This window comes from Cydia pomonella, chromosome 4, assembly GCF_033807575.1.
Source record: "Cydia pomonella isolate Wapato2018A chromosome 4, ilCydPomo1, whole genome shotgun sequence".
Lineage (NCBI taxonomy): Eukaryota > Metazoa > Arthropoda > Insecta > Lepidoptera > Tortricidae > Cydia > Cydia pomonella.
Window position 1 is genome coordinate 10161895 of NC_084706.1, and position 144179 is coordinate 10306073.

At 35.7% G+C, this 144179-nt stretch overlaps 2 protein-coding genes across 3 annotated transcripts; both read right to left on the minus strand.

Moving 5' to 3' along the window:
* Positions 1-15713: 15713 nt before the first annotated feature.
* On the minus strand, positions 15714-100745 carry LOC133517056 (roundabout homolog 1-like). 2 transcript variants are annotated; one of them, XM_061850198.1, is made up of 11 exons: positions 99942-100745; positions 50553-50687; positions 26667-26996; positions 26423-26576; positions 25332-25462; positions 24933-25205; positions 23103-24419; positions 22685-23018; positions 22424-22599; positions 21126-21472; positions 15714-20685 (listed from the first exon to the last, which is right to left on the minus strand). In XM_061850198.1, exons 2-11 carry the CDS (start codon positions 50605-50607, stop codon positions 20101-20103), a joined length of 3702 nt encoding a protein of 1233 aa, XP_061706182.1. In that variant the 5' UTR covers positions 50608-50687; positions 99942-100745; the 3' UTR covers positions 15714-20100. The 2 variants fall into 2 exon arrangements, with proteins under 2 accessions (XP_061706182.1, XP_061706183.1); XM_061850199.1 differs by lacking the exon at positions 99942-100745 and adding an exon at positions 83778-84449.
* A 3100-nt stretch (positions 100746-103845) lies between these two features.
* Positions 103846-108382, minus strand: LOC133517057 (uncharacterized protein K02A2.6-like). Its single transcript, XM_061850200.1, has one exon. It carries the CDS (start codon positions 108166-108168, stop codon positions 104026-104028), a length of 4143 nt encoding a protein of 1380 aa, XP_061706184.1. The 5' UTR covers positions 108169-108382; the 3' UTR covers positions 103846-104025.
* Positions 108383-144179: the final 35797 nt, after the last annotated feature.

The window sequence follows — 144179 nt, forward strand, 5'->3', positions numbered from 1 at the left end:
GTTCATGTAGTTTAGTTTTTACATTTTCCAGAATAAATCCCCAGTGGATGTTGTTTTGCTAGTGATGTACCCACATAATATATGTGGTTTATATATATTGTATGTTTGTAGGTAGTATCTGTAGCAATTTAAATGATTTGATTGATTATTTTACCATATTGAACCAAGCTATGCTTTAAAAATAGGTAGCAAGCTTCAAATTTACTTAAAAATGTTAAAATCGTTTCTGTATTTACGGTTTTTATCTAATTTTTGGCTAGTTAAAACATTTCCGCCGCGGTTTTTTTTTAAATTACAATACAGTGTGCTTAGATCGCTGTCATATGACAGTTATCACAGAGGTGAATCAAGAGCTAGGTTTGTTTCATAATGTAAATATAACTATTTAAAAATAATTTAAGGTACAACCTAAAAAAACATTTAAATATTGATAACCAAAATTGTTAAGGTTAGTACTGGCGAAAAGCTGATTGTGTAAAAAATCTATGAAAGTTGCGTCCCCTAATGCAATGATTGATCGAGCCGCACTTATCTGCCGGCGACATCGCTGACCAAACACCCATTTCCACCAGTTCTTTTGTTGACGCTACACGCGTAAGCTGTACTGAGTAACAACAGCCCTAAGCTAAAACGAGCTGGGTAAATGGGAAACATGTATGCTGATACAACTTTACGGCTTTAGACAGGGTTGGGAGTAAAATGAAAAGAGTTTTCATCGATCATAGTTGCCGATGCCGATTAAGCGTTGATAACATTAGCTGTTGTGTAAATAGATTATGTTTTTGGCGCGGAATAATCTGCGATAAAGGGAAGTTGAAACTTAAAATTCATTAATTACACAATTAAAATGATTTGACTATAAGAGGTTTTAAATTGTGCATATAAATTTGTTATGATCTTTATAAAATAGCTACATATTTTAAAACTTTATTACCAATATGGAAGGCATATTGCAAAAATATGAAAAAAGTTTATTTCGTATAGAGGCGAACTTATACATAAATTCCTGCATTTCTTAAATTTGAAAATTTTTGATGGATGCATTTCTTTTAATGGCTAGATTAGCGTAATTCCTAGTATTTATTAGGTATTTTTGCCTCAGTAGCTCGAAAATTTTCGGTCTTCCTCGGGATTTGATTCTTAAAACAATGAGTGAAATTTGCTCTTTCTGTGAACGTAAGACAAAGTAATCTTGAGGTTACCTTGAAATTAGAATACTGGGATTACTGGGTATTTCAAACTACGAGACTGAAAAACTTAGTTTCATACGATTATGGCTTCGGTTTCGACTTTGACCTAAGGGGAATGGGAACAGCCCGCGTAGCCAACATGTCAATCGTTAACACTCCGTAGCGTAGCGTAGGCATCTCTCCTTTTCCATTTGCCAAACGCCTTCTCTTTTTCCTTTTGCCAAACGCCGAACGTAGTCAGTGTTTCAGTAGCTTTACCATTTTTTTAAACTACGGAATTATGTATCTTGTTTACCTCTCTTGTGTACCTTAGGGCTCCTGCATACGATGGCCCAGCGTAGGCCAGTCTAAGGGACGCAGCTATGCGGTGGAATGAGATAGTAATATCACTTACTCCCTCTAACACATAAATGCGTCCCTTGGACTGGCCTGCGCTGGGCCATCGTGTAGAGGAGCCGTTACAGTACCTTCTTCCAGGGTCGGAATCCTATTGCGTGACAACTATTTCAAAATTCTGGCAGAATCCATAGTTCGATTTTTATATTTTCCAGAATAAATCCCCAGTGGATGATGTTTTGCTAGTGATGTACTCAGATAATATATGTGGTTTATATTTTGCTAAAATTATTATTTCAAAAGGTTTGTAATATCTGTAGCTATTTAAATAATTTTATTGATTGATTACTCCAGAAAGTGGTTTATAATCATGCACCATAAATCATGTGGATGGGGAAATTATTTCATGTATTAAAACTTTGTTTACTATTGTAAAATAGTTCTAGTACCAAAATATGTTTTAAAAATAGGTAGCGTGCTCCAAATTTACTTGGAGATATATAGCTATATATTTACATAACAATTACCATGACTAAAATACATCATCTAACTTTCGTAGATGAATTATTTCCCTATGTATTTCCGTGTCAAGGCGCTATAGGGCCCTTGCGACGAATGCCTCCCCAACAGCTGTAGGGACGTTGGAAAGACGAAGTGTCCTGTATTTATTGGCGTCTCGCACGCAGTGTCAGCTGTGATGAAGTGCGCGTTAGTGTCGCGTGTTCTACTAACAAATTCGGGGGCCTCAGATATACAATGACAAATTTCGGTAAGCTCTGCAGGCGCTTATGACCTTATTTTTTTATGGTAAATCCTCTTTAAAATCTGTTTTTGTACGCGATGTGCAAAAGTAGCAGAGGAACATAACAGAGAATTTATAAATATAATTGTCCTGACGATAACGCGAGTTGATCTCGCGTTCTAAACTTCGAAAATTGTTATACCAGCAAAATCAAACAAAATGTAATTAAAAATCTTTGAAAATATTTTTTCAACATTGGTTGTTTATAATAGAACTGTAACATAGGCGCGCAAAATGTTTGCAAACCATTAATATAAGTGTTAGTATGAGTTAGTCTATACTCAGAGAACATGAGCATTTCCAAAATTTGTAATATATATATGTCACCGTAAAATTGTAAATACTCGTCAGTTTATATATAATCTCGCTAGTTACATTATAAACTGACGGTAGTTAGATTACAAAGTAACCTAACCTAACCTACGTTAGATTATAAACTAACGGGTGTACAATGCCACTACGGTGTCATACATATACATAAATAAGATTCATGACTAAGGAACAAAACTGTGTTTACCACACAAATAAATGCCCTTACCGGGATTCGAACCCGGTACCATCGGCTTCATAGGCAGAGTCACTGCCCACTAGGCCAGATCGGTCGACTAAATATTCGGAGGCTATATTACACTATCATCGTGCAAAGTGGCATCTTTCATTACAAACTGCAGCTTTTGGGCAAAAAGCTCCATAACCAGTATAAGACTATACATACATACATATAATCACGCCTATTTCCCGGAGGGGTAGGCAGAGACCACGGATTTCCACTTGCTACGATCCTGACATACCTCTTTCGCTTCCTTCACTTTCATGACATTCCTCATACACGCTCGTCGGTTTAGGGTGCTCTTGACCTGGCCTTTCTTCAAGATTTCCCAGATATGATCAGAGAAAGTCCGCCGAGGTCTACCCCTTCCGGCTCCCTCTTCTACTTCTCCCTTATACACTCTCTTTGTTAACCTTCTTTCACTCATTCTTTGAGACTATAATTATAAAAAATTAATCAAGACGCCAGACGAAATAATAATGAATATTAAAATCAAACATCATTTCATTTAACAGGCCAATTCAAATTTACATTTTGTCATTAATATGATGATTTTTTGTTATCATTCGCTCGTACGTCCCACTTGCGCCAATAGGTACATATACGGACTAGTACGAGCAAAATGCACGCGCGAATTCATGTCATCGTTTGGATAACATTTCGATCTGAAATGTACTTTCGAATTGGCTTCTATATCATTGGCGCGCGTACCCGGCTCGCATGTCCATTCTAACCGAATTAATAATGTTATGTGCCTCATCCCGTAACAGATGTAATCGTATGCAACATAGTAAATCTGCTTCCAAGTCGAAACAAGTTAGACTTTACCTCTAATGATGAATGAATTTGTCAGCTGTCCTCATATTTCAGAGCCGTCGGAAACTTTAATGCCATCAAGTTTGTGAGTAATAGGGTCTTGTTGTCGACACCGCGGGTTTAATCTGTCGGCTGTAACAAAATCGAGCCATTTACTGTTGTGTCGTTAGAACTTTGTTTTTTAACTTAGAAATTGTGGCCATTGTTAATAAGCTAAATGATTATGAGATAGTGTTAATGCTATTTTGCATGTTTTGAAAGTTTGTAGAAGATTCCTAGATATGGCGATATCTTATTTATAGTATACGTACCTACTTATACCGACCTATAAAGCCATATTATCCAGGTAAAAAAATATGTCATTAATTGACAGGGGGCTGATTTTTGAATTTCGAGCATTCTATTTCGTCACTCGAAAGTCTGTGGAACACGACGAATTCATATTTTTTAAATACCTGCACTGCAATAGAAATTGAGAATCTAGTGGTATTGTGGTATTAACGACTCTTTTAGAATTCTATTAGTAGAATTTAAATGCCTAGGTAGTGGAGATATATAAAAGGGAGCCATTCGAAATCGAGCGCTCGAAATTCAAAAATGGGCCCCAGTTCGTGATCACCAACAGCTTCCTTAAGTGGACACAAAAATATGCCGGTTACACGCTTCGTCACCTACGAACAAATGAAGTCAATCTTAAGTACTAAATTAAACTAGTTAGGTTACGCTGTCCCGGACCATAGCCGGCCCAAACGTCCCCATGATACCTACTGGCGGCATTGTCCTGTTGAATTGCTAAGAAGATCTGTTGGAGTATAAATCAAAAGTTTAAAAACTGTTTTATTTTGGATGATTGTCGCCACACTAAGTTGTCTGAGAGGATATACCTGAATAAAATGGATTTGGATAACATTGTATAGTCTTGAATAACTACATGCTATTTTTTGATTACGGAATTCATACCTAAAGAGGGGGCTCCAAATCTCATATTTACTACTTGTATATGAACAAAACCGCCAGCAGAGGCTAATAATATACGTATGAATCTATGAATGCACGTCATTCCATTAAGAGTTATTATGTCCCTTCTGGAAAGTTCATTAGAAAACCGCAGGCCGGACAATTAAAGCCCTTACTTACATACGAGTGCATAACGCCTCACGCCTGCAGCTCGCGATAACGACCAACGTGATTCAACTTAATTCACTCAATTCAGGTCATTGTCAACTGTAACGTCCTTATAAATCGGCGACGATTGCCCAAATTTAATTAAGACAACCCTTCCAGCAAAATGGGTTCTAAACTCAGCACATGGGGCCAGAGTTTTGTAATTTTATTAATGACGTAATAACAGTTCTGTCAGACGCATGTGCACATGAGCGATAGTGGAGCCGTTAGTTCGGACGGGTTAATATTGGAGGGTCGGATTGGGGATTATCTATGGGATACATGGTTGGTACGGTTGTCATAATGGTCGCGGTCTTTGCAGGACGTGCGCTCTAATGGTTTGCAACGTCATCTAGTTTATTATAAGATAATACTGACGAAAGTGAAAAATCAGACTCTTACGTTATTGGCTTAATATTTAGCGACAATTTATTATTTTTGAATTTAAGCGTGCTACACATTTAGCTAAGCCGTTTGAATAGCAACTTCTCCCGCGGAATCTCATCCAAATATGTTTACTTTTACCTCTATTGCGCTCCATTGGGAACGAAATGATCACCCGGGATAAAAAATCCTATATATGAATGCTAGCTAATATGAGCTATCTATGTTGAATATAGTATACCAAATTCACCCCAAAGAATATATCTGTGTTAAGCCATTAATGAAATAAATTTTTAAGTATTTCTAATAAATCCTAATTATTAGAAATAGTTTTAAATTTATTTCAACATATTATGCCAGAGTGTGACGATAAAGAAGTATTATGTCAGAGTGTAAAATACAATAAATTATGGAAATTGAAAACCTTATGTAAAATCAGGGATTTTATATAGAAAATGGCATGGCTGTCCTATGAATGGATTAAACTATTAAAAGTAGCGTAAGATATCCTATAGAAGTCGAGACGGGGGGTGCGATATTAAAAGGTTCAGAAGTGTTAGTCCTGAAAAGCCTCTGAACCTCGCCCACTTAAGCACAGTATTAAGGGCACTCGCTGTATAATATCGCTGCCTTTTACCTCTACGACGGATGTGAAGCACGTTATAACACGTCCTGCTAATTTTCTAGTTTTACCGTTGGATGTGAAGGGAGGTAAGGATTTTAAAGATAAGTGGTTTAGTAGTTACCTACATAAGGGTAAAGTATAGGCAAATGAGATTATTGCAGTTACTAATCAGTATTCACTGCGTGCATGTCTGTCACGCCTTCTAGCATCCGCAAATTTAGCGGAAAACGTCAAATCACTACATCTTATTGTGGCGGTCCAACCTCAACCGCTACATGTCTATGGTTCGAACATCATGAACATATGGTGTCATGTTATGGTTATGACGCCTGACATGTATTGAAATGTAATTTTCGTTGTCATGTAATAGTACACTTCGATGCAAGTGCGGAAAGTATGTCATTACTTCACGAGTACCGAGATATCTTGCCACGAGCCGTAGGTGGCAAGACTCGGGACGAGTGAAGATTTCTGCACGTGTATCGAACGACGTTTTTTAATACAGTTGCGAAAAAATAAGAAAAACGTCTTCGTCAGGACCTACTGATAGGAGACCACTCCTTTATAATAAAACAAAGTCCCCCGACCCCCAAACCCAAAATTATTAAACGGATTTTCTTACGGTTTTCATCTATCAATAGAATGATTCTTGAGGAAGGTTTAGGTTTATAACTTGTTAAGGTTTTGTCTAAATTTGTTGAAATACCTATGACGATGTTTGCTAATCATTTCGGAAAAAATCACGGTTTCTAGAAAATTTAAGAGGGAAGTATACCACGAGATCAACCTGACTAGGTCAAGTGGGGTATTATTTGAAAGAGCTCGAATTGTACATTCCAAAACATTTTTTTAATTTTTTCGTACCGAAAAAAAATTGATTTTTAAAGGAAAATGTGAAAATAAATACCGCCCCCCCCCCCCCCCCCCGTTATCTTCGATGTATACTGACGAAAAATTAATAAATTTTTACATAATATTAACATTACTATAAATTTTACAGGAAATATATAATCAGACCTCTATCTTGGTAACTTTTTTTTTTAATTAACAATTTTTTTGAAATCGGTTCACATGCTAGAGAATTATCCTCGAAAAACCAACATACGTGAATTACATCGCGCAAATTAGTAAGACAATTTGCCGATAGATGGCGTTGCACACAAATAATTTAGTATAGGTACTTCTGTTCAAGTCTTTCGCCTTTATAGTTACACGAGATAATTCAAAGTTTGTACGGAACCCTCGGTGCGCGAGTAAAATGAACTCGCACTTGACCGGTTTTTTAGTATGTTATTAACACAATGAAAACCCAGGTTTGTATATAGGATTTCCTTTTTTTTCAAAATTTGCAATACATTTTTTTTAAAGCGAAACCTATAAACCTTGATTATATTATGCTGAAGCGATCGATATCAAAATCAAAGTGATTTGTTAAGATTTAGTTAGTGGAAAACGTTTTCTCTGGAAATGAAATTCGCTAGGATCGCTAAGCTATTCTTCCCTCTTAATCGAAAACGCTAATCCGTTTGAGTTATGGCAATACAATCTATGGTGGAGTTGTCTCTCTTTCATTGGTCTACAAAAAAGTCTGCGATGGTGTAATGTCTATCTTTTAAGGACTTTTCTAGAAAAATATCACTCAATATATGATTTGCAAAACTATTTCACGAATACAGTATTATTTATATGCAATTAAATACGTTACATTACGCATTTCATACAAATTATAATGGTCCTTTACACCATACAATTAAAATGAATATCTCAGGAGTTATCGTAAATTAAAATTCAATTTTGAGCGCTATAACTTGTAAGAAATATTCAAGACGGTGACTTTTTACCACGGCATGCGCTGCGATCGCTTTACTGTACCCCCACCATGCACTTCGCACGTAGCCAATAACAGAATCAATCGATTATTAATATTATAACTGGATTAGATTGATGTCATTCCGATTATAAAAATCTGACGTAAACCCGCTCACGTTTCTGAAAAATAACCATTAATTTAACGCCAAATGATCCAAATTAACCGAAAGCCACTCATGCCGCATCAGCGGGGCTTAGCAAAGCTTTTATCGAAATTGACTCGAAAAACACCACACCTTTGCTGTCGAAATCATATTTGAAGCAATTATCGGGAACAAAACTCCCCGATGGCGACGCAACTTAATTTACCAATTAAGTTCTAATTGAATTATATCCGTCAAGCCCGAGTGGACAGCGGCCCTTTCAAAATATTGCTCTGAATTTTTGCACAGGAATTTTCTCATTTTGTACAGGCTTAAATTCGTTTATTAAAAAATTGCGTATAACAAGTTTAGACACTATTTGTTACAAAAATAATATTCCTTTGATATTCCGCCAAATATAACATGTTACTCAATTATTTATACTTAATTAATGCTCTCACTCTCCCACCACAAAAAGAAATACGCAGATAAATATAACAAATCACAACTTATAAAACCTCCACTAATAAACTCGGCACATGTTTCGCCTCCCTACGAGGCTTCCTCGGGAGGCACTGGAGATGTTGGTGCTCTGAGCTCGGTGTGAGGTATGAGAAGCTACGACGAGAGTAGGTGCCGATCGTCCGTGAAAGCAATCAAGGGATCCTTTTAATCAAATATGATTATTTATTATATTAATTTGACGACCGGTCTGGCCTCGTGGGTAGTGACCCTGCCTATGAAGCCGATGGTCCCGGGTTCAAATCCTGGTAAGGGCATTTATTCGTGTGATGAGCATGGATATTTGTTCCTGAGTCATGGGTGTTTTCTATGTATTTAAGTATTTATATATTATATATATCGTTGTCTAAGTACCCTCAACACAAGCCTTATTGAGCTTACTGTGGGACTTGTCAATTTGTGTAATAATGTCCTATTATATTTATTTATTGTAGTACTGTATTGTAGCAGGTTTCCACAACTCGACGACTGGCGTCTACTTTGCGTAGTATTTACTTCGTAATGTCTTTCACCCTTATTCATAAAACTTTACAAGCCTAAATAACCTAGTTCATTTATGTTTTATGCCTTTTTAGGGTTCCGTAGCCAATGGCAAAAAACGGAACCCTTATAGATTCGTCATGTCCGTCTGTCTGTCCGATTCTGTCACAGCCACTTTTTTCCGAAACTATAAAAGCTATACTGTTCAAACTTGGTAAGTAGATGTATTCTATGAACCGCATTATGATGTTCACACAAAAATAGAAAAAAAACAATAAATTTTGGGGGTTCCCCATACTTAGAACTGAAACTCAAAAAATCTTTTTTCATCAAACTCATACGTGTGGGGTATCTATGGATAGGTCTTTAAAAATGATATTGAGGTTTCTAATATCATTTTTTTCTAAACTGAAAAGTTTGCGCGAGAGACACTTCCAAAGTGGTAAAAAGTGTGTCCCCCCCCCCGTAACTTCTAAAATAACAGAATGAAAAATCTAAAAAAAATATATGATATACATTGCCATGCAAACTTCCACCGAAAATTGGTTCGAACGAGATCTAGTAAGTAGTTTTTTTTTAATACGTCATAAAAATTTAAAAAAAAAAATTTTTTCATCAAACCCATACGTGTGGGGTATCTATGGATAGGTCTTCAAAAATGATATTTAGGTTTCTAATATCATTTTTTTCTAAACCGAATAGTTTGCGCGAGAGACACTTCCAAAGTGAAAAAATGTGTGTCCCCCCCCCTGTAACTTCTAAAATAACAGAATGAAAAATCTAAAAAATATATATGATATACATTGCCATGCAAACTTCCACCGAAAATTGGTTCGAACGAGATCTAGTAAGTAGTTTTTTTTTAATACGTCATAAAAATTTAACAAAAAAAAAAAATTCATCAAACCCATACGTGTGGGGTATCTATGGATAGGTCTTCAAAAATGATATTTAGGTTTCTAATATCATTTTTTTCTAAACTGAATAGTTTGCGCGAGAGACACTTCCAAAGTGAAAAAATGTGTGTCCCCCCCCCCCCTGTAACTTCTAAAATAACAGAATGAAAAATCTAAAAAAAATATATGATATACATTACCATGCAAACTTCCACCGAAAATTGGTTTGAACGAGATCTAGTGAATAGTTTTTTTTTAATACGTCAATAAATTAAAAAAAACATTTTTTCATCAAACCCATACGTGTGGGGTATCTATGGATAGGTCTTCAAAAATGATATTTAGGTTTCTAACATCATTTTTTTCTAAACTGAATAGTTTGCGCGAGAGACAGTCCCAAAGTGGTAAAATGTGTGTCCAAAGTGGTAAAATGTTGAACAAGATCTAGCAAGTAGATTTTTTTTTAATACGTCTTAAATGGTACGGAACCCTTCATGCGCGAGTCCGACTCGCACTTGGCCGCTTTTTACAAATCCATAAGTCAAGTGAACGATAAAGACAAACGATTATTAAAGAGTTGAGGCCGGATCCCTTTCTTTCGCATAATTATCGAAAGTCATAATGGAATGAAAGTCATATTATCATTAGTCATAATTCTGAAACCGTTAACTTTTCAGGAATTTCCTTAGTTTATCCTATACATAGGTTAAGTTAGGTTAGGTTTGTTTTATGGCAATCCTGAAAAGTTATGCGTTTCTGAGAAAAACCAAATTATGGCTAACGAAAATGCGGACAAACAATACATCATGACTTAAAACTTTATGGGAAACAATAGAGACCCAATTGATGCTTATAGCTAGTAGCAGTAGCACTGCTTGTTTATAATGAAAAAAATAGGTAAATAACACTACAAAAAAAAAAGGTAAACGTATTTCGTACTTCAAAAGGCTAGAAAAGTCGTAATAAGACATTAGTTTATTTTCCATTCATATCACCCGTGGTGAAGCAGTTGCTTCAGTAATAAATTAGACTTGCCTCCAACTTAACTAATTTATTCCCAATAATCTTCACAACATGCTACTTGCCCGTTTTGGTATTTAACATTTTCGGAACACTTCTTGCATCATCCAGGGTTAGCCGCTTACTCGGAGTTTATGATGTAAATTCTACCGAAGTATTGGCTGTAGGATATATAAATGTTGCTATGTATTTTTCATGTCACTATATGATTTATTATTTTTTCAATTGTATTGACTTGTAAAACAGCTCTTAATGCCTACTTGCAGAATTAATTTTTTGATTTTGAAGTTTACCGTTAACACAGGGTTAAATTGTACTGGTAAGGAGTTACCAGGAGGGGTTTAACCGGTTAACCCCGATTTAATGGCTAACCCTGGTTAGCGCAAGTGGCCCCTTAGGATCTAAAAAAAACAAAACCCAAAAATAACAGCCTGAATTATATAATTTGATTTTAAAAAGTCTAATTTTTGTAACAGGGCGTAACTCTGAGCGGCGAGTACAATTGGTCCTATCCAAATACGGGCTTGTTTTATTTCTCCCTCTCTAGGGACCAAAAAAAATGTAATAAGTCGTGACTTCTGCATGGCGCATCATTCCGAGAGGTCGATCAGTTAACTTTTAAAGCTCATTAAAGTAGATGGTTCATTCAGTCGGTGTAAATTTTCAGGCGGAAAATTAAAACGACACCCCAGGCGGCGAGCGTCCTTCATGCGCCTCACATTCACTGCTGGTGATACAAATAACAGCAGGTGTATTTCTTATTTTCGTACTATAGAATGTTATACTACAACTTAAAAAGATAGCGGATGACCACTAATAATAATGATTAAGTCTATATATACGTTCCACTGCTGGGCACAGGCCTCCTCTCATGTTCGAGAGGGCTTGGGCTATAGTCCCCACGCTGACCCAATGCGGATTGCATGGGGACTTCACATACACTTTTGAATTTCTTCGCGGATGAACATGGCGACTACGTTTGTATGGAGAAGCGGTCATCCATGATCGTCCTAAATTACACTATTACAAAAAATCTATACTTTTACGATTAGACATAAACCTAAATACTACCGGTAGGTAAGATTTTCATGACCATTTTAAATATGTCAGTGGTATAGTCTTTTAGCAAAATTTTATGTGACTTTAAAAGTTTATTTAAAGGGGACATAAAATGACAATATACAGTAAATGTTATTTTATTAAATTTCAATGTTCAAAAATGTGTACATATGTATTAAGGTCAGTTGGGGCAAGTTAACCCAAGGGACAACTACACATTTTCTGAAACACAGATGCAACTAAATGTTTTATTATTCTTATCTTGTAATAGTGCGGTCTCGGTCTAAAAATTATTGAAACATATTTTTCCAAACGAAACAAACCATGATTCTGATTACACTGTCATTTCCATGATTATTTTTTCACTGTAGCTACTAAATCTTTAGCAAAAATAAACTGTTTCAGTTTATTGAAATAATTTTGATACCATTGCATGAGGCAAACAGGGCTCTGACCACACGAGTTCACTAATGACCTGACCTACTGCAGTTGTTGCGTGTGCACTCTACACCGTCCATAGAAAATATGCAAAACTAGGACGTAAGAGAAAAACTTCCCGTGCTTTTATACGTTAACTTAGTTTAAAAAAAAAAGTTTATCGGTTTCACGGATATGAGCTTTAAGCTTTTTTGATGCACTTTTTGGTGCAGCTAGTGCGCTGCTGCTCCAGGCATATTTGCAAATTTCAGAAATTGTGCATACATATTTAACTTTGCAATAAAATGATTGTTTGATACCTATAATGTGATGTTCAAAGTAGCTCGTGTGAGTTAAATGTGTACTTATTTGAGATTTCATATTCATATTTTGACATCTAGTCATAAATCTTATTTTGCACCTAATAAACAAGCAGTTTTATATTTTTAGAGTTCCACATCTCATCACTTACTGTTTATCAGTCTGGCTGTCTGTCACTAATTATGAATGAATATTATTCATTGATTTTACATCATTTACTTGCCTGCTTTTTCACTTCTAGTAAAAATAGTCTAACAACAGGGGTTTTTTTTGGTCTTAAAGAGCAATTATATAGCCTACCTTTTTTCTGCGGCTAGCTAACTAAGGTCATAAACAATATTAAAGAAAACTTTCGTTAGCAAACTTTAATCAATCAACGCCAAGTATCGAATTTTCATAGTTTATCTCCATCCTATTTATCTAAAAAATGTTTGAATATTGCTATAGATTTTAAGTAGGAATAGTAAATTTAAACACAAAAAATTAACAGCTCACTACGAGTAACAACTCACTATCGCACTCAATAGGCTTCGAAATTAAATTCAAACGGCAAATGAGTGAGCATCGGCTTTGTTTACCACACCCAATTTACGAGGATGCAATTCATAAAGCGAATCTCGACTCGACAGACGACGTAAGTACGTTATTGGCGGGTATTTAGCAGGTCTGCGGTCCGGACTGCCAACAGCTGATAACGTGTATTGGGCTGGTTTGAAATGAAATTTGACATAACAGGGCAGCATCGTGCTCAATACAGGATGGCGGCTTTTTATGCTACTTCTTACAGAATAATGATGAGTTTGTTTTGTGTGTAATTTCTTATTATGTACATGCAACGCACGAGCTCCGAGGTTAGGATCTTGCAAAACAGCAAAATGTTTTCCCCTGAGCTACGGTAGTACAGCGTATGAAGGGTCAATTACATTTCGTTTTCGCGGAGCTCGAGTGTGGTCAGGTGTCATTGTTAAACATGGTCCAATGCTGAAGAAAGTATTAGTACAAAAAATTACTTGTAAGTAAGTAAGTCTGTTGTAAGAAAAAATATTTTTTTTAAAGCACGTGCTGATTTTGAGTTTAGAAAACGTATTAATACTGTTACTTCATAAGTTATATTTACACAAAACCCTTTAAGATAAGGTGGACATTAAGCATCAACTATAAAATCAATTTAAATAAATTTGTGTTAAAAGTTGGCCGAATTAAAGATTTGGAAGTTGCCCGTATAAAATTATGATGTTCATCGGCGTTTGGGTCGATTATACCTTTGTAGTAAATTCTGCAGGTATGTACAGTCAAGTGTAAAAATATGGGTGTACACATCTTACTCAAAAATATGTCCCATAGCATCTTATTCCAGTGTAATAAGACCATAGTACCATATTTATGAGACGATTCTCTTGATACATATTTTGCAGCTGACTGTACATATTATTAAACCTGTTTTTGTGATAATTTAAACAAATTATTGGAGTTTATTCCTTAAGAAATGATTTTTCATATATGTGTAAGCCCGAGGTATGAACATTTCTGGGGAGCTTAGCGGGTTAGTAGCATGGGGTCTAATTAGAAATTCGTCTATGTCGTATTCATCGTCGTTATGAAGCCGCCCGTCTAATTTGCAAATGGTCTATATCGCATTTCGTCTAAAAAGAAACTGGTCTACTTTTTTTTGAGAAACAACTCGTCTAAGTAGCAGGTTGTCAATTAGATAACTTGTCTAAGTAGTAACTCGACTGAATAGCAGTTCGCCTAATCTACCCTCTCACATTGGATTAAATGTAAAATTTTGTAAAGTTTCAAGAAATGTATTATTTTCCTTATAGCACAACCAGAATAGAACAAACCTCAAAATCTCTGGAACAGTCCTGAAATTTGATATTTATGTAAATCAAAGGCGCCTTTTTCGAGTCCACACCATTTGATATTTGGGGACGTTGAGGAATCGCAGCCATCCTGGAAAATTTGTACCATCCTGGAGAAATTCGCGTTTTATTCTAAATCTACGTTATCTAGGAAAATATGGTGCAAGACAACATTTATTTATTATGTACTTTTGTACCTAATAAATTGGTGTCAAATGGATATCATTGTGAAAGGCATCAACTTTTTGTTCAGTAGCCAATTTCAATCAATGCTTGACTGGCGAAGTCTGATGACATGATGTCAATATTAACATCTTTTAGTGCCTTAATTTTTTTAAATATGAAAAATTAAGGCACTAAAAGAGTTAATGTTGACATCATATTTTTACTCGATTCTGTATGTATTTATTAACATGACAGATCGATATAGGAAAACTACAAGGTTCCTTTAGTCGAAAATTATGGCGATTATTATTTTTATTAGCCTATTTGTGTGTCCCACTGCTGGGCAAAGGCCTCCCCTTTCGTTTTCCAATGCTCCCTGTGCTGAGCAAGATCTCGCCAATCCCGCTGAAACGCAACCAAGTCATCCCGCCATCTCTTTCCCGGTCTGCCTCTGCCACGACTACTCTGGGGATACTAGCTAGTGGCTATATAGGCCCATCTGTCATCATTTATCCGGCAGACATGTCCAGTTACATCCACGACACGGGTATTGGAGCGAAGCTCTGTGTTTCGCACCCTATCAGATCTTCGGACACCCAGGATACTCCGCTCCATTGCTCTTTGGCAAACCTTGAGCCGTGATTTCTGCGCCTCAGTTAATGACCAGGTTTGGGCACCGTAGGTGAGGATGGGCAAGATGCATATGTCGACGAGCTTGCGCTTCAGTGCAATTGGGAGTGTATGCCCTTCATGAGTTCCTTCATTCCGATCAATATTTAATTAAAAATTGTATGCAGGTGTGCAACTAGCGGTAAACAGCGGGTAGCATTGGGCGCGTATTTTCTTCGGGGGCGAGTGACATATACACATTTCTTTGATGCACACGAGCGAGATCTATAGATTACAGACATGTATCTGCGTGTGCGCGATAAAATTGTCGACCAATTTCCGCTGGTTGAACATTGAAACAACGCTCGCTATTTACCTTCACCACTGCAATGAGTCTGTTCAGGACTATCCCTTCCTTGCGATCCTTTGTCCTCAACATAAAAAGTTATCATCTAAAAACAGATAATTTTCATGTCCAACCACAAGTATAGCATCGTACACTGGTAACCTAAAGAGCAATCAATTGATCAATGAAAGGCTAAGTATTATAAGTTTAATTTATTTTATTAAAATAGGTATACAAAGACTATTACAAAAATTAAAATTCATCTCAAGATAACGTGTTCGAACCTCTATTTCTTAGAGTGGTCTTTAAGCGTAAAAATAACATACTGTTTTATTCCAGTTGACTTAAACGGTTTAAATCATGTACTAGACACCTTGCTATAAATTACAATTCTAATAGTTCCTATACCTAAAACCTATTAAAATTAGGTCCTGTTTGATAAATAGATACTTTTATGAGTTCTGCGGTATAGATATGTCTAGATGTCAAGACATAATGGCTACGTAAGATGCGCAATATATGATACTTAAGAGGCTGTCAATACCTAAAGCGCGCACACTGTCTATTTGTATCGGAGTAAATGAGATAGCACTGTCGTATGTTACTGGGCCTGGGCAAGGGAATAATAAGAAAATTATTTAAATAAAAAAAAGTGGATTATTAGTGTAATATTTTACTCGTTAGCGGTTTAGATATAAATGTTTTGAAATTGTGATTGTAATTTCAGACCCATAAGTCAAAACAATAAAGACAGAACCATTTAATTGTGATTTTAAGACCAATCTTTGCAATTATTTTCTATCGAGCCGATTTCGTTCAATCATGTATCGAGTACAACCACGGTCTTTGAAATACAATTAATATGAACATATATTTTTCTTACTTGACTAAACCAAATAGTCTATCTTAAAAAACTGTTTAAGTAACATCAATTTCAAGGACATTGGGTGTTGACAGCCCCTTAAGATGCGTTGACTATTTATTAACAAGGAGCTTTCTATTCTATAAACAACTATTGTTTACAGGTTTGGGTCGTGAATAGCTAGTAGTCGATGAAAATAGTATCCAGTCGTATGTATTAAAAGCATAGCACATTTAGAACAGACAATGACATACTTACATGATCAATTACAAATTGTAATTTATAATGTTACTACCTATTTTATATAAATCAGAACAGCACATGTTTTTGTATAGGTTTTGAAGTGTGAAAACGATCCAGACATAAAACTGTGGAAAATTGTATAGGTATCGATACAATGTGTTTGGAGAACTATGGTGAAGCTGTTAGCTTTAACGTTAATTTTATCAACTAATTATCCCTGATACGTATTTCTTCTTAACCATTTTTAAAATGAACCTCATTACAGTTTTACGGTGCTGAATACGGCCGCACTTGGTAAATTTATCTTTTTTTAAGTATCTAAATAAAATATCTAATTGATATATTAACCGCAAATGACAGATAATAAAGCCCTCTGAAATAAATAGATCCAGAAAATAATTGAACTGAAGAAGAAGAAGAAGATATAAAGTTTAATGATTCTGTATTTACAACAACATCGCTCCCAATTTAGATTTTTTATACAAAAAAAAGTACTTTTGACATTCATATTAAGTGAATAATGGAAATAGCCCTGTAACGATTTCACTCAATGCATAAAATAGGAACTAGAAATATATATTATATATACTCGTACGTGTCCAAATCATATTTTGTTAGGTTAAACTCTAGATAGGATAGAGGTTTTAGGTACTACAAAAAGCAAGGTATCGTAGTTTTATTACGTACTAAATAACCAATGGGCTACATATCACACATTAATGCATTTAGACTACTACGTTATTTTCTTTTTCGTAATTTTCTAAAAAAAACATCATTCTACTATCGTTTTGACATACGGCCCGATTCGAACAATAATTAAGATACGTTTAAGATCTTGGAAAGATATTTAAAAGATCGATAACTAACCGACATGTCAAAATTGACGTTTAGTTCGATCCCGCTGTGATCCCAATAAGATCTATCTACGATATTTCTAACGTCAAAGTGACATTGGTTGCCCGAATCGTGTTGCTTCTGTCAATTATACGACATACAAACGATATCTAAATGAGAACTTATCTAAACTAGAACTTATCGTTATCGTATTTCATTCTACGAATCGGGCCGATAAGGTAATAAGTGAAATACCATGAAATATTGTTATAAGTTAATTCTAAAAAAAAAAACACACACTGAGAAGAAAAAACACTCGATATGAGAGCTATTAAATCAAATTATATTTTTATACATTTCAAAACTGTCCGTTTTTGTAAGAATAATCATCTACATATTAACTAAATAAGGCAAACAAAATATTGTACTTAGTGCTTATTGGATACCTATTTAAATATTATCTGTCCTTTTTTACACGTAGTCCATTGGCTCTTTAATCATTTGTTGTATCAAATAATATTTACACTTATGAATGGAGCAATAGTAACAGAGAAGAACATACAGGTATCAAGTCATTCTTGTATAAGCGATATTTTTATTTATGCATATTTATTTACAAAAGGATGTTTTCACAATTAATAAGATTTGGAAATGAGTGAATTGTGCATTTGAATGAATAAAGTTAAAACCTTATAAACTTAGACCTATTTTATTTCAGAGCCATCTCGTTATTGTGAACACATCCTTATTTATAACATGTTTAACAATTAGTTCAACTAAGTAATACAAATGATATGCACATATACTACTTGTCCTAAGTACAGTTAGCAACAAAAGTAAATACATACCATCGCTTCGGGTGATTTTAGTCAAAAACTAAGGTATACACTTCTCAGATAAAAATACTATAGAAGCATTATATTTCAGGACCATAACAACTCCTGAAATAGAATCCTAAAGGATCCGGTTACTCAAACAACCCCATAAGCCCAGGTAGATTTCTTTCGTAATAGCTGAGAGTAGATAATTATTTTTACCTTTGTTGCCTACTGCACCCTTATAAAATGGTTATACATATATGTAATAATCATGAATATCACATAATTTACGTAGATTATCATCTTTACTTTCATAAAAGCTTCATTTGAATTTTATTTCACAACTCCAATGTTTCTTTAACTATAAAGTAATTTTAAAAAATAACTACACAAAAAGTAATTTTATATTACACAACTTTTTATGGCACAAGTTTTACAACTAATAGAGGACTTAAAATAAAAGTCTACATATTTAAAAATGTAATGTCTATAATGAAAAAAATCTACATGTGTAATTATATTAGCGGACTCATCATTAATAGTTAAGTATAGTTCCTACAATATATCAATGTTACTTCAAGTTATTGCCAAGCGATAGTTCTGTATTCTGGTTCTAAGTTTAGTAATGCTTAAACTAATGATATCGTGGGTACAAATTCGTTTATTGATATTCAGACGGACATATCAATTAAATTACGTCAATTCCGATAACACAATCACTATAAAAGTTTAATAGATCGATTACGATTGGCCCTGTCATCTTAAGCCTATAAATGGAGTTAACTTCGGAATGAAAGGGTAACATGTTGAAAATTCGGGTACACGTTCATTATGGCGTTTTTAAAGTTGCCTTTAAAGTTGCGGAAAATCTCGTGTGCGCGTAGTACTTACGTATAGCTGACAGCTCTGTTGCGCGTTCTGTGCCCTCCACGTGCCCTCTATCTTGGGAACGCTCCAGCGCATAAAAAAATGTTCAGAACACAACCTATTGCAAAATTGTATGCTCTGCAATTCTTACCTAGATAGGAAGCAACATTGGAGCTATAAAACCTTGACATTCGCGAAAAACCGATTTATGTGACTTTTAACCTGAAAGGACCCAACGTGCACACGAGACTTTTAAATAAACTTTAGAACGCCGCAATTTATACGAGTTTTAAGCGTCTTATTTCTCATTCTCGTGGAGCCCTTAATTTGACTGGGTTAAATATAATGCCGTCAGTTGACAACCAAAAACTCCCAGTGTCACTATTCTTAGAATCCTCGTATCTTGGTACTGAATGAGTACCTACTGAGATTCGAGTCTGGTTAAGGTAATTGGTAGTGAAAAGGGTTGGTTGTCAACTGATGATGTATGTCTAACGTGTTATTACCGAGGTATAGTATATCTCTCGTTCTAACTAAACACACATAGTATAATATATATTATATACATTATTTACAATTTTATTTATTATTTACAACCGACTAGGCGTAGTTTATAATTTAAAAAATAACAACATACTTTAAATTAATATAAACTCTCGAAAACACGCAGCTATGTATTCTGCGTCGTAAAATTAGGCAGTCGAAATATTTAGTAGGCCAATCTCGATAGTATACGTTAATAAGTTTTTAACACTATTCGCCGGTCACGTTCTTAACAACATTCACGACACATTAGCGAAACACTTAGGTACTCGTACAAAACATTTCAAAATGCTTTTTAAACAGTCTGTACACCATTAGGAAGAATGCGATCTCTCTTAGTGGAATCACTACACTTAATTTAAGGTCGGTCTACACGTCCGTTTGGCACAAGTCGCCGAAAACCGGCAGGGCGTGATACTACCGAGTCACAGAGTCCGCTCGCGGGTGCGGAGGCAGAGGAGGGTGCGCTGGCGCAAGCGAGTTCTGAGAGATGCCGTTTGTCGAGGCTTGGCCGTGACGGAACGACGTCAGAAGCGCCAGCGTTCTGGTATTCTCGTTATCAAAATTAGGCCTCTCGTACTGATGCTGAGGTCTTTCTCTCTGAGACTGCATTGCTTGTAGCTCATCATAACCACCGTCTTCAGGATATGACTCGTCATCTGACTCATCTCCTCCGAATGCTCTGTAAGTAGTTTCAGTTTCTGAATTTTTCCTAGAGCTGACGTAGGTACGGCCAATGAGTGACTGTGTAACTTCAGACTTTTGGTTTTTATCTCCCTTTCTCTCATCTAAGCTCTGGTTATAACGCAGTTGGGCTTTCTGCGTTTTATCCATTGATGGTAAATCGTAGAACTTCAATACGTTTGGATCATTTTGGAAGTATTTTTCGCTGTACACATTTCTATTATAATAACCTCCATTACTGGCTGGATAAAGTTCCTCATCTGGAGCATATCGGTTATCGAAGTTATCTATATTTTTGCCACCTGGCGGAAACCATCCCTGCGGAAAAAAAAAGAATTGTGACAATTGTAAGATACATCAAACCACGTTATTAAATTAATTGATAATAAATTTATTTATTCAGACAACTAGGATCCATTGGGGTTAGGTACATAGTGACTTAAAATTTATTGTCAATATTTTAAATAAATTAAATTAATGAAATAAAAATCTACGATAAATTAAATTATAATTCATAATAAAATAAATAACTAAAATTCAAATTCACACTATTAAATTACCCATGGGTATAATAAATTAATTTATTAATGTGTTTGTGCATGGGAAAATCAGGCTTTCCTGAAGACATTTATTAATTATATGCAGGAAAATAATAAAACTTAAAGTAGCGCTGTCCTTCGCGCTACTACTACGACATTATTTGAACTATCAAACCTATACTAATCAAGAGTACTTTTTTATCTTTTAGAATGACTTACCAATGAACTGACACACTGCCTTGTATTAGCAACAAGCGTAACTGACGCGTACGCCGCTGGGGAAGTAGCCGTCTTGCTCGTATTCCATTCATTGCCTATGATTTTAGATGACGTAACTTCTGCGTATTCAGGCAACTGCTGCGCAACTTTATCATATTCTGAATTCATCTTTTGCTTGTTCTGATTGGTTTGAGTACCCGACAGACATAATCCTGGCTGATTCTCCATCCAAAGCAGTGACTCTGTTTTTGTTACAGTGTTCTTATTATAGCAACTGGTGAGTGGGTGAGACAGGGAAACTGCGGCTTTTATGTTCATTTGTGTTACTAAGCTCGTTCCGTTGGAATCTAAAATGAGACAAACAAAACGATGCAAAATTCAGTTATAATACTTCCGAATAAAACTAATAAAGCCGCAAAATAACAAGTTTTTTTTTTTAAACTTCTGTATTTTTCAATATACTTAATTAGGAGTTTTAACAGATATGTTAAGGTAGCACGTCTAATGTGTTAGTTTCTGGCATTTTATTGACTTTGACACTGTCATCATTCATTAGTGGCATTTTGTATGACGTAATTAACTGTTCTGAATAAAACTAGAAAAAAACATTAGATTTTTTTCAAAATTTTCAGCCCTATATACAACTAACCTACCTTAAGGCATTAAGTCCGCCATTTGTACTTATTTTTATTGTGCAATAAAGTTTAAATAAATAAATAATCATAATATAACTTAATTATATTACCCCCGTAAATCGAAAGTATATCATCTCCTTCATTGGAGGCTTCAAAAACATAAGCCCAACATATACCAACAAAGCGAGGTAAATTGGCTTAGAGGTAACTGGGTGAGTCAACAAACGAATCGCCTCGAGAAAACAAAGTAGAAAACATTTACATTTACTGGGTCTTTATTTCTCGGATTTGTATCATTCCTTTGTACCCAGATCGTGAATGCAAAGTGAAAGAGATCCAGCGTGCTCGCGAGAGGGCTCGTGCCACCTTTCAACTCGAAAGTAATCTAGCCCCTCCCTTCGCATGGCAAAGCCTCCATCAAACAAACGCTCGGCTCGCGCCACCCTACGACACCCAAGGAATGTTTTTAATTTTGAAATTCTGATGCTGATTCCACGGAAAAAATGTAAGCGTTTTGAATTAAGCTGAATAACTGTTTATTTTCCAGTTACCTTGTTGCCAGACGGATATTATTCGACTGCGCGTCACATGGGATAATTCAAAACAGAATAATGCGAAGCAATCTTTACGTTGATGAGAATCGTATATCACTTTGATACGTACCGTATATATTTGGAAGTGTGGACGACTTTTTGGCGAAAATGTTGTGCTTTCTGATATAAATAATTCCGCCAATCACAATTACTTTAAACAGAACGATCGCTCCAATCAAAACGTAAAACCATGTTTCCATTACAAAGTCGCCGGCTACGATAGACACTTCCCCATTTACGGGATACCTGAAATAAAAATGTCCCGTCACAGCACAATCAAGTTAAAACAAATACATTTGGAGACATTACGAGCGCTTTCCTGATTATTTACCTTGATAAAGGGTCCAATCCAATAGAACGGGAATCGATATTCAAGTACACCTTTTGACTAAATGGGCCCATCCCCACAACGGTTTCAGCAGCAATTTGAACCGAATAACTGACTCCGGAAGTTAAGTTTGTCATTATGAGGCTCGTAGCTTGATGTACTGTCGTGTTTATGGCTACCATCGATTTGTTGGCGGGTAAGTCCAACCAATTCACCAAAACATTGTAACCAGTAATTAGCCCATTTTGTAAATGAGGTTCTGGGGGTGACCATTTCAAATGAACTGTCGTTGTATTGAAGATAAACATTTCAATATTTACTGGAGGACCCTCGGGCACTGAAAAAGAGTAATCTAATTGATAACGCATAAAAAAACTAGATGCTTGATAGTGATAGAATATAGATATGCTTTCATGCTTACCATCATCCAGCGTTTGAGCAATCCTAGAATTAGAAGGTTTTCCTTCGAATTTCTTATAAAATGGAATAAGGAAAAACTCGTATTTTGTATACTTCCTCAAATACGTTATTTCATAGCCAGAGACGTCGTTTGAATGTAAGATAGTCTTCATTTGGTATTCTGTTGTTGCATTGTCTAGAGGTCTGTAGTATATAAATAATCCCTCCAAATAATAGAAATTTAAAATTTCCCACATCAACTTAATAGTTTTCGAGTCAATAGGCGTTGCTTCAATTAGTTCTACGATGTTATCAGTCATGATGTTATTTCTAAATCCGGTATTATTGGAGAACACTCCGTTTTCCCACAGGGCATTGCCACTTTCGCCCACTACTACAGGATCTGAGACCAGGCTCGGTCCGGATAAACCGTGCGAGTTTTCCGCTCTCACTATAAACATATAAGTAACGCCAGGAACCAAAGATCTAGCTATATACTGTGTTTGTTGTATTTTCTTTGCTAATACTACCCAACCCCGAGAATTCCTAGGTGTGTTATTTCCGGAAAGAGTTTCTCTCGAAAACCCTTCCACTTGATATCCGAGTATAGATGACGATCCGATTTTGTTATTTTGATTCCAAGATATTGTGACAGTGTTTTCCGTCATGTTGTGTATCTGCGGTTTAGTGGGTGGGCCGGGTAGTGACGATACATCGGCCGCCCGAAAAAAATGTATATTTGGGTTTATTGGACTATCTACTATCAAAGCGCCGCTCCATACATATTTTCCGTGGTGCGAGGAGGCGACGCAAGTGTACGTGCCGCTGTCGCTTTTATCCAAATCTCTTAATATTAGAGTCCCGTCATTAGACACATTCCTTCTATGGTTTTGTATTAGTGCTTCCCCTCCAAAATACCAGGCTATGATTGGTTCAGGTGTGCCGACGGCCGTGCAGGGGAAAACAGCCATCGATTTTATGGGTAACGTTTGGTTAGAGGGCCCGTTTGTTATGATTGGAGGTGGGCGGTCATCGTCTGACGTAACTGTTAGTTTTCCTCTGACAAATGAACTGCCGGCAAAATTCACCGCCGAGCAAACTATTGTAATACCGCTGTGGTTTTTGGTTGTTTCATTTACAGTCAATGTAGTGACGCCGTCAACAACCGGCGTGGCATGGTATTTGCCCTTCGACGTGCCGGGTAGTATTATTGTCCTGTTTCCCTCTAAACTCCAGAACATTGTCGGTTCGGGGCGACCTGAGGCCGTACAGGTAAATGTAGCGGCTGCACTATTTTCTACTGTTATGGAGTTTGGCTTAAGCGACATTCTAGGTGGATCTAAAAAAGGAAAATAAGTAATTAAAAACCAAACTTTTACCTATTTCAACAAGGTAAGAACGAGCATATTATAAAATAATAAACAAATTATTCTGAGCAGAATGTACTTAATAATATCTTTTTCTTTAAGAAGTAGATCGATGTTGTTCTGAAAAGTTTCAGCGTTTCTGCACTACTTAAAGCATTTCACTTTCCCAGTATGTATTTTTCTTTTATATTACGATAAGCAATTAAAATTTGATATTATATGTAATGATATGTAATGGATTTGTAGTACAATGTCTATTCTGATATTTAACTCCCCATTCCATAAATCACAATGCTTAAATTGTTAATTGAAAGTAGCCTCAAGAAACACTATAAAAGTTTATACTTAGTCATGTTTCTTTTAAATAAACATGTATTTTACTTACCTCGTTTTCGAAATGAAAAGCAGAGTGCTTAACTACCTATTGCACAAGCAGTTTTAAAATATATCAAAGTCTCATTCGCTCAAAATAAAATAACACTCACCGTATACAGTCAAGTACCCTGTCGCCCTTACTGCGCCGACTGAATTCTCGGCCTCGCAACTGTACTCTCCTTCGTCTTCTAAAACAACGTTATCGAGCCTAAGGCTCCTGTCGTCTAGAACCTTGACGCGGCCGAGTGGCATGTTGCCTCCTCCGGCAGTCCTCCGCCACAGCACATCCGGGAGGGGGTCGCCACCCACTCGGCATTGGAACGTCACGCTGCCGCCGGTCTGCGCCACCACGTCCTCGGGGCCCGTTATTAAGTACGGCTTAACTGTACAGTAAGAAATATCTCTTGAATAACATGACAAAAGAGCTTAAATCAAGACTTCTAATTGCTGGCTGGATTTGTGGTACAAATATGGGTGTCACAGAGAGAGATTCGAGGATTGTTACTCACTATGGATTCGTAGCGTAGCAACAGCCGATTCCCTTGTCCCCGCTGGATTTCGAGCTATACATTGATATCTGCCGGCGTCAGTTTGCCGTGCGTCTTGTATAACTAGGCTACCACCGTCGATTAAATGCATTCTGGAATACAAAATTCTCATAATAATATGTCTCATTAAAAAGGAAGAACTATTGTGAAAAATATTTGAATAGATTTTATTACTTAGACTGATTGCAATGAAACAAAGTCATTCAAATGTAGGGCGGAATAATTCAATGGGAAATTAACATTTAATAAGGGGTCCAGTGAGTCGGAACTATTCAGATTTTTACTTGATTGCTTGTTGAGCTCTTCAAATATCCCCTCTTTTATAACTTTGATGTACCCTCCCTACGACTGTTAATTATTTTTATGCTCCACCATACGTAACGACGTGCACCCTCAAGATGTAACCCAACGCCATGACTTATAAAAATTCATAGACACCAAAGTGGAATAAATTGGCAATAAAACTTTTAAAGAAGATTCAATTTGAGCTTTTCTTCTATCATATGTTGAATTTAGTGTGCAAAAAAAAAACATTGATGAGAGAACTAGCCATCGTTACTTTTATCTACTAATTTAATAAAACAAAGCTTTTTATTTTTGTTAAGGCTTCAAACGCATTTTCAACAAAGAAAGCGTGGTGGAAAACTATAAATGAAATCTCATGCGTTTGTTGGGGCTTCTAGTCCTAATAAAAGTGTAGTAATTAAATTTATATGACGCCGAGTATCTCATATCAAACGATTCTCTATGCTCATTCACAAGACTATCGCGTTGCTGCCAACCCACTTGTTCTGAGAGCTCTTAGTCACTACCCCTAAAATTCCCTCCTAATTATGTTTTATCGAACGAATTCTAAACCCATTCTAGGAAAACTTAATTTGCAGTTATCGTGAACTTTTTTAACTTTTAAGTTCACTTCTTAGCCCAGCTAGTTTATTATTCTGTTATCATTAGTAAGTAGAGTTTTACTGAATTTACATTAAACTCGACTCGGTACGCGAAGTAAAAACTTCTCTTTCTTGTGGCGTGTAGTTAAAGAAAACAGCAATTACCTGGCATCGCCATCAAAATGCAGGGCCTGGCCGTTTTTCTTCCAGTAAATAGTCGGTTCGGGTGATCCTCGTGGCGGCGAACATTCTAATATTACAGTTTCGCCTTGCGCCGTTTGTGTTGACACTGGCTCTAGTCTAAAGTCCTCACGTAGTACTGCAACACGTGACGCACTTAAATTAAATCAACTCGTAAAATAAACAAACGGATATAAGTAAATGTAAATCACCAAACATATAAATTTACCTGCTACATGTAACGTTGCATTTCTACTCCTAGCTGTTCCGTATGAATTCGTTGCTTCACACCAATAAACCCCAGCATCTGAGTGAGCTCTACCGTGCGTCGCTCTTAAGAAGAACAGACCACCTGCAGGTAGCAGACTACGGTGGGTGTCGGAGACTACCAGTACGCCTCCTTTGTACCATTTTATGTTAGGTGGAGGTGAGCCTCCAGCGCGGCAGTTGAGAGTGGCCGGCTGGTGACGAGCCACCGTGACGTCCAAAGGCTGTTCGATAATGTAAGGTGCTTCTCCGCTGCTCCCATAGTCGTCACTTAGCCCACCATTTACAGGATCTGTTGACAAAACAATCCCTATTGATTTAGTTTTCTCCATTATGCAATACTTTTGTGTAAACACTCATAGTTCAAGTACTTCGCTCAGTTAGCGTGCCACGATTCAATGGCTAATGAAAGGCGACGCTAGGTCTCGCGCGGACCCACCCACTGCAATTTCCTACACACAAGCTTTATTTTAAATTTACCTAACAAAAGGCCTTTCTAGGCAACGGTTTATTTTAATAATAGGTTGAATATGTCATTTGCAGCTACTCTAAAGCGGGACACAATAATCATGAGCTATAAAAACATGCCAGCCAACCATCCCATCGCCTTCCCCTAAGGATGCTGGGTTTCGAACCCTCCACTATTTTACTGTGTTTACAACGAAACGCGCAGATGTTAGTTTTTGACACTCGAATTGATGTATGTCTATTGTTGTACTTCGGCATTATTATAGTAAACGTAAAAATCGATCAGCCAAAAAAAAATCGGTACGGTGTCCAATTTTGGCAGAATGAACCTCGGGCGGCAACTCGATTCTAGAGACAAGGCTGTGTTCTGAACAAAATCAATGGGGATTACTCTTTTGTACGAAGTGATTATGTTTATTTATTCACGTGTCCCAACATTATGGATGCGGTACGATACAACGGCTAATCTATAATTGAATCTCTAATGCTGAATTCGATTTGCTATCCTTCAATTTTTGGACGAAATTCCCATATTTTATTGGCTGTTGGGGTTGTGTTGTACCCCGCTATTTTCTAAATAAGCCGTCACGTAATTATTATTATTAGTAAAAAAATGATTGTTTTGGTACGTTATATGTTACATAAGTAACTGGTGTATAATATACTCCAATTGTGCTTATCTAAACCGACTGTTCCCTTGTTTTAAACAAGAAAAAAAATGCTTGTTTATTATAGTACATCATTGCTTTATATTTACTTGATAAAGAAATTAATAACTCAACAGGATTATGATGAAGAATTATTTATTTTTCTTATAATTTCATGATATTAACTCGTTAACGCACTAAATGAATTCCACGCTCTAAGTATAATATAGGCATAGGTTCCTATGAGTGTTACGGGAACGGATTTTTTGCATCTTCTAACCTCGTACCTTTAAATGAAGGCAGTAATGCTTGAAGCAGTGAAAAAGCTGCGTGAAGTCGCGGGAAGTCACGTTCCGGTAAGTGCAGTTTTCATACAAATATTCGAACTGGCACAGGCTGCCATTTATGCGGTCCGCTGAAAACGTGCTGCAGCTGCTCATCTCGAATGACCCCGTTTTTTATGTCCCTGAATTCTAGGTCGCCTATTTTCAATACAGGATATTAATTTTACATGGCACGTGAATCTATGTAATGAACAGTTGTGACGTTTTTCCATAATAATCAGATGTCTCAAAAAAACTTTTTTACAATTTGTACCCCAGAGAAATGCGATAAAAAACAAAAGTAATACACCTTGTGTCAAAATGACCCGTACACATTTGCAACTAGTCGAAGTGGAAGAAATAAACACATCTATCAATTCTTGTCTATATGTATTATTTTGTATGAGTATCATACCTACTGAACTTAGAAATCTAATAGCGATTAATACTTTCTCGTTTCAAACAACAATATCTTTAAACACAGTTTGAAAATACATACTAGGGTCACACTACTGAAAATGATGGCAAGTCAACTGAATCGTGCGTTTGACTTCATATTATTATAGATACTATAAATAATTGACAATTGCCAATATCAAACGAGAGTTCTTTTCCTTTATATTTATTAATCGAATGAATGACACAAATCACAAAATCAATTAATTACCTAAAGCATACTTTGTATATGTTATGGTACTGTGTATATATTATCACCTAACTATAAGTACTTAAAATAAATTAACTGTCAAACTCATAAAGTTCCCCGATATGACAAAGTCTATAAGTAGATAAGTATCAGACGAATAAAAATATGATTTCGCAGATTGCGAAGAGCATAAAATATTGTTTATGTCGATCTTAAAATGTTGGTTTATCGCGCATAAAACTATGAAGCTTTATGGCTTAGTTGTGTATGAGCCATTTATAAGAGATATTCTTCGGGACTGATACAGATAATTCGAGTTTTAGTTATTAAATCTCATTCCAATATGATACTGATGTGATACTGATCTGATACTGACCTTTCAGTCTCAACAGTGGCGTTTCTGGTTGAAGGTTGACATAATGCGCAATTAAGCAGGTTCTTTAAAGGAGATTGGAACCATCTCATATTGGGATGATGTCAGTTCCATGTTAGATAAGTATCACATGATATTGTTGGAATTGGCCTGATTGTCCTTTCCGAGTATAACAAGTTAAAGTAATTCTTGAAAGTAAAGCATGTACCTACTTATTATTACGATAAAAACGACTAATTTCGTGTTGGTCTGCTAATAGTGGAAACTTTGTTCCTTCAATAAAAAAAAACTGTTTTTCTACTGTTTGCAATGGTTGAATAACCTAATATTTCGTATACCAAACTATAAAATATTGCGTATTTTTCAATAATGCGTTTAGATAAGCAGTAGTCGACTTTTAAAAAAACAATCACGCGCTCCTATAAAAAAGACTAAACGGGCGACAATAGTCGTATAATGTATAATTTTTCGTATAGTCGTATAACGTATAATTTTTTTGGTAATCATAGTGGTTTATTTAGGTGAAAATATCGACTTATTTTGGTCTTCAAAATTTGGTGATCATTAATTATCTTTAGTGGTCATTCATTATATTTGGTGTTCGAATACAATTTGAAGTGCAGTCGTGATTAAAACCGCTGGTAGGTACTTTTATAATTTAAGCCCTTATATTTTTTTGGTGTTTAGTAATGTTGTTTGGTAAGAGCGATTTTTTACGATTCCGCACCCAAAGGGTCAAACGGGACCCTATTACTGAGACTCCGCTGTCCGTCCGCCCGTCCGTCCGTCCGTCCGTCTGTCATCAGGCTGTATTTCATAAACCGTGATAGTTAACCAGATGAAATTTCTACAGATTATGTATTTCTGTTGCCGCTATAACAACAAATACTAAAAACAGAATAAAATAAATATTTCTTTCCAATCTCGAGGTTCTCGTCCAATCACCGAAGTTAAGCAACGTCGGGCGGGGTCAGTACTTGGATGGGTGACCGTTTTTATAGATAATGGTACGGAACCCTTACTGTGCAATTCCGACTCGCACTTGGCCGGTTTTTTATTTATTTAGGGAACAAAAGTTTTTTTGGTGATCATTCTAATAGTAGCCTTACTCTTGAGTAAAAAGTCTATGAGTTATGGACAGACATGCGGTGTACTGTCATTTAGGTTAGGTTAGTAGCTGTGCTAAATATGTAAACTTTTTGGAAATATATAATCATATGCTAAATGCAGTATGCCATTGGACGATTCTCCCAAACATATGGGAATAATGTAAATTATGATTATTGTACAGTCTCATTAATGTACATGCTTACGTTGCGATAAACTATATCGTAAGCCCTACGTGATGCATATGTCATGTGACATTAAGAAATTGGAAAATAGATTGATTAACGCACAATATAAATGTCATGGGGTATGAATCATCTAAGAAAATTATAATTACATTTAATATTGTTAAATGTCACCTTAATGCCATGCACGTAGACAGGCACTATATAAACCCTGGTTTTCCTCAATAAATCGTTCAGTATCCATCCAACCTTCAGTGTATTATTCTACCTCCATCACCAGCGCTAACAGTCGCATCAAGCAAGTGTAAGGGCTAACGGCCCCTATAATTATGTCAATTTCATTGAACGTATTATAATACATAGTATGTAGTATTAAAGTACATTTACCCAGTATAAAGTAATAATAAAACTGCGTGTATAGGCCCTATAAGTAAAGCTAAATAAAAGCCGTAGATTAATGAGCCAAATCCAAGTGTTAGTTGACAACAGTGCCGCCGCTCGCGGGCATAACTTTTCGATTCGCACGCGAGTAGTTACGCTCTATTGTTCAAAATCTTTATAAAAAACGACTGAGAGGGTGCTGCGTCCCCTTGCTAATTTATACTACTGGCACATGTTGACACGCGTCGCCAAAAAAATAAAAAATAGGTTATAGACATGGGTTTCGCATTTAAAGTCGTCAGCCACGCGCTATAATGCTGTAAGTCCGTTTGAACTCTGTCGTTGTATATTTTTTGTTGGTCTGAAATTGATAGTCCTCAGAAGTCCGTGAACCGTAAACTTTTAGACGAACATTTGATTGCTCTTAGTTCACACTAGCATATGGTGTGTAGCATATAGTTTATAGTGTTGATAAGTCACGAGTCCTTTTGAATGGTAAAAGAGACAGTTGAAAATTCCGTTTGATTTTACTGAGAATCTATCGCGACGCGGCAGTTTAATCTCTGCCAGCATCGTTAAAATATGCACGTTTTGTAAATTTCTTTGATGTATACGCCATTCATTCTCACGCCCTGTATCAGAATTAGAGTTATCACGTTGGCACGTTTATTAAATTTATAAAATTTAGACAAACTATACATAATTTCTCTCTTCTGTACGACTCCAACACGACTCCGAAATAAAAATAAGCACCACTACATATGATAAGATCATTAGCGTTCAAGTTTTATGTTACCCTAAGCAACTTGATAACCTTTTCAATCGCAAATATCTAATTCTAATAACATTGATTGACTCCCTTGGGAGGCAATCATGATTTTTCAAATTACGAGGCGAGCACGTGTTAAATTTTGGGACCCTTTTGCAACGCGACGCCGATGACGTTATTACACGAATGCCAGCCAGTTGCGACATTCTTGTCTAATTGGGTGAAGCCCTCCTTTTAAAAAGAAAAAATGTTTATCTGCCTACTAAAGAATATCGCCAAATAGTTCACCGCATAAAACTGCAAACAACGTGAACATCGCAAACGGGAACACACCTAGAAACAAACCGGCAATGAAATGTCACGGTTAATGAAATACCACTTATATTTTACGGTGCAAAAAACGAGAAGACTCCGTCGCACATGTGCTAAGAGTTACTGTTCTCGACGGATGGCGAGATTAGCTCTAATGTAAAATTCGTGAGCTACAATGTTTGTCTTGTAAGGCGTCCGCCTAATGTAGTAGGGACAAATTGTTGACGTAGTGTCATCTTTCATAGGGCTAGCCCAGTCTACCTGCGAATGGAAGCAGACATTGAAATTAATGATTCGGTTGTTGTAATATAATCTTTAAATTATTGTCGTAAAATTCAAATTGAATTAAAGGTGCCCTGACTTCCTTGGAATAGTTTGGAGTAACAATATTTCTGGTAGAATCTAAGGAAGCGTGCCAATGGCAGTTGCGGTGTATCTGAATTTGTATTCGTTGTTGCAGCCATATTGATCTATGACAGTTGAAATAACATATATACAAATAAAAATAATCTGTTTTAATTAATTAAGCTAAATATGATATAAATTCCGTGCGTTTATTTATATACCGTCTATGCTGATTTTTTTGTTCTTATAAAACTCTCACTGGACATATTATGGACCAAGTAAAGCACCAAAGCTTTCAGTATTTTAGATTATAAAATATACTAAGTTTATGTAAGTATTCTTTATTTCGCTGATAGGTGAAATCGATAAATCAATGCAAGGGGCCGGTTGTAGGAACCATTCTTATTAATCAAACGTATCGGCAAACAGGAAGACGGTCCGCTGAATAAATAAAAGGTATAGTTAGCAAACTGGAAGCTATCTGATCGTTGCTGCTTTGTGATCGTTGACACAAAAAAGATTTTTGGCGATCGGCTTATGCGATAAATTTACTTTAGCGCAGCTTCTGACATCTATGTTTAGGATCAACAAGGGATTGCGATTGAAATCAAAGTGCTTTTCACTATGATATATGTGGTAACCTTGGTGAAAGAAACTGAGAACGGCATTCGAACTTCTAAAATCTGATCTTGTTTTCATACTAATTTGATTGACATTACTTACACGAGCTCATCCGTATTTAAATAACATTGGTGCAAACTAATACATAGTCTAATTCGTACTGCCCTTATTGTAAAAGTGAAACGACATTTTTTACTTCAAAAATAACCATGTTTATGAACATCATAAATGACTGTTATTAGGCATCACGCATTCATAAATAAATATCCCAAGTGTCACAGTTTTGTTTATCTGCTACGTTTTGAGATATAAACCATTTTTCAATTCCCGATACAATACCGTGCACTATGGTTTGCTGTTGTAAGCCCGGAGTGCGGCTGTTTATTTTTATTATTCGTTTTTTTCACCGCATTTTACGCAGCATCCATCACGCATTAGTCACAAAAGATAGGCGTCGTTTAACATTAGCTTAACTTCTTTACGCTTTGATAGCCGCCCGGGGCGCTGGCTGTTTTTTTATACCGCCCATTGATACACAGCCTAAAATAATTCAATCACGGCGACATCATTTACTGGGGGATGGAGTGTATCCAGACATGAGTTTTTTGTAGACTTTTTGGTGTTGATTGTGAAATGGGTTCTATGGGCAGATACGGGACCGTTTATGCATGTGTGTTTTGTTATCCTAATGAGATTTGTCACTTAGTTACGCTTTCCATTCTACCTGTCCCCAGACGGCCGTTATTTACGGTTTCATTTATTAAATATAATTTAAGATTCTCGTTGTTTTATCTATTACTAGTACCTACGTATAAGATACAAAGAAAAAGTAACAAGAACGTATGTAATTATACTGGGTGTTGCCTATAACAGGCGCAATAAATTAAACTGTGGGCTGTACTCCTCAAACTGACCAACATTTGTTCAGCGACTTTTAAAAATTGCTTGTTTTGATTTTTATTACACTTTGAAGTTTATTCTAAGATGCAATGTATTGCGAATTTTATCATGTTTAAAGCGTGACAAGTTACGTCAATTACGAGTACAACGATGATGGCGTTCATGGAAAACAATTTTTTTTTTGGTATGAAAAATAAGAAATCTAGAAACTTCATAAGTTTTATAAGTTATTCAACAAAAGGAGTTGGGGAGTCGTTTGAAGAGTACAATATATGTTTTCATTATTTGCTCGTGTTACAGGAAACACCACCTATATCAACGCTAAAAACCAAGCAAGAATTTAACACAATCAGTGAAATATATGAATGTACGCCTTATAGTCACTGAGTAAAATAACCTGTTATGTACAGACTGTATTGAAATCATATTAAAAAACGAAACGTCAAAATATAGATTTGTGTAAAAACCTGACGAATGTCTATGAAAAAGTTTGGGGTGGGCATAATAATTTCAATATATAGATATATTTCGCTGGGACATCAGTTATCCGCGACCGCGACCAGTAAAATCTGGGTCTAAACTTAGGATATAAAGGTAAGTAATTCGTGATAGAGCCGGTTTTAAATACATTTTCATTTGAGTTCAAAACGCGAATGTTTTAAATGTTCCCATTTTTCCATATACGCTATGGATCCCTAACTTACTTACACTACTTTATGTACTAATAAAATTACAAAATCACACCACTTAGTTTTACTGCTTTATTTAAATCCTTTCTAAACGATTCCAACCCATTAAACAATATGGGCACTTTGACGGAGTTATTCCTGGCTTGGCCTGTGGCAGAAATCTAAAATGATACGGCAAGGCACTAAATATCAAATAGGTGTAGGGGAATGCGCCCCCAGAGGGTGCTCGCTATTAGCGCTGGTTGAACTCTGTCTCCGCTGCATATTTGTTACCCTTCAGAACTTTATTTGTAAATAACGGTGATTGTATTCGGTTCTTGGATATCTATCTACAAATTAGCTATTTTAGTTTTAGATATATGTTACTTACCGTAAAAATCCGTTTTTATTATTTGACTGGACGTTACATAAAACATAAAAATAGCTTTCTGCCCGATTCGAATTTTCAAATATTAGGTAGAATATTCGACGCATCTTGAAGTTTGAATCGGGCTGTTTTTTCCAAGTTATTAAGATTATAAAGCACATAAAGTCGGTTCTGGCACTCGCCGGCCGTATGTAGCATCTTCGTTTCAGCTTCGGCAAAAAAGCTTTCGCAGATAGTTGCGTGTCTAGTCGGTTATTTCCTACAGGCCGGCCTTTTCTCAGCACACTCTAGTGAAATTTTATGTATAGGTTCGTATAGGTATAAATTATGTAGAATGCTGTAGTCGATTCCGTTTTTGATTTCTTCTAAGATATCAGAGCCATGGGAGCCTTTATATTTTTGTAGTGTAAGAACTCTTAAGAAATTATACCCAAACTGTAGTGTCAGTATGAAACATATATGTACATTATGTTTTACTTTAACATTTTGTAATGAATCAATATCAGTTTTGTAGGCAAGCACCAGATACATATAATTATAATTTTTTTTTTACTCCTCTACTGTTATCTATCATTTATGCATTCATAAACACGGAGATAACAACATACAAAATAGGTTTGAAGAAAAATATATATTGTCTATTCCTCAGCACTCATGCTTTAAAATCGCTGAAACGATCCTACGATTAATGGCTACTAACCTAAAAAAATAAAAATGAACACAGTGAAAATCGAAGTGCATAGCTGCCAACTTACAAAAAACGTAAATTAAAAACAAAGTTCACCATAGACAATGTTTTTATTTTGACGTAACCCGCGCTTACAAGTTATTTTTTTAATTTCTAAGTCGTAGAAAAAGTACCTATTGTATGCAACGCTGAATAAGCGAAAATGCTCGTGGTGTAATAACATTGATTGACTCCCTTGGGAGGCAATCATGATTTTTCAAATTACGAGGCGAGCACGTGTTAAATTTTGGGACCCTTTTGCAACGCGACGCCGATGACGTTATTACACGAATGCCAGCCAGTTGCGACATTCTTGTCTAATTGGGTGAAGCCCTCCTTTTAAAAAGAAAAAATGTTTATCTGCCTACTAAAGAATATCGCCAAATAGTTCACCGCATAAAACTGCAAACAACGTGAACATCGCAAACGGGAACACACCTAGAAACAAACCGGCAATGAAATGTCACGGTTAATGAAATACCACTTATATTTTACGGTGCAAAAAACGAGAAGACTCCGTCGCACATGTGCTAAGAGTTACTGTTCTCGACGGATGGCGAGATTAGCTCTAATGTAAAATTCGTGAGCTACAATGTTTGTCTTGTAAGGCGTCCGCCTAATGTAGTAGGGACAAATTGTTGACGTAGTGTCATCTTTCATAGGGCTAGCCCAGTCTACCTGCGAATGGAAGCAGACATTGAAATTAATGATTCGGTTGTTGTAATATAATCTTTAAATTATTGTCGTAAAATTCAAATTGAATTAAAGGTGCCCTGACTTCCTTGGAATAGTTTGGAGTAACAATATTTCTGGTAGAATCTAAGGAAGCGTGCCAATGGCAGTTGCGGTGTATCTGAATTTGTATTCGTTGTTGCAGCCATATTGATCTATGACAGTTGAAATAACATATATACAAATAAAAATAATCTGTTTTAATTAATTAAGCTAAATATGATATAAATTCCGTGCGTTTATTTATATACCGTCTATGCTGATTTTTTTGTTCTTATAAAACTCTCACTGGACATATTATGGACCAAGTAAAGCACCAAAGCTTTCAGTATTTTAGATTATAAAATATACTAAGTTTATGTAAGTATTCTTTATTTCGCTGATAGGTGAAATCGATAAATCAATGCAAGGGGCCGGTTGTAGGAACCATTCTTATTAATCAAACGTATCGGCAAACAGGAAGACGGTCCGCTGAATAAATAAAAGGTATAGTTAGCAAACTGGAAGCTATCTGATCGTTGCTGCTTTGTGATCGTTGACACAAAAAAGATTTTTGGCGATCGGCTTATGCGATAAATTTACTTTAGCGCAGCTTCTGACATCTATGTTTAGGATCAACAAGGGATTGCGATTGAAATCAAAGTGCTTTTCACTATGATATATGTGGTAACCTTGGTGAAAGAAACTGAGAACGGCATTCGAACTTCTAAAATCTGATCTTGTTTTCATACTAATTTGATTGACATTACTTACACGAGCTCATCCGTATTTAAATAACATTGGTGCAAACTAATACATAGTCTAATTCGTACTGCCCTTATTGTAAAAGTGAAACGACATTTTTTACTTCAAAAATAACCATGTTTATGAACATCATAAATGACTGTTATTAGGCATCACGCATTCATAAATAAATATCCCAAGTGTCACAGTTTTGTTTATCTGCTACGTTTTGAGATATAAACCATTTTTCAATTCCCGATACAATACCGTGCACTATGGTTTGCTGTTGTAAGCCCGGAGTGCGGCTGTTTATTTTTATTATTCGTTTTTTTCACCGCATTTTACGCAGCATCCATCACGCATTAGTCACAAAAGATAGGCGTCGTTTAACATTAGCTTAACTTCTTTACGCTTTGATAGCCGCCCGGGGCGCTGGCTGTTTTTTTATACCGCCCATTGATACACAGCCTAAAATAATTCAATCACGGCGACATCATTTACTGGGGGATGGAGTGTATCCAGACATGAGTTTTTTGTAGACTTTTTGGTGTTGATTGTGAAATGGGTTCTATGGGCAGATACGGGACCGTTTATGCATGTGTGTTTTGTTATCCTAATGAGATTTGTCACTTAGTTACGCTTTCCATTCTACCTGTCCCCAGACGGCCGTTATTTACGGTTTCATTTATTAAATATAATTTAAGATTCTCGTTGTTTTATCTATTACTAGTACCTACGTATAAGATACAAAGAAAAAGTAACAAGAACGTATGTAATTATACTGGGTGTTGCCTATAACAGGCGCAATAAATTAAACTGTGGGCTGTACTCCTCAAACTGACCAACATTTGTTCAGCGACTTTTAAAAATTGCTTGTTTTGATTTTTATTACACTTTGAAGTTTATTCTAAGATGCAATGTATTGCGAATTTTATCATGTTTAAAGCGTGACAAGTTACGTCAATTACGAGTACAACGATGATGGCGTTCATGGAAAACAATTTTTTTTTTGGTATGAAAAATAAGAAATCTAGAAACTTCATAAGTTTTATAAGTTATTCAACAAAAGGAGTTGGGGAGTCGTTTGAAGAGTACAATATATGTTTTCATTATTTGCTCGTGTTACAGGAAACACCACCTATATCAACGCTAAAAACCAAGCAAGAATTTAACACAATCAGTGAAATATATGAATGTACGCCTTATAGTCACTGAGTAAAATAACCTGTTATGTACAGACTGTATTGAAATCATATTAAAAAACGAAACGTCAAAATATAGATTTGTGTAAAAACCTGACGAATGTCTATGAAAAAGTTTGGGGTGGGCATAATAATTTCAATATATAGATATATTTCGCTGGGACATCAGTTATCCGCGACCGCGACCAGTAAAATCTGGGTCTAAACTTAGGATATAAAGGTAAGTAATTCGTGATAGAGCCGGTTTTAAATACATTTTCATTTGAGTTCAAAACGCGAATGTTTTAAATGTTCCCATTTTTCCATATACGCTATGGATCCCTAACTTACTTACACTACTTTATGTACTAATAAAATTACAAAATCACACCACTTAGTTTTACTGCTTTATTTAAATCCTTTCTAAACGATTCCAACCCATTAAACAATATGGGCACTTTGACGGAGTTATTCCTGGCTTGGCCTGTGGCAGAAATCTAAAATGATACGGCAAGGCACTAAATATCAAATAGGTGTAGGGGAATGCGCCCCCAGAGGGTGCTCGCTATTAGCGCTGGTTGAACTCTGTCTCCGCTGCATATTTGTTACCCTTCAGAACTTTATTTGTAAATAACGGTGATTGTATTCGGTTATTGGATATCTATCTACAAATTAGCTATTTTAGTTTTAGATATATGTTACTTACCGTAAAAATCCGTTTTTATTATTTGACTGGACGTTACATAAAACATAAAAATAGCTTTCTGCCCGATTCGAATTTTCAAATATTAGGTAGAATATTCGACGCATCTTGAAGTTTGAATCGGGCTGTTTTTTCCAAGTTATTAAGATTATAAAGCACATAAAGTCGGTTCTGGCACTCGCCGGCCGTATGTAGCATCTTCGTTTCAGCTTCGGCAAAAAAGCTTTCGCAGATAGTTGCGTGTCTAGTCGGTTATTTCCTACAGGCCGGCCTTTTCTCAGCACACTCTAGTGAAATTTTATGTATAGGTTCGTATAGGTATAAATTATGTAGAATGCTGTAGTCGATTCCGTTTTTGATTTCTTCTAAGATATCAGAGCCATGGGAGCCTTTATATTTTTGTAGTGTAAGAACTCTTAAGAAATTATACCCAAACTGTAGTGTCAGTATGAAACATATATGTACATTATGTTTTACTTTAACATTTTGTAATGAATCAATATCAGTTTTGTAGGCAAGCACCAGATACATATAATTATAATTTTTTTTTTACTCCTCTACTGTTATCTATCATTTATGCATTCATAAACACGGAGATAACAACATACAAAATAGGTTTGAAGAAAAATATATATTGTCTATTCCTCAGCACTCATGCTTTAAAATCGCTGAAACGATCCTACGATTAATGGCTACTAACCTAAAAAAATAAAAATGAACACAGTGAAAATCGAAGTGCATAGCTGCCAACTTACAAAAAACGTAAATTAAAAACAAAGTTCACCATAGACAATGTTTTTATTTTGACGTAACCCGCGCTTACAAGTTATTTTTTTAATTTCTAAGTCGTAGAAAAAGTACCTATTGTATGCAACGCTGAATAAGCGAAAATGCTCGTGGTGTAATAACATTGATTGACTCCCTTGGGAGGCAATCATGATTTTTCAAATTACGAGGCGAGCACGTGTTAAATTTTGGGACCCTTTTGCAACGCGACGCCGATGACGTTATTACACGAATGCCAGCCAGTTGCGACATTCTTGTCTAATTGGGTGAAGCCCTCCTTTTAAAAAGAAAAAATGTTTATCTGCCTACTAAAGAATATCGCCAAATAGTTCACCGCATAAAACTGCAAACAACGTGAACATCGCAAACGGGAACACACCTAGAAACAAACCGGCAATGAAATGTCACGGTTAATGAAATACCACTTATATTTTACGGTGCAAAAAACGAGAAGACTCCGTCGCACATGTGCTAAGAGTTACTGTTCTCGACGGATGGCGAGATTAGCTCTAATGTAAAATTCGTGAGCTACAATGTTTGTCTTGTAAGGCGTCCGCCTAATGTAGTAGGGACAAATTGTTGACGTAGTGTCATCTTTCATAGGGCTAGCCCAGTCTACCTGCGAATGGAAGCAGACATTGAAATTAATGATTCGGTTGTTGTAATATAATCTTTAAATTATTGTCGTAAAATTCAAATTGAATTAAAGGTGCCCTGACTTCCTTGGAATAGTTTGGAGTAACAATATTTCTGGTAGAATCTAAGGAAGCGTGCCAATGGCAGTTGCGGTGTATCTGAATTTGTATTCGTTGTTGCAGCCATATTGATCTATGACAGTTGAAATAACATATATACAAATAAAAATAATCTGTTTTAATTAATTAAGCTAAATATGATATAAATTCCGTGCGTTTATTTATATACCGTCTATGCTGATTTTTTTGTTCTTATAAAACTCTCACTGGACATATTATGGACCAAGTAAAGCACCAAAGCTTTCAGTATTTTAGATTATAAAATATACTAAGTTTATGTAAGTATTCTTTATTTCGCTGATAGGTGAAATCGATAAATCAATGCAAGGGGCCGGTTGTAGGAACCATTCTTATTAATCAAACGTATCGGCAAACAGGAAGACGGTCCGCTGAATAAATAAAAGGTATAGTTAGCAAACTGGAAGCTATCTGATCGTTGCTGCTTTGTGATCGTTGACACAAAAAAGATTTTTGGCGATCGGCTTATGCGATAAATTTACTTTAGCGCAGCTTCTGACATCTATGTTTAGGATCAACAAGGGATTGCGATTGAAATCAAAGTGCTTTTCACTATGATATATGTGGTAACCTTGGTGAAAGAAACTGAGAACGGCATTCGAACTTCTAAAATCTGATCTTGTTTTCATACTAATTTGATTGACATTACTTACACGAGCTCATCCGTATTTAAATAACATTGGTGCAAACTAATACATAGTCTAATTCGTACTGCCCTTATTGTAAAAGTGAAACGACATTTTTTACTTCAAAAATAACCATGTTTATGAACATCATAAATGACTGTTATTAGGCATCACGCATTCATAAATAAATATCCCAAGTGTCACAGTTTTGTTTATCTGCTACGTTTTGAGATATAAACCATTTTTCAATTCCCGATACAATACCGTGCACTATGGTTTGCTGTTGTAAGCCCGGAGTGCGGCTGTTTATTTTTATTATTCGTTTTTTTCACCGCATTTTACGCAGGCATCCATCACGCATTAGTCACAAAAGATAGGCGTCGTTTAACATTAGCTTAACTTCTTTACGCTTTGATAGCCGCCCGGGGCGCTGGCTGTTTTTTTATACCGCCCATTGATACACAGCCTAAAATAATTCAATCACGGCGACATCATTTACTGGGGGATGGAGTGTATCCAGACATGAGTTTTTTGTAGACTTTTTGGTGTTGATTGTGAAATGGGTTCTATGGGCAGATACGGGACCGTTTATGCATGTGTGTTTTGTTATCCTAATGAGATTTGTCACTTAGTTACGCTTTCCATTCTACCTGTCCCCAGACGGCCGTTATTTACGGTTTCATTTATTAAATATAATTTAAGATTCTCGTTGTTTTATCTATTACTAGTACCTACGTATAAGATACAAAGAAAAAGTAACAAGAACGTATGTAATTATACTGGGTGTTGCCTATAACAGGCGCAATAAATTAAACTGTGGGCTGTACTCCTCAAACTGACCAACATTTGTTCAGCGACTTTTAAAAATTGCTTGTTTTGATTTTTATTACACTTTGAAGTTTATTCTAAGATGCAATGTATTGCGAATTTTATCATGTTTAAAGCGTGACAAGTTACGTCAATTACGAGTACAACGATGATGGCGTTCATGGAAAACAATTTTTTTTTTGGTATGAAAAATAAGAAATCTAGAAAACTTCATAAGTTTTATAAGTTATTCAACAAAAGGAGTTGGGGAGTCGTTTGAAGAGTACAATATATGTTTTCATTATTTGCTCGTGTTACAGGAAACACCACCTATATCAACGCTAAAAACCAAGCAAGAATTTAACACAATCAGTGAAATATATGAATGTACGCCTTATAGTCACTGAGTAAAATAACCTGTTATGTACAGACTGTATTGAAATCATATTAAAAAACGAAACGTCAAAATATAGATTTGTGTAAAAACCTGACGAATGTCTATGAAAAAGTTTGGGGTGGGCATAATAATTTCAATATATAGATATATTTCGCTGGGACATCAGTTATCCGCGACCGCGACCAGTAAAATCTGGGTCTAAACTTAGGATATAAAGGTAAGTAATTCGTGATAGAGCCGGTTTTAAATACATTTTCATTTGAGTTCAAAACGCGAATGTTTTAAATGTTCCCATTTTTCCATATACGCTATGGATCCCTAACTTACTTACACTACTTTATGTACTAATAAAATTACAAAATCACACCACTTAGTTTTACTGCTTTATTTAAATCCTTTCTAAACGATTCCAACCCATTAAACAATATGGGCACTTTGACGGAGTTATTCCTGGCTTGGCCTGTGGCAGAAATCTAAAATGATACGGCAAGGCACTAAATATCAAATAGGTGTAGGGGAATGCGCCCCCAGAGGGTGCTCGCTATTAGCGCTGGTTGAACTCTGTCTCCGCTGCATATTTGTTACCCTTCAGAACTTTATTTGTAAATAACGGTGATTGTATTCGGTTATTGGATATCTATCTACAAATTAGCTATTTTAGTTTTAGATATATGTTACTTACCGTAAAAATCCGTTTTTATTATTTGACTGGACGTTACATAAAACATAAAAATAGCTTTCTGCCCGATTCGAATTTTCAAATATTAGGTAGAATATTCGACGCATCTTGAAGTTTGAATCGGGCTGTTTTTTCCAAGTTATTAAGATTATAAAGCACATAAAGTCGGTTCTGGCACTCGCCGGCCGTATGTAGCATCTTCGTTTCAGCTTCGGCAAAAAAGCTTTCGCAGATAGTTGCGTGTCTAGTCGGTTATTTCCTACAGGCCGGCCTTTTCTCAGCACACTCTAGTGAAATTTTATGTATAGGTTCGTATAGGTATAAATTATGTAGAATGCTGTAGTCGATTCCGTTTTTGATTTCTTCTAAGATATCAGAGCCATGGGAGCCTTTATATTTTTGTAGTGTAAGAACTCTTAAGAAATTATACCCAAACTGTAGTGTCAGTATGAAACATATATGTACATTATGTTTTACTTTAACATTTTGTAATGAATCAATATCAGTTTTGTAGGCAAGCACCAGATACATATAATTATAATTTTTTTTTACTCCTCTACTGTTATCTATCATTTATGCATTCATAAACACGGAGATAACAACATACAAAATAGGTTTGAAGAAAAATATATATTGTCTATTCCTCAGCACTCATGCTTTAAAATCGCTGAAACGATCCTACGATTAATGGCTACTAACCTAAAAAAATAAAAATGAACACAGTGAAAATCGAAGTGCATAGCTGCCAACTTACAAAAAACGTAAATTAAAAACAAAGTTCACCATAGACAATGTTTTTATTTTGACGTAACCCGCGCTTACAAGTTATTTTTTTAATTTCTAAGTCGTAGAAAAAGTACCTATTGTATGCAACGCTGAATAAGCGAAAATGCTCGTGGTGTAATAACATTGATTGACTCCCTTGGGAGGCAATCATGATTTTTCAAATTACGAGGCGAGCACGTGTTAATATTTGGGACCCTTTTGCAACGCGACGCCGATGACGTTATTACACGAATGCCAGCCAGTTGCGACATTCTTGTCTAATTGGGTGAAGCCCTCCTTTTAAAAAGAAAAAATGTTTATCTGCCTACTAAAGAATATCGCCAAATAGTTCACCGCATAAAACTGCAAACAACGTGAACATCGCAAACGGGAACACACCTAGAAACAAACCGGCAATGAAATGTCACGGTTAATGAAATACCACTTATATTTTACGGTGCAAAAAACGAGAAGACTCCGTCGCACATGTGCTAAGAGTTACTGTTCTCGACGGATGGCGAGATTAGCTCTAATGTAAAATTCGTGAGCTACAATGTTTGTCTTGTAAGGCGTCCGCCTAATGTAGTAGGGACAAATTGTTGACGTAGTGTCATCTTTCATAGGGCTAGCCCAGTCTACCTGCGAATGGAAGCAGACATTGAAATTAATGATTCGGTTGTTGTAATATAATCTTTAAATTATTGTCGTAAAATTCAAATTGAATTAAAGGTGCCCTGACTTCCTTGGAATAGTTTGGAGTAACAATATTTCTGGTAGAATCTAAGGAAGCGTGCCAATGGCAGTTGCGGTGTATCTGAATTTGTATTCGTTGTTGCAGCCATATTGATCTATGACAGTTGAAATAACATATATACAAATAAAAATAATCTGTTTTAATTAATTAAGCTAAATATGATATAAATTCCGTGCGTTTATTTATATACCGTCTATGCTGATTTTTTTGTTCTTATAAAACTCTCACTGGACATATTATGGACCAAGTAAAGCACCAAAGCTTTCAGTATTTTAGATTATAAAATATACTAAGTTTATGTAAGTATTCTTTATTTCGCTGATAGGTGAAATCGATAAATCAATGCAAGGGGCCGGTTGTAGGAACCATTCTTATTAATCAAACGTATCGGCAAACAGGAAGACGGTCCGCTGAATAAATAAAAGGTATAGTTAGCAAACTGGAAGCTATCTGATCGTTGCTGCTTTGTGATCGTTGACACAAAAAAGATTTTTGGCGATCGGCTTATGCGATAAATTTACTTTAGCGCAGCTTCTGACATCTATGTTTAGGATCAACAAGGGATTGCGATTGAAATCAAAGTGCTTTTCACTATGATATATGTGGTAACCTTGGTGAAAGAAACTGAGAACGGCATTCGAACTTCTAAAATCTGATCTTGTTTTCATACTAATTTGATTGACATTACTTACACGAGCTCATCCGTATTTAAATAACATTGGTGCAAACTAATACATAGTCTAATTCGTACTGCCCTTATTGTAAAAGTGAAACGACATTTTTTACTTCAAAAATAACCATGTTTATGAACATCATAAATGACTGTTATTAGGCATCACGCATTCATAAATAAATATCCCAAGTGTCACAGTTTTGTTTATCTGCTACGTTTTGAGATATAAACCATTTTTCAATTCCCGATACAATACCGTGCACTATGGTTTGCTGTTGTAAGCCCGGAGTGCGGCTGTTTATTTTTATTATTCGTTTTTTTCACCGCATTTTACGCAGCATCCATCACGCATTAGTCACAAAAGATAGGCGTCGTTTAACATTAGCTTAACTTCTTTACGCTTTGATAGCCGCCCGGGGCGCTGGCTGTTTTTTTATACCGCCCATTGATACACAGCCTAAAATAATTCAATCACGGCGACATCATTTACTGGGGGATGGAGTGTATCCAGACATGAGTTTTTTGTAGACTTTTTGGTGTTGATTGTGAAATGGGTTCTATGGGCAGATACGGGACCGTTTATGCATGTGTGTTTTGTTATCCTAATGAGATTTGTCACTTAGTTACGCTTTCCATTCTACCTGTCCCCAGACGGCCGTTATTTACGGTTTCATTTATTAAATATAATTTAAGATTCTCGTTGTTTTATCTATTACTAGTACCTACGTATAAGATACAAAGAAAAAGTAACAAGAACGTATGTAATTATACTGGGTGTTGCCTATAACAGGCGCAATAAATTAAACTGTGGGCTGTACTCCTCAAACTGACCAACATTTGTTCAGCGACTTTTAAAAATTGCTTGTTTTGATTTTTATTACACTTTGAAGTTTATTCTAAGATGCAATGTATTGCGAATTTTATCATGTTTAAAGCGTGACAAGTTACGTCAATTACGAGTACAACGATGATGGCGTTCATGGAAAACAATTTTTTTTTTGGTATGAAAAATAAGAAATCTAGAAACTTCATAAGTTTTATAAGTTATTCAACAAAAGGAGTTGGGGAGTCGTTTGAAGAGTACAATATATGTTTTCATTATTTGCTCGTGTTACAGGAAACACCACCTATATCAACGCTAAAAACCAAGCAAGAATTTAACACAATCAGTGAAATATATGAATGTACGCCTTATAGTCACTGAGTAAAATAACCTGTTATGTACAGACTGTATTGAAATCATATTAAAAAACGAAACGTCAAAATATAGATTTGTGTAAAAACCTGACGAATGTCTATGAAAAAGTTTGGGGTGGGCATAATAATTTCAATATATAGATATATTTCGCTGGGACATCAGTTATCCGCGACCGCGACCAGTAAAATCTGGGTCTAAACTTAGGATATAAAGGTAAGTAATTCGTGATAGAGCCGGTTTTAAATACATTTTCATTTGAGTTCAAAACGCGAATGTTTTAAATGTTCCCATTTTTCCATATACGCTATGGATCCCTAACTTACTTACACTACTTTATGTACTAATAAAATTACAAAATCACACCACTTAGTTTTACTGCTTTATTTAAATCCTTTCTAAACGATTCCAACCCATTAAACAATATGGGCACTTTGACGGAGTTATTCCTGGCTTGGCCTGTGGCAGAAATCTAAAATGATACGGCAAGGCACTAAATATCAAATAGGTGTAGGGGAATGCGCCCCCAGAGGGTGCTCGCTATTACCGCTGGTTGAACTCTGTCTCCGCTGCATATTTGTTACCCTTCAGAACTTTATTTGTAAATAACGGTGATTGTATTCGGTTATTGGATATCTATCTACAAATTAGCTATTTTAGTTTTAGATATATGTTACTTACCGTAAAAATCCGTTTTTATTATTTGACTGGACGTTACATAAAACATAAAAATAGCTTTCTGCCCGATTCGAATTTTCAAATATTAGGTAGAATATTCGACGCATCTTGAAGTTTGAATCGGGCTGTTTTTTCCAAGTTATTAAGATTATAAAGCACATAAAGTCGGTTCTGGCACTCGCCGGCCGTATGTAGCATCTTCGTTTCAGCTTCGGCAAAAAAGCTTTCGCAGATAGTTGCGTGTCTAGTCGGTTATTTCCTACAGGCCGGCCTTTTCTCAGCACACTCTAGTGAAATTTTATGTATAGGTTCGTATAGGTATAAATTATGTAGAATGCTGTAGTCGATTCCGTTTTTGATTTCTTCTAAGATATCAGAGCCATGGGAGCCTTTATATTTTTGTAGTGTAAGAACTCTTAAGAAATTATACCCAAACTGTAGTGTCAGTATGAAACATATATGTACATTATGTTTTACTTTAACATTTTGTAATGAATCAATATCAGTTTTGTAGGCAAGCACCAGATACATATAATTATAATTTTTTTTTTACTCCTCTACTGTTATCTATCATTTATGCATTCATAAACACGGAGATAACAACATACAAAATAGGTTTGAAGAAAAATATATATTGTCTATTCCTCAGCACTCATGCTTTAAAATCGCTGAAACGATCCTACGATTAATGGCTACTAACCTAAAAAAATAAAAATGAACACAGTGAAAATCGAAGTGCATAGCTGCCAACTTACAAAAAACGTAAATTAAAAACAAAGTTCACCATAGACAATGTTTTTATTTTGACGTAACCCGCGCTTACAAGTTATTTTTTTAATTTCTAAGTCGTAGAAAAAGTACCTATTGTATGCAACGCTGAATAAGCGAAAATGCTCGTGGTGTATTCCTTTACAACGTGACAAATACTATTTTCATGACACTTTCTCATAAAAGGTGGTATTCATGCAGCTTAAGCAGAAGTTATACCGTAAAAAATCCCTAGTTAAGTAATGTTTTTTTTTTATTTATTTTGTATTTAAGTATATATAAATATTTATATATTATATATATCGTTGTCTAAGTACCCTCAACATAAGCCTTATTGAGCTTACTGTGGGACTTAGTCAATTTGTGTAATAATGTCCTATAATATTTATTTATTTATTTATTATTATCACTAAGTCATACGTACGAACCAAGAAGGTTATTTAATTAATCAAACATTTATAAAAACTTACTGTTCTTTATATCCTGTTCCCCTAAGGTTGTCTGGAAGAGATCGCTTATAGCGCCTGTTGCTACAAGACCGCCTGTTGCTACCTTTATTTACATTGTTAATCTGTTTTTAAATTTGTTTTCTTTGTGGTTCAATAATGAATATTTACTTACTTTCATTTATTTGAAATCAAGCTATAAATGAGTTCTAGTCTCAAAATACATGTTTACCATTCCATTTTATTTTATTTGTGATACAAAACGCTAAATTTTAATGAATTAATATGTTAGTTGATTTAATATTTTAATACAATTTTAAATCGTGGCCATACCAAATGGGTCTCTCTACCCTTCATGCCTTTATGTCAAATAATAAACAAAATGGCGGACGATATCTGCAATTTTACCGCATTTAGCATAAATATTTAACTTAAAATTTTATTTTTTACTTCGCATGTGTGATGTAAAACATTGTGTGTAACGCGTATTAAAATTGTAAACTCGAGTCATAAAAATTAATACTGATCCTTGTTAACAATTTTGCCCATATACACGCGCGGGCAAATAATACGGGTCAGTGACAAAAACCCCTTAGATTTTGCAAATTAATAGTGGTATGTGCAGGAAACTAACTGTGTATTATAGAGAATTGTTTTGAACTTTCAATGTTCTACAAGAAATCTGGAAAATGTTTTATTTATAAAAAGTCGAATTTGGTACTAAATTCAAATTGAGCTTATTTCACTTTTGCTTGTTTTCTCACTTTTGTTTTCAATCTGTCAAAGTAAAATGATAAAAGGCAGTTATTGATGTCTTTGGTGGTCATTATTGAATTACTATCATGTCGCTAACACAAGATGAATGTACACGTATCATCACTTTGTTACAAGAAGGAAGAAGTCAGAGATATACAGCAAGAAGGCGTGTCACTATCTACGGTGCAGAGAGTCCTCCAACGTTTTCTAGAAACTGGCAGGAACCTTCGAAGACCAGGAACCGATAGGCCGAGATGTACTACGGCTAGAGAAGATTGATTTATTGCTCCGAAATCGGCATCTCACTGGAGTTCAAAAACTAACTTCGGGAGACCCGAAGAGATGACATCAGCGAGTGGACTGTAAGGCAGCAGCTTCGTAAAGCTAATTTGACCCCACATAGACCGGCAAATGGCCCAAAACTTGACAGAGTACAACGAACAGCAAGAAAACTACGTACGCAAACACAGGCGATGGGGTGACGAAGAATGGGCAAGAATTATGTTTTCTGACGAATCCAGATTTATGCTCTATGCACATTACGGGCGGCGAAGAGTTTACAGACTGCCAGGTAAACGTTTTATTCCAGCGTGTTTTGAAGAAAAAGTTGCCTTCGGCGGTGGGTCTGTTATGGTTTGGGCTGGAATCTGTTCAGACAGTCGCACGGAATTAATTTTGATAGAAAATTTAACGTTAACTAGTGCCAGATATGTGGAAGAGATTCTTAATGAGCATGTCGGCCCATATTTAATTAATATGGGTGAAAACTCCATGTTCATGCATGACAACGCCAGACCACACACAGCTCAGATTGTAGAAGATTATTTTGAGCAGGTTGGCATCAACACTATGAACTGGCCCTCGAGAAGCCCGGACATAAAACCGATTGAGCACATATGGGACGAGCTCGGGAGGCGTGTAAGAAATCGAAACCCCGCCCCAGCTGTAGCTGGGGCGCTGTGTCTCTAAGTGTACTTGGAGACCTGAAACAGGCGTTAGTGGAAGAATGGGCTAATAATATCCTGCAAGAATGCATAAGAAACTTAATAAACTTAATAATCGCTCGTCAAGGAGAGCCCGAGGAGGCAATACGAATTATTAATATGTTTTTTTTTGTTTTGTGTGAAGTTCCACTGCTCATTTTTTACCTATAATTAATTGAGATCGTGTTTACCTACTATGTAATTTATATAAACAAGTGAATATCATTTCTAACTTTTGATGTTGTTTTATTAACTATGAGTTTATCTATAATATACAATTTAATTAATGCTCCTAGCTTTATTATTTTAGGAGATATTCTAGTTTTTTGTACTGACCCGTATTATTTTCCCACAACTGTATATATTATTCCCAAGTTATTACAAGATTTTATATTATATGGTTACTTTACAAAACCATATTTGTATATTTGCAGTATTGAAGTAGGTACCTACTATTATATTTAAGCGTATTGTGATTGTTTTAATTTGGTTATTTTTGTCTGAAATAAATTTTATCTTTATCGTTGCTTATTAACTTATTATCTACAGATACACTATCTTACCTGTACAGAAACAAAAGACGCCCAGCAGGGACGTCAGCACAGCCCGGGTGTTCATGTTGCTGTCTACTGGCACATCTTTAGACAGACCTGAGGTGCTCCTGGAGGGCTCGCTTCATTCTCTTCTATTTCGTTCATCTAGAAAAAAAATCCATTTTTACAAGCTTTTATTTACTTTCACCTGACCGTTGTCTGTTTGTAATCAAATCTTGCAAGTTAAATTTGATCCACTTCCCGGTTTCCGATTGAGCTGAAAATTTGCATACATATGTAAGTCGGGTGACAATGCAATATTATGGTACCATCGAGCTGATCTGATGATGGAGAGAAGAGGTGGACATAGGAACTCTGTGATAAAACAACGCAACCTAATTGTGTTTGGGGTTTTTAGAATTAGCTCGATGAGTATTAGTTGCCTGTGGAAAGAAAAGTACAGTCAGCGATAAAAGCTTGTACCAAAAATGAAATTTTTGCCAAAAACTTATTTTATTTCTAAGATACAATATGTATACGGTAAAAATGAAGTTGATGTCAAATTTTTTGGCAGGTTCTACCCTGCCCTACCAGGTATTACTAGATTCGTCTTAGATTTGTGGGAGTACCATTAGATATACTTGAATTATTTCAAAAAACGAGTTAATAAATATTGTTGTTTTTTTCTTCAAATTCATAGCTTTTTTTTGTGTCTAAAATAAATAAGGTGGTTACATGGGTCAGTTACCTTACATAACTTTTTTTTTTATAATAGTTAAACACCCTGTTAGGGTCCATGAGTGACTTATTTAATCTTGTTACAACTTTTTTTACCATGATGCAATAAACGATATCAAGATTATAATTATCAAATAGGCACAACAAAATATTTGAATGTAATTTGGAATGGGAAATTATTAAAGATGGTATTTTACTTCGATTGTTCACACCAATACTGTCACTTTTGTTAAAACTAACCCAAATAAAACGAAATGCTGATATTGTAGGGAAAAGCCGAGTAGCATAATCACATTTCTCGCGGGAAGACAAATTCATCAAATTTATTGGTTTATGGCCCTCTAATTTAACGTAGTTTCCGGTTTACATTGAATTTCATAAAGCCCTCTTCCTTTATCTAATAATACATTGCGAAACTCAGAGACCCATTTTGGGGACGGAGAGCTTCCAAATTGACCTCTAAGATTTGAATACGAAAGGGCAGGATATTGATGGAGCCTTTCAATAGCTAAGACCTAAAATACAAAAACGAAGTACTGAACAAATTTAGCTACAACAAAAAAACAAGCACTTATTGAGCTTAATGTTGGACTAGATCGATTTATAACTTAGAAGATTTAACAACTGGAGACGCTTTGTCTGCAATTTTTTGTACAAAGCAGTCTGCCGATTTTTGTGGGGCAGGGGCACGACAAATGTTAGATAAACGTCAGTCCATTCAATGCAAGCCGAGGTTTGCGAGAGGGGTAAGCTTTTACAGGCGACTCCAGTTGTTAAATCCTCGAAGATTTATAATGTTGTCCAATTCATTATGTATTTTAAAAAATGGCCAAAATTCGAATGACACAATTTCAGCAAAACAAACTTCATCACGTATTTGTACTTAAGTGAGAAAAACAACTTTACATCATGTTACGAGTAGGAAGTTAGAAAGTGTCAAAGCTAGGAGTAGAGATATAGCTTTTTCGGATTTTTTTTTTTCATTAGATTAAATAACACATATTCCCATTATGACCGAAGCTAAGTTCTTAGATTAGAACTAACGTCCATAACATAGTAAAATATGTACAGCTAGCCGTTATTAATTACACATGCCTATTTGTTTTGTTTTCAGGAAGAAATAATTCAGAATACCACATTTATAAAATGATATCAAATGTAAAACATATAATACGTACCAATTTAGTCATATATTCTATTTAACAAACAAAAACTCAGAAGAACGCATCCGAAAATACTTTTAACTTAACTAACTTAGCGCATAATTATAGAGATCCTTTTATAAGTAGGTACATATTTTATTACAGGAAAAAACTATTTTTTTTTTTAAATGATATGTTAGTAAACTAGTGTTTGGAGTTACTTTATTTTATGTACGAATCGTCGACGATCCCAAACTCACAAGCGGTATTGAACCTTTAAGTCTAACGAGAGACTTTGCCTCCTTGTGTATCTTCTACCGCTTGTACAATTGGCTGTGCTCTGAAGAATTCAACATACTGAAGAATCTGAACAAGATGCCAACGGCCACTTTCTATCAACGCATCGCTCGCCGTCGGCAGGGTGTTCATCCTCACACCCTAGGACCTAAATGGTCGCGTACTGTGCGGTATAAGAGGAATTACCTCTCGCGAACGCTTCGGCAGTGGAATGAGCTTCCTGCCAAGGTTTTCCCAAGGGACTACAGTATGGGGTTCCTCAAAAAAGCAGAGTACAGGTTTTTAAAGGGTCGGCAACGAGCATGTGATACCTCTGGTGTTGCAGGCGTCCATAGGCTACGGTGACTGCTTACCATCAGGCGGGCCGTATGCTTGTTTGTCACCGACGTGGTATAAAAAAACAAATTATTTTGAAAGCTAGAAGAATATATATTGTAGGATGATTGTAGCATACCTGCATGTATGTACTTGCCTAATTGCCTATACCTGTGCAAAATCCTTCGTGGTAAGGGATTGCGCAGCGCCTACTCATCTGTTCTCGAATGCCGGAACTCCCTAATCAAATTATATAAACAAATAGAATAGCAGTAGAAACTTCTCGAATTGGGAACGTTAATGTAAACAACTTCACCGTATTTATTTGCGTTATTAAGGAGACCGTTAACATCTGTCACATTGAAATGAGATTTGAAACTCTTAAACTTGTGTCAGAGGCGACTCTTGGAAATATATAATATAAGCTTATGCTTAGGCATCCTTGACTTTATTCCATTGGCAAAAGGTAAATATGAAATTAACATTTTCTAAAGACAAAACCTTTTTGAAGTTATTATGTTATAAAATAAATTTTACTAAGTTAGTAAGCGAGGAGTGCTAAAATGGAAACTAATTGTGACCAATAGTTAAATATTTTATTAAAATGGTTTATAAAAAATGACGGTAACATCCTGTGCGTTGTGTCTGATTTTAGAGGGAAGCTCAAATAAAGATTGACAGCTCTTCACTTCATTCAATAACGATTGATATACCTAATTGAAAACAAATACTCGAGTTGAATGAAAGGCGTATGTTAGTTTTATTTTCGGTTTAATATTTTCAATCTTTCTACCATTAAGTTACTGCTTTTATTAATGAATGATTCATAACGGTTAAAATTACTGTTTGTACCTAGATAGCACCTCTATGAAATAGGTTATATATAACCTAATCATATATTTAAAATGAAATAATGAGACCAATTATTCCATTATTGAGATACCACATAATGTCATTTTTAAATCAATATCAGACAATAATATCGAAAAATTTAAGATATTTGATTTATTATCCTTACTTATGATTTTTCTCAGCTCCAGATGCCAAGTTTGATCACAATTTTATGGAATTACAGTAATAAGATTGCGTAAAAGAAGCACTCTGAGATAATGTTACTTATATTCGGGCTTCATAAAAAAGAACCGGGTTACAGACGACAACCGATAAACAAGCAAAAAAAAATACTATAACGGATGTGTGTGTTTTGTTGTAAAATGCAGTGTCGCAAAGGGAAATCGTAAAAAAATATCGTTCATACCTAGGTTGTGACAAAATATGATATTAATAAATTTTATACGACGGATGAGGTATAGTTTTACTGTTGTCCTGTTGCGTTGTAAGTCTCTCTTTTGTAGGTATCTTTACTGTATACCCTATTCTCAAGGATAAGCAATCGCCTGTATGCAAAATCGTGTTTTCTTCTTTTATATTTTCGAATGTGTTTACATAGTAGATTGTTAACTAAGGGTGGAAAGGGAACCATATCACCGGAGATATTCACTTCGTTCGAGCGCCAATAGTTCGAGGCTGAGATGGTTACTTTTATCCGAGTTAAACAATCTACTTTTCATTTCGACTATGAGGATAGTCAAACACAAGAAATGTAGGTTATGTATGTAGGATCGCAAAAAAAATAAAACCATAGACAATCCAATCTTACATTGGGATGTGTCTGAAACGGCCTGAAGAGGAATTCCTAGTTGCGATTTTTTCATACAAACGCTCTCGACTGTTTGCTCCCTGGATTTTTAACCTAGAGCAATTATTTTTTGAAGTAAGATCAATATCATCAATATCTGTGCCGCTATGTTTTGCTTTTTTCGATTATTTTATTGTGAAGGAACATACAGATCCTAAAAATCAAGAAAACGGCTCATTTGAATTGGCTGCAAAAAAAGGCGCAATATACAAATATCCAAAAAAACAAAACAAAGCGGCATAGATTATTTTCTTCCTCTTGCAATTTCGAAAATTACCTAATGATTGGTTGCGTTTTGATGGAGGAAACAGTCGAGAGTTAAACCTCGATTTTTAAGTTTTTTTCGACTTAGTGGCTGGTAGAGAATGCCTTACGGCATTAAGTTCGCCTATTCTACAGTGTGTTTTCTTATGTGCAATAAAGATTAAATAAATAAATAAATAAACTTGCGAAGTAGTATGATATTGATATTTTCAATAGCAACATCCAAACTGTGTGGCGTATCCTAACGAAAGAGTTCTTTAAATGAGCATGCCTTATTGAATTTGTAATTTCATTGATCTGTGTTTTTTCTTTTGTTTTCAATATTTTTTAGTTATTTTCAAATTAAGAATTGTTGCTCTGGCGTTGACGTTAAAATGTAGGTATAGTGAAATAGTGCTAACGACCAATTATTTTTGTTAATCGGTATTTACTGTTGAGAACCTGTAATTGGCTTTTTGTATTACATTTATAAAATCTATATGCATATTAACCGCTGTCATATTTCAGAATAGTAATAAATAAATAATATGTTTTTAAATAATGCAATGCAATTGACATTTAATTTCAATAATATTTGGTCTGAAAATGCGGAAGCTATTATGAGAGCTTTTAACTGAATAATATGGCATAATATATGGCTGTTAGCCGTATTTCGAAGTACAAATTAAAAAAAAATACTTTCTACTCTTGGGTGGGAAATATAATTTTACACCCGGCTATCAGCCTATGAAAGGCGAACTCTCTGAATAGAAGAATTGAAGTAACACCCACCAAACTAGTTTAACTAATCAGTATGACCCCGGTTCATTACCTCACAGCCTCACAACGCGCAACGGTTTATATCATGTAATTAGTGTTGCGGTATTCTGCAGCGGTGCCCGATACATTAACAAAACAACATACTCGTAATGAGACTTGCAATCTCAGTTTAATTTCCACTAAATAGCTCGTTTCTATTTTAGGTAATGCTAATGAATGTTTGAACTTAAATCCAGATATCGATAAAGGGTTAATTAATCATAAGTGAAAACTCATTTAATAATCACCTTTGCACCCGGTGCAGCTCACGGAGGTCTTTTAGAATAAGATAGTTTATTTAGCATTGTATTCGTAGTTTATTTATATATTATTGTTTTGTGTGTATTTGTTTCTAATTGTATGTCACTTTTTGTTGTACCTACTGTAAAATGTATGTATCATATAATAAAATTAGGTCATTTAATAATATATAGGGGCTTTCATTTAGCAATCACTGGGTACACGTGTACGCACAACAGGACTGAGAACTAGTTAAGAGGGAAGTAAACCACCTGACCGTGCGATACAAAAAGAGAAAACGTTTCTCCACTCCTAAATATGTTCCATTCTCCATGATTTTTTTGTATGTTATTGACACAATGAAAAACTAGATTTATAGGTTTTCTTTTTTTTTTTTAATTTTCAAAACAATTTTTTTAAGCGAAACCTATAGACCTAGATCGACATCAATTTCATAGAAAAAGTACCATTTCGCTAGGATCGCAAAACTAGTCTTCCCTCTTAAGACAAAATTCCTATTTGGCATTCGGCAGTGTTACTGATAATCAGTTGTAGGTAGGTACTATTTTATTTTACTGACAAGGATTACTTTTTGACAACACACATCATCGATTTTCACTGATGTAAACAAGAAGAAAAGATTTTCCATGACGTACCGTACGCAAAAAAAGCCAAAAGTATTAAATAAGCGAGAAAATACATTAATACGATAAAATATTTACATAAAAAATCACGAAGGATTGCCATTGTAACTATAACTGCATGTTTGCGAGTATCTATATAATATATAATATATATCAGATTCAGCCATCAGACTAAAATGGGTTTACCGTAACACTTGATTGTAAAGTAGGTATTACCTGTGTATATTGTCAAAAGGTCATGCATTCAAAGACGGATTATGAAATTTGCACTTAAATATAAAAATGGTTTAAGAAATAGGTGCATAAGTTATTTACAACAAAAATTTCTATTAATAAGAATATATTTTGTAATATATATAGTCATGTATGTAGCTAAAACCGCTATGAGCAAGTGTAATAAGACCGACTTTACTTCCCACTTGTTGACTTCGTTGAAAGCTGATAATTGGACACTTAAGAGTTAAAGTAATATTTGTTTACCAAGTACTAGACGTTCGCATAACTAACCTATCCAACTTGAGATGCAGTGTTTCTCACGCGCATGTGTTTCAAACAAACGGTTAACCAAAACAAACGCGGTTAAGTTTATAATTTATAGCCACTTGCACGATGACAGGGCGCCAGTTACACCAAAATTATTGTTAAGGATAAACAATGGTCGTACCTACACACTTATGTATCCTCTATGTATCGTATTGAGTGCCCATATTAAAAGCCGACTGTACTTAGTTTAAAAAGGGATCCGTAATTGAGCCGTGGGCTTCGGCCTTTATGCAAATAGTTAGGAAAGCGGAATATTGATAACATCTTTACACCGCCATCGCCATTACATACAATATTGTAGGAAGCTCCTTAGGTACTCTTTATTTACAATAGTTTATTTGACGGTGCATTCATATGACCAACCGGCAATTTAGCAACGGTCGAACATATCATAATAATGATGACTGTTGACTTTTTGGTTTCGAGGCGCGACTAGAGATAAGGTTAGCAAACGCACTAAGCGTTAAGCTACAAAATGTTTATTTTTCACATATTGCTACGTCAACATTCTTTATTATCGTTTGAAGATTGTGTACAGAACTGGTTAATATTATTTCTAGGCATGTTTAGTCTGTGACCTGTTTACCGCGACGGAATTTAGGTGGTTTTATAATGGTAACTGCTAATACTTGGAATTTACGTGGAAAGCTAAGCTTGTGATATGATGTAATGTTAGCTGTCACCGGTTCCCAATGAGTTTTGTATAGTGGACTTGAATTATAAAAATATTCACAAGAAAGCCTAAAGCGGTCCGTTAAACACACACTGTAGCTTTTTCAAGCGTGGGTGTTATTGTAAAAATAAATGAAAACATGTTTTCTGAATAATGTTTGTTTTGACGGGGGGCTACCATATTTACGGCTCAGTCCAACCAAATGCCGAGTTAGACCCACACAAAGCGCGATTGATCGTTCGGATCTCGTAAAATATGAACGGCGCTCCACTTTCGAAATTGATTAATTGTGAGTCGCGACGTCAAAGATGCGAGTGTTTCGGTAATCTAATTTAAGAATCCACTCACACGCTTATTTGTCGACAGTTTGTTTAGTTTTTAATTGTCTCTTTCATTAATCTTCGATGTTGATTTACGTATAAGCAGATAAAATAAGGAATAGGTAATTGAAATAGTCGTATATTTTTTGTTTGATTGTAGTCATTTGAAATTTGAATCGTGTGAATCATCTTTGACAATAAGGGATTATTTTTTGTCGACCACGTGGTTGCGTCGTTGCGTGTATTGCTAAAATTGCGCAAGGTTTTGGGAAAGTTTTGGACAAAGCGTCACCGTCACTTCGCCGACAATGGTATATTTTTGTTGGTGCGGTCTCGACTGACAGTTCGCGTGATGTATTGGGACCGAGCAGGGGATTATTTTTACCCATTTCACAAAGTTTGCATGCATCTATTGTACCCGGCGGAAGCGGCACAAAGCGGCCAGCAGATTAGTGTTCATTGTGAATTTCGGAAGTTTATGAATGTTGTTTAGAGAATTTGGTAATTTAACATTAAGACATTGAAATTAGATTATTTTTCTTTAAGAACTACGAAAAGTTAATACAAGTAAATGGAGGCAAAACTAGAAGTTATTTTAAAATAATAACCGTGCGTGTCAATGCAAACGTCTTAAAAAGAAAAGTAAGTACTCATTTAATATGGTTCTATGGACAAATCTACAACAGATGCCAACCATGATCGACACAACGGTTCAGACAAGAATAATCCCAGATTATGGATGTGCAGAAAAATGTATTGTGATATAAAACGTAAAAAAATCGGAGATAAGCCAACAAAGGGCGGCGTCCCATTTGACACCCCCGATTTATTTAACAATAAATACGTTCGCTTGAATTGCACTGTGGTACTAAACGTAAACAGATAAAGGCGTCTTCTACATTAGCACCTTCGTTAATTTATTGCATGTTATTATAGGTACTTATGTGAAATAAGCGAAATGAAAAATCTTTATTTTCAGGCAACTTTTGGTCCATAGATAATACGTTAAAACTAACATACATTTTAATATAAAATAAAATTATATAAAAAAAAAAACATAAAATTATAGGTGTGATACAAATATATCGCAACCCCGCAGTGTTAGCCGGCCGCGGAACCGTCAGAATTCTGTCTATTTAATTTACAAAATTCGCAAAACACTGCAAATATAAATAAGTAGGTAATGGGGAAGTCTACTTTCTAAATTATCTAAACTCCATTCCAATCTAACTACTTCGATAACAAACAAATTTAGATAGGTCGATACGTCGTCTTACAGACATTGATGTTACGCTATAAATATGTTTAGGTTAAGAAAACTGTTCCAGTATCGATAAAATAATCCAAGTAAACCCGACAACCACTTTAGTATTATTACCATGCATTCCTTTTATTTATAAACTTGCGTTCGAACAGGCATAGGCGTCGCAAGCCTATGGAACAATATTGACGTATGCACATATAAATCATGTATGCGTAACAAACTTTCAAACTCCACGAAGACGTTTTGAAATAGGCAAATAAAAACTGTTTGCATGACCACCAATTCGAACTCAGATTTATCTGTTCTAGATGAGATTACAATGATATTAAGTTTTGACTCAAGAGTCAAAAGTAAGTTAGTTACTTCTGTATGAAACAATGATGATGATGATGATTGATAAAAACTATCGGATGTACTTCCACGATCGTTAATCGTTTTAGTGGTTTAAGCGGGAAGGGGTAACAGCCAGACAGACTTTCGTTTCATATTTATAATATTAGTAGGGATCACCTTATAAACCTATGTGCTAGAAACGTTTTTTTTAAGCGGGGAAATATCACCCAGGCGCGGAGACGGGCCTGGGATGGTTATGTGGGACTCCTATATAGGCTGATGAGACCCATGGTTTACCCACTAAAACCCCTCTGTTGCCGCCTCCGTGCTATAGGGCGAGGTCTCAGGAACGCAGGCAGTACTCTTCAACCTAACCTATATTTTTTCTTACACACATTCATTTTGTGTCATCATACTACTTAATTAGCTTTTTCTTTTTAAATACTTGACGAACAGATGGGGTGTATAAAGTTGGCAACAGTTGTGGCATTTATCTATGATATAAATTGCTCCTTGTTATCCTCTATACCAATACTCTTTTAACATTGTATTCCGGAAGGCTGGCTGCAGTAACATTCCAATGAGGTGACAGGGTAAACAGAAGTTATCATTGTTTAGTGGTTAGATAAGTCTCGACTTAAGATAACCTTACACTATTTATTGTCAGTGTGCCGTATACCATATATCGTCATAAATAGAACTATATATTAATCATTAATTTAATTAATGTCTTTCTTATTCATAAAAAAATAATCGGATAGCAATAGTCAGAGCGAAGTGACTATTTCATAATAAAAATAAAATAAACATTATTTAGCAATTACGATATAAGGTAAACTTCCTAGTGCTCTTACATGTACTGTGTCAAGCGGACGTCCACCTTTTTATAACGCATGAGTGGGTAATACGCAGTAAACCAACCTAAGTCTTCATCCACAAATTCCTATAGGTGTGCCAAGTAACAATGATTGTAATAAATACACCCTATTAATTTTCAATGGCTGGTAAATAGTGTTATGTTCTCAAAAAAACATACTAAACTGCAAAATTTAAGACCCCATTGTCTGGACTACCCGATTGTAAAGTTTCTTATGAATAAAACACACGCGAGTTACGTACAGTAATGTTCAGCAAAAGTATCTTGATGGATACAACAATTGTACATGCTGCTACAAGGAAACTATGGCTTGTATCATAAAAAATATAGCTAATTATAGCTGCACTGTATAATAAATAAATATTTGGGGAAAATCTTACACAAATTAACCTAGCCTCAAACTAAGCAAAGCTTGTAGTATGGATACTAGGCTACGATATACATACTCGTACGTATGTAGATAAATACATACTTATATACATAGAAAACACCCATGACTCAGGAACAAATGTCTGTGTTCATCACACAAATAAATGCCCTAACCAGGATTCGAACCTGGGATCATCGGCTTCATATCGGCAGTGTACTACCCACTAGGCCAGACCTGTCGTCAAAATAGGTCGTCATAATAACACTAAATAGATTGTATAACGTATTATTATCTTATTGAAATTAAATTTGATGCAAACATTTCAAACAAAAGCAAGAAACAATTGGTTTACTGTTTTAAATAAATAATATTTTAAATTCTCCTTAAAGTAAAATTTAATAATTATTTATGATAATATACTTCTCGTACGCAATATCCGCTGGCTAATGAGGTGACATCTTACAAATGTGTAAATAAATAATAACTTCGCAAAGTTCTGAATGTTTGCGTTTCTTAACACGGTTTTAAGACTTCATAAGAGTTGTTAATGAATACGATTTATCGAGTGCTCGAGAAACTGAGTCATCGGAGGAAACACTCTTTTAATTAGGTAGAAATCGTTGGAGCATACGCAATTGTGCTGCGGCATTCTGCATAAAGTCGCTAGAAAGGACGTAACATTGTCGTACCAATATAATGGCTTCTGTAAACTACATCAAACCAAAACCAAATATTATGAAATTTATGCCAACTCTTTAACAGCTACTGTGCTTAGTATGCTTCATCATAATATTATAAGTACATGTATTACTAATTATAAACACATTATTATTAAAAATACTACCTTGTAATTTAAAACAAACTAGTAGCTCATACCTTTATTAACCATCGTGATTTACAAAATTTAATATATTTAGATATAAACCATTAATGATGACATTTTATAGTGCGGTCTAGACGTTCCTGAGTCGCACAGCTGTGTGCGTAAATTTCCCAATCCTCAATAAAACTGTGAATAATCTGACTCTCCCGGCATATCGTGGGCGAAGTGTCAAATTTTCTACGCCATTAAACTTTCCTTTAACTTCGAAATTGAGTATTAAAAATTGTGGGCCTTTTATGGTCTGCAGGCAAACTGTAAATACAGTTTGCCTATAAATACTGTCTAGAAGCTTTAAGTTTTATACTGTGTTTAAATTAATAAATAAATAATAATAATGAATGGTTTACTGCATAATCAATCGCATTAATAATACTACGATGAAACGATACAATGCTGATGCAACTCAATAGAGTTTAATAACTAAATTTCTGTGAAATAAATAAATTTTGTTAATAAATGGTTGTGTTCTTCCATAATAATGTCGATAATAAAAAGTGAAATAAAGTCAGCTTCCGTGAAAGTATAGCCTTTGAAGTTTCCAGTTAGCTGTTGATTCATTCCAGACGGCTATTTTAGGTATGGCTGCCGCGGTTCATGCATGCGCTTGCGCGTGGCGAATGCGCGGTTGTGTGTTTTGCCGAAGCGCGCCCGCGCCGTTAACCCGACGAAAATTTAATACCCAGGCGTTGCACAATGTTTGACCACATGTTTTTACCATCACCACGCGCACTATCAAAATATTGACTCTCTTATCGAGGTTGCATTCTGCCACTTTAATAACACAAGTGTACCTTGGGCTTACCCCATTAACTGGCACTTAAACTATAGGCACGTTACCTATAATAATATTTACTTAAACGGTAACGCAGCTTTTGGAATCCATAAAGCATTTTCGCTTCCAACGGTCTATGGCCAATTACGCCCACCTACATCTGTTTTTATAGTCCCTTAGTTTTTTTTTTTTATATTGGACCGTTAAAGAATCGTCCATTTTTTATAATGCCGACTGGATTGACGTTTAAGGCTACCCTTATGACAATTAAGAGTCATTTAGGTTTAAAAAATGTCACCCCTTTGGACGGGTGCAGTGTCTAAAAAAAAGGGCATTTTTTATCACCTGAGTTGGAAGTCACAAAATGTTTATCGCCACTCAACGGCATGTTGATTTATGTTTCCACCCTGTCAAGGACCGGGACCCACTGAAATGAATTAGATTGTTTAATTGGTCATTTATTCTGGAAGATAACGCCCGGTCACCGCGACAAAGTGGATCGTAAAAAGAGTCATTTTCATCGGCGTTCCGTATTTTCATCTATGGGCCGATTTTAGGTCACTTAAGAAATAGTAACTTTTAAATATAGAACTCTTTCATTGCATCACATAACAAAATAAATCGGCGTTGTTGCTCTAAGATGTAATTTATTACACGTAATTGCTTTGAAAAACACCTTATCTCATGTATTATGGATTATGCCGAAGATATATGATGTGCTTTAAGACAAAAGGTATAAAAATCGATTAAAAAAGGCAGCTAATGACCGGCTTACACTTTCTTTAGCCCACCGGAGAAGTAAAAATTAAAGGCTTATCTTAAATTATGCTTAATTGAAGGGTCTAAAAAGTAAAGATTGAATTTCAAGGGATTGATTGATGGCTTTCCTCCAGTATGGTATTCTCGGTACGGCTTTATGTGAAAATTCGGTAATTTATTACTGCATTAACATAAGATACGGTTAATTAGGTGGCCAATAAAATAAATGTATGGTCTAAAACAGATTTATCGAATATATTGTAAGATTCTTACATTTAGAATAAATAAAAGAGTCAATTTTACCACGGTAATTATACAACTTTTACGCTAATAATTACGTACGAGAAACACCAAGGCATATAAAATAAGTACATTCTGTATCTCATTAAATTTGGGTCTATTACTAATTTGAGAGTTAATTTCTCATTTATATTGATAAAAATAAATATCCTCATTCATGTTAACTAAGAATGTCACACCTACGCGTGTAATGTAATTTAATATATTTATTTACGATACAAGTGTAGAAAATAGGAAATTCGCATCGAGTGGTGATAAATTAAAACACGACCGAAGGGAGTGTTTTAAATCGATACGAGATGCGAATAACCTATTCGCACGTGTATCGCACAACGTTTTAGAGTACATATATATGGCTCTTTAAAGTTTCGACATATGCACGGAAAGTAGCACCATATGTACTGTAAAATATTTATCGTGAAGGTTTACCCATTTCAATTTCATCACGGTGCACGAGTTTACGCCAACATATATAATTCGGTCTATGAATAATTAAATCACGACAATCGTTTTAATCAGAAATGCGTATGCTTACACTACTGCTGTCGCCGTATTACGTATTGTCTGTCATCTTTGTAAATAAATAACGTGAACAGAGGGTTATGCCTAAGTTAATTAGTAAATATTTGCTACTTGATATTCTATCGAGCAAAATACACTCGTATTTATGATGTTATTATTATTACTATAAAATAATTTCTTTTTAAATTTGGAAATTCAGCGCGTAACAATACTGAAGAAACTCGATTTATATCTTTGCGACATTTTCAGTGAAAATACCCTCTCCTCTCCCCTAAATATAAAAATCTTAAAATATACTAAATGCTATTTTGTTATTTGTTTCGCTGGTACCTACAGGGTTCTTAAAGTCTGAAGCTTTAGTTTCAAACCTAAACTGAGATTGAGCTATTCTACGGTGACGTAAGCACACCGAAAATGTATTTCATTCTATTAGGTGTTTTCACATTAAACTTAGAAATTCCAATTTGTGTTAACGGTCCTCTATATCATTATGATAGCTAATTATAAAACATTTGTATTTCTATTTGTTTTAGAGAACTGATTGGCGCTGCAGGCTGCGCTATGATAAATATCAAACTCTTGTAACTTATTATATATATATATTTTTTTTATATAGCCTATCTTGTGTCCCACTGCTGGGCAAAGGCCTCCCCTTTTTATATATACATGTAAATAAACTTGATTTTTCATGAATTTCATTAAATTTGATATTTAGTTCCATAATTTGTTGACCATGATTATCTCTTGCACCACAAATAACAGAAGCATAAATATTTAGGTACATAATATTACCTATTCAGGGAAACTCTTTTATATACACCGTGTGCTGGTAAAACCCGACAGGTTTTAAAGGTGTCTTTTTGGCCGCTTTTAGAGACTAAAATGTCATATAGTTTTCTGAAATCGGTCTTGTTTTAGAAATAATGATAATTGTTGTGATAACATAGTGAAAAACGCCTTTTTGGCTTGGTTTAGACATGCCTACTGACAAACATTAAAGTTTTAAAGGAAACTTGCAATTTTTATCTGTAAAAAAAACTTTACATATTCGTTGTAATGTTTTTTTTTCGCCAAGATGTAAATAGTACATTGTGCAACGAGGGGGGTAAGTGAAATTTTGGATACGAGGGTGGTAATTCCTGACAGCCGCAGGCTGAAGGGAATTAAAGACCCGTGTTTGCAATATTCTTACCCCCGGAGTTACACACAAAGTTTTTCATCACATTTGCGAAGCAAAAACTAAATTTTAAGCAAAAGAATTCTTAAATACGGTGACATATCAAACATTAGTCCGCCATTTTGTAATTTCTTGGCAGGTGAGGCATCGATGGCACAGACCTATTCGGCATTCAGCCACGATTGAAAATTATGTAAAAATATTTTATACGGTGGTTAAATTAATCAAATTAAATAATTTTAAACGTAAACAAAAATATTCAATTATAAACGTCAGTATTTTAAAAGTAAAACTCATTTCTGCTACTTGGTTTGTATGAATAAGTGACATAATTAAAGAAAAAAGCTATAACTCCCTAGGGAGCTTTTTTTTCACAATCCATGACTCCCGCCGGAACAAAATAGGCCTTTGTCCTTCACCACACCTGCATGAAATAAGATCTTTTCGAGCAAGTGTGATGAAAAAGAACGTTTTTTCTTTTGTGCAGAAAACGTAAAAAACAATCGCCGAATTTGACCAAATCTTACTCAACATTTTTTGCTCATTATGACCTCAGGAATGCGTGGTTAAAGTCTGAGGGGTTTTACCAGCCCACGGTGTATATATATGTAATCACTAGTAATTTCCATAACAAAATATTAAAAATAACGCATACGAGTACCATTTTGTACCTTTTGGCGTTGAAACTCTAGGTCCATGGGGTCCCAGCGCGCACAAGTTTTTTGGAGAAATCGCGAAACGTCTGGTTGACGTAACTGGTGACCGAAGAGCTGGCGGCTTCCTCGCACAACGTATCAGTATTGCGATACAACGAGGAAATGCCGCCAGCATCCTTGGTACAATGCCTCAAGGGCCTATTTTAGATATAAGCTAGTTATAGTAATCATCTGTATATATCCATTATGTATATTGTTATTGTCAATAAATGAATTAAGAAAAAAAAAATTGTTAATAAAAAAAAAAAATAATAACGCATTAACATTTTTTTATTTGTTATAATTTAGAAGATATTAAAGCACTATGTCGTTTATTTAATTATTAGATATTATAATTCATCTTTATAATCACTCAATCCTTGTATCGTAGAAACTCATTTTATAAATCTCACGAACAATACAGTATTGTTCACTGAAACCCTGGACACTACCGCACTGTTCGCTTATGGCTCTCTAAATCCCTCTAAATAAAGAACAGACCGCATTCGTGAATTTCTGTACCAACTTAAGAAAACTATCGTCGTTATAAACTAATTGTGTAAACAAAAAGCTAAAGAACGCTTAAAGCCAATAAAGGCTCCTTTCAGTTGAAACAACACATGTTTAACAAAGATGTAATAAAGCATCGCTCTATACAAATATTAGCTTCATTCCATTCCAGGGCTCTAGTGTTGGCACTTGAGACGCGTAGCATTCTCGGTTGTGGTATACAAGAGTTCTAGGTACCCTGAAGTAGGTACTTTCTCCGTTCCTTTTAGCTATTTCAAACGAAAAATTAAATTAAAAGTATTTAACCTACAACTTCACGAATAAAATTAAGTTAGAAAAAAGTCAGAGAGAAGATCTGTATAAACTTTTTAAATCAACTCTCAAATGTTATTGTTTTTTTTAATTTATTTTAATTATGAAATTATCGCAACCCAGTCTTCAATTGGACGCAATCGTGGTTTGACGTCGTCTAAATTGAAATCAATTGTAAGTATCCCCTAACGATAAGCAAACTGATAATCTTCAAATACATTTACTTATAATACAAACGAGGAATAAATCCAATGAAAAGACTATAAGTTACCATTAAAGATGCGGCGGAGAAATAATTTGAGTAGCAACAGACGCGAATGGCGGCGGGACGACTAGGGAACTGGCGACTCTGGTGAACATCAATGAGCCGAATGGCCAGCGATGTCGACGTCGGATGTGGGCGGGAATGAGACAGTTAATTCTAATTATGGTCGTATTGTGTCGCGAAATTTTATCGCTATCTCATTGGCGCTTTCATTACTACCGAACGTAATTGTGTCCTATTGTGAGCAGACATTTTACTACGCAGCGTGTGAATCTGGGCCGAGGGGACTTAGTAATTTGTATGAACTTTTTGCTGACTTTTCGTGCGGTATTAATTGCGTTAGGTAGAAAAGATCGAATTTTACATCCGAGCGCGTTTTTTCGGTCGAGATCAGCACCACGCAAGCGTTGAATAGATTCGCGCTGCGTATTTTTTATTTTAGTAAAATATTAACAGGGAACGAGAATTCCATCAGAGCTCGACCAATTAAACGGAAATGGGCATGGAATGTTGGAAGTTGAAATGAACATGTTGCTTACACAAATAATTTTAAAGGATAGAAATAGTTGGGTAAACAGAGTTTCAGGATGTTCAGCGAATGCGGTTCATTTAACGTAACGAGCTCTTAAGGGATTTCGCTAAAAGGATAACAGAATAAATAAGCAACGTTATTGTGCTATTTCGGGGGCTCATACGACCGCTGATGGACTCTAAAGTTTCATCGCGGCCTGTCGGAGCGATTAGCGCCCTGACAGCTAATTTATATACTCAACTTACTGTTCTATTCCCGGAGGGATGCCCATAGACGTGTGTGGATGCAGATGCGTACACATTATAAATGGAGTCGTAAGGCAATGTATGACTGTATAGTAATACTAAGTAAAAGTTAGTTAAAATGAAAAGTTGTAGCTAAATATACTTCAAGGTTCTGAAGTAGAAAATATTTTTTGGCCTTTATTTTATGTTTCGTTCCTTAGTATTTTAGTAATTAAAAATAAATTCGCGGTAGACCAGGTTGTAAATATGTTTAAAAATGTGTTCAAACCGCGAAAATTTTAAATGTTTTATTTTAGTAATTGTTCTTGATCGTGATCATACTTGTAGCTGCATAAATTATTTTTATCAAAAACATAAAGGTATTATTTTAGAAGAAATTATTAAGTTATTCTAATAAATAACATTTACGATTTTCTTGGCTAACCTTTCGTTGATATATTTAAATGTTAACAAATGAGCTAATAGTAAGTACATAATAATCGCTAATTGCATCAGTCAAATAAGTAACTAGTAAAATCATATTTTACTGGAGAAAATTGTAAGTAATTTTGACCTTTAGCCTATGGCACTAAAGTTGACATTAAAATGTCGCAAGTCACTGTGCAACAGTATCATTATCGGCAAAAGCGGCAGCTGCGAGCACACTGCACACCTCATTGCCTCTTCCGTGACATTGCACGATGCCATAAAAGATATTGCGTTTAGTAATAGCATAAGAGTTTCTGATTTATTATATACCTTGTTAATGTGTCTGTTAAAACATTACCAAAATTGCTGAGATAATAATATATTTTATAAAATAATATCTATGATGTAAATCATCAAGTATCTAAAAGTCGAACACTATAGTTTTTTTTTTTAAATAAAGAAGTATTGTTTTTTTTAATTGGTTAATTATAACAATATATTTAAATATAGATAACGCAAATATTATTTGATATGGATTATATGTATCGCGATATATAATTTATTGATACACGCGATACACAATGTATCGCGTGTGTCATTAAATTATTAAAGTTATATGTTTAATTTGAACATATATAACGCCTGTTCTAAGATGTTGTTCGTTCTGTGTAAATTGTCATTGTCTAGAGCGGCATGGGAGCGTTTCGAGAAACCCCTTTGGAACTAAATGTGGAACCGATTTTCAGAATAGTTTCACTTGACAAATAATTTGTGAACAAATTTGTCCAACATTACCAAAGATTGATGTGTTGGATCGTTAAAATATTTGTCAGTTTTTTTTTTTCACTTATTAGTTTCGTAGATTTCATCTTAATTCATGAACAAAATAGTTTATGTAGGTAGGTATATATTTAAAAAAAGCGTTGGTAGTCTAGCGGTAAATGCGTGCGACTTTCAATCTGGAGGTCGCGGGTTTACACCCCGGCTCATACCAATAATTTTTTTAGAATTTATGAACGATAAGTAAATCCTTTGATATTTATCTCACGCTTTTCGGTGAAGGAAAACATCGTGAGAAAACTGGACTTATTCCAATAAGGCCTAGATGCCCCTCTGGTTTGGAAGGCTAACTTTCGTAAAATCCAGAAGAAGAAAAAGTATATTAAATACAATATTCTTATATTAAATAAGTATCATTAAGGTCCGTCTGTACATTAAGATAGTATCCATATTTCTTCTCTTACTCGTTTCCACATGCCACGGGGTGGCGACCACATGAGATCGTTATTTTGTGCACTAAGGCTCTCCATTCTGCACCTAATAAAAGACGCCTGTGTAGATCCCCGGCAGGCCTTCTTTACAATGTCCACTACTACCCCGTCCTCCATACGCCATACCAAACATAATGCGCTTTTCGAAGTTGTCCGGCTCCCGTCTGGCTACGTGTCCAAAGTACTCGTAATTAAGGATCCGCTGGAGACAAATGTTTGATAATTGCACTGGACTTTTAGTTGTATGTATATCTGAATCTCCTGCCAAGAGCCTTGTGTATATATAAATCACGGCAATACAAGTGATCGATGATCGTTGCCGTGCCCTACCTTATTATTCCGATATAGGCCAGTGTATGGAAGTGAAACTATACATAACAAAGATCATTCTCTGACTCTTGTAGAAAATTAGCTCATTTAAATAGTTTCTAAAATAGGTACTATTTTATTATTATATTTTCTACAAATATGAACAAAATGAACTATCATTAAATCTTTCATCGATTATATATATCAGATAGGCCGTTTCGCTAAACCGCCTCGACTCCTCGCCTTCTCTACGCACACCCATAAATTATCCTTCAACGACACACTAAAATAGCATAACTCCCCAATACCATGGGAACGGAGTATTCCGACCCCAATATTGCTAAATGCCTACAAATCTGCAGTTTGGAACTGAATCAAAAATACATCGAGGGGCCTATTTGAGATGGAGCTCAATAAACCATTTAAGACCGTGACAATGTTGTATGCGTGCGATGATGCGCAACGGAAGAAGTAGAAAAAGCGTTGATCAAGAAAGCACTGTGTCTAACAAATCAATATGATAATCAAGCCCTTATTGAGCTTACCTTAACAGCACCCGCTTGTAAACAAAAAAAAATCGGTGTTATATTCATTATAATATTACAAATGAAAGTTCCGAAGTTTGTAAATAATTATGGGTTGGGTAAAAAACAACATGTAGTAAACTAAACACAAAAAACTAAACTAGAAATAAACACTAGCATTACACTGGGTTTATATTTACTATTACTGTAATATATAGAGAATTATGTCACTATAAAAACTCGAGGGAATGTAGAGGAGCCTTTACACGCATAAAAGCTATAATGATAAATGCATTGGTAACGCGATTAAAGAAATGCGTAAATTGGAACGACGAGGATGAGGGACAAAGGAGCGAGCCGGAACTGCGCGTATTTTTCCCTGTTATCCCAGCAACAATGGGACGCTGCTTCAATGGCAACCTGCCGTCTTTTTGTTTATTAATTTCAAAAAGGTATGAAATAATTAAGCGTCGAGTCGAGAGCCGTGATTAAAGAGAATGTTATAATATTAATTACAGTTGCATTGTTTGTTTGATGCATTAAGTTTATTTTGGAGATTACGACAGAATATGAATTAGTAGTATTTAGATCTACTATTCAAATTTTATCAGAAATTTTAAAATGATCATCGTTAAGGTGGATCTGCATGCGTCATTCTCTATACAAAAGTAAAAACCATACGCAATAATGCGTTTCAGATTAGCGTTTTTTCTGCGCGTACACGATTGCTTCGGCATTTCACGCTTACACGCATGCTACATTTCGCTATATTTAGCGTTTTGGAGCCTACTCGCGCTTCCAAATACGCTTGTATGTGCGCGTACAAAACGCTAGTCTGAAACCGCCTTTATGGCCTCATGGCGTATTTTGTGCTATTATTTTTATTGAGGACATACACATTTTATTATATGCTTAACGCGTTTGCGTTTTTTCTTGCAGTCATTGCAAAGTTAAGGGAATATAAAGCTATTTTTTACGCTACACCCATGATTAAAAGTATTTTATCTGTTTTAATACTCTCATCCAGAAATATATGCCTACCATTAAGAGAACATTTGAACATAAATGCACATGTTTCTTATTTGTACAAATTAATTGGCGTGATGGACTAAATTTGACAGTAGTAATAATATGAATCAGTTGTACAAATATTACAAAAAGATGCAGTAGCATTAGTATTGCAAATGTATATACTCAAGTTAATTACTATCAAAAATTCAGAACCGTCAATTACTGCGAAATGCAATTCCGACCCGACCCGATGGTTTCGTACCATCTCCGTGACACATTCATAACTTTTTATACAATCTTTAAATTGTTTCCTTTACGACCACCTCACACTTAGCTAGTTTTTTTATTTGTTAATACTATGTGGTATATTTTCATTTTTAATCATATCGGGAGGCGTACTCGGTATCGTGTAATAACAGGGTTAAGGATGACTCACGCTAAAACGGTCCTTGTTCGGGCAGAGGCGTCCGATACTAAAGTTTTCAGAAAGCATCACGTGATCAGTGATCACCCATCATAGAAAACGAAGAGTTGGAAGCCTCGACCCGGATCTGGACTATTCTAGCGTGAGTCATGCATTACTTCTTCAACCAGAAACGTCACTTTTGACACTGACAGATCATATCACAAATAAAGCCAGATCAAATTCATAACGTATTATTCAAATCAAAATATTCGCCCTAGTTTGAGATTTGAATCCGATTCTTGTATAGAGATCCCTGTATTGTTTTATATTATTAACTTTGCATGTTTTAGAGATAATAGTAATATTCGTTATGTAAGCTGTCCATTTATTAAGTTTATTGAGATAAAATCCTATAATAGACAGATGGACGGCAAAGGCTTAATAGTGTGATTTTTTTTTACATTAATTGTACGTCTTAACATTTATTGCAAGCAATGCGATCTTTCTTTAATCAAGCAAATTACTACTAAAAGATTTAAATTTCAACATAACGACTTCGGACGTGACTGGAGTCCTGATAACCGAATCCAAACCTTAATTAGTACCTAATACTTATATATTATTAAATAATTTAAACTGTGACAGGCGAGAGAGAGGTATGAATAAAAGACATGCTGAGCAGACCCCAAATAAATGAGATAAGGGCAAGCGAATGAAGATGATGAATTCAAACTGAAAGCCTGAGCCTATATAATTATACATATCTACTTGATTATTTGTTAATACTTTTGTATAAATAATTCAATTAATTAGTAATGGTATTATTTGTTGTTTGAATTCCAGTAAGTAGTTATCATAGGGCGATCGATCGGTCATTCCTTGACAGTAGTAGTCTCCATGGACCAAGTCAATGGAGCAAAGCCATAGTTTCATGACACCAGCACCATCAATCAGAAAACATTCGCAATCCGCCTGATAATGTATCGCCAACAACCCGACATTTAATTGGTGATGGATGGAGTTGATCCGACGGCAGATTTCATGGCCCCCCGAATATCATATTTCGCGTAAAGAATGTTTTTCATTCGCTCCGGCCGTGCATAAGATTCGATACGGATTTATTATTTTCATCTTTACATCTTACCCTCTTTTGGCTCGGAAGCGATACGTAAAATGACGGAAGATATGAAGGGCGGTAATGGGGGAAAATTGTACTTTATTCGATTTTGATAGACTTGGCGGCACATTGTAGGTCGACTGTCACTCTCAAGCGGTAACGGGGACTTTAGGTGGTAAAAGGATGCAATTTCCTCCCTTGTGCGTCAATATAACACTTGAACCTGAGTATTATTTAAATACTTACTTGTAACCTTATGGTGTTTTACATTAATTAAGCTTAATTAATGAAGCTTGTGGTATTTTTCACATAGCATGATTACGGGACAACTGTCATCTTTATACAGCGGTTTAGGGTTAAATTATATGGAGATGCCAGCTGTCACCGTACCTACCTAAGCTATGTGTAAAACCCTATAGTAATTCCTACTATAGTTAAATGCCCAAGTATTTGTGTCTGTGCTATTGCTGACGTACTTAACTTAAACTACAGAAATAATAAGAATGACGAATAAATATAATTATAATGGCCATTACTTATTAGTACCTGCTGTCTGTATTCATTCAAGTTTTTTGTGGATCAAGTTGGGTGTTCTCTGGTTATAAAAGTTTATATCAGCTTTTAGTCGCTCTTATCTTATTCATACAAAAACTTCTGAAGTAGCCTTTTGATATTTATGTTTAACTGATAAGCTACTTAAAAAAATTACGTTTTTTTTAGGGTCTGGTACATTTATTACAGTAAGTTACTTATGTATGTATGAAAGCTTGCTCGAGACATTTACTTCTTGATAAACAGCCAGACACCAGCAAATATTTTTCCTAGTGATCTCCGTTATAAAAATTAATGTTGACATTAATTGTGTTGAAGACACTCTTATTCAATTACAGTCGTTGCCGCCATCCATGTGTTTGGAAGCAATAGCCCATATCACCCAATTACCTATTCGATAAGGGGCTTATTTATGACCCTTGCCGTCGGCTGCGCGCCGAATTAAAATTCATTGTTTCTCTTATCCTTCGAGAAAAGATATCGTCGAGGTCACGAGATATCTGCCTTTATCTGTAACAGGAATAGGCTTTTAAAGGGAGTGGTATCAGAGGAATAATTACGTGACCTCCTCGAACGGAGTGTGCCTGGGAACGGATCCATTTTGTGAATTACGGTATCGGTTTACTGATGGCCAGTTCTTATGGCGGATTCGATGACTATTGAGGTTGTAAAACGATTTTACACCTTTTAAATGTTTTTTAACGTTACAGTAAAAAAAATATTGGGAAGTTTATGTTTTATTAAGTTAGATGACACTTATAATGTGTAAATTTAGTATGTTGTGTTGTAACAGGTACAAACAGAAGATTATCAATATTATTTTATAATTAACAAGCAAAAGGATGTTAAAGTCAATATATATGTGTATATATTTATATATTAGTGGTTTTTATTAGTAGTGGAAACCTTGTTCAATGAAAATTGTAAATGTGAATATTAAAAAAACATACCTACAAACCTTGATAATGTTATTATACGCGTGTTTTTATTTTCTGTTAAAGCCATTGTTTTGACTAAATCGTGGGTGGCAGAAATGACTTACAATATTCAAATATTCGACATAAATATTTATGCAAGAGAAACGCGTAGTAAGTGTTTTTTAGCTCATCATTAATTTTGCAAACAACGGAGAAGTTAAGTTTACCCGAACGGGACGCGTCTACCTCTTACTTAAATATGCGCATAACTGTATCGCACACATTGTATGGTAAGCGTGTACAGTCATATTTGATCAACGTGCATGGTTAGTGTAACTTTCTTTTAGTTTACGGAAAAAAAGGAAAATTACTAGTTAAGTACCTACATCTCATTGTGATATGCTAGAGTTAGGTAAATAGGATAGACATGGGTCTTGATTGCTCTACGAAAAACATTATGGGACGATATGTAACACAGGGTATATGCACCAGTATTCAGCCTTTCTAAGTCCAAGTTCATCTAATTTTCCCACAAATTGACTGATTGGAATGAATGCTAATTTTAGGGAACAGGAAAATAGCCTTGGGAATCTTCATTGACCTTAAAAAGGCTTTTGATACTGTCAGCCACGAGCTCCTATTGGAAAAACTTAAAATCATAGGAATTACAGGCGTAGCATATGCAATGTTTGAATCATACTTAAAAAATCGCTCTCAAATTGTAAAAATAGGTAACGAACAAAGTTCTCCTCAAAAAATTACTTGCGGCGTCCCTCAAGGTTCTATCCTCGGGCCACTTCTGTTTTTAATATATGTCAATAGCATTAGTGAAATACCATTACGAGGAGAGCTTAGTCTGTATGCAGATGACACATGTGTGTTTTATTTTGGACATTCGATAGATGAAATAAAAACAATGGCACAAGATGATCTCAATAAACTATACAACTGGTACCAAAGTAACTTACTTACTATTAACATAGAAAAAACCAGCTACGTGATATTTAAAGCTAAAAACAAAAAAGTCAACGATGAAACACCATTGACGATAAATAAAATCAAAATAAAAAAATCATCAGAAGAGAAGTATTTAGGACTCATAATTGACAGCGAGCTAACGTGGAAACCTCATATTAATAAATTGAAAAATAAATTATCATCACTACGAGGCTGTCTCTTTAATACTGTGCACTGTTTTCCGCGCCCGGTACTATACACTATATACAACTCTCTAGTGAAGTCTCGCCTAAATTATCTTGTAGAGATATGGGGAAGTGCGAATAAGACTACGCTTAAAAGTCTACAGATAGCCCAAAATAAAATAGTAAAAACACTTTTTCGATATGACTTTCTTACACCAAGTGCTAAAATTTATTCGGAAACCAAAATAATGAATCTCAACCAGCTTTATTTTAATAATATATGCATACTTATAAGAAAAATAATAGATAAAAAAATTAAATCGCAAATAACTTTTAAAACAAAAACTGAATTAGGATTACGACCTTTACGTAACTCCAATAGTCTATGCCTCCAACCCACGCGCACTAAATTTGGACAAAAAAACATTGGATATGAAGGGGCACAGTTCTATAATAAAATACCCACACATATTAAGGAATGCAAAAACATAAATAAATTTAAGAAAAAATTAAAAGACTTTGTAATTAAAAACATTTGAATCCGGCCCTGGGAGTTTCAAGATGGACGGCTCAAGGAACAGTCAAGTAGTAAACAAAATCAGCACGCGTAATATTGTAGACCTTATTCCCATAATCTGAAAATACAATATATACTAACTGGTATATTTTGTGGTAACAATTTGTAGATCCTTCCCTACCCACTGTTCACTGATTTTGTTGTCTTTAATTTGAACTTACCTTATCTATACTTATATAACTAATTATTGTTTTATTATTGTTTGTATAGGTAATAGGTAATTAAACAATCTGCAAGTATTATACTATGCGTTGTGCGCGGAATAAACTTTGTTTTGTTTAACAACCAAACATACGTTGTAGTTTTTATCTAGATTTAAGTTTTAGTTAAGTGCTTTGTAAGTGAGTACACACTCGCTATACTTACTTATAATTTATTTCTGTATTAGCTAAATTTCTCTGAAGTGAAATGTATAATTTCTTTGAGAAAAATAAAGTTCTATAAACCTAATTTTAATTACTACCAAGTGTTCACTTTATTTACATTGGACACTTCATAGGTACCGTTAGTATAGACAACCAAATTATGTTGAACCCTAAATGGATCAACAATTAAAATACTTACCCAGTTTCCAGCCGTCACTGAATGACTTTTGACGTGAATGGACTTTAGTTCCGAGATCTGATTTTCCAGTGGTTAAAAAATAACTGACTGAATAGCTGACCACTCTGAGTATGTAATGTATTTTAATAAGATAGGTCCATAATAATGTAAATAATTTTAATTTGACGTTTATACCTTATTTCAAAATAAGAATGCCTTAAATCCAATGTTCAGCATCCCCTGGCTGACTTTTGCATTTAAGAGACCTTTACAAGTTACACCTCGAACCCACAACTCAGCCAGGCGTGGCTGATGACTGGATTTTGTACAAAAAAGTAGTTGCCAGTAGTCAGTTTGTGATACTTTAATATGGATTTATATTTATTTTTTACTTACGCCGTGTCATAACACTATATACCTACATACATAATGCTCCAAAATACGGCGCATATCACATAACCCCTCAACCCTTCACACGTCTGAAGTTCCTGCTCTCAACAGACTTAAACATGTTTTACCTATTTAAACAAAAATATTACTAGTACAGATTTTAATCCTACCAATAACCGATTATGGTGATGTGTTTAATTCGGACTTAAATGAGGAGCTCTTGGACAAATTAGATTGTTTAATGAATACATAATTGTATTTGTTTTGTTTTCTGTCTCCGTAAATACGATCATGTCTCCTCATTGCGCTCAAAACTTGTCCTGTTTTCTATTCGTGTTTGTTTTTTATTTTATTTTCTATACTACGTAGGTGGCAAACAAGCATACGGCCCGCCTGATGGTAAACGGTTATCGTAGCCTATGGACGCCTGCAACTCTAGAGGTGTTACATGCGCGTCGCCGACCCTAACACCCCGCGTTGAGTGTCGTCTATTCCTTCGCACCACATACGTCTACACCTTCTTTTCTGTACTTAACGATCCTCAGTCCCCCGAATACCTAAAATCTTTCTTCCACTACTATGGTGTCTCTAGCGTGTCCGTCCGCTTCGCTCTTCTGGCAATATATCTTTGTCTATACCATTTTACCGAATTGGTCACTGGTTATTTCATATGGTTGTTTTGTGTTCGTACAGGTACCTAATTGTATCATCTATACCACATATTTTTGCATCGCCTATAACTTATCCTCTTTGCCTAAAGGTTGACTGGTAGAGAATGCCTTATCGCATTAAGTTCGCCTTTTATACAGTGTGTTTTCTTATGTGTAATAAAGATAAAAAAAGATAACATTTATTTAAAGTAGTTTGATAATTTACATAAACTAGTTACTATAGCATCAGCCAACTACGCCTCCTACCTCTTTACACGGATACTACTCCATACTACGTATAGTATACGAATGGTACAATAATCACGAGATGAGCCGCTTCCGTTTGTAAACGATGACCTCTCCGACACCGACGTTAACCCTTGCACCCACAACCGAAGATATATTAGCCGTATTGATATTGCTGTAATAGGTCAAACCAATTTTTTAGGAAAATAAGATTATATTCTTAACATTTTATGAGTACTCCTACCTAAACTCAATGACAGGCAAATTCCACGGTGAGTATCTAATTCATGTAAGTACATGAGGCTTTTATTCGAATGGAAATTCTTATAAAAAACCAAAGCACATTTAACAAACAAAATAAACAAGCTTATGGAATTCTTTCTTACTTGTAGTAACGCAGTGCTCGGATATGCGATTCTATGTATAGATATTTAAAATCTGTTTCTATTATATCTCAACCTTACGTTAGAAATTTTAATAATCCTGTTCACTTATAATATAAATCAAAGTTTGTCGAAAAAGATTTTGAAATTTGAAATAATATTCATATTTTCAGAATAAATTCAGGCATTGAGTGTCTTAATGAGCATTGCGATTTATAGCAACGCTGCAGCATCTACTTTTGGTGTGGAATCAACCTTTTTATCCAGGATCTGAGGGATCAGGCCAGTCGTTGTTTCTCTTTGTCAAACGGAACGAAACTGATTCATATTTTATTCATGAGTTTGAAACTCGATATTCGAACAATAAGTATTTTGTATTAATAATTTATTTATCTAGTTGGAAACTTAATATCAGACCATTAGTAAATCAGGTTATGTTGTCGTAAATAATAGAACTCGTTGAAATCTCACTGCAGCTTAAACTGCTTGCATAGATTTTTTACTCATCATAATATTGATTAATCCAAAGTAAAAAAAAATGTATTAAGAGGGAAGAATAGCTTTGCGATCCTAGCGAAATAACGGTACATTTTCTATAAAATTCCATTTTAGGAGAGAAAGTTTTCCACTTACTAAATCTAAACAAATCACCTTGATTTTGATGTCGATCGCTTTAGCATAATATATTCTAGGTGAGGAGGTTTCGCTTTAAAAACAAAATTTTCATTGTGTCAATAACATACTTAAAATCATGAAGAATCGAAATTATTTAGAAGTAGAAAAACGTTTTCTCTTTTTGTAAGGATGATCACGTAGTATACTTCCCTCTTAAGCAGAATCGGTTAAATGGATCCTTATTTAGTGAAAAAACCTTACATTACTAAGTAGGTCCAAGATTGCTCTTGCATATTTATCAATTTTGCGAAGTTATTAAAATTACCATATTTTCGACTACAGCGACAGGGATGTTATTTACAAAACAAAATTGACAGTTTCATTTGCATCTTTTGGTATACTAGTATTATACTACTGTAACTAGGTAACTACATTATACCAATCTCGTACTCAAAATCTATACAAGCTAGCTGAGACTGCTGCGTTATGGAGGGCTTTAAGAATTAGCGCATACCTAGTCAACTTTTCACCAAAACAATCAAATCTTTTTTTCGCCGCTGAAGCCTAAAACTAATGGCCCAATCATATGTTACATATTAAAAAAGCCAATGATTTACTCCCATCAACTTAAAATGCATTACTTGTACATATTTTAACTTTCCCGGCGTAAATGCAACACCGACTAGAATGTATCGGGTGACATGGTAAGAAATAAATGTGTCTATTTGTACCGATGTTTCCGGCGTATGCGCGAGCAATTAACCGGAGATTTGTGATGGTACTGTTTTAAATATCACTTTCCTCGTCGCGCAAGTTAACACGCAGTTAACCTGCGATTTTATCGGGGATTACAGATCGTTGAAGCGCTTAGATTATAAAAAGTTAAGTTAAAAACGGTATCACAGGGCAAATCGGAACAAAAAAAAAGCAATATATGTATTTATTAAGACTGACGTTGTAAGGTAAGAGAAAAGACATACGTGGCAATTTCAATGTGCTCGTGTCAACGCAGTAATTCAAATATAAATGGATTTTTAACCTTTATCCCATTCGCCTCGGTCTACCGTATAGGGCAACTTTACTGTAAACGATTCCTCCTTAATAAGTGAAGTCCTTTAATAAGTGTACAAATTACAAAATATGTTGTCTATATCCTCGGTCTCATGGTGTAGGAAACATTTTAGATTAAGATTTTATCACAGATTTTAACTAGAGATTGGATTAGTTGTTAATTTACTCCTCTTGGGTTTATTCCTGTAGGTGCCTATAATTTATCTAGATTGCCTAGATTTTATTTTATTTTATTCATTTTATTATATTATCATTTATTATACCACTTTTTGTGTTGTCTATTTTAAAGTTTCATGTTTGTATCAAATTATATGTCACTAACCTAAATTAATTTTAAGACTAACACAATATGGATCTCCCAAGATTCGAAATAAATAAATAATTTAATTGAATCGAATTGATAATTTTGATTGATTAAAAAGGATTTCTTTATTATATGTTTTTTTAGACAATACGGTTCCTAACGATAGACAATACGGTGGCTTAACCATAATTTAGGCACACAAAAATGGCGCCCAAAGTGTATTCAATAAAAGACAGTATGAAATATTATCAATAATGCAAATGAATAGATAAGGTGACCCAGTGCAATATCGGCGGGTCGCGACCGCAGCCCCGGGGGACCGCTAAGGGCCGCCTCGGGAACTATAACGAATTTAATCAGGGAAACTTTACAACTTTCCCGACATAGTTATGTATATTATATATTACTGATTTATTAACAAACGTATCGGATTTTAGTTAACATTTTAAGACAATGTGGATATTTATTAGTTACTTACTCGTATCTCATAAAATAATTTAACTTTAGTTTTTTTGATATAATATCTCCTAAAAAATGCAAAAGCCTGAGGAACCGTACTGACAAACAGATCGAATGAGTTTTTAACTAAATGCAACTTCCATTACACACTTTCTACGAAACTTGAACTGAATTTCACAAAATTAGGATTCCATTAAAACCCCACTTACACTGAGAAACGCCAAACGCGATTTTCATTAATGCAGCATTTCTAATAGTGGTTCACCCGCGATGATAAGTGGAGAACGGCTGGCCGGAAGCCGCTTTTTTCCCTCAAACTCTTGAGAGCTTGCAAAATGTCTTCAAAAACGACTTTTGCTCCTTAAGTACATTTTGACGTCCTTTTCGCAACAATAGCGTGCACTTAAGGCGCTCTCGTGTTGTGCTTGTGTTTGCAATTTGCGTGTTAGTAGATGACTTTGAATGGTCTGTGAGTGCATATGCTATAAGTAGGGTAGGTACGCTTTGTTTAATTTGTAGGTCATGAAATATTATTATAGTAGTCGTCGTTTGGAACTAGTACCGAATACAGTTATATACCTACATTAGGTTCGAGTATATAATATCTACGTGTATTTCTTAAGAATAATAAGTTAATTAGACTAGACTTAGGTTAACTAGATTCCCCCCGAGGGTTGTCCACCTTGTCATGGTGGAGGGGCTTAGTAGCCGTGGCTTGGTCTCCCACGGTGGAGCGAAGAGGCAACCAGGGCCGGCCTGTTTGAGGTGCTGGCTGGCCCGAGGAGGACGCTCCAAGTGGGCTTGATAAGCCTGCTTGTGACACGTTGGAGGTGGACCGTCGAGGAAGAGGAGTGTCGGTATTGTGGTGAGCCGTTCTCCCTATCCTCGACGGCCGAGGTGGGATCGCAGGGGAAGAGGCGTGATGGTATCACGATGCGCCACTCTCCCTATCCCCTGCAACCTTGGCGGGGCCGTTCCGCTGTAGCGGCGTTGGTGGGGCTGCAGAGGAAGAGGAGTGTCGGTGTTACGGTGTGCCGTTCTCCCTGTCCTCTGCAGCCGAGTTGTGGTTTGCGGCAGAACCATGGACCTCATCTGCCGCCGGGCGCTGGGGAGTTTTCTGGCGCCCGTGGCCTCCTTGTGGCGGGCTCGGGGGGGTCCGCTACACTGCAGAACGGTGGCCGAGGAGGAAGGCGCGTCGAACCATCTGGCGCGCCTCGCGTGAAGGGCCTTCGGGCATTCGCGAAGGAGCCGCTCGCGGGCGGCTGCCGCCGGTGGGGTCGCGGATGAGTACGCAAGCGTTCCTGTAACCCCACCAATAAGGCGGCGAGGTGGCATATGGGGGGTTTTTAGTGGGTATACCGTGGGCCTCATTAGCCTAGACGGGAGTCCCACATAACCACTCGGGTCACCCCCCCGCACCCGGGTGGTATGCGGAATGCATTTTCCCCCCAAGAGAAAAAAAAAAGGTTAACTAGATTGATTGTTCAAGAACTTATATTAAAAAAACACTATAGGACCATACATTCAGCAATTGTAGCACTTCGTAACACTAAATAATAAAGTGTACCGAAAAAGGGCCTAATTGAGAACCCTATGGTGCATAACTTTGTGATTTTTACTGTCCCAAAATTCATGTAAAAATGATGCTTACCCTGTTTTTAATTCCTAAGGCGGTCGTTTCTTAAGCGTATTAAATAGCCCTAGTCACGTTTAAAACAACACAAGCTTCAAAATTCAGTCAAAACCAGTGCCCATCGATTTCCATAAAGCCCCAACCGCAAATTATTCGGGAACACCTTTTTAGAAAATGATTACTCATTTTATCTTAATAATTCAAACATGTGTAGTACATAAAATGATGAAGAAAGATGAGTTTTATCCATTAAAAATATAAAACATTTATTAAGTATTGGTATAAAATATGCAAGAAAATTTTGGCTACCGTAAACTGGGGCTATTCGGTACAATTTTTGGCGTAAAACATCAATAGCTATGTTTTACGCCAAAAATTGTACCGAATAGTCCCAGTTTACGGTAGAAAAAATTTGCTATCAATTCGAAGTTTTTATTGTTATTATTGTAATAATAGTACATTATTGCAGAAGCTGGGAGAGGGCGATTCGTGGACGTGAAAATATATTTGTGCAATTTAAGCTGTATGTGCACACATGAGATCCTTAAAAAATATAAAAGTTATATAGTCTATGATTTTATTAGGCAATACCTACTCGCACGATCTTACATGACACGACTCTATCCTATAGGTTGAAATGATGCTGACTGGGTCGTGTAAATGCAGCCCACGGCTATATTAATTGGCTGTTTGCGTTTGTCTTAGTGGATACATGTCTTTAAAAATAAAAAATAATACAGTAATAACTTCCCGTCCGCTAAAACACGACAATAATGGTTTGATTTTTTTAAATTTGAGTTTGACCATAACGAAGAACTTCCCGTACTATTTTTGCTACAATAAGGTGAACATTTCCAAGCATATTGGAGAAAAGGTATTTTTATTATTATACTATATGGTATGGATTGTTTTGTTGTCTATCGTACCTAACCAAACTTACCATTTAAACTAGGAATGTATTTATATACTTAACTAATTATTGTACCTTATCCGACACGAATCGAATTCCAAATTAATCTTTCATTTCAAAGCGTATGTAAAAAAGTCTATACTTAAGATTTTTTATTCATCATTTAATTAGGTACCTATATAATTAATTCAGCATTCGTTTTTTTACAGTTCAAATAAAAAAAATTAACCTTATTGGTCCTTCGTACAGAAACATTATTACGACTGGCATTAAGAAATCAAAATAATTCCAAACTCAATTCTTACTTTAACTAAATTATTATACTCACGATACACAAAGATCCATCATAATTCACTAAGTTCCGTTAAAGTCACTTTTACACAAATAATCTCACAATAATCCAATTTCTAAAATTGAAAGTCACGCACGAAACATTCAAAATTAGCGCCTAGCGAGTGAAGCAAGAAACAGCGAGATACCCTTCCCGTTCGATCGCTGGGAGGCAACTAACGCAACGAATGGTTTGGATCCCGGTCTAGACGAGAAGGTACAGGCAGAGGGGGTGCGAGCGGAGAGTGGAGGGATGCGAGGGCGAATCAACCCCGTACACTTTTACCCAATATGTACCCAAAAAATAAACTAGATTAAACAATGGCACCTACTTAGTATTTGATTAAACGGAACCCAAGTATCTAGGAGCATGGCACTGTTCGTACTAAGAATTTTGTTTATCTAGTCTAATCCAAACCAAAGTTATGAGGGATCAAAAAAACGACGAAGCGCTACGAAAAAAGGTAGGTATGCCCTTGCGCTTCGCTTTGCTCGTCAGATTGAATATATACATGTATTGTTTTTTTTTTCAACCATATACTTTGCTATGAAAACTGAAAGATCACTACGGATACCTTTTCCTGATAACTCTTTAAAATTCACGCTCAAAAGTATAATATCTTTTACAGAACATATGGTGCTACTTTTCCGCACGCATGCGGGAATGAGCACTTTCCGTGGATATGTCGAAACTTTAAAGAGCCATATGTACTGTAAAACGTTGTACGATACAAGTGCAGAAAATATGAAATTCGCATCGAGTGGTGATAAATTAAATCACGACCGAAGGGAGTGTTTTAAATCGACACGAGTTGCGAATTACCTATTTGCACGTGTATTGTACAACGTTAAATATATGGTAAATAACTGTTACAGTCTTAATTGTTCTACATATAAAACCATTACTTTTTGTTAAGCTGTTACAGAAAGGTAGATAAATACTTTTGAAGCATTGTTTGATTCGCTCCTTTTGATGCTGACTGCACTACCTATGTATACTAATAAACTCAGCTTTTAAAATCTCGACAATGTAAACTAGTGTTACGCTACGGTTATATGCCAAGCTTATCTTGTTGTTTTATTATCTTGGTCAGTAGTGCCATAAAATTGCCAACCAACGCTACGGTAAAACATTTTGCTACGTACCTATCTAAGATGAAAAATAAACTAACAATTTTTTACTTGAATGTGTATATTTTATACATACGAATATTATCTTATGTATATATTTTTTTCAATCGCGTAAAATCACCGTAACGACACTTTTGACAAAGGCATATGTAATTTTATAATCTGGAATATGAAGCTTATGTATTGTTTAACGGGGAACTTAACGGAAGCATCTTCACACGTAACCATATTTTTCGTTACCTTACTTCGTTCCAACCTTTATCTGCTGCTACAAATAGTTGTTTGTAGCAGCAGATAAAGGTTGGAACGAAGTAAGGATTATAGAGTTCTATAGTTAGATATTCCAGTTACTTAATAGCTATTAATTGATTGGATACCAAACATTGGCCTGGCTGCAACCAATGCTCGCGTATCGATCTAGGCTAAATTTAGCACTCAGATAATACCGGATTGGGATGGTTGACCGTCTCGCCAGTAATTTGAAAAGTCACTCGTTACCTATTTATCTGTAAAAAAAATAATAAAAGAATGCATTTATAAAAAAATACCATTTCTAAGATTCGAAGGCAAAAGTTATTGTCGTAACGTGGTGTTCAAGAAAAATGATTTTTAACATTTTGAATAGCTACACATATCGTAAGATCTACTTATGTATGCATAAATAAAATAAAGAAAAACAGTCAAGCGAGAATTTGACTCGCGCACCGAATGGTTCCGTTCAAACTTTGAACCAATTTATGTAATAAAAAAATACTTTCAGCTAGAGCTTATAGAAACTTTAAGAAGAATAATTATGCAAACATAAATCAAAAATATTTTGTTTATTCGTAAAATACCTATAAATAATCAAGAGAACAATCAAGAGCTATAGTAGTAGTAGTAGTAGTAAACACTTTATTACACAAAACAAATACATATCATAGAAAGAATACAGTTAATGTGTACAAAGGCAAACTTATCCCCTTAAGGGATCTCTTCCAGCTAACCTTTAAGTATAGCTATAGTTATATTTTTACTGTGATATGTATGGTAATGTTCCGTAATATAAGTAATACCTCGTACATAGGTTTAGTTAGCACTGCTGCACAACACATTCTGCCTTGCGTCAATGGCGGTACATGATTGCTTTGGTTGTCCCGGTCTCCGGAAATTTAATTTTTTATACATTTTCCTTCATTAAACTAGTGCCTACGTCAATTCTCGGGATTAGTTGCCAAGCGGACCCCAGGCTCCCATGAGCCGTGGCAAAATGCCGCGACAACGCGAGGAAGAAGAGGATACATTTTCCTTCATAAATCTAAATTTGTTTACTGTAAATAATTTGTGAACTAAGCACTTTGGATACTTTTAAACCTCTATCTTATTGCAATCTTTTGAATTCGTGTGTTTGTTTCTTTTCAGAATCCTATTAATTCATATTTTCGTTAAACTTCGTCTAAAAGAGAGGTATGGGCGCTGTGAATATCACCTCACTTTGTGTGGTAGCAGTGGTAGGGCACGGCACAGTGGATGTCATTCCAGATCTAGAGCAGAGCCCAAGTCGAAACAGAAAACCGCAGCCAAATAACGTTAAAGTCTTCTCATAATGTTGTGTTCTTGTGTTCCTGTCGGTGAGTAAGGTTACGAGAGCTCAACGAGGGTCCGAAGCGAAAGTAAAACCTCTGGAGTTGCAGACGTTCCTAGGCTACGGAGACAGCATACCACTAGGCGAGCCGTATGCTTGTTTGCCACGGACGTAGTATAAAAAAAGAATACGAATAGCGGTAAATACGGTCGAACCGCCGATTACTCAATCTTAATACAGTTCTGTTATAGATCCTTTGGAGTTTCGAAGAAAACTCTTGAATACAACCCAAGCAGAACGAGTGACTATGTTTTTACTGGTATTCGATTATTTTATATCGTAATATTGCTGTCAATGCTTCACCTACATTTTAGTATCTACTTACCCGATTTTTTTCATAAAGTTGAGGGTAATGTTGTTCTTCTCCAGTATGTTTAGAAATGTTCACCTTATTGTAGCAAAAATAGTACGGGAAGTTCTTCATTATGGTTAAACTCAAAACATTACTGTCGTATTTTAGCGGAAGGGAATTTATTACTGTATTGTTTTTAGGGTTCCGTAGTCAACTAGGAACCCTTATAGTTTCGCCATGTCCGTCTGTCTGTCAGTCTGTTCGAGGCTTTGCTCCGTGGTCGTTAGTGCTAGATTTTTTTTATGGTACCTACTACTACCTATCTACGGTGTAAGGGACACGTAAATTGGGGGTGATTTTTTTGCTCTAAGCCTACAGGATGGAGTATTGTTGGAAAGGTTTTTCAAAACCAATGCTTTAAAGAAAAAATGGGTTGTTAAAGTTATTGGGCATGCAACAATGCCAAATAACTTTAACAACCCATTTAAAGTCGTATAACGTTTAATTGTGGATGTATGTCTTTTTAATATGAAGGAGAGATTTTTTGCGATAACTCAAAAACAACTAAACTGATCATGTGCGCTATAGTTTTTATTTAATGTCTTTCTTAAGCTCTACTTCCAAGACTTTTTCTATATTTTTTGGACTTATATTTCAAAAGTTAGAGCGGGGGGGGACACATTTTTTTTTTCACAGCGATTATCTCCAAATATAAACACTTCATCGACTTTATTGACTTTGTCAACTTTATTGATTTATATACATATCCATGCCAATTGTAGCTTTCTAGAAACTATAAGGGTTCCTAGTTGACTGCGGAACCCAAAAGAGATATATCTGTATATGTAGAATAATTACACTGTGACGATAGCAGTAGAGATATCTCGCTATTTGGAAAAGTATTCCAGGATGATCCAGATACTGTTGGCACGTTGTTTCATCCGCTACTATTGATGCTGACTGTACTTCTACGTAAGACTAAAATAATACATTTTGGCTTTATCACAATTTCTTAATTTCTTATTTCAAATAATTCCCTTAATCCTTACATCGTTACAAACTATCCAGATTTCCTCGAAAATAAGATATTTAGGTACGTTTACATAGCTGACACATGACATATCAAAAAGACGTGTTAATCGTAACAGCGTAAGCAGCATGTAGAGCTTAGTTTGGAAAGCTTAATCCCCCAAAGCTCACAAAATCTTCCAACGTGATAGAGCTTTCGGCTGTTTGCCGGCTCGAAGCGCCACAGCTTTATACAGTGTACACCCAATATCTAAATACTCTTCAAGCTTCCAAAGGCACGCGAAACTGAATTATTTACAGGTGTGAGCAGTTTTGTTTGACAGCCAAAGCAAATTACAGCATACGTAGGAAATGTAAAAATTAGTTACGTATAGTTTAGCTCACGTTTCTCGCTTCGCTAGCATGAATATGTTTTTGTTTGATGACACGTATTTACATTGTATTTTACGCCCAGTTTTACACGCTCAACGTTGTAGTAAATACACATACTCGTATATACTAAGCACACGACACATCATTTCTGACGACCAGTTACAAATTCAAATACCTCCATGCATCATCAATTAAGATTCAGTCGCCAGTGCTAAAAAAAAGTTTAGAACCTACATTTTGTTAATGTAAAATCATTTCTTATTTACATCTTACTAGTACACTGCTCAAGCAAATGAAATTTCTGAAACAGTTTGCGCAACAGTAAAAAAAAAACTCAAGAACAGCGTAATTGCAATATTTTTCATGCAAATACACTTTCGATTTGCGAGCGTAAAACGGCCCTAAGCGGCACGATCCGCGAACGTGCCTGAATTTATTAAGCTTAAAACCGTGCTCGAAGTCGAGCACTCGAGCATCCGAGCTCAGCTCGAGCCAAGCTGTAATTTACCGTGTGTGTTGTTAATTCGGCTCAAGCGTAAGGAATTTCAGACAATCTATACGTTCGTATGCCGTTGGAAAATCAAAGTGAGACTGGTGATGCCGGTAGTGCGGATTCAATTTAGAATTTGCTTGAAGCCAACTGGCATGGATAGATTGAATTTAAATATAATTAGTGAATGACTTTGCACTTACATAATTTATTTCTAATTACCTATAGATAGTAATTAATTTACATAGAATATTCTACGGTAAAGTTTTGCTTAAGTTAATTATATATTGAGTTCAGTTATTGAATTCTATAAAGATAAAATCTTTATAATATTTCCTGCTGGTTTAATTAATCATTATAGGTTGATACATATATATTTAATATTTTAAAGTTCTTTAAAGTAAATAAATAAACTTTTACATACTTATTTGGACAGACATAGTAATATGTAGGAACATTGTATTTTTTGTTTTACGGACGAAATACCATTCTAAACTAAACTTGTTATCTAAAATTTTATTTTATTAAACCATATGTATTACTTTGTAGCCTGTTTTTAGATACTTATAAACTTTACGTTAGACTGCCCCACCACAACCGTTTTGCTTTTAATGCCGCGTATTTGAGCTACGAGTATATTCATGGAAGCAATATTTCAGTCGAATAAAATTATACTTAACGAACTATCTACCTACCCACGAGTACCTAAGTAAGTACTATGTTTAACTTTTGTCATCATACTAACACTCAACTAGTAAAAGGTTCAAAAGCCAACAACATAAGTGCCTCGAAGAAAGTGCTTTATTTCAAAGTACATATTATCCTGGGCAGGCCTCGAATGTTTACAAGGTATTCTGGAACCACTCCAAAGTTTCACTACCTCATTAACGCAGTAGTGTTAATGCCGAATGCCCGTGAAATCTTTTACGAGGGCACTTCAGCCGGTACGTTTTAATTATTCTATCTCTGGCCGGTCCTTCGTTAAATTTTTGGGTTTTTGCCTATGTTTCACCTTTGACGTAGTCTTTAGTGGTCATTACGAGTTCGTTTGTAGGCCTCGCTGTTATTTTTATGTGAGTTTTGTTGCTTTTTGATTTGATATGTGCTTAAGTTACACATGCATACGTCTGAATACCCCAGTTTCTTCCTGGAGGTTTATGTCATTCTTGCCTTCTTAGGTAAAAAAAGTATCTAAATCATTAGTAGGTATTCACGTCGATAGCTATCTATAAAAATATTCAGCTGCGACATCACTGAGCCTATTCTTTGGTCAGTTTATTGTTCAACATGGAGGGAGTACAATAGCCAACATCACAGATCACCCGTCCCGACACAATACGACTCCAGCTTTATTATAAGCACCGATCACAACTGAGTGTTTCGAACAATGAACTTTTTTCAAATTACCAAAAATGCACTTTAAAGGGACATAGACAGAAATCGTTTCATAGTAACCAGTTTGGAGATGCCTTGCGCGTGTTTGAACAGTACGTTTGGACATTTTTTTTTTACTTGTGTGGGTGATCGTTACATCCCGTGTTTCGCTTAGCTTTATGTCGTTTTATTTTGTCAAATGCCATATATCAATGGTTGTTGAATAGATTTTTTTTATATAAAAAACAGCTACAATCAATAAAAGTAAAAAAAAATATAATGACATAATATAACATTTGGTGTTTTGGTGGCGCTCATATTTCAACTTATTTCGAAAATTAATTGAAATTCGAAGTTCGACATAGACTACCGTTCTCTTGGTAGCACATCCGTCCATGATAAGTGGAATTATTATGCATAAGCAGCAGATTTACATAAAAAAACTTGCATAGTGATAGAAAAATTATTTCAATGGGTTCTAGCAATACATGAGCAGTCAAAGATTTATCATATCACCAATAGAATTTCAATGCGTACGGCCACCCGCCAACTTACTAACGATGTCGTTGTTAGACAATACGAGTGGCACAATGCAAGAATAACGACCTTCCGACCGTGTGCCATTGATACTCTTGCTGGCTAAACACCCAAAAACAAAAGACGAATATAAATCACTAACCCAGTACCCCACGCGTCTGTCTGCAAACATTAAATTATGCAACTTACAAACTCATAATCCAGTCTATAATGCACTTTAGGTCGTTGAAATATGGCGTCGCTATTCATAACTTAGAATGTGCCGACTGCATTTACTACAATGGTCGTCCTATTACACTAACCACTTCCACGTAAACAATAGTCTCTTAGAATAATAGGGACATTATTACTTTACAGTCACTAACATAATCATTGGTCCATTGTTGAGTTTATATTCCCGAAAACGCCTCAAACATGTTAAAAGGCCCTTACAATTTGAAAAATGCGGGCGGACGCTGGCCAAAACTGGATAAAATATTGTTACCGCGAAGCATGACAAATTAATTGTTAAATAGTTTTTCGCAGACAATTGTTCGTCTAATTTTTTTTGTTTCGATTTTGCTGTAGATTTATGATAGCAGAATACCAAGTATAAAGGACAGGTAAATGCTTAAAGCGAGTGAATAAAGCTGACCGCAACTTGATTTATAGCTTCATTATAAAGCTTCTACAATACGCGACACATCCAACTGGTTTATAAAGCATCCCTTATGGTTTTATAAGTAAGAACCACACTCAATTATCTCTGGTTTGCCCCACCTGAACCTAGGGCAATTTTCTCAAAGCAAACGATTACGATTGTCGGAAGAAAAACGGTAATTCAAGGCTCATCAGTTGCGTGCGCCCCCTGATACGAAAAGAACCGTTTACTCATCGCATGACAGAGTGAATTAACACGTCTTCTAATAGGGCCCATACGAGCACAAAAGTAAGAATAGGCATGTGATCATTCGGCAACACGCAAAAGTTTACGTGAACATGCAGAAATAAGTTTTTGACGCTAGTTCCAATTATTACAATCGTATACATTATTTTCATTCAAAACGTATGATTTTCGTGATACCAACATAGCCTAGGAGGCTCGTTATTGTTACAATTGATTCATGGGCACAGTGTGGTGTGATCACACTACACTGGTTTGCCTAAAAAATAGACTCACCCGCGCTCGCACTAACAATACCTACGAATCCCGCCCAGTAGAGCCAAATATTTTTCATATTTCAAACCTTAAATCAACTCGAAGATTTCGTGAATCATTGCAAAAGTAATTGTTTCGACGTAACGAAATCTGCGAGCTAAACGCACCTTACTTCCTAATTCCCGTATCTTTCTCTGAAAAACATCAGAACAAAAGCACCGTATACTCACAAACTAAGGTTCAATATACAAAGTAATGAGATAAAGGGAAAATGTGGTTAGAAAAGTAAGAAGGATATTAGAAAATTTAGGTATCGCGTGCGAAGGGCGGGCACCGACAGACACGGGCGCGCACGCGAGTGCGGTGGAAACCTGAGAAAATCAAGCTGTTAATTTACTAGGACACTGTCAACCGAGTGTTTGTATTTTTCTACGATTTAAAACGGAATTATGTTCTTCAAATGTCTAAAAGATATTTCATTGTTATATAAATGACGGCAGGGGTGGGGTGCAAAGAATATAATACTCACTAGGAGGTGGGGTGTCTTTCGTGTCGGAGGCCAAGATCCACTTCGGGTCCCTGCGCTACAGCAGTAAAGTAAGTAAAGTATATACCTAAATGACTGAATCTGTTTGTAGGCGTAACCAGGTAGAAGTAACCAGTTTTTATAATTACACATTTTCTTCCTAGATTGGTACCTATTACATATATGTATATTTATGATTTGTAATTGGTGTTAAATGAGACAAAGGCCTTTAAAGAACAGAACACAAAAGAACTTTATATCCTACCAAAATTGTAAACAAAGGAATAATTAAAGGATCAGGACAGGATATAAGTTGGTCAAATTCTAAGACCAATACTAATGAACCATCCAACCTATTTTACAGTTTATGGTATTACGCAGCGTCTTACGTAAGTGACCAACACGCGAACGCGAAGCAAAGCTATACGGCGGGGGTGAATTAATCCTTTGATACCTAATTACCTAATTACCTACGTGGGCGATCTCATTGCGAACGCGAAGCGGTGCGGTTTACACGCGAACGTCGAGCGGCGCAGCGCGGCGAAACGCGGCGCAGAAGAAACAAACCATTGTTGCATATGGAAGTGTCTTAGTTGAGCTATCTTGACGCGATGGCGAAGAAAGGCGGTGCGGTGCAGCGCGCAGCGGGCGCGATCAAAACATTTTACATGTAAATTTGACGCGGCTACAGGCAAAAAATATATATATTCAAATGCACGGAAATTGACATAAAGGACTTAAAACATCAATGAAGTATATGGCAGTGAGTTCGCTGTGATAATGCTTAACATAGTAATTTATTTTAATATTACATTTTAAGCTAATAGAGCTAAAGGATTACAGCTCACAGAGTCTCTAGCTTCGCTTATTAACAGAGCGTTAGCGAAGACCTCCGCTTCGGATTGTCCGGATGTTTTTCTCTGCAAGTCGCATTTCTTAATCGATTTTCGTGAGCTGGTTTGGTAGTATATTTTTTTTTCGTGTCTTATTTTTTTAATGTTTCACATGATTGAAATTGAAATAACTAACCACTACTAAAGGACTAAAGTGCCCGTAACGTCTATGGCACTTAAGACCGTTGTGAATTCGCCGTGATAACTAAGTTTTTTTTTATTATTAAATTTTTAAGCTTATGCAGTTTATACCAGGTTTACAGCTCACAGAGCCACTAGTTATTTTATTATAGGTATTTCTTAAATTTCACGACAGTTGTAGCGCCCAATACAAAAAAAAACAACTTAATTAAATAAGAAGAAGGTCGATATCTTTATAGCATCAAACCTGCGCACGTGTATTACAGACGCGCCCATGTCGGACAAGGCCCTTGCATCGCGCCGCGCCGAAAACGCTCGCCTGGGACACTTTCATGTGTATTAAATGTAACGGTTTGTTTCTTCCTCGCCGCGTCGAGCCGCTTTGCATTCTCGGTAAATTCGCTTAGCGTGAGCCGTCGCGCCGCGCCGCTTCGCGTTCGCAAGTTGTTCCCTTACGTAAGACGCTGCGAGGTAAATTTAATTTAGTTTTCCAAATTGCAAATAAGGGACGTATTTTTTTAATATATGTAGTAAAGTACAATTATTTTTCTTGAGCATACAAACGTCCTCTAAATGGCCCTAATCTTATTGGTTTCAACCGTCGGTTGACATAGATTGTTATTTTACTGATCTTGATATTTTACAATCAATGGTTCAGAGCAGCAGATATAAAAAATGGTAACCTGGTCAATAATCCTGTAACCTTGTCTTCATACTTTGGGTCAAATCCGGTAGTTCGGATGTTTTGCAGTCTTGTTTATGGTGTTGGCCCAATGAATAATCCAACTTTCTCTCTCTGGCGCCGAACGCAATTTTGTCAAAAATCGAAAAAAACCGCGAAAGTTTCGTTTTTCAGATTTGGGTGATAATAGCCCTAAATGACTAGTTTTTGATAGGAAGTTTTTAAAGAAATCTAAATTTTCTACAATAGGAGACTAAAATTGTCTCTATAGACCTAATAGTTTCCGAGATAAAGCTTCTCAACGAGATGAAGATTCCCATAGAACTTTAATTAATTATGGCCAAAGTCAAAGATTAAAAAAGTAAAAAAAAAAACACTTGGCGTTTTAAGAGAGTAGAAAAGTAAGAATATAATCTTGTAATTTTCTGGTACAAATTTATCGTTTTTAGGGTTCCTTACCAAAAAGGTACAAATGGTGCGACTCTGTCCGTCCGTCTGTCTGTCTGTCTGTCACGTCGCTAAATATCTCGAGAACCACTTAAGCTATCGATTTGATGAACAACGCTAACCCAAACACATTGAAAGTATTCTTTTTTATTTTATTTTTAATAACTATGGGAAATGGCCAATAAAGAAGAGGGGGCAAAATTTCAAAGTCTATAGTGACTATGTCAAGTGGGGTATCATTTGAAAGAGCTCAAATTGACCATTCCGAAACAATATTTTATTAGTTTTTAGTAGTGGAAAAAAATGGATATATGAAGTAATATGTGAAAATAAAATACTAGAAGAAAAATTATGAATTTCATACATAATATTAACATTACTATAAATTTTACAGGAAAAATATAATCAGGTCAGACCTCTATCTTGATAACTTTTTTTAATTAACAAAAAACATTTCTCAATTTAGTTTGAAATGTAACCAACTTTACGTGTGTTTATTACACTTGAATTGTCTAAGAGATCACATTAAAGACACCTTTTTTCAAAAATCGGTTTACATAATAGAGAATTATCGTCGAAAAACCAACATATGCGCAAATCAGATAGATAATTTGCCGATACATGGCGCTGTACACAATTATACTTAGTATAGGTACTTCTGATCAAAAGTCTTTCGCCTTTACACGTCAAAGTTTGTACGGAACCCTCGGTGCGCGAATAAAACGAACTTGCGCTTGACTGGTTTTTATTATTTTTTGTTCATACAAACGTTCACCCCCTTAAAGGTTACTTTTATACATTATTATTTTATTATTAAGTTCAACCTTTACTTATTTATGAAAATGATATATAACTTGCCCTAGTTGTTAAGAGCAAGAAGAAATATATATAGCATAGATTGGACCTAGGGAGCCCAGATTTGACGCAAACGCTAATGTATAAAGTTACTGTATTACAAGTTACCTGTAATTAAACAAAATAAAACAACTAAAGCATCAAAAACTGATTTCCACTGAATCTATAGTGAAACAGTAAGTATTGATCGTCTCCCCAAAGTAATATTCAACCTGTAGTCAATTTAATAAAAGACTTGCCATCCGTTCCATTATATTTTATTTATATTACTTATTTCTCCGCAAAACATTTGGCCTTCAAAAATAAACTTTATCTCGAGCGACGCAAAATGTGTTTCAGGATAATATCACTGGAAAGTGATAGTATCGTTTAAACTCAAGTATGTCCATTTCTTTCGCCGCCCAAAATAATGCTCGGCTATTTATCAAATTGCAATTTCGTAATAGATATGCCTTGATGGGCAAGAAGTTTGGCAGAATGGTATTTATTTTTCTAAAGCTGTGAGAGCGATCAGTCTTACACGTAAAGCTCCGGTGTACCTTAAGATTTATATCCTATCGATCGTTGGTTTCGAAGTGGATTTGTGGGAACCTGAGTAAGTGCTTTTCTCCAAGAAGTAGAGTAGGTGTCTAGTAATTCTAAATTTAAAGCACCTAAGTACGAGTATATTAGACAGTACAGTTAGTTAAGATTATTTTATTTTAAATTAAGTTAGTTTATATACTTTGTTAATGTATAAATATACCGCACTAATATTAAAAAAAAAAAACTATCAAAATTAAGTTTACTATAAAAGCTAAATGATATGTTAATTAATTTTCATTGTTTCGGATTAATTCACATATAAATCGATTTTTGTTTTAGAACTTAGGGGATCTTTGCTTAAACTGAGTAAACATGAACATTATCAGTTGAGCAGTTTTCGAATTATCGTCCAAAATCTCCCTTCTTATTAAAAATCACGTAGGAAAGTGCCTTTATAAGTATTTGAAGGAGTACATAACACTCTTTTATGCGTGGTCCGACACGGGCTTAGTCAGTTTTTTGTTATTTCGGTTTGGCATTGTAAGTATTCTTCGCAATTTTAAATTAACATTCTTATAACAGTGACACGCAAATACAGTATTCCTTTATCGGATTGGAATCGTGTGAATCCGATACGAGGCGCGCGACTTCTTGAATGGCCGGTGTAAGCGTGGGCCGCCATGTTTATATGTAATATGTAATGATACCTTTTGTTACGACTCTTTTGTAACGCCTGCTGTTATCTGCTTTATCGCAACTTCTTTATCTAAAAAAACCAACAAAAACCGAGACGCTCTTATTTTCTTAGCTTTAACGCTCATTTTTCTATAAAAAAATATTAATACGTGTAATATTGCCTTGTTTCCTTAGCGAAGTCCACATTGATAACTCAAAATATGACAATGGATTTAAATGACTTTATTCCTGACATCTCTGTCACGTATTGTTACATCCAAAGAGCGTTGGAGTAATTTATGTTGTTTTTTTAAGTCAGTGTTTGTTGATACAAGTGCGTCGAAGGAGGGTCGAAAATTATTTGAATAATAATCGGAACTCTTGTTAAAATTCTGTTTGAAGATGACCTCCGTTGTTTGTGAAGTCATTTTATTGGGAGCGTTACTTGTTTTATAGATCCTTTTCAAAATATTCGAGAGCCATTAGAATTCCAAAAGAATTTTCGTTTACTTTAATAATAAAAACGGAATAGGTAAACAATTAAGCGAAGCTTTCTATTGTGAGAAGTATTTAAGTCATCTGAAAGTATAAGTTCTTACTTCTTATTAATGATATCATTTCAGTTAGCTCCAATTTATATTGTTTATTTAAATGAATTTCACGCTTGAGGCAGTGACTTATATATCTATTTGATCGTAAGAAACCGGCCACGTGTGAGTTGGACTCGCGCTCCGAGGATTGCGCAATATTTTTTTGCAATAGACTAAGGCTTACCCGGGGTTTTATTATTTTGTTATGTAGTAGGTATAGATATTTTGCTTTATTAAGAATCTGAGGTTTTTACGTATGTTTATCCGTCATCATTACACAGTAATATAATAAAATAATGAAGCCTATATTATATACAATACATTACCGGGCCTATTAAGCACGTAAGGGATTGGTCTGTAGTCCTCACTCATGTGCTTTTACAGTTACGGAGATAGAGCCCGCTGACAGACCGACAGCTATTTTCCTAAAAACGGACGAAAAATGTGACTTTCACGGTTTTGAGTTTATGGTCAGTCGAAAATTAAGTTAAAAACTTTTTTAGTTTTTTTGCGACTGCAATGTTTATATAAATGTGTGTGTTGGCACAAACAAAAAAAAAGAGTTATAATTTTACGCTGACAAAACTAATGTATACTCTTGTAGGAGTTGTAGGTAACATGAGCAATGAATAATATATTTCCAGCAAAATTGAAAGGAACATAAGACATTACACTGCTTATTTTTTTTATTTATACACCATTTTTGAGAAAAAACATATAATTTTATTAGTTATAATTTAATTGTGATCTGTTATTTATTTCTTTCAAATTTGTTTGTTTTATTGCTATTTTATTCCTTTATTAAATTGTTCTGTACCTACTTTTCGTGCTCAACTTCACTTGTTTATGGCCACGTCAGTAGACCGGCGTTAGCCGATCCAGGCTAACACCATGCTGACCCGGGACCCTTCGTGGCTGATATGTGTCATGTAATGTAATGCTATGTTTAAGTTCATTTTTGTTCCTCTTTTTCTGTATTATATAGACCCCGGGCCAGGAGTATATTTATACCGTCAGTCATCGCCTGCCGGTTGATACTTTGTCTGATGATAAAATAGATGCTATCATGAATTAAAAAATTAGTAATATGTCATGAACAAGTAAAAAAATGTCGGCCAAGTGCGAGTCGGATTCGCATAGGAAGGGTTCCTTACCATTATCTATAAACCCCGCCTGACGTTGCTTAACTTCGGTGATTAGATGAGAACCTCGAGATTGGAAAGAAATATATATTTTATTCTGTTTTTAGTATTTGTTGTTATAGCGGCAACAGAAATACATAATCTGTAGAAATTTTAACTGGCTAACTATCACAGTTCATGAGATACAACCTGGTGACAGACGGACGAACGGACGGACGGACAGCGGAGTATCAGTAATAGGGTCCTTTTTTCATCAATGTTGATATCACTACTTTTTTGGTTAGTAAAAGTAGGACGATTTCCTTTTTTAGGGTTCCGTAGCCAAATGGCAAAAAACGGAACCCTTATAGATTCGTCATGTCCGTCTGTCTGTCCGATTCTGTCACAGCCACTTTTTTCCGAAACTATAAGAGCTGTACTGTTCAAACTTAGTAGGTGGATGTATTCTATGAACCGCATTAAGATGTTCACACAAAAATAGAAAAAAAAACAATAAATTTTGGGGGTTCCCCATACTTAGAACTTAAACTCAAAAAATCTTTTTTCATCAAACCCATACGTGTGGGGTATCTATGGATAGGTCTTCAAAAATGATATTTAGGTTCCTAATATCATTTTTTTCTAAACTGAATAGTTTGCGCGAGAGACACTTCCAAAGTGGTAAAATGTGTGTCCAAAGTGGTAAAATGTTGAACAAGATCTAGTAAGTAGATTTTTTTTAATACGTCTTAAATGGTACGGAACCCTTCATGCGCGAGTCCGACTCGCACTTGGCCGCTTTTTTTTAGTAATAACAACACCGAAATCAGACGTTGCAAATAAATATTATGATTTGTCAAAATTACAACATGCGATTCAAAGTTGGTGGCTTAAGTTTAAATACTAGTAAGAATAAATATTTAAATTCAGATTACCAATTTACCATAACATTCTCAAAATTAAAGCATTCACTTGAAAAAGCATTTATTTAATATCTAGAACACTATTCAAAATACATACATACATCTTATACTGGGTGTTTCCTGTAACACGAGCAAATAATTAAACCATATATTGTACTAAAACAATATAGCTTTTGAATAACAACTTTTAAAAATTATGAAATTATTAGATTTTAACTTTTTCATACAAATTTAATATTATTTTCAATGTACGCTGACATCAGTAAGTTTGACGTTGCTTGTCACGCTTTAAACATAACAAAATCCGCAATACATTGCGTCTTAGAATTAACTTCATTGTGTAATAGTAAAATAAGTTGTTGAACAAATGTTGGTCAGTTTGAGGAGTACAGCCTACAATTTAATTTATTGCTCCTGTTACAGGAAACACCTGGTATAACTAGTTTTTCCGTCCAAGCTATATCTTACTTTTATCATACTTATTACTTGTACGGTAAACTTTGATTGAAACCAAATTTTGATTTTCCTAATAGCCTTAATATCTATTCAACTAACACCACAATGCATTCGTTTTAAACTTCTAAATTTTCTTAGTTAGCTGTAGAAATAGTGTATTAGAATAGGGTAATGCTATATTTTACTGCATCATCAGAGTATTGACTTTAAATTTTTTAATAATTAATGAAATACTATTAATATTTATGCAACCAATAACATTTCCATTGGAAACTTATTTATTTTCCTATTTGATTCTTACTTTTCCAGAAACTGTAGCATTAAAAAGTAGTGCACAATACCTTATGAAACCGTAACGAACGACCAAAGTCCGACCACAGCAAGTCAATTATCACTGCACAACACTGAAAACAATTCGCGTCTAGTCCAAAAGCCGGCTGAAATTCAGGAGGTGTACACCCTTCGCCACAGTCAAACCGGTACTGAGGGGGACTTGAGCTGTACACAGCTCATACAGACGCGCGCATCTACCCTAAGCACTCCATACATGCGTAAGCAGCAAGGGTCACATCTTCATATGTTAGACACTGCAATATTGCTGGCAGGTAAGAAATGTTTCGCATCGTTTGGAGGTAAGGGGTGCGAAATAAATAAATTTCAGCAGTTTTCATAACGTGTTGAGGTTTTATTTTCTACCAGTGAATTCCAACCACAGAATGTCGGTCGGGCGATGTTTATTTTAGGTTTCCGTAATTACTGTTAAGCCGTCTCCCAAATTCTGCACGGTCGTAAGAGACGTGACAGAAACTAGTGAAGGCTCTCTCTCCAGGTGCGACCTTGAACCTGACAACGATCCGCATGCATAAGGGAGCGACCAGAGAGAAAGAGAATCACTATCCAATAATTAGCGTGTGGAGCCACACATCTTGGTATGGATTTTATATCAATACTTGGTTACTGCACAAACTTTTTCTGAACTTATGCACAAAACATCGTGAGGAAACCGCACTAAGGCCTAGTTTCCTCGGTCACTTTCGTTAAACTAGTGCCTACGCCAATTCATGGGACTGGTTGTCAAGCCGACCTCAGTTTCCCATGATGTTGATATTTTTAAGTTGTTTTACCTGAAAAACCCTAATACTAAGCCTTCACTGTCTCCCGGTCTGTCCGCATGAGATACAGCTCATGAACCGTAAAAAGTAGATAGTGAAAATATTCACACAATGCGTTTATTTTATTACCAACAACAGCTAAAATAATAATAACAACAACTAAAATAATAATATTAATAGAAAACCACATGCATGTAAATGTTCAGTTTTGCAGGAATTGTACATTATTGCATAGGCCGGGAAAGAGCAATTCGTGGATGAGTTTCGATTCCAAGTCTTTCGTCGACAAAGAAAACGAATCCACGAATTGGTGTTCCTGCCGAGGCATATATAGCGCTTTTCTCCAAACATGCGAGGAAATACGGTAAAATAATCATAATTTAAGCATCAACAAGCACTCAAATCGAACCTTCACATAAAAAACGTCAAAAACAATTTCCCTCTTTAATTATTTTTTAAAGTTAAAGGCACAACTATTCTGTCATTCAGTACTATTCAATATTTGTTCATTTAATATAATTGTGCAATATAAGCTGCATACGCATGCACGAGATCCTTAAAAAAATATAAAAATTATATAGTCTTTGATTTTTAGGTACCCAAACTCTGAGGTTCTGCGTGGCCCCGGGATTAACGGCATTTGATGCAGCGTCAGGTCATGTGAAAATAGAACATGTTTGATACAAAATTCACAATTTTTGAATTTTGAATCAACCATATTATATTTTTTAACTGTTATATATTTTCACCGTTAATCTTCAACGAGGGAATAGTAAGTATTCATTAAAAAAGTATAATCATTGAAAATGAAAAATAGCTTCCGATATTTCACTTATAATATCACTGACAGTTACCTTCCTCAGAAATATTTATTAGGTAGTGTAGTGAAACAGATCTTGATATCAGGCATATCAGCCAATGCGTATGTATTTTCCCCACCATTGAAAAAAGTTGCGATTGATCAATAAAGTTTAAATTGATTAAAACCAACCCCTTTATCAATAATGCAATTCATTGGAAATAAGTGTTGTCAAAACTTTTTACTCCAGGGAACTTTAATTTCAACAAGTAAAATGTTTAAATAGGTATTAATAAATAAAAACCGGCCAAAAGCATGTCGGGCCATGCTCAGAGTAGGGTTCCTTAGTTATTCTTCCGTTTTTTCTTTCGGAGCGATTATCTCCGAATATTTTCACTTTATCAAAAAACGTTTGTTGAAGACCCCTATTAGTTTTGAAAGACCTTTCCAACGATATCCCACACTGTAGTGTTGAAGTAAAAAAAAAATCACCCCCACTTTACGTGTAGGGGAGGTACCCTAAAAAAAATATATTTTTAGATTTTATTGTAAGACGTTGTCGGCTTTATTGATTTATATATCCATGCCAAATTTCAGCGTTCTAGCACTAACGACCACCGAGCAAAGCCTTGGACAGACAGACAGACAGACAGACACTGGACATGGCGAAACTATAAGGGTTCCTAGTTGACTACGGAACTCTAAAAACAACATTTTATTTACAATAACAATATACATAATGGATATATATTACAGAAGTATTACGATAAGTAGCTTAAATCTAAAATTGGCCCTTGAGGCATTGTAGCAAGGATGCTGGCGGCATTTCCTGATTGTATTGCAATGCTAATACGTTGTGCGAAGAAGCCCCCAGCTCTTTGGTCACCAGTTACGTCAACAAGACTCTTCACGATTTCTGCAAAAAAATTGTGCACGCTGGGACCTGGGACCCCATGGACCTAGGTCCATTGAAACTCTGGAGTTTCAACGCCAAATGGCACAAAATGGTATTCTCTACCGAGCCTCTTATATTTAGCATACGTACCGTTTTGAAATTTCGGCGCTTTCCGCCACTCCGCCCGCTTTTACATTAGTCCGTTGAACGTTGGACGGCGCCAGTGTGTCTACGCAGTATATTTAACATCCGATCTAAGCTCCAAGGAATGAAGGTCACCCTATCAGGCCTCTTGCCATCATCCCTGATAATGCCAGTCGGCTCAAGAAGAGCAGGCACGTTGATGTTGTCAAGAGACCGACGGATTATGTCATTAAGCGACGCATGTCTTGAAAAACGATCTGCACTTTTTGTTAAGATAATCCATGGTGTCCGAGTCGATCCGTCCGATCCGTAATTATTAAATAGGTATAGGTACCAAGAAATAAAAGTATCTGTTTGTGGTTTTTTTAGCCAAAACGCTTCTAAGTTTAGAGTCGGTTTGGAGCAAAAAAAGTGATAAAAAAGTAAAAAAGGCGGGATCGGAAAAAAAACTTACTGAATTGGATAGTGTAAATTGTGTTTGACTAAAAAATACAAGAAACACGTATCTACGCTATAAAAATGAGATCTTCTAGTGAAGAAAATATAAATGTTCCTGGCAAAGATACATCGCTTTCTTTCAACAATTATCCTCAAGCCAATATAAATATTAATTTCTATTAAAGTACTTATAGTTATGCAAATGTTTTCTTATTTTCTCGCAGTAGTCGTGAAAAGCACTATGTAATGCCTCGGCCGGAAACGCTAAAGATGGACTCGTATTATTCACTAGTTACGTATATATATTATTATATATATATTGGGTGTGTCGGCCCTCAAACTCATTTGTCCATCTTTAAGCGGTTTTATATCCGCGTGCGATATAAATAAGAACAGGCGGGTCAATGTACAAAATTCTTCTTACTTAGCGTCCTTACTTTACCTAATATCCTTTAAGGGACCAAGACACGCGTGGACACGGGCAAAGATTTTAGGCAGTCAACATGACACCTTGGGGAAACTTATGTAAATTATGAATCAAGTTAAAACCACGAGCTTTGCTTATGTAGATAGGTGTAGGTACTTAAATTACAACTATGAAATAGCAGCAGGTAATAGTACATTACGATACAAGTGCGAAAAATAGGAAATTCGAAACGAGTGGCGATAAATTAAAACACGACCGAAGGGAGTGTTTTAAATCGACACGAGTTGCGAATTACCTATTCGCACATGTATCGTACAACGTTTTACAGTACATATGGCCCTTTAAATGTTCGACACAGTAACATAATTGAGAAATATCTGCTTAGGGCCCAGGGAATCCAGGATATGAGGAGATCACTGAAACACGTCCGTTCGGTATTGCATTTAATCGATCGACAAAGACAGGTACGAAATCTACCCTCTATTGTGGTAGCATAAGTCTACCCACATACATTACACCTCCACCCTTAATTACTAATACATGTTTTGCTTATACCTACTTACTAGTAAAGCGAGTGACAACAAAACTAGGATACATAACACATAATAATTTAATCAAACTCGAAGCCATATCTTTGCACGGCCTTACGAATGCGCTTGGGTCGGCCCAAAGGGGACTCATTACATTCCGTGTGACTGGGTCCTGTGTTCAGGGATACAGTCTCTACAGATAGCTGGGGTGGTTCCTTAAGATCGGGTTGAACCACAGGTTCCGGCGCGCGCGAACCCTGAGTCGCCTCCGTGTCATTAACCGCGGATTCCTCGCCTGCCGCCGTCTCCGACACATCCGACAGGGTCACTGTATAACTGCTACGCCGTCTTTTAATCTGATCTAAATGTCTTTTTAGTTGTGGACCACTTTCCCTAGCTATAATAAAATTCCGGGAACCTACTTTCTCCTTAACCTGACCACTTAACCAGCTTCCCCCGGCGTGATCTCGCGCCCACACTGAATCGCCCACGTTAAGTTCTCTAGGTTTCCCTCCCGCGTTCAACACTTGTTTATCTTGAGCTTGCTGTACCCTAGACTCGACCTGCCGAGTACCCCTTAACAAGTCTAGCCTCGATCGTAGTCGTCTACGTTGTAACAGCATAGCTGGGGCTGACCCTGTAGAACTATGCTCAACGTTCCTGTACATCATGAGATATGCTTGAAGAGCTTCATCCACATCACAACCATCTCGAAGTGCCTTTTTAATAGCTCGCTTACATAACTTAACCGCATTCTCCGCAGCGCCATTGGAGGCTGGGTGGTAAGCTGGCGTAAATGTCATTTTGATGCCGTTAATTTCCATAAAATGTGCGTACTCCTTAGACGTGAACGGAGGACCGTTGTCCGAAACTACTTCTAAAGGCAGCCCAAAACGAGCAAACGTTTCCCGTAACGATTTAATAACTCCCCTCGCAGTAGTTTTAGCCATTTTGAATATTTCTAACCATTTCGTTGCTGAATCTATGATGACTAAAAAAGTTTCGCCATGGAAAGGTCCTAGGAAGTCAATATGTAATCGCGACCAGGGCTCTGGGTTATACGGCCACGGTTGCGGCGGCGCTCGCGGTGGCGCAGCGCCCTCTAGGGCACACGTCGTGCACTGCTTACCTAACTCCTCGATCTCACTATCTATTCCAGGCCACCACATCACACTTCGGGCGAGACTCTTCATTTTCACGATACCTAAATGACCGACATGTAACTCTTTGAGTAAGTGATCTCTCAAAGCCTCTGGAACCACTAACCGATAGCCCCAAATTATACAACCCCGGTCTATATATAATTCATTGCGCCGCAGGTAATACGGCTTAAGGGCGTTATCGTTACAACTAGTAGGCCAGCCGGACAGTAAAAACAGGAATATTTTCTTTAGTACTTCATCCTTACTAACGTGATCTTGTACCATTTTCCTCGTAATCGGTAGGAAGTTTTGGATAAAATTTAAATATGTGACTTCTTTCCGCTCGCTCTTCTCCTTACCCACCGGCAAGCGAGATAAAGCATCGGCCGCGTTCCCGTCACTCCGCACATACTCGATGGTATAATCGTAACCAGCTAAAATAACCGCCCACCTCTGCATACGACTTGCAGCCATTACGGGTACGCCTACTTTATCGCCGAAAATTGTCACCAAGGGCTTATGGTCCGTTCTTAGAATAAATTTTCTACCATATAAGTATTGGTGAAATTTTCGGACTCCATAAATTATTGAAAGTGCCTCTCGTTCAATTTGCGAATACGACTTCTCTGCGGCGTTAAGCACACGCGATGCGTACGCTATTGGTCGCTCGGTGGCGCTAGTGTCGCCGGCGCCGGGCACAAGGTGCGATATGACAGCACCCACCCCCACACTACTCGCGTCAGTGGTCAGAATTAGGGGAAGATCTGGCGAATAATGTGCTAATATATCGCCAGAAATCAACATTTGTTTTACCTCACTAAACGCGCGCATGCAAGCTTCACTCCACTCATACTTCACATCTTTCCGCAAAAGTCCATACAGAGGCGCTAGTATAGTGCTTATGTTCGGAACGAACTTAGCATAATACATCACTAACCCTAGGAATGACCGTAACTTCGCTACATTATTTGGAACCGGTACCTGCTTGATCGCTTCAATCTTTTCAGGGCATGTATGCACGCCGTCCTTACTAATTACGAATCCAAGATATGTTACCGAGTCAGCAAAAAACGTACATTTATCCTTTTTAACTCTTAAACCATATTTCCTTAACCTTTCAAACACTTCGTTACGCGTGTCTATGTGCGAGCGGTCATCGACCCCTGTTATAATCAAATCGTCCAGAAAGACACCGACCCGAGGCATATCCGCAAACAATTGCTCGAGTTTCCTCTGGAAAATACCGGGACTAGAGGCTAGCCCATATATCAGTCTATTGTACATAAATAAACCCCTATGGGTGTTAATTACCGTATATTTCTTAGACTCATCATCCAATTCAAACTGGGCGTAAGCTTGCGACAGGTCTAATTTAGTGAACTTACTTCCCCCGTGCAATTTAGTTAGCAAATCTTCTACTTTCGGTAAAGGATAGTGGTCCACTTCTAAACTTTTATTTAGCGTTAACTTAAAATCAGCACATACCCGTATGGTGCCATCTTTTTTAACTACCGGCACTATCGGCGTGGCCCAGTCGGAGGTGGCGACAGGCGTGATGATGCCGTCGCGCACCATCTGCTCGAGCGCGCGCTCCACCGGCTCGCGCAGCGCGTACGCCAGGGGGCGCGCGCGCAGGAACACCGGCCGCGCGTGCGGCCGCAGGTGGAACCCGACCGTGCCCCCGGTGAACCGGCCCAAGCCCTCCGCAAACACCTCACAGTATCTGGAACTGAATTCAGTCTCATCAAACAACTTGTTCACATTAGCAATTTGTTTACATACCAATTTTGACCTATCTATGATATTAAATGCCCTTATCCAACGCCTACCTAAAAGGCTAGTTTTGCCATTTTCAATGACGTATAAGTCTAATTCTTTACAAAAACCATTGCACTGCACTTTAGGTGTTATTTTACCTACAGGTTTTACCTTTATATCTGTATAATAATTCAGCACTAAATTACTTCTTTGTATTTTGCAATGAGTAAACAATTTTTTATAGCATTCTAAACTTATGCACGAAATCGCACTACCTGTGTCTATTTCCATATTTAACCACTTCCCCGCAATGTTAACATCTATGGTGTATGGCTCACACACAAACGATTCGCTGCTATTTAGTGAAAAATTGTTTACCTCGTCGCTTTCGCTGCTGTCCGAATGGTCCAAATACACAACCTTCTCTTCCGTCACGTTGTATAGGGACGAACTTCCGCGCAGCCTAGGACACACCCTTTTTAAGTGTCCTTCTTGGTTACATACTCGACAGACATACTTCCTGAATTTGCATCTGTCGGCTTCATGCTTTGATCCGCACACCTTACACGTTCCATCTAAATCCATATTATTATTTTGACCGAAGCCTCGCATCTTTCCGCTGCCCGCTCCGCTCATGGCGCTTGGACCGCCGCCGACCGTTATCTTCCCGCGGCCCGCTGTTCCCGCCGCTCGACCGCCGTCCGCCGCCGCCCGGCCCCGGCTCGCCCGACCCAAATGATGCACGGCTGTCGTCGCGCCCGCCGCTGGTATACTGTCGCTGGTTCGATTCCGAGCACAGTCTTCTACTAGCGCCGCGTTGACCTCGGCCGCCTCCATGGACACGGCGAGCTTGTACGCCCGGTCGAACGTGATCGTGTCGTCCTCCGTGAACAGCTTCTGTCTGATGTCGTCGTTTAATAGGCCGCACACGAACTGATCCCTCAAGTTCTCCTTCAAGCTATCCCCTGCGAAACTGCAGTCCTTACTTAATTTTTTAAGATCCGTTACAAAGTTCGCAATACTTTCATCACGCTTTTGCACACGTTGACGGAATTTAAAACGTTCTGCGAGCAAACTCGGCTTTGGATTTAGATGACCTTTCATCAGCGCGACCAGCTGGTCATATGTTTTGCTCGCCGGTTTCGCGGGTGTGCACAAATTCACCATAAGTTCATACGCATTTCCGCCCATCACTGTTATTAGTGTAGCCACTTTCACTTCGTTTTTAACATCGTTTGCAACGAAATATTGTTCTAAACGGTCAACATACAGCTCCCAATTGTCATTGACAAGGTCAAACGGTCCGACTTTTCCCACAGGCATGTCGTACACTGTTTATCACGAACTTTACACTTTTAAAATGCACTAGTGTCCAATTGTTCTCGTCGCCACTGAGAAATATCTGCTTAGGGCCCAGGGAATCCAGGATATGAGGAGATCACTGAAACACGTCCGTTCGGTATTGCATTTAATCGATCGACAAAGACAGGTACGAAATCTACCCTCTATTGTGGTAGCATAAGTCTACCCACATACATTACAATAATATGCTACTTCTCGCACTAGTGCTATAAAGTAGCCCCATATGTACTGTAAATACATATTAAATGCAAGAAAATATATTGAGGAAAAAGACCTACATATTTTTTACATACATATTAAAAGGACGTGGATTTGAAATTATTTTTAAATGTTATCCATACTATATTTATGGTAATAGAGTATTGTCATAATAGTTACAGGGATTTTAACAGAATTGAACCTCAAAAAAATATTACTACGTATTAAAAAAAAGAGAAAGTGAAAATCAAATACAATAATGTGTGCACCTAAACCTTTCAAATCCTACTTTTTATTTGGTTCTAGGTAAAGATAAATGCGATCATTCTGTCACATGTCTGCGAGGAAAATATATATTGTGGGTAAGGAAAAATTACGTACAATAAAAACTTGAGGTCCCTGCGAAATTAACGATGTACCGGTTGACAGGGCTGTCAGGGCTTATCTCAGACTTAATGGGAGGGAAATTATAACTGTAGCTGTTCTACTTTTAAATGGGATGTTTTCCTTTTACTGAAAAAATGTTTCTGCCCGTCACTCTTTTTAGGGTTTCGTAGTCACCTAGAAACCCTATATAGTTTCGCCATATACGTCTGTCCGTTAATCCGCGGCTTTGCTCCGTAATCGTTAGTGCTAGAAAGCTGCAATTTGGCAAGGATACATAAATGATGATACATCGGGACAGAATGGTAAAATAAAAAGTAGTTTTATTTTTCTAGGATGCCTCCTATACAAAACGACTTTGTTTGGAAAAACATTTGCGCTTTAACCCCATTGGGTATGAGTTATCGTTGGATAGGTCTTTCAAAATGAAGAAGGGACTCCAAAAACCATGTTTGATAAAAATAATATTTTTGGATATAATCGCTCCGAAAAAATATATGTGTCGTCGTCCCCTCTAACTTTTGAACCATGGGTCCAAATAATATTTAAAAAAAATCATGAAACAAAATTCTAATAAATACTTTCAATCAAAACTGTAGCGAACATGATCGGACTCCAGTCGTTTTTGAGTTATTGCAAAAAAATCTTCTCTTTTTTTAGTAAAAAGACGTACAAAGAGCTGCGAAGGTCTGCGTCTATGAGTCCCCTATGCTTGTAATGTAAGCCCCCGTTTGGCTTCTTCTGACAGAATGTTAGCTACAAAACCCTACATTGAGCATGGCCCGACTTGCGCGCGGCCGATTTTTTAAAGTTCCTTACGCGTATCTGGATGAAAACGCCTTTTACTAATCCTAAGGTGCGTGCAAAAGCATATCCACGCCCAAAGTAATTAACCGTAATATTTTATATATTATTATCACTTATTTTTAGTTAAATAATAAAAATTAAAAACTTTGGAAAATAATAAGGATCTCCAAACAAATAAAGCATTTTTATGTAGCCATTTAATTGTTGTTCTCTTAGAATTGTAAAATATGTCAACATTTGGGGCGATTACAAAGAAAATTCTTGAAATATTATAAAAAAATAATAAACACTACAATAATTCTTGTGATGATGTGAAGCCGAATAGTTTAATAATCATTTTTGGAAAACTAAAATTATAAATAGTACGCATTGACGAAAACTTTGGTACCTATTCACGAAGAATAAGTCCAGATTTTTTTTCTGCGTAAAACGAACCCGCCTGTGAAATGTGTTACTTACAAAGAAATAAGTAGCCTTTAAATTAGTCATAAGTGAAAACATGAAGGGACAGCCTTTTCATAAAGTTTTCAGAAGCACATTCGGCTAAACGCACTTTTCGAAACACACTCCGTGTCCAATATATAATGAACCACGTTTCTTTTTCTCGCTGTCCCAGGCGAAGGAGCAAATTATATTGGGTTTGTACACAAATAGAGGAAATATGTGCTCCCGTCGGACTATTAATCAATGTCCCCTAAAAGCCTTCGTAGTACACAAAAAATTAACACCGGACGATTTTCTATAGTAGCACTTACGTATTCAGTGGCAGATTTATGTGTCTCGTGGATGCTTATTATAAAAAAGGTTGGGATTGTTGCCTTTTTTTTGAGTAAAATTGTTTTTATTAATAATGTTGGAAAGGTTTATAACTCTATAAGATAGAAACAAAAATAATGCGATTAAAACCATGAATACTCACTGAAGAGATTTTCAAAAATAGCTGTATAAATAGTAAAATAGATTCAGAAACTTCTGAATAAACTTGCTATTTGTGAACACTGAGCCGAATTCGAAGGTACAGTCAGCATCAAAAGTAGCGGATCAAATCACGCTTCATAAGTATTTTAAGTATCTACCATTCTATAACAGCTTAACAAAAAGTCATGTCTTTAATATAGAACAACTAACACTAAAAAAGATATATTTTTTAACACGAATTTTTGAAAATTATTTACATTTGGAAAAGTTATACGGAATATCAGATACTTTTGGCGCGTTGTTTCATCCGCTACTTTTGATGCTGACTGTACACTCACGTCAAAATAATAATTATATAAGTGATGTTGAAAATCATATATAAATGATGATACGAGCGAAATGCATGATAACTAAATGACATCATTTAGATATCATTCTGATGTCAGTGTACGTTTGAATTGGCCTGTAAGTCACTTTTGACGTCGACGTTGCATACTTTTCAGCACACTGTTTATTTTACAATATGTACAGTCACGTCTGAAAACATTGACACGATCGAAGTGACAAAAATATGTATACACCTCATGGGCACCCTACCAAGGGCGCGATATTTTGATAGGTATTTTTAATTTTTAGCTTTAGTTATTTTAATTGTAGTTAGATTTAGTTTATTATTCATGTTGTGAGATTTTTGTATTTTAATAATATATCTTTACTGTCATTTTTGTATACACGGCCTTATGGCCCATATATTATGGTATATACATATGTAGGTGTATACATATTTTTGGCACTTTGTCCGTATCAATATTTCCAGACATGACCGTACATACCACAGAACTATATCGAGATAGAAGAAAAAAGGTCAGCGATTTGTAAGGGAACCGAGCCTGCAACATTTTGCGATGATACTCGTACTTTGACGTCACGAGTGTAATTTAGTGATGGGAAAGATAAGTCACGCGAAAACGATTCAAAAGCATCGAATAAAATGCAGCAATCCGATTCTAGGTATCATCGAAACGGATATAGCATATAGGATTTCCTTCCTCATATGAAGCTAGAACGAGTGTTGTGTTCGCCCAAAGATAGGGAGCTTTTGAACAGTCTAGGCGTGTATATGATAGCTTGCTCCTGTTGGAAGCATGAAGAGACCGGCCGAAATATTTGCACCAGATTAACCGTTCACATTCACGTGCAGTAGATGGCTAACCCAATCACAAACAAAAAAACACAATCATTTACCAATAAATACTAAATTAATTCTATAAATATATATCTGACTCTAAATTTTTTGGACCCGGGTACATCCTTAAACTACGTCCAAAAGAGAGGTATGGGCATTGTGAATGTCATCTCGCTTTGTGTGGCCTACCAATGTGCTGTGCCCTAGCACTCTTGTTTTAAGCTCATTTCGTTTATTTCGAAACGTCACTTTATACACTCACGGTGGTACGCCATTTTCTTTTGCACATAGATTACATTTTGCAGATGTAACACGTAGGTACTAATGATTACCTACCTTATTATTTGCATCTTATTACCTACTATTTATTTCGTAATGTTTTGTTATGTTTTTCTTATATTTAAAGAGGGTATTATGCTATAAATGCTATTTAATCAAAATTGCTACGAGTACGACAGTCAAATAGAAAGAGTTTAATGACTATTTTTATAAATTTTAATGTCATCAGCGACACATATGTAAAACAATTTCAATACACTTGTAAGGAAATAAACACACTTTATCTAGATTTTTTACCGTGCGTATGTAGGCAGAAAATGAACAGTTGACATAACAGTTTCGCCTCTGGCTAGCTACGCAGCTACGCTTATTCTTTAGCTTAGTGACAGACGTCAGAAAAACATTTAGGTATGTCAGTGACTTCCGCTTTAGTTAGCCAGCTACAGTCACACGGAAAGTGGTCGTGACTTCGTGAGCCGACTGATGTTCACGGCGAGCATTGGAGCCGTCCGGCGACTTTATTGCAAGCAAGGAATATGCACTATTTCTTTCTATCTCGATAGAATTCTGTGATGGTACATACCTACATACGTAATTACTCAAAAATGTTTACATGACACGAAGATAATTTAGCGATTTTACACAAAAAACGTGGATTTATGAAACAAAAAGACACTGTAAAAAAGTAACACAAAATTCTAATGAAATTTGATATAAGCCAGTGGTGTACTCGTTCAGATCATAGCTAAAATGGCGGCGGTCGAGTGTCTGCCTACCCTTATTATGATCTCCGACGTAAGGGCATGGCTTAAGTCAAAAGATAAAAGCAAATTGAAAACAATGAAAGTTTCAGTTCTTTTTATTAAATTGATGTTTTTTTTAATATAATATTCTATATATTGGAAACAAATGTCCGGTAAAAGCAATACTGCTAACTAGTCAAATACTATTAAACAAATAAAAAAGTTGTAATATCGCTAAACAAATGAAACGCAATACTTATTTGCCATTTTGCACTACACTTCTCTCGTAATCTTCTTTCACATTCTTCTTTTCTTGACATTAAAAAAAACATAAGAATAATCGAATGCATTATGCGAGCTGCGGGTCCGCATTTTAATATAGTTTTGAGTTATAATACTGACAAATGTAATTAATTTGCATGGGTATCTCACGAGGAAGATATAATTCAACTATATTTGGTGTTTTTCCTGAGTAGGTAAGGTATAAAAAGCACTCCGTTCGCTCATAGCTTAAGTTAAGGCATTACACATCTCGACGAGAAAACAACGAGACGGGCGTTACTGCCATCGTTTTTATTTTCCCTGACTCCGTTTCAGATACAATGTTCTGAATCAGAAAAGGTTTTTCAAATGTATGCTCATATATCTGAAATTTCAATGCAATGTTTCCAATTCCGGTTGAAACGCTTTTTTCGCTTGATAACCAAAAAGAACTTTTGTTTATTTGTTATCAAAATAAGCAACGAAAAATAGGATTTATTATTATTAAAATGATTACGTTGCATTTGCAAGAATGGTGCTTGCAACTCTTTAAAATGGTGTTTTACCTACTCTTCTATCCACTTTTTACCTGTTTTTATTTAGATACATAGTTAGAAAATAATGTTTCATACGTAATGTATATAGCAAAATAAATGGATTGCTTGCTTTGTCGAGTAACAGTATTGTGAAGCCTCTGGGTGCGTAGCCAAGATGCCAATCATTCACGCTCCATATCGTAGTAATCTCTCTCTATTCCATATGTATTAGTGCAACAGAGACATTTGTTTCGTTCGCTACGAAGCATTAACAATTGGCATCTTGTTTACGCACCCAAGATCCTTTTTGCATGATTGATAGGAAAACAAAACGAAGACGAATCCATTTATAAAGTGCGGTTATATTATAATTTTATTTTATTTATTTTATTTGAGTATATGGAAAACCAACAGCGCTATATATATCTAGAACTTCCAATAGAATTACAGAGGCAATTACAGGTTCTCACTTATAGAAATACAATAAATTATAAAAAGTTTTTGCCCATCTAAATTTACACATACAAGTTCCTACAGCATAAGAACAGATCTATATATATGATTCATTTTTACAAAAATAAATTAAAAAAAGAAAAAGTAAATAAATAAAATAAATAAATAAATATTATAGGACATTATTACACAAATTGACTAAGTGCCACAGTAAGCTCAATAAGGCTTGTGTTGAGGGTACTTAGACAACGATATATATAATATATAAATATTTATAAATACTTAAATAGATAGAAAACACCCATGACTCAGGAACAAATATTCATGCTCATCACACGAATAAATGCCCTTACCAGGATTTGAACCCGGGACCATCAGCTTCGTAGGCAGGGTCACTACCAACTAGGCCAAACCGGTCGTCAAAAGTAGTTAAATCCTGTAAGTACATATTCAATAATGCGCGAGCCCTATATATTCAATACTGAAACAATTCATTTGACTTAGCGAATTACCTCTCCCAAATACTAAATAGTTAGTGAATAAACTAATTTCGGTCAACATTAATAATTTGACATAAATATTGAAACAAAATAAACTTATGGAACAATATAAGTACTGCCTGTGGACCCTGTGTGTGGTGTAGCGGATGTAGCCACCATAAATTCATTCAGGCACTCTGTCACTGCACGCGTCCTTAAAAATCGATTCAACTGCAATCCAAGTTTTACAACGATTTACCGGTGATGCTCGAATATTCCTATCATGGGGATTACTAGCATAATCCAAATTTTCATCGGCCACTTTTTAGGGTTCTGTTTTTGATGAGTTGATGATGATGACTTAACCCTTCTTGTGCTAAATGTAGAATTTTATCTCTTCAAAACTTGAACTTACTATTGACATGCTTAAGTTGTAGGGATGCACTGATCAGCGCTAAATCATACCAAAGGTTAAAAAGTAATGACGAATTCCCTAAATGTTCAAATTACATTAGTGTTCATGTAAAAGTCCCTAAAACTACTTATTCATATTTCGTATATTGTTGGTAAATTATATGTACTTAATGGTATCAATCGAACCTCGGGGCCAATATGAATTGACATTTTGACATCCAACAAGTCTATTGCCTTCCTGGTATGGATAGTGTAAGTCAAAAGAAAAATAAGTATGTTCTTACGTCTCAACCTATCTATCTCTAGTTTATTTAGAATTTTACTATTTTCTTTATCTATCTATTAAGCACTTTATCCTGAATGAGAGCATATCGCTCAATTTAGTGTGGCGCTAGACAAAAACCTCCGTCCAGCTTTTTTGTTTTTTTTTTAGCCTGTAGGTAGTTAAGTAGGTATGCAGTTTGGGCTACGGCTACACTTCTCCAGTGTGGACCCGCTGTTAGTCTGAGTTCATATTCCCACTATACTAGTAGACCCATATTTCAATATCGAATTTAATTTATTTTTTGTAAGTTAGATGTTCACGAAAGAAAATGCAATCGTATAAATACTTACATCACACATCGTACATATCGTTATATAAAAGGCGGACGGCGGACTTAAATCTATACGGCATTCTCTACACGTCAACCTTCAGGCAAACAATACAACGGTTAAAAAATACCCGGATAAAGAATATGATATGGTACTATGTATGTTTGTGTTTAATAGTCTCCATATTTAGCTCCTTGCACTACCTGTTGACTTTTGTATGAGTTCTAAATTTCCTGCTACCTAAAGGTTGTCTGGAAGAGATCGCTTTTTAGCGATAAGACCGCCTGTGGTTACTTGGTTCTATTTTCCTTTAAAATTCATTTGTAGTTTTACATGTATGTAAAATGTATAATTGTTGGTGCAATAAAGAATATTTACTTACTTACTTACGGAACTTCCGAAGCGTTAGTCCGACATGGGGTTGGTTGAAATTCAGGCTCCGATGGGTCTCGATGGGATTAGCGTGTTATAACTTTGGTTTCAAGCCTTTTTGTACTCCGTTTTAAGTGCATGACTTATTAATTAATTAGTGCTTCAATTTAAGAATCCTGAGTTCGAAGTTACTTCTTAAGTCGATGTATATTAATCAGTGATTAGGTTTTAATTTATAGTTAGTAAATACGGACAAGTTACTGAAGAGTAATCGCTTACAATTAGGCGATTCATCTACTCGTTTGCCTCTTATATCATAAAAAAAGAGTTTTTTTACACAGACCTACCCATAAACCTAACATAAAACAACATTAACTCCATTACTGTTAATCGTATCCACTCAAAGCACGACAGTCATTCTCATTTCGCCTGTTTGGACTCCATAAATCTCGTGTTATCTTTTAGCGGTTTTCCATTACCATTCCAACGTTGGATGTAGGTACATTGAATTACTTTGACGGTACATTTTGCATTCGCTTCGTACGAGTCTCTGTGCTATGGTTTCGAGTGAATGGAATATTTTACTAGGACTATTTTAGTTTCCTGTTTACGATCATTTACGGTTGAAAATAAATTGCACGAGATATTACTTAAATAATAAGATGAACAACATCAATTATAGATGGTTATCTTTTTCTGTCATGGCACCCAACAAACTGGTTTTAACCCCCCAGTTAAAATTATAAATTCCCCTCACTCACCAATCTCAAGTACCACCTACGAAATGAAGGAAGGTGCAAAACTCGAAACAAATTGTGTTAAATTGTAATAGAAACTCGTTTCCCGTGAAAGTTTCAACGAGATTACGACGCAAATTCAATATTTAAGATTGATTTGGGCAGATGCTTGAAGGGCAGCCGTCGTATCGTGAAAAGGGCAACGCTGTTTAACTATATATAAACCTATATACATTGATATTTTTTACGAACATTTGCATGTTACTTATATATACTAATTTCAGCATTAAATAACAAATTTTTACTTTAACTCAGTATATGTATTTGTGTTTAGAGTTTCATTTCTCCACTACCTGAAGGTTGTCTGGAAGAGATCGCTCTTTAGCGATGAGGCCGCCTTTTGTTTACCTCTGTCTTTATGTACATATTAAGTATGTGTTTTTCCTTGTAAATTTATTTTGAGGTTGTGCAATAAAGAGGTTTTTATTGTATATATGTGTTGCCCAATTTGCATTTATTTTATCCGTAAATAGGAACTTAGTGCGGCAGACCACTACTTAGTTTTGTAGATTTTTTGGGTGTTTATATTAAGTAGGTAGCTCCTAAGCGTTGCGGCGAACATTTTTTTTTTACATTGTATTTATTTTACATTATAAATATGGCAATATTTATTTGTCCGTTTGAATATTATGTGAAACAGTTTGTAAAAAACAGTACCTTAAGATATTCAAATCAAGAGATATATATTTTGAAATATATGCGATCAACTACACAAACCACATTGCCATTATTTTAACGCAATCTGGATTCTTCACATTAGTTACTCAAATATGGGTTCAATACAACTGCAATTTACTACATTAAATCTAAAATATGAATTACTAAAAATTTGTTTTTAAATAGTTTTTAAGGCATGACATGACCCTTAACTCGAAGAAAAGGAAAGGGAAAATGAAAATCATACTTAAACCGCCGGAAATTTGCATGATATTAGGGCTCACCCGGCCCTCACGGGGCTGTGTACAATACCGAACGAGGCAAACAAAAATATAATTTTTCTTTTAAAGTACAGAGATTGCTAATCACAACAATAAACTGTACTAAACCAGTCATCGAAAATTTAAAAGAGAATTAGAAAACAAATTTGCTGATAATAGAAGTTGGGGCTGCCCTGCCCCCAGCAAATGAAGTGTGTAATCATTATGTAAAATTAAGACATGGAGGTATATGTGTATCTGTGTGAGTGATCGCGGTTCTTTTTGAGACTCAAGGCCCCGAGGCGTTCAATTTGCAGAAAAAGAATCCCACAAACACAGTGTTACCCGCTCGAGATCACACCGCGCACTATTTGAATTTTCTCTAAGGGAGGGTGGAATCAATTTAAATTTTAACTCACACTTAATACACTCCCTTGTTTGGTGTCTAAGTGGTGTGTTCGAGGCACCCTCTGTTTGGGACGAATATTAGGTTTGGAAGACAACATGACCGGCAATTCGGAACAAACATGGGTTCTTTTGATCGTCTGTAGATATTTTAAAGCTATACAGATACAGGTATATTATTAAGGGAATTAACTAAATTAACTATGCAGCCACCAGCAATAATAAAATAAAAAACATCTATCTTAAGTGATAAAATCATAAGTTTCACGTATATACAATGTTATAACATTTTATAACATATTTAAGACATTGAGTTGCATCAATGATACAGCCAAATTCGTTATTTTATTAACGAGTAATAGTCCTTTCTTTTAGATAAACTTCTGAGTCGTTTTTTGTTTATAGTATAATGTGCACTTTAACTTCACATAAATGTCCCGCGACAACGGTTGCATTCAAGCTGTTTAAAACAAGACAAGTCTTATTTAAATTGTTATGCATTACATTCGCAGTCCGTATGAGATCTTGGCATCGTCCAAATGGATATAGTAAATTCAGCGAACATACTTCGCTTGGCTCAAGCCCATTCTCATTTTCCTAGATGACCCTGGAGTAAATAAATCTGGTCTGGCTGTAATGAAAATGTCGGGCTAAAATACTATAAACAGGACTTTATACTAAAATACGTGGTCTCTAGAGTACTATTCATGACTCTTTAGTATTTAATAAGTAACAGTCTGCCTATTCTTACAAATCAATTAGTAATACTTACTTCATTGGTGCCTTCTTACATATTTTAAATACGTTTTGATAGCAAATGGATGAGTCGATGAATATTAAGATAATTTATGGTTTACTACTACATAGACCACGAACCTACGTAACTTTTGTTTACTTTTGAGTCTGAAACATTTATTTAAACATAAATCCTAAAATTGAAATTTAATATATCGTATATAACGTCTGTAATTACCATTTTTCTTATACATATATGAAGTCTTCTCAATGCAAACGAGTTAATTCTCATATTGAATTGGCAATAGCTACGCCTGCATTTGGCCTGAGGGCCTGGCTTGAATGCAGCCTGCAATTGCCTCAGTTGTTTAGCATAATACGGTGATACCATTATGGCACAAAAGACATCCGACCTAAAGTCAAGAGCTTGCAATAAATAAACGCTTTTTAAGAAAAAAGTCGGAAATGAAAGTATTGATATTTTCATTACAGCATTTTATTAAGTGTAATAATAATACATCAAAATTAAATGCTATTCAGTCATAATTTTCATTAATAATTAAATAATGATTCAGTATGATTGTGTTATTTAAAGCAAGTTATACAATTATATATCGTTGTAAACAGAAGAAATAGAGTACAGTGCAAAAAAAAATTATATTTATTGAGGGTGCTACTCCTGAGCTTCAACATACACTGCCACATGATGCAAAGATCTATACATCCATCTCCTTCTGCCGCATATGTGGGTCCTTTACATATGTTGTTTGCCATTTGACATTGACAATGTAACGGATATTTTCATGCAACTGCAAAACTTTTTAATACATAAATTAGTCCAAAATACTACATTTCATCAATAATTGTATATCGATACCTTGATTTATCGATATATAATTATAGATTAAGCGACACTTACCTCGTTATTTCAGCAAATTATTCGTAATTAACTTTAAATCAAATCTCAATCCGCCAACTTAAAATTTTGACCAAGAGCCATTAAATGTTTTATGTTTGTTACGGACAGCCTTAACCCCTACCAAAACAAATGCTCGGACAGCCTAGACCCAGGCCGGAATGAATCACGTAACGAATAGACTTAGTTAAATCTAAGTAGCTATAAGGTGCCTAGCTATAGGCAAAGATATATTGATTGAGTAAGATATGTAAAATCTAAGACATATGGCGTAGTGCAGCGCTATCTGTTTTGGATGTCAAACTAAGGGGCACATTTTTAGGGTTCCGTGCCAAAAAGGTACAAAAGAAACCCTTCCGTTACGACTCTGTCCGTCCGTCTGTCTGTCTGTCACAACGCTAAATATCTCGAGAACCGCTTAAGCTATCAATTTGAAATTTAGAATAGTTATGCACAAAGCTAATCTAGACACGTTGAAGGTATTTTTTTTTTATACTATGTAAAATGACCAATATGAAGAGGGTGCAAAATCTCAAAGTCTAGTGACTAGGTCAAGTACTTAGTCAAGTCGAAAGAGCTCAAATTGTACATTACAAAACATTTTTTCTTTTCTTTTCGTAGTGAAAAAAATTGATTTATGGAGGAAAATATGAAAAAATGCCATTCCCCTCCCCCGTATCTCCGATTTAGCGAAGTAAACTTATAAATTTTTGATACATTTTACAGGAAAAATATAATCAGACCTCTATCTTGGTATATAAATAATTAAATTTCCGAATTCAGTTTGCAATTTAACCACCTTTACGTGTGTTTATTACACTTGAAACTTTTATAAGATTACATTAAAGACACCTTTTTTCAAAAAAAGAACAATTTTTGAAATCGGTTCACATGATAGAGGATTATCTTCGAAAAACCAACATACGTGCATTACATCGCGCAAATTAGTTAGGCAATTTGTCGATAGATGACGCTGTACACAAAAATATTAGTATAGGTACTTCTGGACAAAGTCATTCGCCTTTATAGAAGGTTATAAGAGATAATTCAATGTTTGTATGGAACCCTCGGTGCGCGAGTAAAACGAACTCGCACTTGACCGGTTTTTTTTTTACTTTACCTCTCATTGTCAAGCGAGAGAGCGGTGCGATCTTTGCGAGAGCCGGGAGCGTACCTACCTACTTAGGGACACGACGCCCGTACACGCCTACGCGGTTTTTATGTTTTCGGCCGAGGAGGCCCAATTTCACCTGATTTTTCGCAAACGACTTAGGCTTCTCCCAGGGATCATAATAAAATACAGAATAATGATAGCTATCTGTAGACATAAATATTGTAAGCATTGGGCTTAGAATTGTCGAATTTCAGGTTTAATTAAAGTTATTTTTGTATGGAGCTTAACTTTCGTTAGAGATAACTTTCGCATTTGTGGATATTTTTAGCTGAAACCAGTATTGCTGAAAACGGGCAGGTTCCTGATATAAACCCGATAAAGTGCTTAAATACGAGGAATTCTACGCCCAATGCAAGAAAGCGATAGTAGATGAAAGAGAGGTCCACGTAGCGAGGCCGTTCTGGAATATTCGCGAGTAACTTGCAAGATATCGTATTCGCCCTATATAAGCTGGCGAGATACGACTTGTGGACAGTTCAATTCAATACAAGCGCTCGGGAAACAAGAAGAAGAAACGAAAAAGCGAAGAAAAAAGTGATAGTGCCCTAAAGTAGTGGTCAGTGTTAATAGTGAGTTTAGTACTAGTCACGTGGACCGCTTAGTTATTTTACCTTATAGTGAAAGTGCCTACAGTGTTAGTGTTGAAGACTAAGTTTGTAAATAGTAGTTTATAGTGCTCAATAAATAAGATTCTGATCAAGTGTTGTTTGTTTGATGCTCCGGCTATGTCCCACCGTGGGAGGAATTGGATTTCTGAACCAGCAGGCTCCGTAAATAAATATTAAAGTGGGTTTATCGCTGAGAGCTGACTCCAACTATGCTCTGGCGATTACAAATCAGGTACAATATTATCTTGCTACTTACTATGTTACCTATGCTATCTTCCGAGTTTAACTTCGTTTTGTTTTATTTATTCAAATGTTACTATTTCTTTTCTTCAAAAATAAAAAAATTGTATTGAAGCAGGAATATTTTATAGCAAAAAATATGTTTACAAAAATCTGTCATAAATGCGATTGTTGTGGCATGTCAACTGATGGTGCCACTATGTTTCGTATTTAGTTTCGTTATATTCAATCTCTACAATTGTATGTAGCACTGTGGAGTAGATCCGCTTCTTAGTGTCAAGATATATTAGTTTTTAATGACTTAATAATCATAAAACAACGTTTAACAACAAAAGTAATTTCTTCTCAAACAATTGAAAATGCCATCATTTTATGGTCGTCAGTAGCAGTTCCACTAAATGATACTTCCCGAAAACAAATGCAAGAGTTAGGTATGTAAATAAATAAATATTATAGGACTTTATTACACAGATTGAAAAAGTCCCACATTATCATTAAGCTCAATTCAATAGCCAAGAGCCAAGTTCAATATTAAGAATAAGTGTCGTTGTTGACTCGTCGACAGAAGAATGTGCTGTGTAGAAAATCCTGAAATTATAAAGCATTTGACTTGGCTAGTTTTTACTAACAAACCAAATTTAAAAAAAGTAACAGACAAATACGAGTATATCCTATACGTAAAGCGATTCTGATGATACACATACTATGACGTTTAGTGACTGCTAAAAACATTGCCATAGATAGTTTTTTTTACCGGCTGTCAAATTATTGCGTTGCAGACTTATCTTGGTCTTACTCTATATTCGTCTGAATAATGGTGTCGAATAAGATGCTATGCGATATACGGCATTTGATGATAATCCCTTGATGAAGATCCCTTTTGCATAGTGAGTCCTAAAGATCATCGAATCATTTTAGTAAGGGACACCTTGATTTTGAAAAAGAAAAAATTGTTTATGGGCCACAAAGAGACAAATTTCAGCTTTAGCCTTATCCGTGAAGTCACACAGTCTAAAGTATGCTTTCAAGATTCGGTTCACTGTATTGCATGCAAGGAATTTTTTATTTAATTTTCTCGGGAAGCAGGGAATACATTGGGAGAAAATTTATTAAAGCATATTTTTAGAAAACTGGAAATGAATTTAATGTTATGCTTTAAATCCTAACAGATCGAGATTTTGCGATGTTCTGTTTGCCTATATTGTCCTTGATTGATGATTATTTATAATGTGTCTATTAATCGATTAACATGCCTGTAATTTCTAACTCAAGGTTGTTATCTAAATCAATTATTTATCTAAATTAAATAAGTATTCCTAGTTCGCTATAGTAAGATTAATAGAAGTTCTTATGCATATGCATCAAAGAGACCCTTAACAGGTACCTAAATATATTTATAAACTAATAAAAAATAAAACACATTTTTTCGAGATTCATAAATAAATAAATAATTTTTTGGGGAAAATCTTACACAAATTGACTTAGCCCCAAACTAAACAAAGCTTGTATTATGGGTAGGTTACATAAAATACATACGTTTACACATAGAAAACAACCATGACTCAGGAACAGATATCACACAAATAAATGCCCTTACTGGGATTCAAACCCAGGACCATCGGCTTCATAGGCAGGGTCACCACCCACTAGGCCAAACAGATAAGATAAACAACATCTCAAGTTAAAATACAATTATTAATCCTAGAGAGTATTTCTCAGAAGTTAATGGGTACTTACCTGCCGTGTACAGGTGCTCAAGTATTTATTTAGATTCGGGCACAGATGGAAATAATGTCGTGGGTGTACTGCTGTACTAGCTATAATTTTTTCATTATGATAATAAAGTCTAAGTTTATAAGCACACAAAACTCTTAAGAGACTGTGGGTTGTTGTAAAATGTGGTTATTCCCTGGTCAATAAAAGAGAAAAGATATCACGTAACTAAAGTAAATACTTTTTACATACGATTTTAAAGAGTCATGGCAATTAGATTGCCGATTTTTTATGTATTCTATCCTTAGGTAAGTACATTCGTTTTATTCCGTTGTCAGATATAGACACGTAATGTACCTTATTACACAGATCGAAACACTTTATTTAAATGTTGAAAATAGCTACATTTGCCAGAGGTTGTAGCGCCGTGCTCGTTTTCTGTCTGATCATTCCATTTATCTGCGAGATCTAGCGACATGGAACACTACTTCGCAGGTGCTCGTGTGAATCGCCCAAGGATACATTAATGGAGTGTTTTACTAGTTGACAAGATAGTACGTACAGTCAGCAATAAAAGTACCAAGGATACATTTTTTGGCCGCGTCAGGGCCAATGTAATATTTAGGACGACACAAATAAGTTACAAACTTGCTATAAGTCAACTTATTCAAAACAAAGACCTCGTTTCATAGTTTGAAAATTCTTATTAGAATATCTTATTTCGGTATACGGCTTTTTATCTTAGCCTTTAGATGGGGCCTTACAAGGTCGTACAATAATTATTTACGATAAAAGTGCAGAAAATAGGAAATTCGCAAAGAGTGGTGATAAATTAAAACACGACCGAAAGGAGTGTTTCAAATCGACACGAGTTGCAAATTACCATGGCTCTTTAGTAGTAGTAGTTACGATATATGCACGGAAACTGCTCATTCCCGCACCCGTGCCGGAATGTAGCACCATAAGTCGAAAGCTGCCATATGTACTGTAAAACGTTGTACGATACACGTGCGAATAGGTAATTCGCAATTTGTGTCAAATTAAAATACTCCCTTCAGTCGTGTTTTAATTTATCATCGCTTATATTAAATATGTTAAAACGGGTCACTCACGTATTTTAGGTCGAAAACACTCGTTGCGAATGTCCTATTTTCTGCACTTGTATCGTAAATAACTACCTATTATTTAACAGGGAATGCACCGGCGATGCCAAAATAGCAAAAACGGCCCTTATAGTTTCGTCATGTCCGTCTGTCGGTCTGTTTATCTATCCGTCCGTCCGCCTGTCTGTTCGTACGTCACAGCCATTTTACACTATACAATAAGCTATATTTTAATGAAATTTGGAACATAGCTGTGTATTTTTGAGCCGCTGTTTAGAAGTTCATGTTTTTGGGAGGGGGGGGGGGCTAGGCAAAAAAATATATGGCATTTTCATGTCGTGTGACGGCAGGTACGGAACCGATACGGACACGCACTTGACCGATTTTTTTTTATTAAAACTCCCTACCTACCTTTATTTGATACTCAACTGAGTAACGTATAGGTGTCAAATAAACAATAAATCCATGATCAATAATAATTTCAGGTACAACTATTTACTTAAGGAAGAAGGACGAAAACACCCGAAACGACTTTCAAGCGTCGATTGAGTAACTTTTTGCTGGACAACCCATTATATTCAAAAAATGATTTTTTTTTTACATATCTGTATAATTTCTTTTTGCATACCTATTTGACATTGTTTTGATTTCTTATTGATTTTATTTTTATTCATTATACTATTTTTTTATAAATTCTGGCTTGACGATCCTTGATCAGGTAAATTTTCCATTTTATAATTATTGCAATGAAGCTATCTGGATTATGATGTTATTATTAGAATTTATTTTTGACGATCACAATATAGATTCATATAAATTGACATGGATGTAATTTTTAATGCAATCGTATGTTGTGTAATATTGAACTGAATTGAATTGAATGTTTTCTTTATTCAGGCACTAGACCCATTACATAATTTTAAAATACATAATATACACATTAAAAAGATAGTAATAAATAAATCTGAATCTATGTCTTATAGAGAATATGCTCAGGATAAATCAAATGTTTATAATGATTTTATGATAGGATATACCTTGTCTTAAAGAAGGTATTTTTATTATTATTAGCGCACATGTGATAATGTACACTACACATAGCTTGATTTTAAAATTAACGTTATACAGATCCACAAACCAAATTTTGTGTATCCAGATTAAACCTAAATGAACCTAAAAGTAAAAGCAAGTGTAAATTGTTTCTTTTAATGCATGCAAAAAAAAAAATAGTGCTGTAGCAGCGAGACAAATAGTTTCATTAGTGGCCGGGAGAAATCTGTGTCTTTATAGAGACAGAAAAGTTTAATGAACCTTTTGAGTTTTGTGTATAAATCACTTAAATTAATAGGGACGGAAGCTGCGGCTTACGACTACGGCGGTAAACCAGCTTGGTTAGAGTTGATATTCTTTGTTTTTATGTTATGTTATGTAGTGACTAGTCCGAAGGGTTTCAGTGCTTGGAGTCGAGTGACGCTACGCGGTAGTTGCGTGACAATAATGCCAAAGTCGACAAGTCTCTTTTTCGAATACTTGTGCATAACATTATAATTATCTAAAGTTAGTAATATATGTTACATGTTTTTAATTCCTATTTTCATTCAAAAAATACTTTTCAATATTTTAAACAATTATTTCTTTAAAAGTCTATTTTAAATATATGAGTAAGTATTTAGAGTTATCTTTCTTGTAATTTTACTCGTTTTACTTGATTCGTTCAGATAAATTTAAAATCGTAGCCATTTTGCTTAATTGAGTCTTCTATGAAGTTCAATCGGGAGGTAGATTACAAATCGTAATGAACTCTGAGAAGTTACCTTAACTGATGCAATAAATTTCAAAGGGTTCTTTGTAATGAATAAAGCATTGGTAAAACTGATTTGGGTTCAACGATTTTTTTGACGATTAATAAAAGGTTAAACATTGAATTCTAAAGTACATATCAATTAGTAAGTAGCTAAGTGTTTAAGATGCGAAAGTCAGATAGCTATTTTAAATTGAGCCTAACTACGCTGCAATTATAAATAAAGCAAATCAAATAAAACCGACAGTGTCTCAACTCAACACGGTCATTCCTTCACGAGTTTACTGTGGATAATAACGTCTAATCCAGCGTGTCTTTGATAGAGTACGGTCAATCATTTTGAAAGGCGTCTAGATCGTTCCGTCATCTCAATTGCTAAGTCGAAATGATTGGGCTGCAAGCTGTCCGCTGCATGCCAAGCAGCTTGTTGGCCTGGATATCCTGCTGACTAACTCTTGACGAAATAGCGATCGATTTCATCATTTCAGTCGCAAAATAATAGAGATATCTTCTTGTGATGTATATTATTTTTATTATTTATGTATAAAACCATCGGTTTTACCGTACTTCGGGCTTTTACCGTAACATATACATATCAACATTTTTTTAACTAAATTTATACACACACACATAGACAGGTAACCCTTAATTTACGGTGTCGCGTTCAGTATAGATCAAATGAAAGCCTATGACAGAGGTCCATGATCTACCGATTTGATCCGTATGTATTTTCAGCGAAAATTAATGGTTTCGGAGATAATCATCGACTTAGTATTCTTAGTGACCCGTGCTAAAACTAGACACTTTAGTCGAATATCGTCTTACAAAATAATGGTCATGCGACTACTTCATGCATGAATCTGCTACGTAATTAACCAGATTTGACTAAATCCATGTCGAGAAATAAAATTCGATGATTTTTCCGAAACCATTAATTTTCATCATCTTAAAGTTCTCTTTCAGTAACTTTTGTTACGAGTAGATCCATACTAAACGCGATACCCAGATAAAAATGATGAATGACGAAGTTAAGTCACTCATACTGTTTAGGCAAAAATGGCTTTTAATTTTGATGTATCCTGTAATGTACTTCAAGTTAACTTTTCGCCCCGCCTCAAAAGTCAAAGAAATCAAGCGGAGCACTTAAAAAGCTGCGGCCATCTTCTTTCCCCCAAGACTACAAACTTTAAATTGTTCTAAACTTCGAAAACATTTTCGATTTTTTGGAAGTTTTCCTACTGATGCAATTGGGTTCGATGGAACTTAGTCGTTTCGATTGTGGTGGATTGAGTTTTTTTTCTAAAAATTAGTTATTATTTGAAAAAATACATATAATTTACTAGTAGATACTTTAATCAAACATATGTTTTGCTTATTTACTTTGAAAAGGTATAACTCTAACATGAACTTTAATTAAGTATACACATATTAACTATAACCCCGATTATGTTTTCACATAACTTCGATAATTATTTAAGTTATTTAGTCATACTAATAAGTAGGTACTGCCAGACGAGAACAGAGCGGACACGCCATACTTAGTACCAAAATATAGTATACGCATCAACGTGTGTTCCTTGGGTCAGTCAGTGGAAAATAAATTGAGATTCTGAACTGTCCGTGTAATCAATCTGCCGCCGCGGCGTGCGGGAATCAAGGCTAGGAACCCGGTTAAATTTCCAAACCGTTATCATCTACTTGGCGCAAAACCTTTTGATTTCAGTGTCGTTCGTAAAACCGGTTTTTAAAAGAATATTTCTAAAAGTCCTTGTCAGATTCACCGGTTTAGAAAAATAATAACCGGTGTCTTCCTATATCGGTGTCTTTATTTACGCAACATACCAACAGGCCGGCTGGCCGTCGCGTCGCTCGTCGAATAAACCGGTTTTAAGCGTTCGCGTTCTTATGAAAGTTCGGAGTAAAACCGAAATAAAACGGTATTTACCGCTATTTTTAAAACCACTTCCGAGCCTTGGTGGGAATTTCATTCGGGACAGGGTAGTGCGTAGCCATATGTATTTTGAAATACTATTATATGCCGACCACGCTAATTTTGCACTGACCTGGCAGTGACAAAAAAACATACACATAATATAGGAGAGCCATACTTGGTGTAGCATATGGCATTATAACTTCGCGTGGTTTTCGACTATACTTATTCTGTGACAAAAGTTATTGTTATTTAAAAGCAATTACAAAACTTTACTCAAATTAAAAAAAAAACATGCCTTCCTGCAAACGTAGAACATATTTAACAACATTACTCGGGTAAAATTAGACTTAGCAATGTTTAAATCTTGATTTTCCTTGGCTCGGAAACCGGTTAAATTTCCAAACCGTTATCGTGTACTTGGCGTAAAACCTTTTAATTTCGGTTTCGTACGTAAAACCTTTTTTTATCAGTTTGTAAGATAACATTTCCATAAAGTTTTTGCCAGATTCACCAGTTTAGAACAATAAAAACCGGTTTGTTCCTAAGTCAGTGTCTTTATTTACGCGGCTCACCACCAGGCCGGCCGTCTCGTCGCTCCTCGAATAAACCGGTTTATTTAGGTTACAATAAAGTTCTTTAAAGTTTAAATGTTCGCGTTCTTATGAAAGTTCTGAGTAAAAGCTAAATAAATCGGTATTTACCGCTATTTTTAAAACCGATTCCGAGCCTTGGTTTAACTAACTTTACGCAGTTTGAAGCTTTGGTATTTTTATAACATTACGTATTTGATTCAATGCATTATGAGTCATCCCCTTCATTTAATTTTCAGATTTGTACCTGAAGGCATAATCCACCCCGAGCTAGTTCAGGCCAGAAGGCCGCAAGCCGCATCCACAGCGGGATGTTTCAATTTAACTTTTTGCGGCGACCGCTCGCAGAAGTTGCCGGCTCAAAAAGCATTGTTATTACATTCAAGTGACAAAGGTTGAACGAGATTTTTTACCAGAGTGCAGCAAAAACAACTGTTTTATTGTAAAGGTTTGCCTTGTATGCTACTTTTTAGAGACGTAAGTAAGTGTGAAGTATAAAATACAATACAAAAGAACATATTCACGAATACTCACTCTTCATTTCACGCATCAATAAAAGACAACCTGACAACCACTAGGAGTCAATACGTGTTTTACATATAACATATAAGTAAGTATGACTGCATAATTATTATTATGTATTTTGATGTATGTATGTCATAGCACATGGAATGCAATGTCAACCCTACAACCTTCTTCCTTAATATCACAGTGGAATCGATCTGTTAAACCGTCATTTATGCTCTCAAAATAGTCAAATATAGTAATTCTCGCAGTATCAACGTAATTGTTATTGGTTGGTATGATTGTTATTATGGTTTTAATCTTTAGCGTCCCGTAGTCCTAATGCTAGTACAAATTACCAACATTGAAATTGGAATCTTAGTCAAATGGAACAGAGTTGCTTATATTTTGTTTCGTTCGATTTTAAAACGAAACAATTTCGACTCAATTTTCTAATAATTTATTGCCAATACCAATATTTTTTCTTGTATGGTGGGCCATTATTGGTTATCTTACTTATTGTTCAACGAATAAACTCTATTTCAACTAATAGAAATCTCAATAAAATGCAAGCGATTTTTTTTAAATTTGTAGTTACGATTCCCCTTAGATTTTAAAATTATAGTGTGTCTATTTTTTTAAACAAAGTAGGTATTTAATTCAGAATGAACAATATACGTGATCAGTTCTTATACTAGGCCCATACCAATGGTATTAGTTATAATGTTAATAGGATTCCATTTAGTCTATTTAATTAGTGGATCAGTAATGTAGTTGATTGCCACCTGCTAGGACTGTAACTGGCTAATTCATTTGTGATTACAATTATATTTGAACACACCTAAACGTTATTTTTCTCAATAAAACACTATAAAAAGGCATTTTTACATATGTTTATTGACATTGAAATTAGATAGAAATGGAACCAAAATTCTCGCTTTCATTGACACCCCTTTTAATTGAGATCACAATTCGATTAGCTTCGTTACGCCCCAGTTGAAATCAAGTTAGCATCGTTAACTACTTGCCTAGACTAATGTAAGGCAAGGTTAAAAAGTATTTTTAACCACTTCTGTTGAGCCACTTGGCCTACACGATACTGCTAAAGTTAACAAAGTAGTGCCTAATATACCGACTTAATTTTGATACTTTATTCAGATTTAAATTGTTGGCAAAGTTAAAAAGTTAGCAACGAGGAAACATGGATCTGTAATATTCAATATATGTTTCAAAAAGTTTTTATTTACAATAACAATAAATACCTACATAATGGATATATACAGAGGATTACTATAAATAGCTAAAATCTAAAATAGGCCCTTGAGACATTGTACCAAAGATGCTGGCGGCATTTCCTCGTTGTATTCCAATACTGATTCGGTCACCAGTGACGTCAACCAGGCGTTTCGCGATTTCTACAAAAAACTTATGCATGCAGGGACCCAGAATTTCAAAGCCAAATGGTACAAAACGGTACTCTCTACCGAGGCTCTTATATTTATAAAATAATGTTGGAGATTTAAATACCCATAATTTTGATACACCCGTAATCCAAGCCGGAACCAGTTTTGGACGATTGTAAGTCTTCCACAACAATACAATGCTTCTTGAGTTTACTGTGGAGCTTAGTCAATTTGTGTAAGAATGTCCAATATTTATTATTATTGTTTATTTGTCCTTTCCATATCTCGGGATCATGGGGCCCCGGACCTTTTGGGAGGCGTGCGTGGGGTCGAAGACAATAGCGCAGAGGCCCTTTAAGACAATTTAATCTAAAATCAAGGGATACACATGGCGGATACCATTCCCGAACACACAATATGATACATCCGGAGATGCAAAGACTTTTGTGCTGCGATGGGAACTAAGTTGAATGGACTGGATATCAGGCTATGGGAGGAGGCTAACCGACAGCTGCTGTGAAAATCAGTCTCAGAATTGTAAAAGACTGGTGGCGACTCGCCAACTCATTGAATGGGCCTCGCTATGGCCTGACGCACAGTGCGACCACAACAGCAACACTTTGAAATGGCTGTGAGGTTATCGAGAGGTGAGTCTGCAATAATCAGATTCCGGTAATCCGTTCAGCAGGCCGCCGGCGTTGTAATATTTTACACTTCCAACCTGGAGCATATCTCCCGCTCTTGCGACTCCACTATGGCCGGCCAGTCAATGCAAGCACAGAGGTGACTCGCCAACTCATAATATTGGTCCCCGAAAACGGCCGCTCGCACGGAGTGACAAGGGGACAACAAGCCAGAGCAGAGGTGAGAGTCCTGCGGCCTTGCTCAGTGTTCACTTTGTTCACTCTAGCCGGTCAATGAAGGCAAGCCGGGGAGAGGGGCCTGACTGACTCTCGGGGCTATGTACCCTCTTTTTTCGGATACAGAGGAGTTATTTATTGATTTTCCGTATGTTTATGATCTACAATTTTTTTTTTCGAAATGGCAGATCTAATAGCCATTACTAGTCTCACCTATTTTTAGTAGATCGCAGAGGATAATATAAACAGGATAGGTATTATAAACAGACTTCGCTTTAAAATTAAACGTACGAAATTCCTCTAATATCCGCATACCCGGACGCCATTTACACTTTAGTTGCAACAAAGCAATTTAACAGAATGTTTAGTTAAACAATACTCCGGTTAACACAATTTGCTCTAATGTAGCGAGGGAAACAACAACAGATCCGAACTGGTTTAGCAATCGTCGCCGCAAAGCAATCTAAACTTTTGAAGCAATATAGCGAAACCTGTTAAATTCTACGTTATCTAGAGCAATCATACCTGACTTATATTTTCTCAACCAGGCTAAGAATAATCTTTACAAAAAATAATAGTTGTAAGTTGGCTATTTTGATACACGGCCCGATTCGAAGAATAAGATACGATAACCGATAAGTTCTGGTGTAGATAAGTTCTCATTTAGATATCGTTTGTATGTCGTATAATTGATGGAAGCAGCTCGATTCAAGCAACCGCTTATTGATAGAATACTTACGTCTGGCTTGAAGACATCCGAAAACTCACCATTTTGACTCTTGTCACTATCTCAACAAATAGGTATATTCAAATCAATTTCACAAAACAAAAGTAAATTCCTGGTCCTACCAGGACCCTACTTTACTCTAGAGAGTGTGTTATGTCTGTGCCTCAAAATCTGTCAAAATGATCAAAAGTAATAGTTTGATTTATATATACTGCTTCAAAGAAAATAGGGCCCACTAAGCGTTTTAAAAAAAGTGCTGGAAAACATAGCAAATTCTCAACCAATGTTACATTTTACACAGCTTTTAAAACGGCCTGTATTTTTTAATAACAGTTATAAAAATCAAATATGTAGTCAATTGTTTCACATATTTCAATAAACATGAAATCAGTATTTTTGTTATTATCAACATTCTTATTTTGATGAGGTGAGCCGCTATTTAATATTAAGTTTCTCTGTGACTCACCTTCGTCAACATCGATTTGAACAACTCATCAAAACGTTCACAAATCATCGAAACGTCACCGTCAAAATACAAATCACGTTTCTCTTTAACGAACAGATGAACTGACATCAATCACTTCGACGTAGGCTATGTTTTAACTAAATTATTTCCTAATTCTGGGCACAATTTCCGCACTAACTGCATTAGTAAGCGTTGGGGAAATTTTCGATTCAACCCGCGGCAGATTAAGGCAATGTTAAGCTGTAGTGGAGTTATAGCGAGACAGGTGAAATCTTGAAGGGATTTACTTCGCTAGCATAGCCGAATTAGACATATCGTCAGCTGAAAAAACCTTTGTGCCATATCTATTTTTGACCAAAATCGTTTATATAATGATTCTTAAAATAACAAAAAATATGCTATACCTAATTTACACTTATTTTTCAAAAATATTGTACAATATCCGCATTTCACTAGGTTAGTCAATTGGTCCTCGCTAGAGATACGGGCGTCGGGTTGCTCTTTGTTTGATAAAAGCTATATTTGTTGTGTTTTGTGGTGACTATTAGTGTTTTGTTGCCTTTGTTGGGTTAGGTCCTCGCAACGATACGGATGGCCTTGTCCCAAGTTTTCAATCACCTGCAAATGATTTTATTATGTTTTATTAAAAGTTTTTAGAGTGTCTATTATATTCTTTGTGTACTCAATAAATGAATTTAGTGTTTCATCTTTTTCGGTTACCTGTGTTTTATATTGTATGGTTAAATTTCCTGGTATTTTCCACATATAGCCCTATCAGTGTTTGTTATTCGAAAATGAAGACACTCCGAAAAATGTCGCACAAGTAACTTAAGTTTGACTTAGTCATTGATAAAGGATGCCTAGTGGAAATAAGTCAGCATTTTGTACAAAAAAATAACAAAGGTCAATTAAGAAAAAGCTTCATGCAAAATAGTTACCTACTAAACTACACCAATGTATGTGTTTTCATTTAATACTATATTTTATTACTACCTGCTTTATGAAGATTGAGGTAACTACCCATAGGTTGCCCCAGCCAAAATTCGAACAGTGATGAATGATGTCATTTAGTTAACATTATGCGTCTGGCTCGCGCCAATACATGTAACCACAAGTATTACCAAATTGCACGATAACTAAATAAAATCATCCAGATATCATTCTGATATCAGTATACGTTTGATTTGGCCTGTAAAGTTTGAATGATTTTTAGCACTGAGTACCTACTAATATTTATTTTAGTGTTATGTATTAGGTACTCATAATGGTATATAGGATAATTCAAAAAATGTGAGTAGAACCATCCCACATTCGTTTAATGATAAGCTACTGTTTCGTATCAGTATTTGTGAGAATAATAACGTTCTTTTTCTTAATATCGAAAACAAAACAAAAAAATACTTAGGACATGGATGGTCACCCTACAATTTCGGCAAATACCGGTATCGGTATTTGCCGAAATTGTAGGGTGACCATCATCAAGCGCATCATCAAGCTTTGTCATCGATAAAGCAAAGAGTATTCTTTGCTTTATCGATGACAAATGACAAACTAAATTACTTTTGAAAATTTGTATCTCACTCAACTGTGACAGTTTACTTTTTTCATAATCAAAGTGCTTTCATAACGGTCAAAGAGGTATTTATTAGATATTGTACGGTCACAATGATTGCAAAGAATTAAATATTTACTTAACAAAATTGCTGTTTCACTTACGATGGTCAACGATCCATCAAGATTTACTGAGTGTGTAGGGTTGGTGCTGCTCACGTCTCATGAATCACTCTGTATCAAACATTTTATTGCCTGCTCAAATGTATAAAGTCCGACTTGATTATAAGCGTATTTTCTTTGGCAAAGCAAACGTAAAGCCAATTATACTTCAGACCCAAAAAGCATGTACCTACGACGACATCTCGACGTCTTTATTTCATTAGATAGCTTACCAGAGTTTTACCTCTCAATGGCTGAAATTCTAAACGGAGTGCTGAGCAAAATGAATTAACTTATCCGTCAATAAGATTATTTGACTTTATGTTTTATGTAAAGAATTACTGTGTTTTTATCACTACTAAATAACGATATTCACTCAATGGACTGCAAAAGATCCCGTATTTGCAGCAGTCTAAACAAATGCAGTCATGACTCGGAGCATTTTAATTTATTATTCTGAAACTGTTATAGATTTGATGTGTCAACATTAACATTTCTGATTCATTCCATCTAATCTGTTCCATGTAAGGAAGCCATTAAACCGACTGTAATATGATGATAAAATACACATAATTTTTCTTCCCAATAAGTTTTTGTTTGAGAATTACATGTTTTATTTAGGTAAGAAAAGCCAAATGATATAAATAGTCGCTTTAAATCTAATATATAGAATTAGGCAGATATAAATTATTTAGTTACAATTTCGGAGTCACTAGTTTTACTTTTAAGAATAGATGTTAGTAGGTTAAACACCTTAAGAGGATACGGGACCTGAGATTTAAATATTTTAGAGAATATATCCGTCTTGCTAAAGGAAGCGGCTCTTAAAACTAGTGCGATAAGGACAACGCCAGGTTAGGCGAAAAATCCTGCGTAAAAATCACAAAAAACGATGTTTCGTACTCGACTGTTTCCTCCTCCAAAACTTAACCAAAGTTAACGATATTTTTAGATCTAAATTGTAATAAAATTATCTGTGTTGGACTGTTTTACTTTTTAGGCTAATTGATGTCAGTTTTGAATACCATGCTTGTTTGTGCGGCCTAGTAAATTAGGCCGTTTTTGAGAATATTTGAAGTGCACTACCGCCTTCAGAAACAAAAATATCAAAAAAAGGAAAACAATCCGACACAGAACTAATAATAATAATCTGTGTTGAAAAAATCATTGCTCTAGCTTCAAAAACCACGGAGGAAACAGTCGAGTGCGTTTGTATGGAGAAATGACCACTCATGTTGCCTCTTAACGCCGATTAAAAGATTACGAAAACCTCTTTACCTCTAATAAGCAAAAGCATAAAAGTTAATGTTGCGTTCAGGAAACCTTTTTCTTAGACATACAATGGAAGTTTTTCTTTCTCTTTAGCTAACATTAGACGAAGAAAACACATCAGTCACTTCAGCCTTGCTACCCTTTCAGCAATATTAAACGGGTTTAAATATATTAGATACTTATAAGTACTTTGAATATTTACCTTTTTTCACATGCATACCTACTCGTAGAACTGTGCCATAATGTGCGATATCTTTACCATATTACACATTGCGTATTAAAATGCCCATAATATACATACAAATTAAATTGGGTACCTTCCAACCCAATGTTCCTATCTATTTATTTTATTCTTTAAATAAATCAGTTTTTAATATTTGTAGGCAAACTGTATAAACAAAGTTGTGCAAAGGTATCCAGTGTCTAGCTGTGTTAGTAATTAATAATAAACAAATATATACTTACTAGACAAACAATACACACAAAATTTACACAACAGAACACGTACTAGTTTCACAGTAAGCTCAAATAAGTCCTGTGTTCTGGGTACTACATGATGATATATGCATATGATAGATAACATAGAAAACATTCATAACTCTGTAACAAATAACTGTGATAAATACAAATAAATACCCAATTCGTTTTAAGTTTGTTTTGTTTTAGTTTTAAGTTTGTTTTTTATTTTTATTTGACATTGATGTACAAAATTTTATGTAATACTTAATAGATAAACAAAGCGTTTATTTGATTGCTGCAAATACACACAATTTAGAAACACATAGGCAAACAGAGGATTACACAATCAATTAAAACAATAGTACATTACTATAGAGGACGGGAAACGAAGGGTTGCAGGCCAAGTATATATAGACGGCCGAGCGTAGCGAGGTTGGGTAGGAATTATGCGGCCGGCAACCCCGTTTCTCGCTGAGATTTCTCAAACTTGCAATAAAATAAAAAAAAATAGGATGATGATGATTATGATTGTTTCATGTCCTAATGTGATAATTCAGTGCGTGGGGTATTGAAGGGGAACAAAGTAGTACATTACTACAGAGGCCGGGACGAAAGGGGTTGCCGGGCGAAGACATATAGACGGCCGAGCGAAGCGAGGCGGCCGGATAGGTCTGATGCGGGCAACCCCACGTTTCCCGCCGAGGTATGTATAGTGTTTTTCTCAAACATGCAATGAAATAACAATAAAAATAGGATGATGATGATGATGATGATGATGATTGTTTCATGTCCTAATTTGATAGGTTATTCAGTACGTCGGGTATTGAAGGGGAACAAAAATTAGATTATTTTGGTAGCTACGACGCACGCCATTACGCTTTTTTCCTTTTTTTTCTTTTTTTGTGTTTTTATTATTACTTAAGGTTAATGGAGAGGAGACAGAAAATTTGATTATTTTTGCGCTACGACGCACGGTTTAGGAGATACAGCCCTATAAAGAAATCTTTATTCAGAAATCTGCATGACTGAAAAAACAAACTTTATGGGGCTGTATCTCCTAAACCGTGCGTCGTAGCGCAAAAATAATCAAATTTTCGTTCTCCTCTCATTAACCTTAAGGAATAATAAAAAAATAATTAATAAACACAAAAAAGAAAAAAAAAACACAAAAAAGCCAAAAAAAAGAAACAAAGCATAATGGCAGAATTTTGCTCATAGGTTTTTTATGGTTGAATGCCAAGACGTATCATAATTTGACGTTTAAAAACAAAAGAAGGTTGCCTGACAGGCCTAGGTGTGTACGGCTGTATGAAATTCCTTTACATATCATCTTCACTCATCGCACCTGATATTTAGTATTTCAGGGGCTTTACACTTTACACTGTGTGCATTGCAGCAACAACAAAAGGGAGCCGACTCAGCTATACGCTTCACTCTTTCGAATAAAGCACTGGTATTCTGCCGGAACCCAGATCACGTGGTGAGTGTGATGTAAAAAAAAACATTTATTTCATACCTTGGTCCATACAGTGTTGGATTAACTTACTCTAAAAAATTATATTATTACGATGGATGGATAAAAGTGTGAATTAAATGGTAATAAAACACTAAATATGATCAGATTTTAAAAGTGACAATTGTTTCTAAAAAAAAAAAAAAAAACTTATGCAATAAATAAATAAATACCCATACCAGGATTCGAACCCGGGACCTCTTGCTTCGTAGACAGGTTAACTGATAGAGAATACCTTGTAGCATTAAGTCCGCCTTTTGTATGTTTGTGTTCTTTTCTTCTGTATTTTTGTGCAATATAGATTAAATCAATAAAACAAATAAATAGATAATATAGGTGAATAAACGTTAAATATTAACAAACCTGAGGGCATTTATCATCTCAAATATATACTCAATGTTAGTTTAATTTTAAACGTGGTAATTATTTAGATTCTCGTGCCAAAATTTACAAAGTAACTTAGAGGACTCAAGTTTAATTGAAAAACTTATTTGATTGCTAAGTAATTACAAATTATACCGGTTGGAATTGTAGATTATTAGCCTGTTTTAATAATTCTCCTTTATAGTTATTTGTCTTTTCAATTGTATTGTTTTATCGCATGCATATTTCGAATTAGCTGATACCAGTACCCGTACCATGAGTTACTGACAATGTCAAAACTGACATATACGCTATCGAGAACGTATTTTACTTTCTATACATCTCTCTTGCACTTATATGCGAGCACGAGCGAGATGCATAGAAAGTAAGTGTTGTAGTTTGTAACCTCTTCTGTGCTGACAAATATTTAGTTTTCTAGTTCTATTTTCTATTTTTGATATATTTTTGATTTACTTAGTTACCTCTATTTCGAATAAAACACTCATGTCATAAACATCTCTTTTAACTCTATTTTTACAAATACCTAATTTCCTAATTTCTACAACACGTTATCAGCACGAATGCTATAATTAATAATGGAAAGTTGAGTTTAAAGTGTATTACGTAAAATATTGAGTTGTAGTGTTAGTGTGATTTAAAGAAAAAAAATACAAATAGTAAAAATGTCACATGAAACGGGAGATACTGCGAGTGTTAGAAATTCCCCTTCGAGCGCATCTATTCCATCTTTTTGCTTAAGGAGCAAAGATGGATATCCTGCATGGAAATTCAAGATGCGCAATTACCTATTGCACGAGGATCTGTGGGAAACAATCGGTGGCTACCCAGAAGGAGACACGACCCCTGCCCCTACAAAGGTACGAAATGATTCGAAAGCACTAGCAAAGATATGTTTGACAGTAGATGGTGCGGCAATTACTCATGTTAGATGTGCAAAAACCGCAGCCGAAGCATGGACATCTTTGCAGAAAGCTTTTGAGGATAAGGGAATGGGACGAAGGCTAGCTTTAGAGCGAAAAATGTACAGGTTGAGTCTGTCGGACTTTTCGAATATGGAACTGTACATTAACGCAGTTATGTCAACCGCACAGGATCTGGCGGATATAGATGTAGTCTTAGAAGATAAGTCTATTGCTGCAATACTTTTGGGAGGTCTCACTCCAAAATACGAACCTCTCATTATGGCTTTAGAAAACTGTAATGTCGACGTGACTACAGACTTAGTTAAGACAAAACTGCTAAATGAAATGTCTAAAGATGCGGCTATGCCATCAGAATCCGTTTTTCATACGAAAAAGAAGCCGAAATTAAAGAAGAAGGATATTATTTGTTACGAGTGCAAGATGCCTGGACATAAACGACCAGACTGTCCAATAAGAAGCAAGAAGGAAAAGACCAGTGCGGTAACTATTAATAATATGACACTTACAGCACTTAATACTTCTGGCAGCTCAAGCAAGGACATTTTTTATGTAGACTCGGGCTGTACTAGACACATGACTTCTAGACGAGATTGGTTTCAGAATTTTACGATACAGAATCAAGGTACCGTTACTGTCGCAAATGGCGAACAAATTAAGTGCTGCGGAATTGGAAATATTTCAATAAACACACCCGAGAACGTGGTCAACAAGATTAATGATGTTGATTTTGTACCAGATTTAAAAGCTAATTTGTTGTCTGTACATAAAACGGTTGAGAAGGGTTTTGTATGTGTTTTTGATATTAATGGATGTAATTTTTATAAATCTGATAATTTTCGTTTTACAGGTGAATCTGTTGCTCATGCCTCGCCCTGTGGTGGACTGTACGTTTTAGACGGTACTGTCAATGTTCCCGAGAATGTGGCAGATAATTATATGACAAAGGATGTGCACTCTGACTGTCAGGATAATTATCAACTTTGGCATAAGAGGCTAGGACATTTGTGTCGCATAGGCATGAACCAACTGAAGAATCACGAGGTAGGCGTAAAATATTCAGTAGTAGATAAAAATAGTTGCATCGCTTGTGTGGAAGGTAAACAAGCGAGGAAACCTTTCAAGAAGGTAGCGTTTAATAGGGCTACTTCCCCCTTACAGCTGATCCATATGGATCTCATGGGACCAGTGTCTACGACCTCTTTTCAAGGCAATAGGTATATGCTTACGATAGTAGACGATTATACGCGAAAGGTGTTTGCTTATTTTATTTCTTCCAAAACAGAGGTCAAAAATAAATTTGGTTTATTTCAAACTTTTGTTGAAAATCAACTAGATAGGAAAATAAAATCGGTTAGGACTGACGGAGGTAAGGAGTTCGTTAATAAGGAGTTTGTTGATTACCTTGCTTCAAAAGGTATTGACCATCAAACGACAACGCCTTACAGTCCTCAACAGGTTGGAGTCGCGGAACGCACACATCGTTCAGTTACAGAGAAGGCGCGGACGTTGCTTGCTGAAAGCTCACTGTCGAAAGCATTCTGGGAAGACGCATTCCAAGTTGCAGTGTACCTGAAGAATAGGTCTCCTCATCGAGCCTTAGGTGGACAAATTCCTTATGACAGGTGGTATGGTCGTAGAAGTGATCTTAGTCACCTGAAGGTGTTCGGATGTAGAGCACTTGTCCATATACCCTCATCTCACAGAAGGAAATTAGATGTCAAGGCACAGGAAGTGATTTTCGTCGGCTATTCAAAAAATCCAGGTACTTACGTATTTAGGCATCCTCCACGAAAAATGTTGATGTCCAGAGATGCAACTTTTTTTGAGAATTGTTTTACAGAGCTAAAACAGAGGTCACCAGAACCTGAGGTACAGTCAGACTCTATTTTATCTTTTGAAGATAAAAGAGAGACCGAGTCTGACAACTGTCAAGATTGTCAATTTTATGACTGTGATGAAAGTAACGACGCGGCGCCATCACCTTCGCCGATAAATCTAGAAAGTGCCGAAGATTTAGTATCTACAGAAGAGCGAGAGCCCTTCAGTGAACCAAGGCTACCTAGTGCGGATGAAGAGACAGCAACTGTGGAAGAGGAATCTCTCCCTGAGCCGAGATACCCCTCAAGAGATAGGAAACCACCAGATTTCCTAACTTACAATGTGTCGACGGTTGATTCTAGCGAACCTACGACATATTATGAAGCTACTCATGCCGATGATGCAGATAAGTGGAAACATGCTATGGCTGATGAGTATAATTCACTGAAAAAACTCCACACATGGGACCTAGTCGATAAGCCTAATAAAAAGGTCATACCATGTAAATGGGTTTACAAGATTAAAAAGGACACGTACGGTAATATAACGAAGTATAAAGCGAGACTCGTCGTAAAAGGTTTTCATCAAGTCGAGGGAGTAGACTACGATGAGACGTTTGCACCAGTGATTCGCCATTCTTCCCTCCGCACTTTATTTGCCATAGCTGCAGAGGTGGGATTAAGAATGAAGCACTTAGACGTTGATACCGCGTTCCTAAACGGAGATTTAGATGAAGAAGTTTTCATGGAGCAACCTCTTGGTTTCATCGAAAAAGGTAAAGAAAACAAGGTTTGTTTGCTGAAGAAATCCCTTTACGGCCTTAAACAGGCACCGCGAGCATGGAACAAAAAGTTAAACGAAACGCTTTTAAAAATAGGTTTTATAGGAACTCCTTCCGAGCCTTGCGTATATACGAAACTTTTTGGTAAGGAACTCGTAATATTGGGTATCTTTGTCGATGACATTATAGTATTCTTTCAATCAGATTCAACGTTTGGCACTGTCAAAAACGATTTGTTGAAATATTTTTCACTAAAAGATCTCGGAATATTAAAATGATATTTAGGATTGCAATTCGAATGTAATTCCGAGTGTATTAAAGTAAACCAGCGAAATTATATTCTCTCAATATTGGAAAAGTTTAACATGAAGGATTGTAAGACTGTGGATACTCCTTTAGTTAAAAAGAATATGGAAAGAAGAACTGATGGTCAAGTAGGTGAGTCTTATCCGTATCAGAACTTATTAGGGTGTCTCATGTATCTGACGGTAAACTCACGACCCGACATCGCTTACTCTACAAGCTATTTAAGTCAGTTTAATACGTGTTTTACTAAGGAACACTGGAATGCTGCCAAAAGGGTTCTGCAGTACCTGAAGGGTACTTTAGACTATTCCTTGGTTTACAGGAAGAGTGGAGAACCTTTAAAAGGCTTTTGTGATGCGGACTGGGCAAATTGTCCGATTGACAGAAGGTCGTACACCGGATACACCTTCAAGTTAAGTGGAGGTCCAGTATCCTGGGAGTCCAAGAAGCAGCCTACAGTGGCCTTATCATCAGCCGAATCGGAATACATGGCACTAGCGTCTGCCACGAAGGAAGCATGCTACTTACGTCGGTTTATCTATGAGATAACAGGTAAACTGCATATAGTTAACTTAGCTTCTGACAGTCAGAGTGCCATCAACCTCGTTCGAAATCCTGTACACCACAACAGGACGAAGCATATAGACGTCAGGTTTCACTTTATTAGGGAAAAGGTGTCAAATAATGTTGTTAAATTAGAGTATATCAAAAGTAGTGATATGCCTGCCGATGTACTTACGAAGCCACTAGGACCTACAGTACATAAACGGTGTATACTTAACTTAGGATTAGAAACTTAAGTTTTTCTTTTTTTTTTGTGTTTGTCAGGCACAACTTCGATTAAGGGCGGCTGTTGTAGTTTGTAACCTCTTCTGTGCTGACAAATATTTAGTTTTCTAGTTCTATTTTCTATTTTTGATATATTTTTGATTTGCTTAGTTACCTCTATTTCGAATAAAACACTCATGTCATAAACATCTCTTTTAACTCTATTTTTACAAATACCTAATTTCCTAATTTCTACAACAGTAAGTTACGTTCCCGATAGCGTTTATGTCAGTGCCGAACTGGTGGTAACCACACTGTTATACTTACCTAGTGAACTAAGTATGTGTATCGACAGTAATTCTGTATTGCTAAATTTGGATTTTTTTGTTAATTTCTTACTCCTATATATTATTTTTGTAATAACCTATAAATTCGTATCGTTATGAATACTTTTTGTAGCGGTTTTTTTTAAGTTTTGTCACAAATAAGGCCCCTAAGAAAACATCGTTTGGTGCGTTATTAGACAAAAATGAGGGCTTTTCGTAATCGGTAATATGATAAAATGCTCCCCTCGTGCTTGGTTGACTTGGGAACGTTTTCCCCAAAAAATTGAATTAATTTCTGGTAAACATTCGGCTTTCCTATATCAAAACTTAGTAAGGGACAAATTTCTGGAAACTTTTTTTTTATCTTACCTATTTAGACCCACCCAGAAAGTTCTCACCCGATCATATGTAGAGACACCTGCTCCAAAAACAGCAGAGATTTCGTCATCTCCAAACCTAGTGAGTAGCATGTCTAGTGACGGTTTACCATTGTAAATCTTAGCAAGCCACAACTACCATATCCAAACCTAGTAAAGTTGTGATACATACTAAGTTTTGGGGTGGTCATCCTCCAGCCTTACTAGGTTTTTGAACTGTGAATTTGGTTGTAAATAGTGGGATTTTAAATAACCCGAAATATCTTGAAAGTTGATGAGTTATATACCAGTTCACACTCAGAGTTACTAGAGCACTTACTATGTATTAGAGCGAGATTATGTAAGACATTATCATCGGTGGTTAAGAAAGAAAGAAAGATAATGACACAATGAAACAATGGTTAGTAATCTACCTATTCACGTACAAATTTTATTTAAAAAAAATTGAGGCTAACAACATTTTAAGTTTTTACGCTCTCCTGTAAAATTTGGTCTGTAGCACTTACTAGGTTTTGATATAGGGCAGCCGCATTCGATCTGGTATCAATATTAATGGCTGTACAAAGCGAGATTTACAAAACAATTATTTTTTGGTGGTGAAATTTGTGATTGAATTACATCAAAAGAGTCGCAAGAAATATATTATTTTTTGCCGTAAAGTAGATCAGGAGTTATCTAGAACATATGATAACTTTTTGCAATTTTTGGTCCATTACGGGCAACATTTCGCTAAACGCTAAACCTCTTTATACTTAATCAGTGGATTTTTTGTAGTAACGCCAATGTGGAAAAGATAATCTGTAAGGTAATATATCC

What these genes read in the sequence shown, in the direction of transcription:
- LOC133517056 (XM_061850198.1), bottom strand. Translation starts at nt 50,607, where the DNA reads ATGAACACCCGGGCTGTGCTGACGTCCCTGCTGGGCGTCTTTTGTTTC. An exon ending in AGGGTACTTGACTGTATACG is followed by an intron (nt 24,420 to 24,932) that starts GTGAGTGTTATT and finishes TTCCTTTTTTAG; the next exon opens with ATCCACCTAGAATGTCGCTT. An exon ending in CACACTTCCAAATATATACG is followed by an intron (nt 21,473 to 22,423) that starts GTACGTATCAAA and finishes GTCTCATTTTAG; the next exon opens with ATTCCAACGGAACGAGCTTA.
- LOC133517057 (XM_061850200.1), bottom strand. Translation starts at nt 108,168, where the DNA reads ATGCCTGTGGGAAAAGTCGGACCGTTTGACCTTGTCAATGACAATTGG.